Below are 144,179 nucleotides of genomic sequence, written 5' to 3' on the forward strand. Positions count from 1 at the left end.
TGAATTAGGAAGTAATTTTAAAAGTCCATGTGAGAAGTATTAAGAATGTGATTTTGAGTTATAATTGAATTCAGAAAGCACTTATAAAGTGCCCATTATGTATACAACACTATGACAGGTATAGGGGATACACAGGTAAAAAAATAAAACTAGTTTCTGTCTTTGAATTGTAAACATGAATGACTATAACTGTATAAATTTGGCAGCCACTCTGAGGAAGAGAATGAAATTCTGCTGGGCAGAAAGCATGCCTTGATCTATGGAGGAAATAGCAGGGTGGCTTATAGGCTGGTGACTTTTTTCCCTGCCCAAGAGGGAATGAGAGGCTGTCTACCATCACTGTAACATAGAATTGGCAAGAAACATGAAATGCAATTAATAATTGTTCTTTAATAAACAAAAACAAAAAACCTGAAATGAACCTCAGAATGATATCATGGCTAAGAATTTATAAGCTATGAAAACAGGACATGCTCATTTATAAGCAAGACATGATCTCATAATCTTTATTATGCTATTCAAGTCCTGGCTCTACTTCCCTTGGGACACCATGCTTATAAGAAATGGGACTTCTTTTTTGAATAGGGAAGTTAGAAGAGGGAAGAATGGATCAGATTTATGTAAGGGTAGGGTGAGTAAATCAATCAAGTTATCCCACTATACTTAATGTAATAATAACTAGCATTTATATAACATTTTAAGGTTTGAAAAGCACTTTACAAACATCATCTCAATTGAGCCTCACAACAACCCCAGGTGAAGGTGTTAGTATACTCATTTTACAGATAAAGAGGCAAGTAATGTTTGAACTCAGACCTTCCTGACTCCAAGTCCAATGCCCTATCCAATGCATGTCCTAGCTGCCGCAGATGCCCTGGTACCTTAACAAGGTGATATTATAGGCTTTAGTTTAAAAGGACTAAATGCAAAAAAGTCTTTGTTCAGATTTGCTGAAGAAACATGGTCACAAATTTCTATACCAATGGATTAGGATTCCAACCCACAATGAAAAAGGAAAGAAAATTCTAGATGACCTTCTTGAAAAGGAGAAGTTGCTTGGGAGTAGGGAGGAAAGACTGCTTCCATTTCAGCCTTGATAAGACAATCCCCATCCCACTTGGCCCCAGGAGGACTTTACAAATTTCAAAGCCTCAGGAGGATTTTGGGCTTTGCAGCTTCCCATTAGTGTCCTAAATGTGGCTCCTTATGAATTGACACCAATATCTTCAAGGATTAATTAACCCTATATTTATGGTTCTACAAGGAACATAAAAAGGAAGCTATATCATGCCTAAAGGGAATTTCTTGAGCACCTCATGATGAACTTTCAGAAACCAGGAGCTGAATAACTCATTTCATGGATAAATGGGCTCTTGGACAGGGATGGAGCACATCTAATGAGAAAACTAAGACCAACAAGAATACTTGGGTAATCATCACACTTCACTGTTACATGAATTTTCTGCCTTCTTTTCTGGTCATAATGCCTTTTAGTCTACTTTTTTTGTAGCCTAATAAAAACATTATGAGGAAACTGATATTTAAAAGAAGAGCTTTTGCATTAATAATTTGCTTGGAATTTTTGAAAATACCATCATATTTTCCAAATAAAATCCTGGTCAATCTCTTCCTCTTAACTTTAATTAATTTACAGTCTAAAATATACATATGTATATACATATATATATATATTTACCCATTCAATTCTATGTATATATATATAATAACCTAGATTATTATTTTTTTTCTAGTATCTATAAATAAAATATAAAGTTGGATATGAGGTAAAGGAGAGATCCAGAGAAACCACTCTAGGAAAAATTGATGAAGAAACCACTTTCAGCCAGAGGTAAATCAAGGGAAGCTTTACAGAGGAAGCAGCACCCCAACTTTATCTTGAAGAGAAACATTTTAACAGATAGAAATGAAAAGTCAAATATTCCAAATGTACAATATAACCTGCAGAATTCATAGAGGTAGGAAATGACATGCTGAGTATGAGGGTCAGCTAGCAGTTCAATTTACCTAGAATAAAGAGTGTGTGATGGACAAGTTTGCTAGTGTTTCTGCCTGTCAAGTTGCAGCTTGAAGCACTTTAATAAAGTGTTTACTAAAAAAGAGTTGAAAAATGTGAGGAAATGTTTCAAATAAGACACAAATTAAACAAAGCAAAGGAGAGTCACAAATTGTTTTAGGAGCATAGAGGGGAAGAATGTGACTGAAGAGAAAGAGGACAATCCATGAGTACCACTTAAACCTTCAGAATTATGGAAGCCCTTCTCATAGAGAAGAGTTGAATTCTATAAAGAAGAAGCATCTTGCAATCCAAAGAAGAACCTACATATACTAAAAGGCAAGGGGCTCTAGTAAAAGAAGAAAAGATTTGTGGTTGGTGATTGAGGGGGTACTGAGGTACCCACAGATGAAATAGGGAGGTGAATTGTGTACTACAGATGTATATGAGGATAGATGGAAAACCTTTTCAAGGTTGATGATCATTACTCATTGCTGCTCTAACCAAGAACCTAGAAAGAGCTGCTAAGGATTTTGAGGTAATAAGCAAGAAATTGAAGACCATATTTAGCATTTTCATTTATTGCTGCCAGTCAAAAGTAGTGGTTTCAGAATAGATTTGAGAAGTGGCTAAAAATGCAGAATCTGAGAACACTATTTGAACCACAGCTCAAAATAAAGACTCTTGGAGGGATAGAATATGTCTGAGAAAATTGAGGTCATATGTAGTGACCTCCCTATTTCTCATTTCAAAATCCCTTGGTATTTTCTCCCTTTCTGTTCCGAGAAATGAAGTGACCATCTGTTATCAAATAGCCATTTATTATAACAATCTCCCTTGTGGTTCTTAACCAGATGGACATTCCACAGTACCGCTATTGATGTCATCAGTGACATCATGAAGATGTCTGTCATTGAATCCCACAGACCAGGTTGTCCTAAGGGACTCTAAGGATTCCAGAGACGTCTAAGGATGAGTGCCTGTTCTGTTGAGCAATATTGATAATCTCACTAAGGCTGATATTTCATTTTTTATATTTTGCTTTATATTTAATATTTAATATATTTTTTTACTTCTTTGAGGGAAGTTCTTTCAGAGCTTTGAGGACCAGGGCTGATGCATAAGGCACAACCTCAGCATCTAATTCCAAATGGTGTTTCACTATGATCCTTGTCATCCTAGTCACCATATGACAACTTATGACACTTGTGGTAATATGCACCCTAATCTTTTTTTGGAGATAAGCCCAGGGGATCAATTTTGGGAGCCAGAGTAGATATGGCACTAATTTCACTAAGGTAACTCAATAACAATTTAACCACATTTTAAGGTAAACTTGGGCAGTGTGGTGGTGATGGAAGTGGGGGGCATAGTTTTAATGTTGCAAGATGATTGACAGTCAGATGAACTCAGATTTTTCCCACCAAAACAAGTTCAGCACTCACAGGTTGGAAGCCATGGGCAAGTGCACTGCATATTAAATACATTCATAGGTGCCAATCCAGAGATCAGAGGTTCATGGGAGAAGCAGAGTAACAGAGAACATTTGACAAGGGAGAAGCAGAAACAATATTATGGGAATATGCCAGACCAAACCAGTAGGATGAACTGCAGGAGCAACTCACAAACCTGGCTCAGAGGTGGACTATAGTAATACTGGGGACTTTCAATTGTGGAGGCATTTCCTGGAGCATACTTAAGATTGAACATCAAAGAATCAAAAGTAATGTGGTCTGAAGGACAATTTTATTCATCAAAGATGGCAAAAGCTATGTGCTCTTATCTTCTTTCATAACCTGGTTCCAACCTACCTGTAACCAACTTGTTCGGTCATTTAAATCTTGCCCAAATGGAATTACTTCGAATGGTTTGCCATTTTCTTCTTCAGCTTATTTCACAGATGAGGAAACTAAGGTAAAGAGGGTTGTGACTTGCTTAAGGTCACCCAGCTGGTGTCTGATGACAGATTTGAACTTATGAATCAAGTCTTCCTGACTCCAGGTCTGGCACTCTATTGTGCCCCTAGATGCCCCACATTTATTTTTACACTATTTCCCTCCCTGCATGCTACAGTACAATCATACTGGCTTTCTTGCTTTTGTTCATATATAATGTGTCCATTCTTTGGCCTTGGTGTTCTCACATGTTGGGAATGAACTCTCCTCTTATCTGACAGTTTTGCTGACCCTCCAACAGCTAGCACACCTACCATCATTTCATTTCCTGAAAAATTTACTTTATATTTTGTATTTTCTTATTTCGCCCAAGAGGACGTGTAATCATTTTTGTCATATTTTATGAAGCACACTATTACACAGCACTTCATAAATGCTTTTGATTGATAGGGCTTCTGGCTTCACTCCCAAGGAAATCAAACAACTGGATAAAATAATTCAAGGAGGGGCAGCTAGGTGGCCCAGTGGATAGAGCACTGGCCCTGGAGTCAGGAGTACCTGAGTTCAAATCCAGCCTCAGACACTTAATAATTACCTAGCTGTGTGGCCTTGGGCAAGCCACTTAACCCCATTTGCCTTGCAAAAATCTAAAAAAGAATAATAATAATAAAATAAACAAAAAAGTATTTAAAAAATAATTCAAGGAGATACTAATTACTCTTGATCAATTAAAGACCCTATACTCTTATGCACATTATTGAAGGAATTGTTTGTGAACATTTAGAAAACAATTCTAAGAGTCTGCATAAGCCGATCAGAAATAGGTCATACTTGCACTTTTTTGTTTTTGTTTTTGGTCAGGGGCATCAATGGTAAACATCATAGTATGCCTGAATTCCCAAAATACTCATGGACTAAATGGATGAGACCAACTCTTGATATTTGTCCTTTATGAAGAACAATAATAACATTATGGGGTGATGTCTCCACTCAACCATGAATTGAATTTAAGAGAGGCAGAGTTGCATAAAATTGTCTCATTCTCCCAGAATCAATGAAGTCAAAACAACAGATGACTTCTGATGCAGTGAATGGTCTGTGTTTGATGTCTGAACAAACTCTAAGTGTTTCACAGCCCATGTCTTCATGGTTGTTGAAACAAATTATTATCTATCCATTCCACCTAGGGAAGTCTTCACATGCTTGAGATAGAACTCAAGTTGATTAAGGCCTACTGGTATAGTCACTGTCAACTTAATGTCAAATTAGAGAGGTCTCTTGTTGTGAGATCAAAGTACATATGAAATGTCTTTCAAGTTTACAAAAGGCATTAATTAGGGAGGACATCTAAGTTACAATGAGGATTTATATATGTATATAATATTTAGGTTATTAAACTATTTGGGTTAAAAACATAATCTAAAAAAATAATTCCTATGAAAAAGATCAGAGAATTTTATTGGACTTTGAGTTTAATAAGAAATGTGTCAAAAGAGTAAAAAAAAGCTAATGTAATTTATTAAGGTTTGGGAAAAGAATTCTACTGTCTTCTGCTCTGGAGTACCACATTCAATTTTGAATGTTATTGTTTAAAAAGTATCTAGAGAAGGCAACCAGGCAGTTGAAGGTCTCAAGGATCCAAAGAAGATGATGAGGTTATTTAGCTTCTACAAAATAATACATATGACTAGTTGTCATTTTCAAGTATTTAAAAAACTGTCATGGGAGTTAAGATATGTTTTGCTTGGCCTTACTAGGAGCAAATTGAGGCTTAAAGGAAAAAAATATTTTTATAATTAGAGCTATCTAAAAATGGAACAAGGTGCTTTTGGGTAGTAATGAATTTCCCATTATTGGAGATCTTCAAGCAAAGACTGGATGACCACAGAAATCTTATGTTAGAGTAAGTTGGATGATGATCCTGAGGTCTTTTCCAATATATTGTGAAAAGTGCAGTACACATGATCTGTTATCATGTTTTTGAAATTGTATGCATGTTCTGTTATCTTTTTGAAGTTCCTTCCATGTTTAGGACCTATGATCTTTATTTTTTACCTATGTACTAGGACTTGATCGAAATTTTGCTCTAAATCATATACTCTATATAGTTTTCTTTAAATCCATGTTTAATTGAGGTCTTTATTTTTATAAACATAAAAACAAGTAGAAAAACATATTTATCTCTGTTACCTAATTGTTTGGACCATTAAGACAAAGGTACCATTGTTCACCAACTGTTGGTTTACCTTAACAAAAGGCCAGGGAACTAAAGGAACTAAGAAAGTAAATAGCACCATGAATTCTGGCCAGGAAACCCTTATTTATGAAACGATGGCAAACATCATAGTGGCATATCTGAAATTCCAGGAAGTAACATTGACCAAGGGCAGTGAAATAACTAGTAATTACCTAAAATTTCTATTTTATAGATTGTCTCATAAAACATGAGTCATTCTCACAAATTATAAGGCTATTTTATACAAGACATAAAAAGAATTATGAGTACCTTCTCAAACACACAAGTCTGATTCTGTATTTTTCTGTATTTAGTCCTTATCTAGTCCTTCTCATAATGTAGGAAAACAATGTTCTCATATTTTTTAAGACAAATATTCTCATAAATTTCTGAAATGGCATTCACCAGACCCCAGTCTACTTCCCCTTTCTACACTTGAGAGAACAGTGGTTAAGGTGGCCTAAGACCTTCTAGAAATTTTTTAATAACTACCATTCACATTGAGATTATGTTTAAAAGGGCATAAAACACTCTCCCATGAGGTAGGTGATGCAGTTTTACCTATTACAAAACCGAGCCTCAGACATTGTGACTTGGAGACTAAAGTGGGTTATAGTTAGAATCCTGACTCTGATCTTCTGACACTAAGATCATACTTCACCCAAATCTGCCTGGGCATTGTGATCCTTTCTCACTGAAAAAAAATAAGTAGCATTTCCCACTATGCTAACAAACTGTTGCTTTGTTTCTGCCTTTTCCCTCTTAGAAGTCTAACTAAAAATAAGAGGTAACAGTGAACTCTTTATGATTTAATTTCTGACCCCTTAGACTAAAAATAGAATAGCTTGTAAAATTGTTGAGTAAGAAGGATATCCATTTTATTGAAAACTGATGCCTACTCCTTTAGTCCTTATGCATTTAATTACAACCATTTCCAGATTTGTAAAGATGATTTCAAAAAGAATGGCTTTATGCAAGGTGTGCTAATAACATAATGGTAAAAAGGAGTGTCCTCTCAGGTCTACAAAGAAAAATGTATTCCCTTGAAATAAGTAATGTATCAACAGGGAGAATAGAAAAATATGGTTATTGGGGTGGCTAGGTGGCGCAGTGAATAGAGCACTGACCCTGGATTCAGGAGGACCTGAGTTCAAATTTGGCCTCAGACACTTGATAATTACCTAGCTGTGTGGCCTTGGGCAAGCCACTTAACCCCATTGCCTTGCAAAAAAAAAAAAACTAAAAAAAAATATGGCTATTGCCCTTGGAAAACAGAAAAAAATTCCACTTATTAACATGATGTATTATTTCTAAAAGTTCTATATTCTGGAAGACAGCCCAATATAATTATACTTTTTGCTTATAGTCACAAGTATAGAATTCTCTAAAGTAAATATCCTTGTTTCTGCACAGAGTACCATCATCGTTCATCACCAAAGTTCACAAAAATCCTGTGCTCCGCCTTCTCCCTCACTTTCCTCAACCAATCAGCTGCCAAACCTTGTCAGTTCTTTCTCCCTCTCTCCATTCCCTTGTCCTCTCTATTAACATGGCTAAGACTCAGTTCAAGCTCTCATCCCTTCTTGCCTCATTCATCTAGCTGCCCTAAGTCTCTCTCCTCTTTAATCCATCCTTCATGTAGCTTTTGGAGGGAATATTCTTAAAAGCACAGCAGGACCTAAAGAATTACCCATAAGCAATTACCTGCCTTTTACCTGATTGCTATTGCTATTTTGTGACTGTTTTCTCCAACTGAGCTTCCTGAAGGGATGACTTTATTTTTTCTCTGTAACCTCAGCAATATGGTGGGTATTTAATTAATACTGATTGGTTGATGTGATACACATATACATACATACATGTATACATACATACATATGTGTATATATATATATGTGTGTGTGTGTATTCTAGTGCCCATCCATGACCATCTAAGATGTGATCTACAAAAGAACTTGTACCAGGAAAGAAGAATGGAGTGGATACTTCTTAACTTCTCTCCCCACTTCAAACCTGCTAAGTAGCGTTGCCAGAAAACACATAACTTTAGCAGGTGGTATAGAGGATAGAATTTGGAGACCTCAAAACAGGAAGACCTAAGGAGTTTGAATCTTGTCTCAGATACTTATGAACTGTGTGATGCTAAGTAAGTCATGTAATTTCTTTGTTTCTCAACTTTTCTGTCTGTAAAATAAGGATAAAAACATCCAGCTCAAGGTTGTGGTGAGGTTCAAATGAGTGAACTCTATGAATGTTAGCTATTAAAACAAAATACAGTGACATAAGAATTGTAGACAAAACGTTGAGTAAGGATCTACTGGTTTAGAATATTTCATTAGTTGACTCATGATAGAGTTGTTTTATCCCTACCTCCCAATCAACCTCTAATAGATGATGAAATCCCTCCCTGGCTTCAGGATTCTACTCAGCTGCTTTCTTCCTCACAAAACCTTTCCTGTTGTCCCTGGGAGGAGAGGTTTACTCCTTCAATGTCCTATAACACTTTCTGGACCTCTCCCTTGCATTTTTTTTTTTTTTTTTAGTTTTTTGCAAGGCAATGGGGTTAAGTGGCTTGCCCAAGGCCACACAGCTAGGTATTTATTAAGTGTCTGAGGCCGGATTTGAACTGAGGTACTCCTGACTCCAGGGCCGGTGTTCTATCCACTGTGCCACCTAGCCACCCCCCCCCCCCTGCATTTTTCACAATGCTGCTTTTACATTGTATTCATTCTCCCTATTAGGCCGTGATAAAGACTGGAACTTTGTTATATTTTTATCTCTGTACCCCCTATTTCGAGGGAATGGGACATATTTTTTTAATAGAGTAACTCCCAGAGTGGACAAAACGCTTTGCATAGAACAGAAATTTAATATTTGTTAAATGTGCTGAATAAGTTATGTGTCAGTTGCTTTCTTTGAAACTCCTATAAACTGAAAATGATTTCCAGCCATGTATTGCAAAATAGATGTTTCATGCAATGTTATAATAGGATTGAAAACAATATTCCTTAAAATCTCAAAGAAAGGATGAGGCCCAGTATGATTTAGTCCTCAGAACACTTCTGGACTACTTTACCTTCACAGGACTGCTTAATACATTGTTTTTTTTTTTTTTATTAATGAATTAATGATTTAAACATATGCTTAAAGGGATACTAGGCTTGGACCAGACCATATCAAAAAAGAAAAGATGGTGTGGTCAAATAAGAACATTTTAATTAGAAAAGGCTCATTATTTATCAACTATTTAAAACACATGAATAAAACTAATCAGGTGCCTGTGTGCTTTAATCACAAATGGGATCACCATCAGTAATATAAGTTGCTGGGTAGCTGACCCATGTGTATTGGGTTTTCCCATACTATTACACCTCCTTTGTTATACTTAGCAATCATTTTCCATATGATAGGACCAGGTTAGGGATTCAGTCTTTTTTTAACAGGGCCTTTAAAAATGCCTGAGCCACAGCATACAAATCATCTGGCTGACTCAACCCCTCCCTATTTAGCATACAGATCAGCATGACATCTGCCTTCAATTGCTTATAAGATTGAGAAACTGATAACTAAAGTAAGGTGGGATAATAAAAACATCAGTTTGTGAATGATAGTCATTTTTTTAAAAGTCAAAAGTGACAATGAAATTAATGATCATACAACCAGTCACATTCATTATGTGCTTAGGACAAGCAAATCTGTACACATCCCTTAATTACTGGAAATGTCTAGATATGTATCAGTTCATAACGATAAGTAAAGCTGGTAATGGATGTAAATAATTTTTGGAAGTAAGTGATTTAGTAGTGTTGAGAGAGATTTATTCAGGATTTCCTGAGTTCACACAGAATAAAACAAATGCATTTCTAAACTTTGGTCACAGCAACTTTTGAAATCACCTATTAAGTTATGGACATTGGTGGAAGGAGTCACCATGCTGAAGTACTTTTCTAATTTTTTTATGTCCTCTAAAATTGGAGCCAAACAGAGTAACAAAAGATGGGGAATAACAGTCCATGATCACTATGATTAGGATTTCAATAATACCAGACTCTAAATAAATTCTTTAATTTCTCAAGTGTTTGAGAAACAAATTTTATAGACTTAACCCAGCCTTGAAGATGAATACAAATTCATCAACCAACAAGGTTGCCAACAATTGTTTGAGCACCAACTCTGTACACAGTACTATATACTAGGTGCCACAGGAGAATTTACTAGATGTGGAGATGTGATTATGCTTTAAAGGACCTTACTATCTGTAATATCGAGATAGCAAAATAAATAAAATCAATATAATTTACTACTGACCTGACAAATAATTACTGGTCCCAGGCACAACGTATCTACAAAGCTGATTTAAGTCCAATTCAAACAATAATTATCTTAGCTTCTTCCTCTGAAAAGAAATTTTTAAATTTAAAAAAAGAAAAGACATCTTTCAATAGAAAGATCTGCCACAAAGAAATTCAGGATGGAAATTTTCTAGGCAAAGGTTTCTCCTGTGCCTATCTGAAGGCATTAAGATATTTAAAAGAAATTCAGTTCAAGCTTTTCTGTTTACCTATCTTCAACTTTACTTTTCCAAGTACAAGCAAGGTAAACAAGAAAGTATTACTTTTAAATTACTTCTTTTTTTTTCTGAACAGAAATATTTCATCATCTCGAAGAAGTGTTGCCAAAATTAATGATGGAAATAAATACAATTTTAAAAGCATGTTGAATCATTTACTATTATTTTGATGAAGTCAAAATAAAAACAATTAATATGAAAATAGCTATTCCAAACATTTGAGTTTAAACTTTTTTAAAAGCATGGGGGTTTAGGTGGGTTTTTTTCTTTTTTAAAGAATGCTCATTCATCCATCCTACACCTCAAGTCCATTGTAGTTCTATTTTTATAAAAAAATTTGGGGAAAAATTCTCTCAGTTCAACTTAGTAAAAAGTGATATCTAGAAAATATTCAACATTATCAAGATGTCTGTTTAAAAAAACCTTCAGGCTACTAAAGCATTCTAAGGCACAGTGTTTTAGAAGAAGTATCTTCTTCCATTGGCGTTGCTTATATATGTAGTGTTTATAACTGAGTCCAAAGTGAATCACTGGTGCTCCATTGTAGAATTTGTGCCAGGAGATTCAAACATAGGCTCCAAGAGCTGCATGAAATTCAGTGAGACACTGTACTAGCTGCTGGAATTTGGGTCTTTCCTCAGGGTCTAGAGCCCAGCAGCAGGCCATCACAGCAAACCTGCAAAGGGGACAAAAAAGAAAATAATTATTATTGGTAAGAGCAGGAAAAAGACAAAGTTAAAAAAAAGTAATCTTAAAAAAAGTCACAATTGATTAATTTTTTAAAATACACTGGAGGTTAGCTAACAATTTAGTTGCTGATTATCTCTCAGTTAACGGATTTCTCATTTTTAAAAAAATTTTTGCTCTTTTTGATCATTTCTCAACTAAGAAGAAGAAAAATTTTACATGAATCAACTTTACTAATTCATAAGAACTAGTATGGAAGGAAATTCAAGACAATGGATAAAATGAAGTGTTTGGCATATCAATGGCAATATATGCTGAAATGATTTTTTAAAAAAATACATTTTAATGTTGCCTTTTATCTTAATTTTTTTTACTTAATAGCATTTTCATTTTTTAAAATTACTTGTAAAAGTTTTCAATATTCATTTTTTATAGGATTTTGAGTTCCAAATTGTTCTCCCTCCTTCCATCCCTCTCTGATATAGGCTATATGATTAAGTACAATCATATTTGTCATGCTGTAAAAGAAGAATCAGAACATTAGGGGGAAAAACAATGAAAAAGGAAAAACAAATTTAAAAACAGTGAAAATAGCAAGCTTCAATCTGCATTCAGACTCCACAGTTCTTGCTCTGGATGTGGTTAGCATTTTCTATCATAAGTCTTTGGGAATTGTCTTGGATCATCATAGTCCTGAGAAGAGTTAAGTCAATCATGGCTAATCACTGCATAATGTTGCTGTTAATGTGTATAATGCTCTCCAGGTTCTACTCACTTCAATCAGTATTAGTTCATGTAAGTCTTTCTGAAAACCACCTGTTTATCTTTTAATTTTTTTCCAGCCTTCTGTGTGTATATTATTGTCATTTCAACTCTGTATTCTACGTTGAACCCTCCCTCCTTGTGACACAGAAAAATTAATCAAACAAAAATATTCAGCATAGTGACTGCATCAGACAACACATATGACATTCTCCCAAAGTTGTTTCTCAACTTTCTACTATGAAAGGAAAAGATCTGTTTTCTGGGTTCTTTATCAGTGTACTTATTAATCAGAGTTTAAATTAGTTGTAGTGATCTTTCCATTTACATCGTGTTAAATATTTTCTCTTGGTTCTGCTTATTTGAATCTGCATTAGTCTACTGAGCCAAGTTGGTAGAAAAGAATCACAGGATTTAGAGTTGGAAGGACTCCAATTATCTAGGTTAACCCATCAATAAAACATAAAGAAACTAAGTCTTGGTAACAAAGTAATTGAGTCTTGGTAACAAAGATAACAGTGTAAGAGCCAGTAATTAAATCCGACATCACAGAAAATGGGTTAAAAGGAGTGGTTTGCCATTTCCTTCTCCAGCTCATTTTATAGTTGAAGACACTGAGGCAAACAGTATCTCAGGTCTTCCTGACTGCTGGCACAGTAACTCTCTTCTCTGTGCTATCTAGTTGCCCCACTTAAATATGAAGACCATTTTTTAAAAGGCTGAGCCAGGATCACAAATTAATTTTTAAGCTGGATCACTCATGAAAAAACAAGCAGGCATTATGTTGCCCAAATTTATGGTTTAACTTTCCTCACATGATTAAAATATGAAAGACTGAGCAACTTCATTAACTCATATTCTTAAAATCTTCTCAGCATTCAATCAGTCAAGTATTTACTAAAATCCAACAATGAGCATCACTGACTGAGATAGAAATACAATGAGTTAAACAATCCTCCTTTTCTTTCTTTCTTTCTTTTTTTTTTTAAAGTTCTTGAAAGGCAAATGGAGTTAAGTGGCTTAACCAAGGCTACACAGCTAGGTCATTATTAAGTGTCTAAGGCCAGATTTGAACTCAGGTACTCCTGACTCCAGGGCTGGTGCTCTATTATGCCACCTAGTCACCCCAACAATCCTTATTTTCAAAGAGCACATACATATGACTGGGACACAGTGAGTTCAGATATACAAGTAGTTTTTTTAAAAATCTATTTCGTGGGGCAGCTAGGTGGCACAGTGGACAGAACATCAGCCCTGGAGTCAGGAGTACCTGAGTTCAAATCTGGCCTCAGACACTTAATAATTTCCTAGCTTAATAATTGCCTAGTGACCTTGGGCAAGTCACTTAACCCCATTGTCTTAAATTTTAAAAGTTAAAAAAATCTATTAAGTGTGAAAAATTCTACATCTAAATATCTGATTATACTTACATATATAAATGGTTTTGATTGAAACCTTTAGGAATGCCCTTCAAATAATACATAAAATACATCTATAATATAAGTTTTCTCATTAAATAGGAAAATTCTCATCTGAATTTTCTGTTTCATAACAGATATATTAGTCAATGAAATATGACTGAACTTTTAATTTCTTCCAATATACTGAAACTTACAATTCATCAGGGCAGTTGATTGGTTGAGCTATTCGGTAGCCATCTTTTAAATAAGCAGCCATCTCAAAAGGGTCAATATCCACATATGGGGTCTGACCCAGAGTCATTAGTTCCCATAGTGTTACTCCAAATGCCCACTGAAGAGAAAAGAAACAAAAAAAAAGAAATTTTTTAAAAAAACAGTGGTATCTGCCAAGATTTTACTAATAACCTGTTAAAAAACAATTTTATCTGTTAGTTAAAATATACGTTGTTTTTAGTTTTCAAGCCTATTTTTTCTTCTGAATTAATTTCATGCATGGTTTTTTAACTTGAGTAACTTCTGAAAATACATACCCTGTCCAATCTTCAAGTCTTTGCAACAAAGAAAAATGGTTAGCAAAGTAACAGCATCTGACAGTAATGCAATATTCTGCATCCACAGTATTCCCATGCTTCTCTACTGTCCTTTTTTTCATACTAAAGACCTCTTAATCTCTTTTCTGAGGTCATAACTGATTACACAATTATTACTCAGTTTGGCTTTTAGTATACATCTACATTATTGCAGTCATTATGTATATTGTTCTACTAGTTACTTGACTGCCTATAAGTTCAAGCAAATTTCCTCATGATTCTCTGAATATCTTACATTTGCAACTTTTATGGTATAATAGAAGAGAGAGAGAGACAGAGAGAGCTTCTCTTTTTCTTCCACGTAGTACATAGCTATTAGTGGGATGGGTCTTGATCAAAGTGTATAAAGTTTAGTGGCTCTTCTTTTCTAATTCCAAAATATTTTTTCAGAAGGTTGCACCAATTAATAGGCCTACAGACAGGGCTACTATGCTTATATACATTCCCTGTGGTAAACAAATTCTTTTCAAAATTAACTATTTGTCTTTTGTCATTTTCATCAGTTTACTAGATGAGAGGAAACTTCAGAGTTGTTTTCATTTCTTTTATTACTAATGACTGGAGAAATGTTTCATACTGAGAATGATTTTTGCAAACTTCATATCCTTTTAGTCATATAACACACTGGTAATTCTCATTGTGAATACTGGATATCTGAAGAAAGTTTTTTTTTTCCCTCGAATTGACAGCTTCCCTTCTTATCTTAGCTGCCTGAATCTTGTTCAATGAAATTTTTTTTTTGTTTTTGCAAGGCAAACGGGGTTAAGTGGCTTGCCCAAGGCCACACAGCTAGGTAATTATTAAGTGTCTGAGACCGCATTTGAACCCAGGTACTCCTGATTCCAGTACTGGTGCTTTATCCACTACGCCACCTAACCACCACGTTCATGAAAAATTAAAAAAAAAATTTATGTGGTTGAAATTTTTTAATATTTTTTTATTCCTTGTTTGGTCAAAAAGAATCTATTTTCCTGGATTAGAAGAAATAAAAATATTGTGTTCAATAAATGCATTGTGAAGCACTGGGTTGTAATGGGGAAAAAAAAGCACTGTAGGTCCAGATCTAAGATATGGTTTTGAAACATGTTTTCAGGTCTCACTAGTAGTGTGCTGGTGGCTAAAACAAAAACTCTCTGATCCTCACTAAGTTTCTTCATCTGCAAAATGAAAATATTTATACCACCTACTTCACAGAGTCATTGTAAAGAAATATTTTTATAAATTAAAAAATGGTCCAAAGATATGAATTATTCTATTCATTTGTTTGTTTGTTTATTTGTTTGTTTATTTTTAGGTTTTTGCAAGGCAAATAGGGTTAAGTGGCTTGCCCAAGGCACACGGGTAGGTAATTATTAAGTGTCTGAGACCGGATTTGAACCCAGGTACTCCTGACTCCAGGGCCAGTGCTTTATCCACTGCTCCACCTAGCTGCCTGGATATGAATTATTTTAATTAAATACAAGTACCTATATACCATAAGACAATAAGAGCTATCTTATTATAAATATTATATCATGGGAACAAACTCTGAAATGCTCAATTCATTAATCCTTTTTTTCCCTCTTTTAATGTAAGTGAATCATTCCTCTAAAAACAGCTTTAGAGCTGCACTTCAAAGTTTTTTGAACTTTAACATTTATCACTACTCTCTTAAATATAATTTTAATCGTTCCTATGATTTGGTTTTAAAAGGCATTCATTAGTTAAGACCCCCATCTCTTTTTTGGTCTCTAATTAGATTCGCATCTTTACAAAACGTTTTTCAAAGAAGAGGTAATGACAAGGGAAAGGTCATAGTCGAAAAACTTAAGCTGCTAAATAGTGCATCAGAATGGATGGGGGAAGACATTCCCTCCAAGAATCTGGCATCTATTGTTCTAACAAATTTGAAAAATTGCTGAATTTGCAGTCAGTAGATCAGGGATGGTATGTACTAGAACCAACTCAAATCAGCTAACTAATGGTCACATTTTCAGTTAAACTTATACCTCAAAAATGAATATAAATTGGAGCTTGATTTTTTTTGACTGTCTACGCTTAAGAAAGTGAATGAGCAAAGATTTAATAATGAAGATATAACTTTTAAAAGCATTCATGCATACATTATTCCCCCTAGGAGAGAAAATTCTTAAAATCTTTGCCAGCATACCCCTAATCTGGGTCCAAACCCAAAGTTCTATCATTTGCTTTTCATGTGACAGATTTCTAAACCTATATAACCTAAGTTTCCACTGTTGGCAAAAGTTAATTACATCATTCATTTTTATGAAAAAGAAATCAGTAGAGGGGCAGCTAGGTGGAACCATGGATAGAGGACCAGTCCTACAGACCAGAGGACATGAGTTCAAATTTGATCTCAGACACTTAATACTTAGCTGTGTGACCTTGAGCAAGTCATTTAACCTCTTGCAAAAACAAAAACAAATAAACAAAAAAGAAACAGCCAGGGGCAGCTAGATGGTGCAGTGAATAGAGCATCAGCCCTGGAGTCAGGAGAACCTGAGTTCAAATCCAACCTCAGACACTTAATAATTACCTAGCTGTGTGGCCTTGGGCAAGCCACTTAACCCCATTTGTCTTGCAAAAACCTTAAAAACAAAATGAAACTGCCCTCACTTCTTTAAGTGACTGACAATTCTTAAAAACTTAAAAATGAAGATGATTTTGAAAATTATTTTAAAGAATCAAATTACAATTTTCAAAAAAGTCACTCAAATTAGAAAACAGTTAATACTATATACATCTGATAGAAATTAAACTTACTTCACTACAATACTTATAAGATCTCTAAATTTGTCAGTGTCCAGTTATAACTTAAGAGACAGTCTCCTATGACAAAAGATTTGAAGTTTTTTTAGCTAAGGTCACAGAGATAAGAAGCAGGTTTAGGATTATCTGTCAAATAATGTTAAAATTCCTTAGTGTGATATTCAAAGTCCTTTACAACCTGATACCCCTTTTCCTTTCCAGACTGCCCTCATACTACTAGCCTCATGTTTCACAAAAAAGGACTTTATGATCCTCAAACATGTCAAATACTCCTTTTAATGTTTTCCCCACCCCATTTTCCTTCCTAGCTAACCAATTCCTACTTATCCTTTAAAAGCTCATCTCAAATGTTGCCTAATCTACAATGCCTTCTCGAAATCTTTGTCTACTTGAAAATTTTTCCCTTCTCAAATCACACATAATTCTCCGAGCATAAATTATTTTTATTATAGTTATTTGTATATGTATTTTCACCACTTTTCTAGATAGTAAAATGCCCAAGGGCAACAAATTATTTAGACGTAGCTCATGTGATGGACATGCACCATTTCCTCCTCAAGTTCTCTGCCTCTATGAAAAATATTTTGGAGGGGCGGCTAGGTGGCCCAGTGGATAAGCACCAGCCCTGGAGTACCTTAATTCAAATACGGCCTCAGACACTTAATAATCACCTAGCTATGTGGCCTTGTGCAAGCCACTTAACCCTTGCAAAAACCTAAAAAAAAAAATTGGTATATAGGTTCCCCCCCCCATTTTTGACAAAGTCCAGGCATTATAGGTCAACAATGAGGTCTCTAGTCAGAAAGTATGGACATTTCATTTACTTTCTTAGTATAATTCAAAATTGCTTTCTAGAACGTTTGATTAATTCAACATCACCAACAATGTAATTGTGTGCTTGTCTTTCCATAATCTCTTCAATGCTGAATATTCCAATACCAAGGCAGTGCAGTGAGTGGCCCAACACAGGCCCAGTGCCTGCAGTCAGGGAGACTTAAGTTAAAATATGATCTCAGACACTTCTGACCTGTGTGAGCTCGTCTGCCCAACTTTCATCAACTGTAAAATGAGGATCATAATATCACCCTCCAGGGCTGTTGTGAGGGTCATGAGATAAATATTCATGAAACAATTAGCACAGTGTATGATACATCCTAGGCATCTATTAAATGCTTGTTTCCTTCCCTATTTTGTTATCATGGTCAGTTTTCTGAGTGTGAAATGAAACTTCTAGAGTTCCTGGGATTTACATGCTCTTGTTATTAGTCATTTGGACAGTCTTTATATTGTTATTAACAGTCTGCTTATTGGGGGACAGCTATCAGGGCTCATATTTTTGTGTTACTTTCATATATAGCTTGTATATCAGACCTTTATCAGAGCTGTCTTATTCAAAGTTCCCCCCCCCAAGTTGATAGCTTCCCTTCTTATCCTAATTTGATTGATTTTTGTTCATGTAATCAGCAATATTTATTTTAACTTTTATAACTGGTTCAATTCCTTGTATGGTTAAGAGTTCTCCCTCTAGTCAAAATATATATATTATATATAATTTTTTTTTAAAATTAGGTTACTGAGCTAAAATATATATCTGATTCTTTCCTATTTAATCTGTACAGTGATGTACTTTTAGATTGCATTTTAACAAACCATCAAATAGTTTTGATAATTACTGCTTTAAATTATAGCATGAAGTCAAAGTTTTACTTCTCTATTTCCATTTTTTTTCCTTATCTCCCCTTCAGATTGTAAAACTTGTATAACTCTAAATGAATAATATAGTTTTATTTGGTTCTTTAAAGCCATCTCCGCAGGACCATGATTAACATAGGATCTAATCTGCAAATTAATTTATGTAGCATCAATTTGGTCATATTAATGTGGCTAAGTCAAGAGCACCAAATATTTCAAACATGTAACCATTATTTTATTGTCAAGAGTATTTTAAAAATTGAATCTTTAAAATCTTATGTATCTTGGGAGACAGTCTCAGATATCTTATGCTTTTGGTAGTCATTTTGAATGGAACTTCTAATTTCTTCTTGGATTTTATATTGTTACAGAGAAAGCACTATTGAGTTTTTTTATTTATTTTGCATTCTGCTCATTACAGAAGTTGTCTCAATTTCTTTTCTTACTCTTTAGAGATTTCTAAGTAAATCATCATCATTGTCTATGTTTTCATCCCTATTTTTCAGATTTCCCTGATTCTAGTGTTCCTCAGGCACTTTTAATGTTAGTGTATATGTGTGTGTGTGTGTGTGTGTGTGTGTGTGTGTGTGTGTGTATATGTATGTATGTATAGGGATCCCTCCCCCTTCCCTTATAATTAAATACTTTGTCAAGGAATTTTTGTATAACCATAATCTTCCAGTTTTGTTTTTAATAGCAGAACAAGAATGGATGTTTCACATTAAAGTAAAAAGCTCCAAGGATAAACAGGAACTTCACTCATAATATAAATGTCCCATGGAGTAAAAGCAGTGTAGGGGGAGACTAGTCCTGCTGGGGGTTAAATTTGCTTTAAGTGCTTATCTGTTGGCTCAACACACACACATAATGTATTCATTATTTCAGAACTTTAGGATCTTACCCAGTGTTGGAACACGCATTTTTACCACTTTCAGCAATTTCTCTGGTGTCCCAAACACTCCTGATACATCAGTCTGACAGGGAGAGCACTAAGGAACAGCAAGTGTCTCAAATGAACATAACCACTTAACAAGTCTGCTGTTGCTCCCATTAGCTCAACATGTCTGATATTCCAGCCTCCTCTTCCCAGATAGAAGCTCAAGAAGACATCACTAAACTAGTGAATGCTCAGACAAAGTCCAGGTCTAGAGTCTGACATCTCTATAGCAAATCGATGTGGGGAGTCCAGGAGGCCAGGGTTACAAAATGATTATATTAATGGTTTTCATAATTTTATATTATTCTTTTATACTTGATAAATCTGATATGATCACAGTAAATAATTTTTTAAATATTTTGCTGCATATTCTCATTTTTAACAATAGAGTGGTAATCAGAACTTCTTAAAAATTTTAAAAAGTACAAAAAAAGTACTGTAAAAACATCAAAAGAAATTCAATGATTCTGGGGTGGCTAGGTGATGCAGTGGATAAAGCACCGGCCCTGGAGTCAGGAATACCTGGGTTCAAATCCAGTCTCAGACACTTAATAATTACCTAGCTGTGTGGCCTTGGGCAAGCCACTTAACCCTATTTGCCTTGCAAAAAACCTAATTAAAAAAAATTCAATGGTTCTAAAATTTTTAAACGTCACACCCTGAGTCCAAATAATGAATTTTGATTATTACTCAATTTAACATCAGGACAGGTACAAAAAATAAAATTTCCATGCTACATCCCTAATTATCAGAAGGAAGAAAACATATCTTGGAAGAAGGGGAAGAGGAGATCAGGGAATATCAGAGAAGAAACTGCCTGGTGGCTAAAGTAGTTTATTCAGTTTAAGATCAGAGAGAGCCAAATAAAAGTTAGTCAAAACTATTTTCACCTGCTCATAAGCACGATTAGTTATAGTCATTCAAATTATGATAGCATCATCATCAGCTTGTACTTATATATTTACAAACATCCCATTTAATCCAAAACACTTGTAATATAGGCATAACATATGTAATATAATACAGTTATTATTTTAATTTGTATTGGTAAGAAATTGTATAGGTAAGAAAACAGATTCTAAGAAGTGTTTTGCCCATAGTTATACACTTCATAAAGTAGGGAGCCAGGCCTTCTAATCTTCTGACTTCCACTTTAGTGTTTTTTAATAATAATACACATACAGAGATCAAGAAACAACGCAAATGTTAATGGTCTGAGTTCACTTAGCTATCATAAATATAAAATCTTATAGTAAGAAAAATGAAAATGGATTATTATTAGGTCTGCTGTTTGATTTTTAGATTCCAGAGACAAAAATTGATAGCTCAAAAGCTCCTACCTGTATCAAGCCGCTTAAAGAATCTCTCTCTATTATTTAAAGACTACTATTCTAATCTTTATCTATATAAAGAATTAAGACTTAGCTATAAATTTTAAGTGACTCAAAATTATAAAATTCAATAAAAAATTATACATAAACTGTCACTTTTCTATTTTATTTGTTTTATTTTATGTTTCAATCTAATATTTCAGATTAGTTTTAGGTAGATCTGCTCAAGCTTCCTCTTCTGGTCACTTCAATGCCATTCTCACTTATCTTTCAATATGTAACACAAAACTGGTAGTCTCAGTTTTGAAGTGAAGACTCACATGATGGTCCCTTTTCCTATGGGTCCATTAAGCTTTTCCATTTTGATAAAGGCAGACATTGATTTCCTTTAATCCTAATTCTGAAGTAAATATGTACAAGACATAGTGATATGAAATAATAGTAGACATTGAGATTACATTTCAAAAAACAGTCACACAATCCCTCCTTCAGAGAACTTACAACCTAATGTTAGCAATGAGAAACTTATGCAAATAATAAATGAGGCAAATAATTTTATAGTAGCAAACGAGGGAGAACTATATAATCTGCTTTAAAAAGCAAAAGGAGGACAAAATTAGATTTAGCTGGATATAATTAAGGGAAGAAGGAAATCAGAACACTTTATGAAGAAGTGGTACCTAGACTAGAGGTCCTGAAAATCCTGGGGCAATTCTGGAAAAAGAGGGAAGAAATCAAACCTAACTCTAGGTTTTTATATCTGAATAACTGGGAGGATAGTGGTTCTAATAAACAGAAGGAAGGAACTTTCTTTTCTTGTGCTTGTAACCCCCACTAGAACATAAGTTCCTTGAAGCCCCAGGAACTATTCTGATGCTTCTTTATTTGTCCCTAAAGCATACACCTTTTTTTTTTTTTAAGAAAGATTTTATTTATTTTGAGTTTTACAACTTCCCCCCCAATCTTTCTTCCCTCCCCGCAACCCCCACAGAAAGCATTCTGTTAGTCTTTACATTGTTTCCATGGGGTGAGGAACATGCTATGCAAAGACATGGAGGCGGGAGATTGAAGGGTCTGAGTTCTGGGAAGATCATCAGGCCAGTTCTACTGGATTACAGAGTGTATGATGGGGACAAGTAGATAACTTCCGCTTATCAAAATTTCTAATGTCACAATCCTGACATTTTCTTGTTAATTTAGTCCCCATTCAACAAAATCCAAACTCCTTCAGAAGAATAGTTCCTATTTTTCCTAGTCCCATGCCTCACCCTTCCTCTTAGCACAACAACAACACACCCTGCACTGAAGGTCATCACTTCTACCAAGACCCAGAGTCTCATTTCTCCTGTGGCTCAGCTCCCTCCCTCCCACAAAGCTCTTTTCAATTGCAAAGTAAACTTTTCATCCTCTGAACTCTCAGGGTTTTGCTTGGACCTGCCTGAAGGTACTGATTTGTTTAATAAATATTTGTCTATGTGTCCATCTCTCTACTAGCTCTTTGAGAGCAAGGGCTATGTTTTCTCTTTCTCCGAATGCTCCTATAATAACTATATACTGTGCCTTACACATTATAAGCCATTCAATTATTATTTATTCAATAAATAAGATTAAAGTACATATTGCTTATTTCAGTGAAGAAGAAATTCCAACTAGAGCTTTGATTACTCAGGGAAAACTTCAAAGAGGTGTCCCATGAGTTAGGTTTTAGAAAAAAACCATAACATTTAGACTGGCAGAGAGAGAAAAGAACAAAAACATGGAGTTGTGCATTAAGAATGGTAAAGAGATAAGCTTGACAAAGAAGTGGCTTTCCTTAAGAAATAGAGATGAGGGGTGACTAGGTGGCACAGTGGATAGAGCACTGGCCCCGGAGTCAAAGAGTACCTGAGTTCAAATCCGACCTCAGATACTTAATAATTACCTAGCTGTGTGGCCTTGGGCAAGCCACTTAACCCTATTTGCCTTGCAAAAAGCTTAAAAAAAAAAGAAAAAAAGAAATAGAGAGGAGTCTAGACAAAGAAAAAGTTCTATCAAAATGAAGACAAGCAATGTGAAAGAAATGTTTGGATTTAGGAAATGGAATTGCTGTCAGTTTTGAGTCTAATAACTGATAAAAATGTCATTTTAGGGTTAATCTACAAAGGTCAAGGATACCAGAACTATTGGGATTTCCAATGAATTTTCCAAGATTTGAAAAAGAGAGTGACTGGACATGAGTAAGAAGGTTGACTCTAAGAGTCGTCCTCACAAAAGGACTAACAGAATTATGTAGGAGAGAAAGTTAAAAGATAATTTTACTTTGATCTCTGAATCACTATTGGAACTCTTACAGATAAGTAACCAGAAAAATCATTATTTGGGGCGGCTAGGTGGTGCAGTGGATAAAGCACCAGCCCTGGAGTCAGGAGTACCTGGGTTCAGACACTTAATAATTACCTAGCTGTGTGGCCTTGGGCAAGCCACTTAACCCCATTTGCCTTGCAAAAAAATCTTAAAAAAAAATCATTATTACTCACACAAATTGATTTTAATCCCTTTATAAAACACCCTGGGGTACATGCTAGGAAAGCAAAGTGAGGAGAGGAGCCTATACATTAAAAGATAACCAAGAATACTAACATATGCTAATAGTACAGACAAGATATTCTATAGTTCTTGTGTTAACTGGAAGAGTTGAGAAGACATTCTCAGGTCCTTCCAGCCTTGGTCAATTATTACTTGACTCTAGACAAGTCACTTAACCTCTCTCAATCTCAATTTCTTCAAGTGAAAAACGAGCAAATAATGAAAATGTTTGTCCTTTATTTTTGAATTAGACCACAACATCAGGGGAGGTGGTACTATGACAAGCACATGAACTGGACTTGAGTGAGGCAGTGCTATGCTAAATCACCAGTCTCACTTTCTCTTCCAGAGTCATCTGTGTCCAGTGGCCAGATATGAATCTGGATGACTGGAGACAGTCCTAGATGTGGGGTAAAGTAACTTGCTCAAGGTCACACAGGTAGCAAGTGTCTGAGACCAGATTCAAACTCCCATCCTCCTGACTCCAGGGCCACTGGGCCACCTGGCTGCCCTGAGCAATTAATTATAATCTATCTCACAGGTCTGTTGTGAAAATCAAGTGAAATAACAAGTAGAACACTTGGCAAACCTTAAAGGGCTATCAAAACCTTTGCTATTATTATGTTCTATATTAAAGGAAAGACAATCATAGAGAGGAAAAAAGTATTTCTGTCAGGAACAACAACATAAGCACAGTCAGTCACTGGGGGAAAGGGGTGTTTGCATCAGGGAACCCACAATAAGGAGTTCAACCTTTACCTGTTTTTAAAGAGCACTCTATAGAAATGTTAGAAGTGATGTGTGGTATGGCCCTACATAAAGACCTTTCTGGTGATGATATGTAGGATGGAGTACAGAGCAAGGAGCAGGAAGTGAGACCAATTTTGTGACTATCATTGAAACTGCTATCAGATGAATTACAAGAAAGGAATGAATTCAAGAGATACTCCTTAGAAAACTGTCGAGGACTTGGTGACTCCCTGTTTGGAATCAAAGACATAAATTTTCAAGTTTCAGTAACTGACAAAAATAGGCATGCCCAGAGGATAACCAATTATGGTGGAAACCTGCTTCTCCTTTCAATTATGAGAAATTAAATTTGAAGTGACAATGATGCCATCTAGCTGGCAATTTAGAGATGTAGTTCAATTTAGGACTGAAGGATAGATAGATCCAGAGGTGGAGAAATGAAACCTCCAAGGCTATCTCTAAAAGAAAATAATAAGCTGGTGAGTCCTGAGCCATAGGGACTATTTATATTTAGGAGCTAAGGAGAAATGAGGCCAAGAACCAGGAGTAGTTAGGTATTCCTTTCATCAATATGCTGTCAAATTATTCAATTTAAAAAGTTTATGGCATCAGTCTTAAATGTCTTATTCAGTCAAGAAATGTAGGTAAATTTGAGGATTAACATTATCTTCCCTTCTAACAAATCAACTGCCATTAGTGGAAGAGTTGTCTTTAAAAGCCTTGATGGAATAAAAGGCAATAACAGAATATGTCTAATAATAGAAGTTTAAAGTCCAATAAAATATCAGTGCTGAATAATTTATCTAGAAATGTCTAGATTAGCATTTCTAATATGCAGAAACTACAGATTTCAAAAGAGTAAACCAGTTCCTAAACATTTTAACATTTATGTGTTTGCGCCCATAATTCTTTTTTTTTTGCAAGGCAAATGGGGTTAAGTGGCTTGCCCAAGGCCACACAGCTAGGTAATGATTAAGTGTCTGAGCCAGGATTTGACTCCAGGGCCAGTGCTTTATCCACTGCGCCACCTAGCTGCCCCTGTGTCCATAATTCTAAAGAATACATTGACCAGTCTAACTGCCAAGCCAAATCCAGGAACTACATGAATACAATTATGAAACACTTTTCACATAAATAAAGTTTGATATAAACAACTGGAAAAATATCAGTTGCTCCATCGGGAGGCCAAGCTAATATAATAAAAACAACAATTCTACCTAAATTAATCTACTTATTTATTCAGTGCCATACCAATTAAACAATTATTTTAAAGAGCAAGGAAAAACAATAATTTATCTGAAGAACAAAAGATCAAGACTATCAAGGGAATTACTGGGAAAAAAATGCAAAGGAAAGCAGCCTAGTTGTACCAGATCTAAAAACTACATTATAAAGTAACAATTATCAAAACTATTTGGTACTGGTTAAGAAACAGTGGATCAGTGAAAAAGGTTAGGTTCATAAGACACAGTAGTAAATAACTATAATAATCTACTGTATGAAAGAAACTAGGCATTGCCCAACATCTCACATCCTAAATCAACATAAGGCAGAAATGGGTACAAGATTTAGACCTAAAGGATGATACCCATAAACCAATTAGAAAAGCAAGGAATCATTTACCAGTCAGATCTATGGAGAAGAAAGGAATTTATGACCAATTATACACACACACACACACACACATACACAGAACATTATTAAATGCAAAGTGGATAATTTTTTAAGGTGTTTTTTTTTTTTTGCAAGGCAATGGGGTTAAGTGGCTTGCCCAAGACCATATAGCTAAGTAATTATTAAGTGTCTGAGGCCAGATTTGAACTCAGGTACTCCTGACTCCAGGGCCGGTGCTCTATTCACTGCGCCACCTAGCCACCCCAAAAGTAGATAATTTTTATTACGTTAAATTGAAAAGTTTTTGCACAAACAAAAATCAATGGAATCAAGATTAGAAGGAAAGCAGAAAGCTAGAAAACAATTTTTACAACCAGTATTTCTGATACAGGCCTCATTTATAAAATAGAGAAATGGATCAAATTTATAAGAATAAGTCATTCCCCCAAATGATAAATTGTCACAGGATATGAAGAGGCAATTTTCAGAGAAAGAAATTAAAGTTAATTTTTACTTAGAGAAATACAAAACAATTCTGAGGTACTACCTCACACCTATCAGATTAGATAATATGACAGAAAAGGGAAATGATCAACCCTTAGAAGAGATGTGGAAAAACTGGAACATTAATGCACTACTGGTGGAGTTGTAAACTGATCCAACCATTCTGGAGAGTGATTTGGAAATATACCCAAAGGATTATAAAATTGTATAACCTTTGATCCAGTAATACCACTACTAGGTCTGTATTCCAAAGAGATCATAAAAAAGGGGAAAAAGATTTCCACGTGCAAAAAACATTCATAATAGTTCTTCTTGTGACAAAGAATTAGACATTGAAGGGATGCCCATCAATTGAGGAATGGTTGAATAAGTTATGGCATATGAACATAAGGGAATACTATTGTTCTAAGAAATGACGAACAGGCAGATTACTGAAAAACTTGAAAAAACTTAACATGAACTGATGCTGTGTGAAGTGAGCAGAACCAGGAGAACATTGTACACAGTAACAACAACATTATGAGATGATCAACTATGATAGACTGAGATCTTCTCAACAATACAGCCATCAAAAAACAATTCTAAAAGAATTGTAATGGAAAATGACATTCACATCCAGAGAAAGAACTATGTAGTCTGAATGCAGATCAAAGCATGCTATTTTCACATTTTTAAAAATTTGTTCATTTTTTTCTTTCATGTGGTTTTGCCCTTTTGTTCTGATTCTTCTTTCATAGCATGAGAAACAGGGTAATATGTTTAATATAACGTACATGTATAACCTATATCAGATTACTTGCTAACTTAGGGAGGGGGAAGGAAAAGATAGGAGGGAGAAAACTTTTCAAAAATGAATGCTGAAATCTATCTTTACATAAAATTGGAAAAGTTAATTTAAAAAATACACTGACTCTCAAACTATACATCTTCTAAGTCCTTTTAATAAAAATTATGCATATAATGTAACAATTTAAATTGCACAAAAATAAGCAGTTATTTTTTAAAGAGTAACTGTATAATAATTATATGAGTACATAACTATCAAAACATTCTTTGAGATGAGTGAGGCAACAAATACAGTGATGGACTTGTAATTTGAAAGGCCTGAGTTCTGCCTCAGGCACTTGTCGTAGTTGAGACTTTGGATATGTCATTTTCCCTTTTTGAGTCTCAGTATGAGAACTTCTAAGTTCCCTTCCAGCTCTAAATCTATTATTCAATGATCCTAAGTATATACTATGGCAATACTCTACAATTCCAATAAAACGGATGTGGTCCAAAAAGAAATGTATTTTAACCATTAACATTTTGCTTATGCTTCTGACTTTCATATAAAATGTATACCAATTTTTCAATAATGGCCAATATGGGAATATAAAATTCAGATCAATTGATTTACAAGCATAAAACCAATTAACTGGAGGGACTGATGACTTCCAGTTCTGGTTTATCTTTTGTAACTTTCTTTTCTATCACTGTGAATCCTGTACAACCTTGCAGCCACAATATAATCACTTCTTATCATCTTAGTCACGGAAAATAAACATGTAAAGAATTCCAGCATAGAGGCACCTTTCCCAGCAGATACCCTAGATGAGACAAGTGAAACACAGAAGATAGTTCCCAAAGAAAGAAAATATGCAGGTATATAAGATTTTTCTTTATGCCTAATTCTTTAGCTATGCAGATAATTGTCTGAAGGAAATTTATCCCCAAATTTTTTTTTTTATTTTTGAAACCAGATAGCACAGCTATAATCTTTTCACCTTCAGTATTTCTTGTTCATTTCTAATGGAAGGACAAAGGACTAAAAGAACTCAAGTGAACACAAGATCATTAAGAAGTAATTTCTTTAATACTGAGAATCACAGTTTACAATTATAGCAGAAAATAGACTGAGTAGTTGAAATAAGGATGAAGGAAAAACTCAAGAAAGACTATAACTCATCAGATCAAATAAAACTCATCTTTTGAAAAAAAGATAAAGACATAAAGAATTAAAGTTAAATTAAAATTAGCAACAAAATAAGGTCTTTTTAAGAACTGTTTATAAGATAGAAAAAGTTTGAAGAAATTTTGCTAAACTTCATATTCCAAGAATAAGGAAATAATAACTTTAAGTGATCTTTAAGAAATGCATATATATTTAATAGTCAAGGTGGGTCTACATTATTTAAAGAAAGAGCATCAAACTGCCTTAAGTACTTAATGATGAAAAGATGAGAATAGGTTGGGATACTCAAATAATTTTGAAACCTCCAGAGGCTTTCCAGAAGAGAATCAGTGCCACATTTTCAGGCAGTTAAGCTGGAGGTACCATCCTGAGGGCCAGTGCTTACCTCAGTAGCCTGTGTCTTAGGAGCCTTTGCTGAAGTCAGGAGGTCCATCCAGTATTATTCCAGGTGACAGAGAGTCAGACATGACTGAGAAAGAGGTCACTTCTGCTATGAATTTGTCCTCTGGGTCTGCGGATTAGGAGAGACAGAGGAGCCAGTATTGGATGGTTACTAAGCCATCACCCAAGTTTGACATAATGGCCTCTTTTTTTCCCATTTCAAGATGCTTTGAAATTGCTCCATCCTAACACTGGGGATTGAAGAAGATGGTATCTGACAGAAATGTAATAGAATGAAAAGATCCTGAAGGAAGTGAAATAATGAAGAAAAGTTCACAACATAATGTCCTTTGAACTAATCTATCTATGAATTAAAATACCAATCCAGAAGATCAGAATGCATAGTGAAAGTAGAAACCAATAAATTGATCACTAGGAAGCAAATTGTTCATTTCTGGAAACATGTTAACTTTTCCCAAAGAAAGCAAATTTATTAATTTTCAAGAAAGATTAGGTACATTAAAACTTACTCGCTAGTATATATTCTTAATTTTCGGACCCCAAATCCCTAAGGTAAGATCTGCTTACATATGAAGGGTCATACTAACTATTAAAAAACTGTCATTAAATAGCTCAGAACTGTTATTAATAGAAAGACAAAATAATACATATTTTCAGGAGCTCTTCATGCAGTGTGTTCCACATTTAATAATATGTGAAATAAAACAATATCCTGAAATTACTAAGGATGCCTCTAGAGTGATGTTATTTTGAAAGAAAGTAAAAAGAAAGCGCTCAAATCTGAGTTTCACGTGTTCTGACCTAAGTTTGCTAATTCAGGAAAACAGATTAATTTTATAAGTATTCTTCTCAGGTACTCTGGAGTATTATCTACAAGATCACCCTTGAAATAATTAATCCCTCTATTAAAAATATATGAAAGCACAATTTAGAGAAGTGGCATTTTATTCTTATAACAAAAAATGCTAATGGTATTACAAAAACAATTATGAAACACTTTGGATAAAAAGTACCATTTAAGTAGAAGTAATATGATTTATGGGAGAGTGAATAATAAACAAAAAAAATCACCAAAGAATACAGGAAACAATAAAGAGCTCTGAAATAATTGTATGAATTTTCAACTTCCAATATTAAAAACATCTCTTGCACTTAGATAATGAAAGCCAATTGCTTCCTCTCTTTAGGGGGCAGACTAGTTACTATATTGGTCAATTTAGTTCAATTGTTTTTCTTTGTCACAAAGTGGGGAGTAAGATAACACTGAGAAATTTCTTAAAAGAACAAAAATAAACTTAGAAAAAAATCAAGTTATCAGAAGACAATACTTTGAAGTTAAAAAAGTGAGGATGAAAATGAGAGGCTAGATCATCACATTTAAATTAACTATTAAAAAGGAAATTATTGTGATTGTTCAGCTTTCCAATTAGGCAAGGATTAAGCACACCACACATTCAATGAGACTATACAATGATAGACATTTAGAAATGAAAAACCAAATGGAAATAGTTTAGAAAGATAGAATGCTTAGAAATCAAATGTAAAAAATTATTTCTGCAATTAGTTTGTTTGTAAGAAATTGAACAGTGTTCAATAATAACATCCAATCCTCAACTAAGCTGCATGTAATTAAAAGGAAATTCTATAAAATGTCCTCAGTATTATTTTGATACAATAGTTGTGCTTGATAGGCTCTTTGGCAGTAGTTTTAAGAATGGCAGAACTACAGCAAAGTCTAGGAAATGTAGACTACATTCAATTTTTCAATGTCTGAGAAAGTAAACTGCTTCCTGATGCATGAAGAATACCTACAGGATTTAATTTGTTTGACCAAAACTTCAAGGTTGACTTTTTTTTTTTAGGACAGAAAAGGAGTAATTAGTTATCAAATGTCAGAGGCAATAATAATCTGATTCAACTGTTAGAGAAGTTCTTGAGGTATTTTTAATGTCTAAGTTAATCAAGTTTTTTTTATCTTTCTACTTTGTAAGTAGAAGGAAATTATTAATCATCATTTTCTCCAAGTGTAAGATTTCTCTCAGATGGTTTTATTTAGAAATGGAATGGATACATTCAGGAGGTGTGGTATGAGAAAAATCCATTTTTACAAATATATAAATATACATCACCCATACAGGTAAGTTTTGCATAAGGTAGAACAAGATTTTCTGTTAGATGCAGGGCATTAAAAGAAGTAATTTGCCAAATAAATAACCTGAGTCTTGAAAGGAAGCTTTTTTGAACTTCAAAGATGACCCCTGAAAGTTTTTCTGTTATCAATACCATTCTTATTTCTTAGCTCTTACATCAAAATAAAACTTTCATAACAATGAAATCTCAGGGGCAGCAGGAGGACCTGATTTTAAATCCAGCCTCGACATTTAAATAATTACCTAGCTGTGTGATCTTGGGCAAGTCACTGAACCCCACTGACTTTCCAAAAAAAAACCCAAAACAATGAAATCTCAGATCACATCTATGGAAAGCTAAAGAATATGTTGGTCTCCTTGGACATATTAGCTTTAAACTGCATATAAAATACAAAAAGAAACACTATGACAGAGATCATCTACTCCTTATTGCTGAAACATTTAGGCAACTTGTACATGAATATAAAAATGTATGAAAGAGACATCTATGATAATTACTAATCATAATAAAATGACTAAACATCCTTCTAAAAAGGAAAAAAGCAAATATTCAGTTAACAAAAGTTACAAAAGATTCTTATTTTAACCATCATAAAATCTAAAATTCCAAATCTGGATCCAAAAATTAATATAACAGAAACTTGAAATGATGTTTCTTTTATGTGACCAGACTGAAGAGCCAGAACAACCAGGCAGAACTGTTGATAATATGAAGAATCATAAATTGCTCTATTGAAAATTCATATTCTACTACCCTTCTAAATGCAAAAATTATAGTGAATAGGACTGCAATCATTTCTACAATGAGTACTACAGCTTGAATTCAATATTCCTTTGACAATCTAACAACTGACTTGTCTTTCTAGAAAAAGAAAAGTATGGAGAAAAAGTCTGAATAGGAAAATAAATTTAGACTCATGTTAAAATGTAATTAAATAATAAAGCAATGCATTTTCTTGCTCCTCAGGCACCACAGATGATATACTAATAAGCTAGATAAGAATTCTTTTTCAAGACTATGTCTTCAACCTGTTTTTTTTTTAGGTTTTTGCAAGGCAAATGGGGTTCAGTGGCTTGCCCAAGACCACACAGCTAGGTAATTATTAAGTGTCTGAGACTGGATTTGAACCCAGGTACTCCTGATTCCAGGGCCTGTGCTTTATCCACTACGCCACCTAGCAACCCATTCAACCTTTGTTTATCAGGATAAAAGAGTACAAGCCAAGAGTCCTGATCTGATTAGATTGTCAAACTGGAATGGAATTAAGCTCCCCTAATTGTGGTGTCTTTTAAAACTCAGCTCTCAGTTCAATGTACCTTTCTCTTGACACACTTTCTAAGCAGCAAAGTCCATTCATTTTCCACATTTCAATGTGGAACAATATTTCTCAAATCTAGAGAATAGAATAAATGGGGGTGAGAGGGAATAGAATGGAGGGAAATACAGGTAGCAATAGCAACTGTGGGGGGAAAAAATGAAGCAACTTCTCTGATGGACTTAATGATAAAGTATGCAATCCATCCTAGAGACAGAACCAATGGTATCTGAACACAGGCTGTAATACACTTTTTTCTCTCTCTATTATTCTTAAGGTTTCTGTCTTTATGGGGGAAGGGGATTGTGTTTACTTTTACAAGATTATTGCAGTGATGTGAAAATAAATAAAAGAATAAATACAAAGTACAAACTGAAAAATGGTTCACAATAACAAATAATCAACAGAGAAATGTTCATTAAAACAACTCTTGAGAAATCTATTCATAAGTCAAAAGTCATAACAGCTTCGTAGGACCAGGTATTGGCCTATATTCTATACCCAAACTTGTGATGTTGAAACAGTCTAAATTCTAAACAACACATGCACCATACCTCAAATCTATCCAAATAAATAAATTCTCAGCAAAAAAATAATATTTTTCAAATCTATATTTTTAGTTTTATATTTCAAAGTTACTTCTATGAAAGTTCTGTTTGGTTGTACCACCACCTGAAATATATATTTAAAATAAAAACTTCCTTCCCAAATTTCCTATTTCTCTCAGTGAGGGTCACTTGGATTGAAAGTCCCTATCCACAAATATCCTTCATTTGCTATTTTTACTCAAAAATTCAAATTCTCTTTGCTACACACATTGCCATCATTCTATTCAGGTCCTTATGCCTAAGTTACAGTATTAACCTGTTAGCTGTTACTTGCTTCCAAAGTCAATTTATAAAAATACAAATGGACTGACAAAGGTTCTTTGCTCCAACCCCTGGGGAAAATTAGGTCACAAAAGATAAAAAAGATTTATCAAAACTGATACAGCTAGTTAGTGGGGGACCATAACCCAGTTCTCTTGAATCCCAGATCAAAAATCTTACTATACAAAGCTGTTTTCCTTCTCTCTCTCTCTTTACCATCTTACACAATCATCTACAATAACTTTTCAATGCATTTCAAATGCAGTTCAAGCTACAACCTGGAAGTCAAACCCCCACACAATCTGTGACTATTCTTTCTATCCAACTTTACTTGTCACTATTTTTCCCATCATACTGCCTATTTCAGTCAGGAGATCTCTTTAACCACTTAAAATAAAACAAGCTTTTTCCTTCTCCCAGAAAGTCTTGCTGCCCCTAGAGTCCAAACCTACCCATCCTTATGGGTCTCCTTCAGATCTTAAGTGCTGCAAGTTGCTCACCTCTTCTCATTCCTGGTCTCTTAAGAGACAACATCTGCATATTTCAGTTATATGTTAATAACATTTACCCAGCTAAACTGCTATTAACTTATCAACTCTACACTTCTTCTAGCTCTACCCAAAAAGACACATAAATACTTAGTTATATATAATTCCCTATATAAAGCATATTTTCAGTTATGGCCAGATTTGGTGAGAAGCTAAATGGTAAAGTGGTCTAGGTTATTGAATGATTTGGTGATCTCAGTTCAACCAGTTTAAAACTTGACTTTTATTTAGCACTTACATCTATTACCATGTTGGATATTTATTATAATCTTGAAAGGTAGATATAGGCATATTGTTATTTTCATTCTGCAAATGAAGAAACAAGACTCTCAAAAAGTTGGAAAGTGTAGAGGTAAAAACTGAATCCAAGTCTCTCAGATGTACAATTTCTTCCCACTAAACCACATTGATTCAAGTAGTAATACAATGTTTACACTCAATGATACTTTACAAATAGACCATTGCTCTTTACTAAATGAAGAAAATACACAAGCTTCCTGGAATGTAAATGATTTTATTATGCAATACCACTATGTAGACAAGGGTTTCTCTGTTTCTTTATATTTCCAATAATGGGATTGAGCTATAAGGGTTCTTCCAACTCTAATAATATATGATCGATAAAAAATATTCTCTGAAATAAAAAATAAAAAATATATATTCTCTAAATTATTCCAATTATTCCAACAGATCCAAGCTCTTTATTTACTAATTAATTAGTTGATTACCTTTCATACACACGTTTAGGAACCAGAAATTCATTTCATTATTTATTTAAATACAAGAACCAAGAAGGTAGAATTTAATAGAAAAATATGCAAAATATTTAAAAACAAAAGTCTGTTTTATTTAGTTATTAGTTACCAGGCACAGTTTTTAAAAATGAACGCATTTGAGACAAAGCATTTTTTAACTTGGTTAGCAACATATGGAAGTACCAGAACTTACCACATCACTAGCACTGGAGAACTCATTATTAACCAGACTTTCAAGAGCCATCCATCGAACTGGTCTATTTTCATTGTCCCCTAGACAGTGATAGTCCATGGGGAATAAATCTCTGGATAGGGCATTGTCAGTGATCTTTACCTGAAGTGTATCATCAATACTGGAAACAAAAAAGAAGACAATACAAAGATGAAATATGGTAAATGTTTAAATTTACCTTTGTTGTATAGGTCACAAATCTAGAGAATATTAATTATAAATCAATGATAACATAATACTTAAACATAGTACTTACACACAGTTTCTAGCAGCCAGATCTTTGTGAATGACCTCCCTTCTTGCCAAATAGCTCATTCCACAAGCAATCTGAATAGCCATATGTACTAAGTCTTGCTGGGAAATTGCCTGTGAAGGTTCACAATGGTAATCAAAATAAAATGCCTACTATATAATTTGTGACTTCCTCCCTTCATAGTTCTCTACTCCATACCTAAATATTTCTTTCTACCTACAGACTCATTTCTAGAAGCTAGCTCTTGACTTATGAATATCATTACACTAGGTATGGTATTTCATGTGTTAAAAATGTTTGAAAGAATATCTTCTTCCATTTTATAAACTATCAGAAATGAGTCAAAGGATCACTTTAACCTTGATGATAATGGGAGAGAATGTGAACAGAATTACAAGACAATATCTCTAGCAACAAAACTTCAGTGTTCTGTTAAATTCACTGCAGATAGTTATCAAAAACAGTGGCTCTCAGCATGAGCAAACCAAACAATTAATAATGCATCTTATAACAATACAAGTAGGGCTGAAAACAGTATGCATAGAGAGATGTGTATATACGTGTGTGTGTGTGTGTGTATATATATATATATATATATATATGTGTGTGTGTGTGTGTGTGTGTGTGTGTGTGTGTATGTATATGTATATGTATGTATATATTCATAAATAAGATTATAAATAAATCTATTTTATAGGTAGATATATCTATATACTTCAAACTGTTTTATATATACATATATCTATGATATAGATTATAAAGACTACAACCTGTCTAACACAATCCAGACTATGGTCATAAGCAATTTTGTTTGTAATCTTAAACAAAGAGTGCTAAACTCTGTATCCTTATACATAAAAAAGGGATAAAAGTAATTCTTTCACTGAAATGTCCTAAGGAAAATCTGTCAATGTGTTATTGGGTTTTAAACTACAATGAATAAATGTATTTTGGAAATAAATTCAGCAAAATCGGGAACAAATTTGGGAAGAGTGAAGGGAGAGAACTATACATACTGGTCAAGTCAGAGGAATCATAATTACTTTCCTTTTTATTTAGCCTAATCTATTTTGTCATATTTGTCTCCTTTTTTTCAATGCTTTAGATTTTCCATTAATTCCTAAATTTATTGCATTTTTCCACCTTTTCCAAGGATGTTAACATAAGTTATTTGTAAACACCCTCTTTAGTACAGGTTAAGTAATCTCTCAGTTTACATAGTCTTAAGAGAATTGACTGGAAAACTGAAAGATTAAATAGTTTGCTTGCTTCTAGTCTCATAGCTAGTATATCTCAGTGTCAGAACTTGAACTCAGTGGTATTTGGGCAAGTGTCTCTTACCTGAGGATTGTTGGCTTCTACTAATTTGCACTGTCTTAAGAACAATTTAAGGTTTCCCCAGTTCATGTAGGGAAGTAACACCATGGGTTTTTCTCCTTCTTCTATACAAACATGAGTGATAGGAAGCAGATTTCTACAAAATGGACACAAAACAAGGAGAAAACAAGTAAAATCCAAAACCTCAAGTCAGTTACCTATTTTAAACAAACAAGATAAAATAAAGTAAGGCAAAAACAATCTGAAAAAATATATTATTATATATTGTAAAATAAAGATGAAGTATTAAAAAATGAATTTAAAATAGAGAATAAAAACCATTCCTTAAAATAAAATACAATTAAACAGAGTAGAATTTCTCTCATTACCTTGCAAATTTATTTTACTGTGCAACAGGCCTAATGTAATCGGAAGAGAAATGAACTTGATCCAGAAGACTTAAAGGCACTTGCTACTTTCCTCAAACTTATTTCCTCATCTATAAAATGTGGAAAAGAATTCCTGGTGGGGAAACACCCTTAGTACAGGTTAAGCAATGTCTCAATTTATATTGTCTTAAGAGAATTGACTGGAAAACTGAAAGATAAAGTACTTTGCTTGCTTCTAGTCTCACAGCTAGTATATCTCAGTGTCAGAATTTGAACTCACATTTTCCTGATTCCAAAACTGGCTTTCCACATGACTTTCCATGCTACTTTCTCTAAGAATTAAATTTTAAATATGGATCAAACGGAGCTATTTCAGAAAATTTTCTTAATCTAATTTGCCTGTTATCTGGAAATTAAACAGAAAGGTTTTTTAAATAGATATTTGGACAAGACCGACTTCCCTCAAACATGTATTCTCTCACACCAAACAATTCTGTAGCATATAGAATAGAAATCTTTGTTGCAATAGGCATGAATTGGTCATTAACTATTAAGTATGCCTAATTCTAATTAAGTCTTTCTCTGCCTCCAAATCCATTCAGGCAACTATATAAAAGAGCCTTGACACAAATTCTATCAAATGATATGATACTGATGGGATGTTATCCTGTAATTAAAAAACTTGCCGTCAAGGTAAAATGTCATATAAATACTAACTGGGCATCATTTAACACAAAGTAAGTCATTAGTCAGAAGTAAACTTTACCTAAGCACAGAAGAAGTTAGTAGGAATTTAAAACTACTATTTTTTTGGAAAATAGAAAAATATTTAGAAAATATTAAAGCAGATATTAACCTAGATTTGTAGATTAAAGAATAAAAATAGCCCTCAAAAATTCATGCCTTGGGATCTTTTAGTTCATTTTTATCTTTTACATAAGTAGTCAAAAGATACAAATCCATTATGTGCAGCAGTATTGTATGCTTCTGGGCATGTAGCAGTCTTCGTTAAGGAAGAATCAAAATGTCAAGAAGTATATACAGTAGTACAACCAAGAAACAATGAATATAAAATAACTGCTTTAAGAGGGGTTGGAACTGAAGTAGTTTAGACTTCTCTCAAAGTGGTCTTTGACCAAAGCTTTGAAAGAAATCTTTGAGAAAGCTTTTCCTTAAGGTCACACAATCACTCAATAATGCTTTCATTATTTTTAGTTGTAAAATAAGTATACCAATTCCTACGTTTTTTAAAGTTTCTTTATCCCAATATTTTCAAGATTATATGAACTTTCTTAATTTGATATCTACCATAAAATCAAATGAAAAAGTATTGTTTCTCACCTGTGGTGAAGACCTCGGAGTTTACAGCTTTCAGTGAGCATCATTGTCACTTGAATTTCAGAAGCTTGGTCTAGAAAAAGAAAATAATTTTGAACAATAGTACTAGATACATAATTTAAATCCATTATTAAAATTTTCTTTGAAAATTAGAAAATGTAGGGGCATCTAGGTGGCACAGTAAATAGAGCACCAGCCCTGGAGTCAGGAGGACCTGAGTTCAAATCCAGCCTCAGATAACTTAATAATCACTTAGTTTTGTGACCTTGGGCAAGTTACTTAATCCCATTGCCTTGCCAAAAAAAAAATTAGAAAATGTAGAAATGATCAATTCAAAACTCAAACTTCAAAAGACCTTATTTTTTAAAGTTATTTATTATTATTTAAATCAAGTTTTACTTAAAACCTTATGACAGGGCAGCTAGGTGGATACTGGCCTTGGAGTCAGGAGTGCCTGAGTTCAAATCCGCCCTCAGACACTTAATAATTACCCAGCTCTGTGGCCTTGGGCAAGCCACTTAATCCCACTGCCTTGCCAAAACAAAATAAAACAAAAAAATAATAAAACCTTATGACAATAATCAAAACATGTTCAATCGTTACACAATCTCAAATTCAAACTCTCCTGCTACCTTCTACTTTATTTTTTTGCTTCTGAGAGTTCAGTTTCAGATGCAAAATAACAAAACTAATTTGGGAACAAATTGTGTCTAATTTTAGTAGAACTTCTGAAGTCATTCAACCTCTAAGTTATTCATCTATATGATTTACTTAAAAGAACAAAGGAATTTCAATACTATTTTTTTTTGTTTTTGCAAGGCAATGGAGTTAAGTGACTTGCCCAAGGCCACACAGCTGGGTAATTATTAAGTGTCTGAGGCCGCATTTGAACTCAGATACTCCTGACTCCAGGGCCAGTGCTCTATCCACTGCGCCACCTAGCCGCCCCGAATTTCAATACTATTGAAAAGAAAATTTCCTTTCTATTAACTTCCATTTTGTAATTAAAAGATACAATCCAATCAAAAACTATTGGTCTGTGAATATAATAAAAAAAATTCAATAACACAAAAAACTAACATCATATCTACAAAAAAGATAACTCAAAAGTAATGTTCAAAATATCCTCATATGTAAAATGATGACAATAATAATACTTCCCTCAAGGAAATAGGGAAGGGAATTAAAGTAATGTCCTATAGAAGGAGACTCAGAGATCAGAAAAGGCAGGCCCAGGGAAGCTAACTAACTCATCTAGGCATACTCAAATAGTCAGTAGCTGAGGTTGGACTAGAATACAGATCTTCTAACACTCGAGGCTATTTTTATAGCTGCAAAATGGAATAAGCAAGGCTATGAGAGTTCTAATCCAATGGTCCTCAACCTTTCTTTGCTCAATGAAGAGCAAACACTGGGCAAACAAGTACTCTTTGTTCAGAAAAGGATTGACATACTGAATGCCAAGCTGGCAACATCTCCCACTAGTGCAGTGCCCTTTAACAAGAACAATTCTTTGCTAGTTCAAGGATTTTGAGGTTACTGCATATGTATAAAAGGGAATTTTGTGAATACCATACTTCTATGTATTTTGAATGTATGCTGAATTCTATGTATGCTGAATGAACAAAATTTATGTTTAATAAAAATAATTTATAATTTTTCTTATATCAATAATGACATTAATAATAAGCATACATGCTACATGACACACAATATTTGAGAAATTTAGTGCTAATATTAACAAATTTACATTTTAAATGATGACAAGTAAAATTATGAATTTATGAATAAAATTATGAAAAGTCAAACTTCAATACGGCTCATCCAAAAAACCAAAGCAAAATGTTTCTTCTGATCTGCAGTATGGAAGTACAACTAAAGACTGTCTACTGATTACAAATATAATTTCAAGGCAAGGAATCTTTTGTCAACTCTTCAGAGGGCTGGTTAGAAAAGATTAAATTTCAGTGCCACTTAAATGGGTGACAACAAATTTCATATAACTTTAAGGAGTACAGTGGTTGGTCAGTGACTTTCTTTGTCTACCACAAAAATGACAACAATATTTTAGCTAAGGACTCACTGTGCTTTCTCCTGTTTCCTTCCAGTGAAGGAGGAACATTAAAATTTATGGTAGCAAGTCACAAAAAAGAATGAATGACTACTTTTAAAATACTCACGGAAATACTAATCTTATCTTAAGCAACAGTACTAGTATCCACATTGTGTTGTCTTATCAATATTATTTCCTTTTTCTACCCTTCCCCTAGCTATTTCTGTAGGAAAATAAACTACATTTTTTAGAGAATACCAAATGAAATGAGAAACTTTCTTTTTGAAAGTTGCCTGAATTAAAGTTGTTGGTTCAAAGACTTATAAAATGACAGAGGTGAAAAGAACCTTAGAAATAATTAAATTTCAAAGTAACTTTCAGAAGCATGCACAGTAGCAGGACTGAGATTAGAATTTAGGTCAACTAACTCCCAGTACAGCAAGCTTTCTACTATACTCCAATGTTTTATTTTTTCCAAAAACAACATAAATAGAAGAATTCTACATGAATGAAGTGAAGGTGTAGAGGTGAAGGTTCTATCTTGGAATGTTGCTTTTTTTTACTTATTAGCTATCATTGATTTGGCATGATAATTAAGTAAAAAGACTAAGCAACTCCTATAATGATTATAATTAGTATAACTTTTAGATGAAAAGTTGACTGAGGACTGAAGATAAGAGATAAGAACAAAAGTGCAAAAGTTGTTTTAGGATATTTCTTAAGACCCAGAAACAGTCTATTCCTTCTCTAAAGAGGATGGCTGCAGTCTAACAAGTATACTAGTAGCCAGAGGTGAAGGAAGGGGAGAGCGTGAGGGGAGAGCTACCACAATTACTTCACTCAGTAGAGGTACACCTCTTCCTTAGTTCAAAAGTTCACAGGCAGTAGAGCTGGAAGAGCTATCCTTCATTCATTAGCTTGTATAATTAAAAAGCAGGGAAAAAAGGGGTGAGAAGACTACGAAGAAGGGCTTGGGAGAGAAGGTGGTTGCTGGAGTTAGATTCTCTCCAGGACCAGCCACTGGCCTGAGTCTGGCCCTCATTGTTTCATATTCACATATTCTAACATCTTTCTAAATAGACTCTTGGTCTCATGTCTTTCCCTCTACAGCCTGTCCTCTACTCAGCTGCCAAAGTTATTCTCCTAAAGTTTAAACTTGCTACCATTATCATCATCACCACTACCACACTTCTAGTGGTTCCCCCTTACTTTTAAGATCTGAGAGCACATGCCCTGTTTGGCATTGGGGGAAAAAAAACCTGGACCTTTGTACACCCATCATTAGTATACAGCCATGCTAGCTTCATAGTGCTCACCTCTCAGAACATGCCTGCAATGCTTGCCTGTACATAGCTTTTCCAGATTACCCTCCCCATCTCTACACAGTAGAGCCCATGTTTCTAGACAGTCAGTACCTAATAGGTACTTGTTGACTATAGGCACTAAATATAAGATGTCTCCAGGACACCGTATTTGACAGGTTCACTAGGTAATAAATGGGTGATATGCAACTAAAGCTAAACAAAAAGGCTAAGGCTGGAAAAAGATCTGAGAGCCATTGGTCTCACTCAGTAATGAGAATCAGATCCAAAGAAGCTGATGAAGACACCAAGGCAGAGTGGAGACAACCATGAGGGACCCCACAGCTAGGAAGCATGATAAAGAGGAGGTCCAGAAGGTAATGAAAACCTGAGGAGCAGAGGATGGTCAACTGTGTCAAATGTAATAAAGGGGTCTGGCAGGAAGGGGATTAAAAATAAACCCAAGCAGATTTACTAAATGAGAGAAAGAGAGAGAGAGAGAGAGAGAGAGAGAGAGAGAGAGAGAGAGAGAGAGAGAGAGAGATCACTGGAAACTTTAGATCAAATCATTTCAGTTGAATGTTAAGTTTGGAAAACAGGAAGGAAAGGGCTGAAGAATCAATGTAGAGAAAGTAGACACATCCAGTACAGATGGCCTCTTTTAGGAGCTTGGCTGAGAAAAGACATTTGACAATAACATGAATGGAGGAAAGGAGAGGGGAGAAGGATCTAGTGGATTTTTTTGGTTGCTTTTTTTTAAGGGATGTTGGGTTTGGTTTGAAGACATTAGGGAAGGAACAATCATAAAAGGGAGTAGTTTAAGAAGAGAGAAAATGATGTGATGCCAAGGCAAGTCTAAGACTTTGTACTAGTATAAAGTGATCTCTACAGCAATGAAATCATAGGTATGGACACAGACACACTCTCTCTCTCTCTCTGTCTCTCTCTCTCTCTATCTACAGATATAGATGATATAGATATAGATATAGATAATAGATATAGATATATCTAGCGGGTCAGCAACTTCTCTGTAAATTACAGCCTTAAAGAGATGAAGGGCCCTACCCAACAATTCCCCAGCAATATAGGTCAAAGGTTACATTTGAACCCCAGTCTTTCTGGCTCAGAGGTCAGCTTTTTCCCTATTTCTCTGCTACATATATGTGTAAAAAGGAAGGTGTAAACACCAAAGTAGTATAAGCCACTGTCACTACACAGGAAAAATTTGCAATTTAAGTAAAAACATAAATGACATATATACTACATCACACAATAAACTGCTAACTATACAAAACAGTAAATATACATGAAACAGTTGGTAAAATAAAATGCTTAATATGGGATGGAGTTATCAGAATAATTCATGATAAAGAAAGAACTTAAGGACTTTTGAGAAATAAATAAAAAGTGAATAACTGGGGGGGGGGAAATAGCATTGCAAAGACAGAAGTAACAGGAGAAAAGGCAGCAATCTGAGACATTTAGTCTTGTTAATTATAAAGAATAACCCACATGGTAACACTGCAAAATTAACTGAAATGGATCAAATGGAGCAACATTTCAGAGGACTTAAAACACCAAGAAAAAGTTTGGATTTTAACCTCTAGGAAATGGGGAACCACTGAAGAGTCCTTTAAAAAAGCAGCCAACAAGATAAAAGTTCCATTTCACAGATAAGGAAGTCAAGAACCAGATAGCTTTAGTGATTTGTCTAAGAACAGTCATTAAGTGAAAAATGGGACTCAAGCCCTCAACTAATTAAAAGTCCTGGAATCTCTTCATCATATCACATTTTCTTCCAAGGATAAATCTCTAACTTGTTAATTATTTAAATTGTATTTAGGAACTTAACATTGGTAAATTTATTTCACAATTAAATGAAATTAAACGATAAAATAGTTCTTTATATGCACATTAAATGAACTGCTAAACATTTTTTCCCAAAACAAGAATATCTAATATCTTTATGACATAGCAATGTACGATTAATTTTTAAAATTATAATTATGAATATAAGCTCTAGTAAAATTTATTTCACAAACAATTAAATGTGATTAATCCACAAAACTGGCCTTATATGCATAATAAAAAGTCTAAGTTATTTTTTTCCAAAACACCTTATATACAAGGTCTAAGTATCTTTCTAGTGCTACCTGAAGAAATCAAACAACAAATATGGAGCATAGTGAAAAACAGCATATATTTCTATTTCATTCCAAAATTGGCCAAGAAAAACATTAATTATAAATTATTTTAATTATTCTACAAATAAAGTTTAAAAAATAACAAATGAATATAAAATTCTTGAGTTTTAAAGAGTCATCACTAGTTTGCTAGTGTTGGAAAAGAATTTATGTATAAACAATTGGACTAAAATCTTGATTATTTTCAGATGAACAATAAAGTTAAATAAAAGAAAAGAAAAACCTGGAACTACATATCAAAAGATGGTGCAAAAAGATTCCAACTAGAGATAAATGCTATTAAATGCTCTGTCTTATTCAACTGAGCTTGTATTTATTTAGATAGCTATAAAATAGTCACTTTGAAATATAGTAACTAAGAATAGAATTTCGCTTCAGAGATAGTACACTGTCACAAACTGGATCATATAACAATGGACTTAATTTGTGCAAAATTTAGTTTGTCACTAACAAAATGACACTAATGGATATTAAACATTTTTTGTGTCAGTCCATTTTCCCACTGAAAGAAATGAATCTACTGTGTGCTATAGTTAAGAATGCCAAATGTATTTTTACAATTTAAGTACGTGAATGAACTACCTAAGTCAGTATAAAGATGTTTATATTTTACCTAAATAAATAATACTGTTAGTATACAATATGAAAAATTTTACCTTTAACAGTTTTCACAAATGCTTGTTTTTCTTTGTTGGGATCTTTATCATCTATTAAAATTCCATGGAAAATACGCCCAAAGGTTCCTAAAAGGAATAATATTTGAGATGACATAATCAGTTTAAATACTTTCTGATACAGTGGTAACTTTAAAACACATAGAAAAGGAGTAATTATAGTCAATAAAATAAGGCTACAGGAAGTCTGATGATTTCTGCCAAGTATCGAATGAAAGGGGTTAACAGTAGACAAAATATGTATGAAATTATTAGTTAGTTCATAAATATTTATTAAGCACCTGTTATATACTAAGCACTGAGGATAAAAGTGGGAAAAAATGTCCCTCATCTCACAATGTAATGAAGGAGACAACATGTAAACAATTATGTACAACCAAGATAAATACAGCATAAAAATGGAGATGATCTCAGGATGGTACTAGAAAAAGAAGGGATTGGAAAAACTTTTTTTAGGCAATGGGGTTAAGTGACTTGGCCAAGGTCACACAGCTAGGCAATTATTAAGTGCCTGAGGTTAGATCTGAACTCAGGTCCTCCTGATTCCAGAGCTGGTGCTCTATCCACTGCACCACCTAGCTGCCCCCTGGAAAGACTTTTTGTAGAACTTTAGTTAAAACTTTAAGGAAGTAAAAAAAAAAAGGGGGGGGGGGGATAAGAAGAGTTCCAAGCATGAGAAAAAGTCAGTGAAAATTCTCAGTTTGAGATTGACTGCTGCATGCAAAGAGACCAGTGTAATGGTACTGCAGAGGGAAGCAAGGTATAAGAAGAATGGAAATGTAGAAAATCACTTTGTAGTCTTTTTGGGTTACAACAAATTGTAAAAGCTGGAGCCAAGATGGTGGCATGGAGGCAGGAATTCCCAAAAGCTCTCCCCCAGATCTCTCCAAATGCCTTAAAATTATGACTCTAGCCAAATTCTAGAGTGGTGGAACTCACAGAAAGACCAAGTGAAACAATTTTCCGGCCTGAGACAATTTGGAAGATCTGCAGGAAGGTCTATTCCACCAAGCATGGAAGGAGTGGTGAATGAGCTCCAACCTATCGGGAACTGCCTGCAGGGCACCTGGGTCTCTGGTAGTTGGAGCAATTTCCAGACCTCTTAGGCCAGGGATCATCAAGGACAACTCAGAATGCCAGTGGGAAAACTGTTGCACAAGAGCGAGCATGGAGCCCAGTGCAGTTCAGGTTCTCAGTACAAACCTGACCTGGAACCAGAAGCAGGCCTGCAGAACCACCTGGAAGGAAGTCACCCAGCAGTTGCTTCCAGAATGCTTAGCCCAAGGGAAGGTAAGGGAGTTGGGTGAGACTGTCAAGGTCTCCACTATTCCTAGGACAGGATTCTGGTGTTTTATCCACATTCATACCCCAGTCACACAGCCTGGGGCCCCCCATTACCACAGAGCAGGGACCTTCCTCATGGCTCCAGGACAGAGGGAAGTACTTGTAGTCATTCACACACCACAGAACGGGCCAGTAGAGCATTCGAAGCCTCTCCTAAGACATTGAAGGAATTTGAGGTGTTCCAAAAACATTCAAAAGCTTGGGAAGTGCATTAAAAACAGGTCATAGGCTGGGGAAATGAGTGAACAACAGAAGAAAAAGAATCTGCTCATAGAAAATTACTTTGGTCCCATGGAGGATCAAAACACCACATCCAGAAGATGACAAAGTCAAAGCTTCAGTATCCAAAGTCTCTAAGAAAATATGAATTGGTCTCAGATTATGGAAGAACTCAAAAAAAGATTTTGAAAGATGTAAGAGACCTAAGAGATGTAGAGGAAAAATTGGAAAGAGAAATGAGAGCAATGCAGGAAAATCATGAAAACCAAATCAGTAGCTTGGTAAAAGAGATATAAAAAAATACTGACAAAAATAACAGTTAAAAACCAGTTTAGATCAAATGGAAAAAGCAGTCTGAAAGATCAATGAGGAGAAGAATGCTCTAAAAAAGCAGAATTGGTTAGATGGAAAAGGAGATTAAAAATTCTCTGAAGAAAATAATTCCTTCAAATGTAGAATGGAAGGAACTAAGGGAAGCTGATGTCTTTGTGAGAAATCAAGAAATAATAAACCAAAAGAATGAAAAACTAGAAGAAAATGTTAAATATCTCAACTGATCTGGAAAACAGATCCAGAAGAGATAATTTAAAAAGTATTGAACCACCTGAAAATCATGACCAGGGCAAGTCCCTAGGATTCATTTTTCAAGAAATTCCCCAAGGAAATTACCCTGATATCCTAGAAGCAGAGGGTAAAATAGAAATTGAGGGAATCTATCAATCACCTCCAGAAAGAGATTTCAAAAAAAAAAAAACTCCCAAGAATATTAAAGCCAAATTCCACAACTCCCCAGTCAAAGAGAAAATATTACTAGCAGTCAGGAAAGAAAAAAAAAAACAATTCAAATATCATGGAACTACAGTCAGAATTTCACAGAATTTAGTAGCATCTACATTAAGGGCTCTTAGGACTTGGAATGTGATTTTCTGGAAGGCAAAAGAGCTTGAATCACAACAAAGAATCAATTACTCAAGTTTATCTGTCAGATCTATGTAAAGGGAAGTACTATATGACTAAGAGATGGAGAATATCACTAAAAACAAACTACATGATTTTGATTACATTAAATTAAAAAGCTTTTGCACAAACAAAAACCACTGTAACCAAAATCAAAAGAAATGTAGTAAACTGGGAAACAATTTTTACAACTAGTATTTCTGACAAAGGACTTATTTCTAAAATATACAGAGAACTGAGTCAATTTTTTTTTAAAAAGTCATTCCCCAACTGACAAATGGTCAAGGGATATGCAAAGGCAATTTACAGATGAGGAGATCAAAGTGATCCATAGTCACATGAAAAATTGTTTTAAATCATTACTTATCAGAGAAATGCAAATTAAAGCAGCTCTGAAGTACTACCTCACACTTCTTAGACTGGCCAATATAACCAGAAAGGATAATGATCATTGCTGGAAGGGTTGTGGGAAATCTGGGACATTAATACATTGTTGGTGGAGCTCTGAACCCATCCAACCTTTCTGGGGAAAATTTGGAACTACGCCCAAAGGGCAAGAAAAACAGGCATACCCTTTGATCCAGCAATACCACTACTGGGTCTTTACCCTGAAGAAATTATGAAAAAGAGTAAAAACATCACTTGCACAAAAATATTCATAGCAGCCACGTTTGTGATGGCAAAGAATTGGAAAATAAGTAGATGTCCTTCAATTGGGGAATGGCTTAGCAAACTGTGGTACCTGTATGTCATGGAACACTACTGTTCTATTAGAAACCAGGAGGGATGGGAATTCAGGGAAGCCTGGAGGGATTTGCATGAACTGATGCTGAGTGAGATGAGCAGAACCAGAAAAACACTGGACACCCGAACAGCAACATGGGGGTGATGGTCAACCTTGATGGACTTGCTCATTCCATCAGTGCAACAATCAGGGACAATTTGGGGCTCTCTGTAATGGAGAATGTCATCTGTATCCAGAGAAAGAGCTGTGGAGTTTGAACAAAGACCAAGGACTATTAGCTTTAATTTAGGGGAAAAAAAACCTGATATCTTATTTGATCTTACTATCTCTTGCTTATGTTTCTTCCTTGAGGATATGATTTCTCTCTCATCACATTCAATTTGGATCAATGTATACCATGGAAACAATGTAAAGACTAGCAAATTGCCTTCTGTGGGGGATGGGGAGGGAAATAAGATTAGAGGAAAAATTGTAAAACTCAAAATAAATAAAAACTTAAAAAAAAAGAATCAACTACTCAACAAAACTGAACATATTCTTTCAGGGGAAAAGATGGGCATTCAATAAAATAGGGGACTGATGAAATGACCAGAGCTGAACAGAAAGTTTCATCTTCAAGTACAGGACTCAGGTGAAGCACAGAGAGGATAGACGGGAAGGACTAATTATGAGGAACTGAATGGCGTTGAACTATTTGTATTCCTGGGTAGAAAGATGATACTGATAACTCATAAGAACCTTCTCATTTATTAGAGCAGTTAGAAGGCATATATATATATATAGATATAGATATAGATATAGATAGATATAGATATAGATATAGATATAGATATAGATATATCCACAAGGCAAAGGAGGGAGCTAAATATAATGGTCATAATATATTATAAAAATGGAGTCAATGGGCAAGAAAGGAATGTACTGGGAGAAAGGGAAAGGAGAGATAGGATGTGCTAAGGTATTTCATGCAAAAGAGTCAAGAAAAAGTTTTTGTAATGTAGAAAGGGGGAAGATGAGGGGGGAATGAGTAAGCCTTCATTCTCATTGGTATTGGCTCAAAGAAAAAACAATATACACAGTCAAATGAGCAGAGAAATCCATCTTACTCTAGAGGAAAAAGGGGAAGAAAGGGATGGGACAAAGGGGACAGGAGGAGGGGAAGGAGGGTGTAGGTGATAAAAGAGAGGGAAGATCATGGGAGAGGGTAATCAGATACAATATACTTTTTTTTTCCTGCAAGGCAGTGGGCTTTGGCTTCCCCAGGGTCATATGACTAGGTGGTGGTGGGCGTTTGGGGCTGGATTTGGACTTGGGTCCTCTTGGCTCCAGGGCCGGTGATCTATACACTGCACTATCTAGTTATCCCACAACATACTTTTGAGGAGGGACAAAGGGGAGAGAGAATAAATAAATGGGAGTGGAGAGGAACAGAATGAAGGGAAATACAATTAGCAATAGCAACTGTGGGAAAAATATTGAAACAACTTCTGATGGACTTATAATGAAGAATGTGATCTACCCCCGAAACAGAGCTGATGGAATCTGAACCTAGACATTTTTTTTCTTTTTCTCTCACTTTATTTTTCTTGAGGTTTCTCTATGTGGGGGAAGGGAGGATTATATAATTACTTTTACAAGACTATAGTAGTAATGTGAAAATAAATTTTTTAAAAAGCCAGAGGATATCATATTTGATTATTGAATTACTAGAGAGCCAAAGGCCTTTACTTAAATAGGGGAAAAGGAGGAGGTGACTTGTCAGGTCAAACTTAAGGAAGATCGCTTGAATTATTCTTTAAAGTAATAAAATTTTTGATACAACTATAATTCAATATTCTCAAAAATATTAAATCTTAGATTCTAAAAAAAAAAGTTGGTCTTTGAAAAAAGTACTCTTCAACCTAGAATTTGTGATTTCTGTGCTTAATCTGGAATTATTATGAAACGTGCACTTGTACTGGTGCTTGTCTCCCTCTTCTGGAAGCCAGTGAGAATTGATTGCTCATTTTCTCTTGCCCTATTCCCCATTTCTCAATATCAATAGTCCATCTAGCCTAACCAAGCCTGAGCTTGACTACTTCACACTAGGGCAATTAGTAAAGGTAACTTCTTAGATTCTGGCCCCATTTCCTTATCACTTAATTCTGAAAACTAAGAAGAAAATTACAATGCAAAAAAAAAAATTAGTGGACAACTTCCCCTCACTCAAATTTAATTCGTGTGCTTGTCATGGCATCACTTCCCTGAAGTCATGGTCTTCTTCAAGAATGAAGGATAAAATCCTCCTCCTCCTCCTCAAAATACGGATAATAGATTCTACACCTTACATGGTTGCTATAAGAATCAAATGACAGAATACATATAAAGCACTTTGAAAAGGTTAAGTAGTATATTTTAGTTATTATAGTTATTATTATTATTATTATTAATAATAATAATAATAGTCAATATGCCCCTTAGTCAAAAAAACTGGCTTTCATGTCACTATTCTTTAATTGATAGCCTCTTTTGGCACAAACAGGGAATATAGAGAAAATTAATATTTTTTTATAAAATCTTCCCATATGTTACAGTGGTTAGAACTGGGCATGAATTAATTCAGAAAGATCTGGTTTCAAGTCTGCACTCTAACAAATATAAGCTGTATAATCCTGGGCAAGTCACTTCACTTCCTGTCTGTAAGAGGGAATTAGCTACAGAAAACATAGCTCCCCTTCCTTTGCCACAAACCAGCTCCCTGCCCTACTGAAGAGGCTTTTTAATTATTTACAAGAAGTCAAACATACTGTTTTAAATTAGATAAAGTAAAAATATTTGGCAAAAAACCCCCATGCATTCTTTTTCTTAAGTATTTCAACTCAAGGTTTCAATTGGACATTTCCTATTTAGCCTGTTTACTCTCAAGTTTTAGATTATTATTAAAAACTGGGTCAAGCTTTGGGAAACAAATAGCTATAAAAGATATTCTTATTTAATAACAGTCAAAGGAACTATTTTCAAACTGCTTTTTCCTAAAGAAAAAAATATTCTTTAAGATGATATACTTCAAAGTCTTCCAAATGAAGTCAATAAATATTCCAGAGATTGCCAAGCAGGAAATATTGATGCTTTCCAGTCAATCAAATGACAGAAATTTGGAGCAGCTTGAATCCCTAGATAAGCAACTGCTTTACCAGCTCAGAACACAAACTGAAAAAAAACAAAACCCAAAACTGACCTGAGACCAACAAACATTCCATTCTGAATCAGTTTGAGCTTACAAGTAAAAACCCAACTTTTAAGCTTATGCCTGCACAATGGAAAGACAAACCTCCCTGAAGTACCCTTTGATTTTTAAGTTCCTTCTATGAAATTTTCAACCTTCTCTTCTTCAAGCTATTGGAAAAATAAAATCCAATTTTAAATTAATTTAAACTAATTATTTAATTCAATAATAAGACAACTCAACCTTCCCAAAACAAAATATCATGTGAACTTAAGGAATACACAAAGAATACAAAGTACAAATAACATTTTCAAAGGTATGAAGCCTTTATCTTCTATGATATTACTATCCAAGTCATTTCTTCTGTGCTTATCTTAGCACTGACAAGAAAATATAAGACACTAAAACTTTGATTTTAGAGTAATAGCATATTTAAAATATATAATTTGAAAAACTGATTTTGAGAAGATACATACCTTCTTGGAGAACATCTTTTAGTGTTATTCTTTCCCTGGAAATGGCTATATCTTTGACCTTTGCTTTGGCCTCCATAAGAGTGACACTTTTTAGGTCATTCTTCTCTATCCGTAATGTAGGATAACCTGAGGAGCCAACAAAGCCAAACAAATCTAATATAAATACCCTTATAATAAAAATGAGCAAACATTATTTTCCAAAATTACCTACATAAAATCGTTAAAACTCAAAGAACAGATTATAGAAACCATAATAGGGAAAAATAAGATTCTTTTTCCTGAAAACCAAATGAAGATGATGCTAAGCAAATAATCCTCTTCCTACTCTATAATGCAATAATCAGTTGCAGATAGCAATGCATTATTAAAATTAGTACTACTCCAACTGTATATACAATGTTACAAGCAAATTAATACCTGGTACAGAGATTATCAACTGTGTTATTTGAAAACCATAAGCAAATTGATGGCCTCCTCTGGACAGATTTTTTTGCAAATTTGAAAAATAACCTCTATAATAAATTATCTAATTTTTCCCTAAAAGGAATATTTTATTAGACTGTCTTTTCTAACAAGAGGTATAACCATTTAAATATTTTAATCCTCACACTATTCTGGTGTGTTTAAATATCCCTTCATTTTTACTAACAAAAAGATGAAATTAAATTTACAAAAGTTGAGTTATTCACTCAGAGAAATAAAAATGTTGCTTAGCAGACTGAAAGAAAAAAAAAGAATTAGAAAAAAAGGATTCTAATTAAGAGACAGAATAAATCACGGTAAACTTTGGTACTTGGGAAATGGGAAAATAATTAGCTAGGCAGAAGGGCTAAGAATAAAATTTCCCAAAAGTTACAAAATAAGGAGGAATAATTATAGATTAGCAATTTAATAGATGGTGCACTGATTTACATATTTACTAATTTACAACAGAGGATTGCTGTAAGTAAAGTTTAAGTGCTAAAACAAGTGCTATGATTATTAGGATTAGTCTTTTACCAATCACTACCTAATAAAGAACAAAAATAGTTTCCAAGGGCCGTCTAAAAAATATTACCATTTCCATCTACAAAATGGGACACAAAGGAAGACTTTATATGATACAAGAGGTACTTGGAGAATTAGGTAAAACAAAACACAGATCTCTCAGACATGAACATTACGGAAATGGTTCCTCCAGCATTTGGGAGTGACATACTTGAGATCAATTGCTGACTCAATTATCAAAATCAAATAAATTTCTCAGAAAATCTGCCAAATGATATAAAGGTATTTTAAAATATTTATTGCAGGGTTTGATTGAAGAGTGCAATGACATTACTGAAAAACACTACTTGTCAGGATATTATGTGAGGTATAAATGAACTGCATTTAATGATACTTTAATCAAAATCCAAAGTTTCCCAATGTCTCAACCTGAATGGGAAAAAAAATCAAGGTACATGTGAATAATGTTGAATTTCTAGAAATTACCCAAACTATAAAATGATTAAAGTGAGTCTACTTAATATATTTTAAATTCATCAATTTTTTTTAAAAGTTTCTACTGATCCAAGAAATGGAAGTCAAATCTTGAACAGCAACTGTAAACTCCACATATGCAAGTAACCTCAATTCCTTAGGATCACTAGTAGCCTAATAAGTAAGATCAAAGTAAACTGGTTTTAGATTTAAATTAACTCTTACTGGTAACAGGTGTTGCATTGTTAGGAGTATCAGCTCTCAAGTACTGAGTCGTCTGCGTGGATGGCTGAGATAAACCTTGTGAACTACTGCTGTCACTGATGCTGAAAATAATTTGAGATAGAATGTCAACTTTCATGAGGAATTTTTACTTCTCTTTTATTTATATACAGACTCATACACAAATATTTATACATTTATGTATGGTTCTCATTCTTCATTATCAAACAGAACCAACACGACATCGCTATGTTAGAAACAAGCTACAACATGTCTAAGACTGATCAAACCAATATGATCTCGAAAACGCTCTATCACAGGTCAGGTACAAATAGTCCAGGTGAACACCTGGGGGTGGGTTCTCTAAGCTTGGATATCTCACATTTCCTTTAAGCTACTTCAATTCTGCCTTGCTCAAAGAGCACAGCACCCTCCAGGCTGACCAGTCCTATGCCAGTGTCTCCCATGCTGCACAATCAATTTCAAAGTTCTTCTGAGAGCCCTCTCAGAGTGTTCCTGAGATGCTTTTTCTGGCCATCCCCCTTTCCCCCCAGCACTTGCCCTGTATGAGTTCTCTATAAAATAGTCTTTCTCACAACTGTATGTTTGGCATTTGAACAATGTGGCCAGCCCATCAAAGTTGGGGTCTATGAAATAACATTTGAATGCTTATATATATATACATATATACACATATCCCCTAAGTTTGCTTGACTCCAAGGCAACTTCTTTATCCACTATACCATGACAGTCTTTTGCACCTATTGTGCTATATTTAATAAGATACAGTAATTATAATAAAATTATTCTAAAATCTTAAGAGATAAGAACATTTCTCCATAATGACATACTTCATGTTTAAATCAGAATCTGTTGAGATTATGGCCATCATCAGATATCTACATCTTAAATGGGAATCTTAATTGTATAACTTTTTCTGATTGCTACACATCAAAAGTGCACTGAATTAAGAAAATGTTAAGGTAAGAAATTAATGATTTATCTCTAGGGAAATTAAAACTGACAATTTTTATGAGATTTCTTTTAACAAGAGGGGAAAAAAAGAGAAAAAAAGGACAACCAAAAAAGCACAAAGAATGCAAAACAACTAAGCAATGAACATAAAATACATCTGTAGAATGTACAGTGGGCTGCATCAATCTGCCTCAAGATCTTCCAATTTTTAAAATGTGTTTTTTTAAACTTTGGGTTTCTAGAAACATGCTTGGGGGGGACCTATAATACTTGTTGCATTATAAAATTATTATGTTATATAATATTATATTGTAATAGTCAATATTCAAAATTGCTATGATAAAGCAATTTTAAAATGTTTATTATCTATGAGTCACTTGACAGAATCACACAGATCACGCCTACCACAGGGGAAATACTCTCTGAAGTATTACTTTTTAACCTGTTTCCTTTTAGTCATTCTGTGGTGCAGAGAGAGGAGGAAAAAGGGATGAGAAATTAAGGATTATGTATCATTATCAAAGTGTTAGATATGACACCTTTCTCTTCTTGACACTTGCTTCTTTTTTTCTTCCTATAGTAACATCCTTCACTTTGCTCCTGAGATAAAAGATCATAAACTACTGAAAAAACCTCTAAATGAACCTGCTTTTTGATTCTCCCTTTCTCCAAATTATTCTTTTTTAATTACAAATATATCTTGCTCAAACCTTAAATGGCTCTCGAGTGTCTATTCATTAAAGAACAAACACTTTTACCAGCCAATAAATATACTCCCCAATCTGCCTCCAAGCTATTATGTATTTCCATCTCCTTCCTAAATATATCTCTACCTGGGAACCAGAAGCCAAAACTTAGCTACTTAATTTCTTGAATATAAATTGTACTTAATTATTTTTGCTCACTGATCTGTCCACTTTTCAAAATCTTAATATCCTTTAAAAACTAACACAAATGCAATATCCTCTAGGGTAGAGGATAACCATGGCCTAAAGTGAAGTCTTCCCCTTTTCTAACTCTTATAGCACTTTATACCTTTCTAGGCATTTCCCCAAATAAGTGGTTAAAAAAAACACCTTGAGCACAAGAATCACTTTATTCATCTTTTTACTACCCTGTAGTCTATTACACCTCAAGTACATACTTTACATTCAAGGTAGCAAAGGCAGTTATATATACCTCCTCTAATTAGGTCATATTTTATGGAACAAGAAACTTTTCCAGATTTCCAAACGTATTCAAAATACTGAATGTATTATTATTAGTCAGATTTCAGGGACAATTTACTTTCATCTTTAGAGACTAGCATATAAGATTTGTCAAAGAATAACTTCTGCCCTCATAAAAATTCCTAAGAAATATTTTATGTTCCTTTCATACCTCATAGCTAAACTTACCTTGAAAATCCTTAGGTTTCTCTTAAGATCTTAATGCAAAGAAAATCCTACCATGGTATTCAATTCTGTGAAGTTATGTACTTTCCTTTTATGACCTCTTTTTGTATAGTCTCTCAATTATGATTTTTTTAATCCTTCCTAGTCCTCTCCATTCTCATTCCCCTCTTAAATCATAAGAAAAAAATCAACTGAGACAACATTTTGAACAGAAGAGCTGGAAAAAATTACGTCCCTTCATATCTCATCCATAATCATCTCAGAATAATAAGAATAAACATAAGGGCAGTACATATAAAAATGTTTCTTTATATAGATAGAAAGTAAAACCTGTTTCCTCCCTCATTTGTTCTTCTCCAAGTACAAGTAATTAGGAAGCAACTTTTATAAATGATATACATTACCTGTCATCCAGCTCAATTCTTTTCATACTATGTAGGTGCAAAACAGCTAATATTATTGCTACCAGAAATATTACTGCACAGCAAACCCCTACACTGATATAAAAGACACGGGTAGAAGTGGTAGGAGCTGCATTTACAGGATCATCTGAAATTAAAAAAAAAAATCTGGTTTTTAACAATGCATAAAAGAGAACTTTTTAAAATACATTTTTAAGAAATAAAAAAATTTCAGTCAGTTTACTATACTAGTTTATACTAGTAAATGTATTACTAGTATAAATTCATACAAATAATGTGAGGGGGAGAAATAGTATTTATACTTTGAAAAATATTTTAATAGGAGTTCTGATAGATAAAAATAAAAATCATTCACCCAACTTTGGAGAAGAAGTCAATGTTGAAAGGAATGTGATAAGACAAGCCTGCTAATGGAGATGTTAATTCTAGAAAACAATCTAGAATTTTGCAAAAGAAATTCACTAAAATTATCCATACCATTAGAAAGACATATGGGAAAAAAAGGTACCATGTATGCCAAAATATCATAGCAGCAATTTTTGTGGTAGGAAAAACTAAAAGTCAAAATAGGCACCTAACAACTGGATAAGGATTATACAAATTGATGAATGTAAATGAAATATTATTGCATCATAAAAGAGTCACAAATATAAGGAATTAGAAACATAGTAAGGCTTGTACAAACTGAAACAATAAAATAAACAAAACTAGAAGAAAAAAATACAATGACAAAAATCAGCAACCAACCAGATTACCAATGACCAATCTTCATCCCAGAGAACATAGGATGATTCTTCATCATACTCCCCATGGCTGCTACTTCAAATCTTATCTCCCATTAAGACTCCCATACCAACACCCCCTTTTTTTATTCCAAACAGCAAAGAACCTATCCTCCACTGACTAATTTCCTGAGAAAACAAGTGTGATCCATTTTGAGTTTCCTCTTCTTCATATTCTAAACATCAACTCTACTTTCATCCTCCTCCATTCTGTCCTCATTTATGCCAGTCTCTGACAGAGAATTTGTCCTCATCCCTGCAAAGGCCAGCTACATTAATTTTTTTTTTATGTTTTTGCAAGACAAATGGGGTTAAGTGGCTTGCCCAAGGCCACACAGCTAGGTAATTATTAAGTGTCTGAGACTGGATTTGAACCCAGGTCCTCCTGATTCCAGGGCTGGTGCTCTATCCATTGTGCCACCTAGCCGCCCCCAGCTACATTAATTTTTTTAAAAAAAGTTGTCATATAATGACTGCCTTTTATCATCTTCACTAATTTGACGAATAATTTTTATATTCACCTCATACAAATATCTTTTCTTTTTTTTATGAAAAGCAAATGGGGTTCAGTAGCTTGCCAAAAGCCACACGGCTAGGTACTTATTAAGTGTCTGAGACCAGATTTGACCCAGGTACTCCTGACTCCAGGGCCCGTGCTTTATCCACTGAATCACCTAGCTGCCTCCAAATAATCTTTTTTTTTTTTTTTTTAGGTTTTTGAAAAGCAAATGGGGTTTAGTGGCTTGCCCAAGGCCACACAGCTGGGTAATTATTAAGTGTCTGAGACCGGATTTGAACCCAGGTACTCCTGACTCCAGGGCCAATGCTTTATCCACTGTGCCACCTAGCCACCCCCCCCAATATCTTTTAAAAGAATAAATTCTCTCCTATCCCCTGAGTGTTTTTATAAATACAAGATATGCTACCTCACTTTGTTTCTTTTGGAAACTTGCACCTCCCCTTTTGTCCCTCTCATCCTTTTCTCTGATGCCTACAAACATGACCAAATCTCCCCCTTCCTGAAAAAAATCTTCACTTGATACTTTAAGCTGTAACTCTCCTCTTTACAGACTCCCAGAAAAAGCTATCTACACACTTGTCATTTTCTTACCTGTTTGCTTAACTTCTCAACTTTAGCAAAATAACTTATTCACACCACTTCACTGAAATTGCTTTGTCCAAAGTTACCAACAACCTTAATTGTTAAACGACAGACTTTTTCCAGACCTTTTTAAAGATACTGATACTAATGACTATTCCCTCTTCCTGCATATTCTCTCCTCATCTTTCACAACATTTCTTTCCTGGCTTGACTCTTTGTCAATTCCTTAAGTCTTTGCTGGATCAATGTGCATTATATGTTCCATAATTATAAATATTCCCTAAGGCTGTCCTGGATCCACTTCTCTTCTTTCTCTTGTTGAGAATTCATTATCTCCTTCTAGTTCAATTATCATCTCTATGTAGATTTTAAAATCTGTATAATATCCAGCTTTTATCACTAAATAATTACCATATAGTTCTCCATGGATGTGTCTCAAGTAAGGATCTCAAACTCAATATATTACAGTTTTTAAAAATTCAGGGGTGGCTAGGTGGCACAGTGGATAAAGCACTGGCCCTGGAGTCAGGAGTACCTGGGTTCAAACCCGGTCTCAGACACTTAATAATTACCTAGCTGTGTGGCCTTGGGCAAGCCACTTAACCCCATTGCCTTGCAAAACAAAAAACAAACCTAAAAAAAATTCATCATCTTCCCTCCAAACCCTGCTCCATTTACTTTATTTGATTTTTTAAAATTTAAAATTTTTTTTAATTTACTTTAACCCAGTTTCTGTTGGGGATAAAACTACTTTTTGCAGGTTCACAAGCTCAGAGTCATTTTTCAAATCTAAACTCTTCAGTTTCCAAGTAAAATATACCTCTAGGGGGTGGCTAGGTGGCGCAGTGAATAGAGCACCGGCCTTGGAGTCAGGAGTACCTGGGTTCAAATCCGACCTCAGACACTTAATAATTACCTAGCTGTGTGACCTTGGGCAAGCCACTTAACCCCACTGCCTTGAAAAAAAAATCTAAAAAAAAATTCCTCTATAACTTCTGCTGTATCAAGTCCTCTTTTCATGGCCATCACCCCCTAGTTCACATGCTACTCACCTCACAACTTAAAACTCCCCTCTCCAATTCAGTCTCTTCACTACTGCCAAAAATAATTCCACAAGCACAGGTATCCCCACACACTATCATCTTCTGTAAGTAACTATAAGCAGTCTTATACCCTTCCAGGGGCCCCAACTTCCTCATCTTCAAAATGGAGGGGCTGGACTAGATGACATCTAAGTTCCCTTCCAGCTATAGATGTATGTTCTCAAATTTCAGAGGTTCCCTATTACCCCTAGGACAAAATAAAAAATCTGGCATTCCAGTTGACTTTTCCAAAAATATTTTATACTCTTCCTTCTATTTCAGTCAAACTGGCTTTCTGGCTATTACCAGAACTCAGTAATACAACTTCTGCCTCTGGACCATCTCAGCTCTCCCTGTCACAAACCCTAGTTTCTTTCAGGATCCTGAAACTCATATGACATCTCCTCCACATTTATATTCCCACATTATTAGTTTTTACAGCTACATAGAGGGAATTAGTTATTCATAAAAAATCTTCATGTTTTATTTTCCAAATGATTTTTTTAAATTCAGTGAAAATGTACTTACAAATAGTTCTGTTGCCATTTTTATCAGAAGTTGGAGTTTTGACTTCTTCAAGCTCTGATTGAAAAATATAACAAAAAGATATTTAAGAGTCAAGCTTTTTTAGCAAATCTTAAACTGCTTTTGTGATAGAATATTGTTTTAGAGATAGTAAAAATATTTGTTTTGAATTTAATAAATTATGTTTTCTCATTAAGAAATTGCCCATACCACATAAGAAAAATAGTTATACAATTGAAGCTTTAATCAGCTTTAGAGTCATAGATTTTTAGACCTGGAATGGTTCCTTGGAATATTCTAATCCAAGTCATTGATTTTAGAGATGTGGAACCTGAAAGCTGGAGGAAGTGAAGTTGCCCAAAGTTATAGACTTAGTTAAAGACAAAGCTAAAAACAGAACACGGTACTACTATATTGTGACAGACTGTGTGCTATGGGTTTCATTCATTTTCCCCCCATTCTTTATTCCAAATCTGTATAAGTGCTAAATGATAACAAAATGAATAATAAAATTGTCACAGTATAAAAAAATTAAGACAAAACTAAGGGTGATGATAAACAAAAATGGATTTTAAAATCTCTAATAATCCACCGTTAGCTGTGAAAGTTAAACTATAAAGGGAAATATAATTTAATTTACTCATTTACAAAAATAGCAGTGGGCAGGAATGATTTACTGTGATAAATAAGCATAAAGACATTAGAATGAAAGTGTTATGGCTTGTAAAGATCTTTATATGTATTATCTTATTTGATCATTTGATCTTCACAACAACCTAATGAGATAAATAGTATTATTCTCATTTAACAGATAAGGAAACTGATACTGCAAGAAGTTAAGTGACGACCCTATAGTCACAAAGCTAATAACTGAGAGAGAAGCTGAATGTTCTTGGTTCTATTTAACTCTAATACTTTATTCATCAAACAAAATGAATTTAATAGAATGAAAAATGGCTAGATAAATATTTCTACATATACACAGAATTAATTACTACTGAAATTTTATTTAAGTGCTATAAGACAATGTTTTTATTCAAAAAGGTATCACTACTGAAACCATTCAGTTTAACTTTAAAAAAATTACTAACATATTAAATTTGACATCTTTAATAAATCTAAAATATATCTGATACTAGACAATAATAATCTGTCATGTTTTGGGAAATGACTGACCAGGAAATGCCAGCCCTGGAAAATGTTCACATTAAGGATGGATTACTTTCCACAGCATTTTGGTGTTTTAGTTAGTAGTTTTGGTTAATACTGAGGTTACCTAGCCCAATACTTTACCCTTTTCCCTGACTGTTATCTACCATTTTAATTCTTTTGGTAATAGATTTTCTAGAAAAAAGGAATATACTTAGCTAATTTACAATCTGAGAATTCTCTCTGGATTTACCTTTTAGTGTCTTATTATGTGCAAAATATAATCAAATGTTCATTGTAATATCTATAGATAGCTGAAATATCATAAGATTCCTTCTTTTCATAGAAAAAAAGTCTCATGTCTAAGTAAAAAAAAACTCATTTTCAAAAAGATGGATGCCTTACTTTTGTAGCACATTTTCCTCCGTTTGAAATTTAAAACTGTGAAATTTTTTGAAGAATTTATTGTCAGGTTGAGTTGCATTAGTACCATTATCTCAGAATCTACTTTTCCAGTGCAGGAAAGTTCAACGCGAAATACTGTTAAAAAAAAAACATTAGAAGTTAAGTCACATAAATAAACAACTGAAAAAAACAACAAAAGTTAAAGATGAACCTTCAGTAATTAGAAAAATGTACTGCAAAATATCATTAAAAGTAATTCATTTTTTCCATTTCTTTTTCCATTTTCCAGCTACATAACAGTAGTTTTCAACATTTATTTTTACATTTTTCTTCTCCCTCCCTCCCTTCCCTCTCCCCTCTCTCTGATAGAAAGAACAGGCTCTATATATCTATAACCATACTAAACATAGATCCATATTAATCATGTTGTGAAAAAAGAATCACATCAAAACAGAAGAAAAAATTAGAGAAGAAAAAATTACATAATTCATAAAACAACTTTACTTAAAAATTAAAGATGGTAAAATATGGTCTGCATTCAGACTCTATGGTTCCTGATCTGGATGGTAATCTCCATCACAAGTCCTCTGATGGTGTCTTTGATTATCATACTACAGAAATATCAAGTCCATCATAGTAGAGCATCACTCCATGTTATTGTTAATGTGTAGAATGTTCTTCTGGTTCTGCTCATTTCATTCAGCATTAGTTCATGCAAGTCTTTACATGCTATTCTGAAGTCCCATTCCTCATGATTTCTTATAGAACAGTAGTGTTCCGTCACATACATATACCACAATTTGTTCAGCCATTCTCCAATTGAGGGGCCTCCCCTCAATATTCAATTCTTTGCCATTATGAAAAGAATTGCTATAATATTTTTGTACAAATGATTTATTCCTTTTTTTCATAATCTCTTTGGGATACAGACCTAGTAGTGGTAGGGCTGGAGTATAGTTTTATCCCCCTTTGGGCATATTTCCAAATTGTTCTCCAAAAAAGTTGGATCAGTTCACAACTCCACCAACAGTTCATAAGTGTTCATTTTCTCACATCCCCTCCAATACTGATCATTTTTCTTTTTAGTCATATTGGTCAATCTGATAGGTGTGAGGTAAGAAGTACCTCAGAGTGCTTTAATTTGCATTTCTCTAATCCATAATGATTTAGAGCATTTTTTCATATGACTCTAGATAGCTTCAATTTCTTCATCTGAGAATTCTTTTCATATTCTTTGACCATTTATCAACTGAGAAATGAGTTGTAGTCTCATAAATTTGACTCAGTTCCTTATACATTTTAGAAAAGAGTCCTTTGTCAGAAACACTAGTTGTAAAAAATCATTTTCCAGTTTACCTCATTACTTTAGATAAAAGTAATTTAAAACTGACTAAATCAATATGAATTTTGAGCTGCACATGGTAAATATAGAAATTCATTTTATCAACAAGCACATGTTAAGTATCTACAAGTCAGTCACTGAAGTGAAAAAAAACATAACAGTCCTTGCCTTCAAGAGACAGGTCACATTCTTTTTGAGGGGAAGCACCAATTAATAAAATCAACAAGAATTTATTAAGTAAGTGCCTGCTAGGTGCTGGGGATATAAATTCAAAGAAGGAGCTTATATATTGATGTACATATGCAAGTTTAATACAGCATAAATATGAAGTTAATATGAAAATATAAACACCATAAAATAAGTGAATAAATATCTACAAATTGTTAAATGCAAGGTAGTTATATTTAAGAAAAAAAAGTTTATATTTTAGCCTAGAAGAAGCAGGAGCTACTAGAGTTTGCTGAGTAGCAGAGTCATATGAACCAATTAGCACTTGAAGGAAAATTACTTTGGCAGCAGCGTGGAAGATGGAACTTGAGACAATCTGGGCAAAAGGTGATAAAGGTGAACTAAAGTGCTATTTTTTCCATGTTGAATGTAGAGAAGAAATAATATAAGAGAGAAATTGTAAAGGTAGAAGTAAGATTTAATTTCTGATTGCTAAGGTGAGATGTGTGAATGTGTCATGATTACAGCATATACAGAGATACCTGAATATTCAAAGTAAACATAAAACATACAAAATAAATGCAAAATATTTTCAGGAGGAGAGAAGCTCAGGCCTAGGGGAGGAAAAAATCAAGACAAATGTAAAATTTATGGGCTGGTAATGCTAATCAAAAATGGTCACATTCCACAAAATCCTTTTTTTTTTCTTTTTTGACATGGCAATGGGATTAAGTGGCTTGCCCAAAGCCACACAGCTAGGTAATTCTTAAGTGCCCAAGGCCGAATTTGAATTCAAGTCCTCCTGACTCCAAGGCCAGTGCTCTATCCACTGCACCACCTAGCTGCCCCCCACAACATCCTTTGTGAAGATGGTAGGATATTTTTTCTTCTTCTGTACATAAATAAACTAAGGCTTAGAAAAGTTCATAATATAGGATTTATCTGATAGCCATTGAAAGAGTTTCAAAGTCCTTTTATACTTTATAAGTTATAGTACTTCATTATAGAATTGCCTGAGACCTAGGTCTTGTTGCATAATGTGTTAATTTTAATGTCTTTGGAGGTTGAAGGAAGTAAGCAAACTACAAATTACTGGTTTCAGCTCTGAAATTTCTGTTATTCATTTTTTTAAGAAAGATTTTATTTATTTTGAGTTTTACAATTCTTTCAACTATTCTTGCTTCCCTCCCCCCCCCACCCCACACAGAAGGCAGTCTGTTAGACTTTACATTGTTTCCATGGTGTACACTGATCTAAGTGGAATGTGATGAGAGAAATCATAACCTTAAGGAAGAAAAATAAAGCATAAGAAACAGCAAAATTACATAATGAGATAACTTCCCCCCCCCCCCCAATTGAAGTCTTTGTACAAACTCCACATTTCTTTCTCTGGATACAGATGGTATTCTCCATTGCAGATATCTGCTATTCATTTTTACCATTGAATAAATAAATAAAATAGACTTCTAGTTTATATTATATGTTATATATTTATAGTATAGTGTTAGACCTGGTAAGACTAAGTCATCTTTCTTATTTTTTTCCATTAATTTCCTTCTTGACTTTTTGTTCTTTCAGAGGAATTTTGCTATTATTTATAGCTCTATAAAATAATTTCTTGGTAGTTGATTGATATGACACTGAATACATAAATTAATTTAGGTAGAATACTACTATCTTTAATGAAAAAATTACTCACCTGATAAAGTGCGTGGGACTTCCCCTTGAATAGAAATGTTGACCTGGGGCATGTCCATAGCCACAGGATTGTCTATATGGAATCCCAGTTTATATTCAACCTATAAGAGAGATAGAATATAGAAATAATCTAAGTGATAAAGTGAGAGACAGCAACACTTCAAATTTACTTTACTTTGGAAATGAATAAGTCATTCATTCATACAAACTAAAACAGTCAAAAAAGATGTCAGTGTTCAAAACTTAACTAAATGAAAAATTATTCCATGTTCTGAGTAGAAGAGATATTTATTTTGGTATGATATAATATCCAGTAAAACCTCAATTATACAAGCCTGAGAAAAATAGTAACCTCAATTATCTGACACCACAATAAAGACTCACAAAAACAACATAGAAATATCAAAAAGGATGTGATAGAATTTATTAATTCACTGACAAAAAGAAATGTTCATTGGTTCATCAAGGCCAGTAAAGTCCCAAATTAATTCAGTCTCAAAAATAAAAGGAGATGTGGGGAGAGGGATGGGGGAGGACTCTTGGCAATGAATGAAGAAAGCATTTTAAATAAACATCATAAGCAAGGCACTATGCTAAGTAGGGGTGATACAAATGGAAAACTAAGCCAGGTACCCGCTCTAAGAAGTTCACATTCCAATGGGGGGAGATACAGAAGGTTTTAGCTCCAAATGAGATGTAATGGTTCCATGATCCTTAGGGGCAACTGCAAAGCAGAGGGTCATGGGGTCTTCTTTAATATCATTTCCATATCTGTTTCTGATGCTGAACCATTTAACAGTGTCAAAGACTTTGATGACAAGAATTTCTTTCCTGGCTCTTCAGGAACAGATACCAGGCTATATCTTCCCTTCATAAATTCTTCCCTTCTCCTGAGGTAAATTATTCCTTAGCTCTCCTAATCTGTTTATGGTTTATCACCTTTTAAGTCTAAATCCAGTAACCATTTTGATTTTATCTTGCTATAGGATTTGAGATGGAGCCTATGCCTAGCTTCTGCCATACTATATTCCAGTTTTCCCCAGTAGTTTTTGTCAAATAGTGAGTTCTTAACTCAGAAACTGGAATCTTTGAGTTTATTATAGTTATTTATGACTAGGTCTTATGTACCTAAACCACTTCACTGATCCACCACTCTTTTTTAGTACCAAACAGTACCAAATTTAATGACTGCCACTTTATAATATAGTGTTAAATCTGGTAAGACTAAGTCATCTTACTTTGCATTTTTTTCATTAATTCCCTTCTTGACCTTTTGTTCTTTCAGAGGAATTTTGCTATTATTATTTATAGCTCTATTAAAAAAATTGGTAGTTGATTGGTATGAAACTGAATACATAAATAAATTTTGGTAATTTTTATTTTATTAGCTCGGCTTACCCATAAGCAATTGATATTTTTCCAATTGTTTAGACTTTGTATGAAAAGTATTTTGTAACTGTGCTAATATATTTCCTAGTCAGCAGGCTGACTCTCAAATATTTTATTATCTACAGTGAGTTTGAATAGAATTTTTCTTTCCATCTCTTGTTCCTGGGCTTTGTTAAAAGAAAAGAGGGTAACTAAAGCTTGTTTTTAATAGAGATCATTTCAGAAAGCAAAACAGTTAAGTAATGCAAGACAGTTTTGAAAAGCAACATGCTCAATTTATTATACTTTTTAAAGGTACGCTGTATGTAAAAGACTCACAGTAATTTCATGTGATCTTTTTCTGTTCTAGTTTTTACAAGGAACTGTTCTTTTTTAGATAGGAGTACCTGAGTTTAAATTCGGCCTCAGACACTTAATAATTACCTAGCTGTGTGGCCTTGGGCAAGCCACTTAACCCCACTGCCTTGCCAAAAAGCCTAAAAACAAACAAACAAGCAAAATGAATACCTAGGAGGTCAAGCAATCTCAAAAACCATGAAACTGATAAGAGATATCTATTCAAGAAAGTAGAGAATCAAGTCCTTGAGTGTCATGGTACTATGTTTAAAAACTTTTTAAAAATTTTGTTGAAATTCTGTGGAAAAAATATAGGCTCTTTTAAAACAGGCTTTCCGGCAGGGCTATGTCAGAGATAAGTTTGTAACTTATTTAAAATCAAATTAAATTTAGCTCTAAGTAAATGTACTGAAAGGACTGACATTAAGGGTCTGTTCCTTAGGGTATATGCAATATTCTTGGCAGGCTGCCAATATGCATAAGGCTAGAGGAGCATGCTTCCAGAAATCTGTGACATAGGGGTCTCTTATCTCCCCTACTTTGGGTTATAAGAACTATTAAAGTCTTTTAAAAAATGGATGCTAAAACAAAACTGAGTGCAAATACAAATGATTCAAATCACAAACTCTCAATCTCTTCTCGGGTGGTTTCAAAGTGGGAAGGAAGAAAAAATGCTATGGGGTTTAAAGTGAGCAGAGATACAATGCCATCCTTATCTCCTTTATCCCCAAAGTGACTATGAATGCAGGACATCTTTTTTTTTTTGACTGTATATATTTTTTCTGATGTTAGGAAAATGAATATTCAAGAAGTAAGAGGTGTAAGGGACAGACATTAAGAATTTTGAGTTTCAAAATAGTAGAAGACCCATCAAAAGTCCCCTCAATACTCAGGGCCAGTAACTGAGTCTGGTGAAGACTCTGTCTAGAGAAACAACCTGCTAACCTGCTTGACTCAATTCAACCATGAAACAAGCAGGCAGTCAAAGCATTAGTTTTTAAAAGCAAGGATGCTATTAGTTCATACTCCCCTCAGAAATGAAATCAGTGAGGAATTCTAAAAAGAGAAATAAGAACTCTCCAAGCCAGCACAAACTCTGACTTTTGTTTGGGGAGTGAATGGACCTTATAAGAACCTCTAAGAACAAGTCAACCCTCATTAGGACACTAAGAACCAAATGGATGTGCAGAGGGGAAAATGTGCCCCAGTTGAGGGAGTTAAATGTTCTAACTGCTATACCTTCTCAATATATATATACCCCTCTGTACCCCTTTAACAAGTTGATTTATTTTGAAGAAGTAGTAACTGGCAGATTAATATGGGGAGGGGCATACCAGAGATGGGCTCCTGACAGTACTAAAGTCCCTCCCCAAAATATCTCAGGGAAAAAGGAGTCAATTAGCCACATTCTGGAGACATGACTATCTAGTTCAAGTCCCCACTGATTGGTGGGGACCCATAGCCTGCACCACACTTGTTCACTTGTCTTTTTTGTAAGGTAAACTGGAAAGTTAACTTGCTTCTTTTTAAGAGAGAAAAAGTTCACTCAGGGGTTTATATTTTCAGCAGTGATTTCCTATATTATTTCACTTTTTGCTTGTCCTTCATGCAGTAGACAGACACATGGAAGGAAATGGCTAATAGTATAGAAAGGATTAGCCTCCAAAGAAAGAACTAAGGGATAAAACCACTCCAAGACCTGCCAAGCTTAAATGAAATTCAAGGAGACAGAACAAGTCTCAAAGTCAATTTCACTCAGTTCAATTTAGAAAAGAACCCTAACCAAAGTCTAGGAATAGCAAGGTTAAAATTAGTCTGTGTGTCTTTACATATTACTATGCACTATAATTAGGTATAATTTAGTATTTAGGAAAATTAAATGTTCTAAGTGTGCTGCATAAATAGCTTTAAGAGAGTATTACTTGAAAGTTATGTTTGGTTATTATATTTTATGCATGTTTTTTTTTTTAAAAAGTATAGTTTAAAACAGCTCTCAGACACATTTCATAATTTGGATCCTATGAACAAAACCAAAAAGACCTGCTACCACCTGCTGGCAGCATAACCCCATTGCAAGAAAGGTGGTTAAGGCTAGAAAGAAGACCCAAACCCACAAAGTTAGAAAACAATATTACATAATATGGTTAGCTGGCTGGTTTTTGTCCTTCATTATCAAAGACCACCAAATTGACATCACTATTTTTGAGATAAGTAACAGTACGTCCGACCGATCAGCCCAATACAATCTTGGAATGCTCTAACACAGATCAGGCACAAATAGACCATGTGAACACCTGGGTTGGGTACTCTAAACTTAGTATATCACATTTCCTTTGAGCTGCTTTAATTCTGTCTTCCTCACAGAGTGCAGCACCCTCACTAATGAGGGGTCCTGTGCCAGTGTCTCCCATGCTGTACAATCAATTCCAAAATTCTTAAGAGAGATCATCAGGATGTCCTGGTATCACTTCTTCTGACCCCCTTATGAGCGCTTGTGTTGAGTTCTCCATAAAATAGTTTTTTGGGGCAGGCATACATCAGGTATTGTAACAATGTGAAAGCCCATCGTAGTTGCATTCCTTATTATAACGTTTGAATATGCTAGGTAGTTTAGCTCAAGAAAAGACTTCAGTGTCTGGTATCTTCTCCTGCCAGGTGATCTTCAGAATTTTCCTAAGACAATTTAAATGGAAGCTATTCAGTTTCCTGATCTGGTGCTGGTAGACTGTCTCGGTTTCACAGGTATAGAGCAATGAGGTCAGCACATCGGCTATGTAGACCTTCATTGTGATAGTCAGTTCAATACTTCTCTCCCACACTTTCTTTCAGAGTCTCCCAAATACTGAGCTAGCTCTGGCAATGAGAGGTTCAACCTAATTGTCAATGTGTACCTCTCTGGAAAGGACACTGCCAAGGGGAGTGAACTTGTCCATAGTAATCAAAATTTCTCCATTTGCTGTAATTGATGATTCCACAGAGGGATAGTGGTGCTGGCTGATGGAGCTGATGGAGGTTTTCTTGGTGATAATTGTTAAGACCAAAATGAGCACAAGCAGCAGAGAATCAATCCATACTTCGTTGCATCTCAGCTTCAGAGGCTGCGTTGAGTGTAGTCATCTGCAAACAGAAGATCATGCACCAACACTTCCTTTACTTTAGTCTTGGCTTGTAGTCTTTACAAGTTGAAGAATTTGGCATCAGTGCAACAGCTGACCTTGAGGCCACATTCATCCTCAGTGAAGGTTTTGATAACATGGCTGAAAACATCATGCTTTTTTAAAAAGTACGGGAGCAAGGACACATGTACTAGTGACTGGGAAATCTTGAGAGCATTGTCCACTATCCAGAACCCAGGCATGCACGCTGTCATGAACTGACATACAATATTGATGAACTTCTCTGGACAACCAAATTTGGTTATAATTTTCCATAATCCTCATGACTGACAGTATCAAAAGCCTTGGTCAGATCTACAAATGTATACAGATCTCTCTTCTGTTCCTGGCATTTTTCCTGGAGTTGTTGGGCAACAAACACCATATGGATTGTTCTACAACCCTTTCTGAAGCCACACTGGCTCTCAGGGAACTGATCATCTTCTAGGTGAAGGATCAGCCTATTGAGGACAATTCTGGCAAGAATCTTACCAGCAATGACTAAAAGAGGGAAAAACCCCTGAGACTGTCACAGGACAATCTATTCCCTTTACAGAGATGGACGATGGAGGCATCCTTGAATTCCTGGGGGATAACCTCCTCATGCCATCTAACCTGGAAAATTTCAGTCAGTTTTTGGATGAGCAAAGAACCCCCCACCTTAGAGATCTCAGCTGTAATAGAATCAGCACCAGGTGCTTTGTCACTTAAGGGAGCTTAACGGTATTCAAAACCTCTTCTTCAGTTGGAAATTCAGCTAGGGACTGATTGACTTCAACTTGAGGTAAATGGTCATTGCTTCTGCTTTGATTGATGATGGTCTGTTAAGAATACTATGGGGGTGGCTAGGTGGCAGCGCAGTGCACAGAGCACCGGCCCTGGAATCAGGAGCACCTGAGTTCACACCCGGCCTCAGACATACTTAATAAACTTAATAATTACCTAGCTGTGTGGCCTTGGGCAAGCCACTTAACCCCATTTGCCTTGCAAAAACCAAAAAAAAAAAAAGAATACTATGGAAATATTCAGCCCAGCTCTCTAGGATCAAGTCCCTATCTTGATCAATGTGGATTCATCAAGCACTGAGTGGTTGAGATGCACCATATGCCTTTGGCCCATAAATGGCCTTCAGAGCATCATAAAAGCATTTTGGTTTGTTACTGTCTGCATAAAACTGAATTCCCTCTGCCTTCTTACTAAGCCTAGAGTCCTGCATCTCTCAAAGCTTTGCTGTACTTTATTTTTGATGGAATTAAATGCTGTCTTCTTAAAAACAGATGAACTAGGGGGCAGCTGGGTGGCACAGTGGATAGAGCACCAGCCTTGGAGTCTGGAGGCCCTGAGTTCATATCCAGTCTCAGACACTTAATAACCGCCTAGCTGTGTAACCTTGGGCAAGTCACTTAACCCCAATGCCTTAAATTTTAAGAAAAATGGATGAACTATCCTGCTGGTAAAACCTGTGGAAATCTTGTTTTTTCAATATACTACACCATCTTACAGAACAAAACAAAAACTTATCATAAAGATTACCACATTAGAAAAAGTTAAGTTATGTTCAGGATGTTCTATTTAGTAGAAAAGAAAATATGCAGAATATTTTATCATAAAATAGCAGAGAACTCTAGAGCTACGTGTCAAATTCACACATCCACTCTGGTCAACCTGGAGCAGCAAAACTACCTGGGGGAGGAGTTTGAATCAGATTAAATGCAACTGAGAAATGCTTAACAAAATAAAAACAATATAACAGATAATATTAATTTGTATTTTTTTAATTCAATAAATGTTAGCAGGGATCTTTCTGAATTCAACAATGCTGATCTAGACCAACCATCTCATTTTACAAATAAGAAAATTAGGTCTAGCATATCCAGAGAAGCTTACATAGATAAGGAAAGTCACAGAGGTGATATTCAAACTCAGATCCATTAGCTAAAAATCCAGTATTCTTTCCACTGCTCCAAAAAGGACCACTATAAACAAGAGTTAAAACATACAACAACAAAAATTCAATATGAAAAAAATTAGTAAGCCTCCAATAAGCCAGAAAAAGTTAGCCAGAACTAAGTTCTCAAACATACTAGTTGCTACAAAGTTTTCTGCATTACAAATAGTAAAATATCATTTATTACTAATTTTCCTTTAAAAATAAAATTTCAGGGGCAGCTAGGTTGCACAGTGGATAGAACACTAGTCCTCCAATCAGGAGTACCTGAGTTGAAATCCAACCTTAATTAATTGCCTAACTGTGTGACCTTGGACAAGTCACTTTAACCTTATTGTCTTAAATGAATAAAATTTTAAAAATATGTAACTTACTGAAGAAGGGAAAGGGAAAATAGGTTTCTCTGAACATAAATATGCTATACGAAAAACTTGTTTGGCATGAATAAATCCATTCTGAAAATAAATCCAGGAATATTTAGCATAACTATTTCTGAATTAAAATATTAAACATTTTTTCTTACCTAATGATATGCATTTTATTTTCTTAAGTATAACCATTAAAGTTTTCAACAAAAAGTTATCATGAAATTATAACAAACTGCCTAAATTTCCACATTACTTTAGCACATTAGACAGGAAGACAAGGGAGAGAGAAAACATTTATTCTATCATCCTGGACTATTCTATTTCCTTTCATCTTAACCAATTCACAGTCCTCTCCTTTCCTTCTTTTATTTCTACTTTTCTTTTTATGCTTAAATGGAGATCCTGGTTGTAGGTACTCTACTAGCCTCTAGTCCTGAGGGAACCAAGAGGGAAAGGGGATTCACATTTGGGATCATACCAAATCAGGAGATTCAGAAAGTGGGTTGGTTCTTTTACACAATGACTAATAGATTCTCTCAAATTTTACTTTGTCCTCTGAGTCTAACAGTTCCAAGGCTGTTTTCTTTTTACCAATTCATAATATATAGTAGCTACATTTTCTTTTTAGATGTTTCTTGGAGTCCAGGATGGGGGACAAGTTGTGCTTTCTCAAATCTTATGAGTTCAAATTTCAACTCAGATTCTTTTTGTAAAAAATCATGACCTCCCTGGACTTCCTCTTCTGTAAAATGAGGTTACCACGTAGAAGACACTTAATACATGTTTGATGATTTAAAATATTGTTGTTGGTTTCTAAATCTATAATTTTTAAATAACTTCCTTATCCTTCTAAAACCAGAAAGGGCCTAGAGAGGGAAAGGGATCATCTAGTTCAAGCCCCTCATTTTGCCCAGAAAGAACTGAAAGTCAGACAAGTGGATGACTAAAATGTGATGACTGAGGTCATGCATATATATTAAGTGTCTGAACTAGGGAACCCAATTCGTATAGTTCTAGGTCTAGACACAGAGACAGCACACTGAAATAGAACCTCAGAGTCAATCTGATCTATATCCTTTTCACATTAAAAACAAGAAAGGTTGTGACTTGCCCAAGGTAACATACTAATGCCAGAGAGGGAATTAGGAAATAACTTCTCTCACTCAGATCTATATACTTTCCACTATATCACTGCAAATCCTGTTTTCCACTGCACTATACTGACACTTCTGGGGACCATCTCTAGTCATCCTGATCTATATCTTGTCACTGGACTCAGCTCTGGATGAGAAGAGTGAGGTTCCTTGACTTTGCACAGCCCTGCTTCACTTAAATTCAATTCACTTTCAAATCATGGCATTATCTTCCTGATATCATGGTCTCTTTGAGAATGATGGACAAACAACAATCTGTGCACAACAGAAGCTGCCCCCTGGAGATGGTAAGTGGGTCTTTCCTTCCTTTCTCCCTTCTTTCCCTTTCTTTCTCTTCTTCTATCCCTTCATCCCTGCTCTCCCCTCTTCTCTCCTTTCCTTCCCTATCCTCTCCTCACCTCCCCTCTGTTCCCTCACACCTTCTCTCCTCCCCTACTCTCCTGATCACACATGGAATAATACCCTTTCTTAAGGTACTCTGCCCCCCAAAAATATAAAATTTGACCACTGAAACATCACAAGATATCTTCAGGTTTAAGGGCTAGATTTCTTCTCTAAGGACCATGCCTGAAACCCAAATCACTCTAATTCTTATTGAGTGGCCAACAACAGATACTAACCCAAGATTCTCTTGGTCATTGTTTGGGATCTGATAGCTCAGACTGAATGAAAAGAGCAATTGTTCCTGTTTTGAGCAGAAACCTTGAGGGTCTTCCCCTCCTGGAACTGACTGGTGTTTTTTTTTTTTTTGACTAGATAAAAGAGATCATTTCTTACCTAGCATTAATCACTAAATGGGCATTGTTTAGTAAAACTGAGACCTGGGGGGGCAGCTAGACAGCAAATTACCTAGCCATGTGGCCTTTGGTAAGCCACTTAACCCCACTGCCTTGCAAAACAAAACAAAACCAAAAAAAAACCACCCTAAAATAAAATAAAACTGAGACCTGGGAAACTTAGTTTAAGAAGGTCAAAGTCTCCCACTGCATCAAGGGTCATCTCCAGTCAACCGGTTCCATAACATGCCACTGGACTTAGTTGGCTCCAGAGTGAGAGAGTGAGGCTGGTGACTTTGCATAGCTCTGCCTCACTTAAATCCGATTCACTTGCATGTCATGACATAAAGGACAAACAACCACAATCTTATAACTCACAGCAACTAGAACCAGTTACAGATAGTTTTTGGTCCTACTGGCTTAAATGGTTAACCTGGGGCTCCATTAACTTTTTTTTTTAATATTTTGATAACTATTTCAACATAATTTATTTTCTTTTGGAATCCTCTGTATTTTATATATTTAAAAATATTCCAAGGGGCGCCTAGGTGGTGCAGTGGATAAAGCACTGGCCCTGGAGTCAGGAGTACCTGGGTTCAAATGCGTCTCAGACACTTAATAATTACCCAGCTGTGTGGCCTTGGGCAAGCCACCTAACCCCATTTGCCTTGCAGAAACCTAAATATATATATATATATTTATATTCCAAGAAGGGATCCATATACTTCACCAGATTGCCCAAGGGGTCCATGAGATACCCAAAAGGTCAAGAACTCCTATGCTTACAGTTCTCAGAAGGACCCTTGTCTGTGACAAATTATTTGAAGGATGATTAAAAGACAAACAGAATGAGGAGATCCTTTGACAGATTGCATAATGGCTACATTTCAATTCATCTCAAACAGCATGGAAGACTTTATCTAAACTAAATTTTAATTATCTGGTCAATTATTTATCACCTCCCTGATGTCATGGCTTTTCTCAAGAGCAAAGGAAAGAAACATCATGTATTTATGACCAACTATTTGAAATTCCATAAAATTTAGTCTTATCTTTCACAAATTTTCATTACATGAGACAGTTGTAATGTGATTTGAGATTCATTCCTAGCCTCAATTTCTTTCTCTTTGAATAATTCTTCTACTTATAATAGAATCAAAGAATGATGAAGTTGGAATTTCATTTTCCCATTCTTTCATTAGACAAGCTTTTTACTGAATGTCTGTGTAAACTACTAGAAAGGATAAAATTAAGTAAACAGTCCCTATCTCTCCAAACTTGTAATTTAGTTGGGGAAAACAATTCTTATACACAAATAACATAAGACAACTCTCTCTCTCTCTATATATATATATATACACACACACACACACACACACACACACACACATATTTAAATATATCTCACAAGTGCTCAAATGGTTAATAAAGGTATTCATTTTGAAAATATTCTTTACATAATTATGTATGCAATATGATATCTCTTCCATTAGAATATAACTGCTTCTTGAAAGCAGGAACTTTCTTTTTGTCTTTGTAACTGCAGAATTTGGTACCTAGAAGGAGACATTTAATCAATGCTCATTTATTGATATAGATGAGACATAAGCTCTCTCTTCAGAACACTAATGTCTGGGACCACCAGGTGGTAGCAGAGAGTTAGAGCTTCATAGTACTGGACCCAGAAAAATTTGATTTCTAATTACTGTACCTATTAATACTTATAAGATTATTTTATACAGCCATTTACACAGTCAAGGATATCTCTATATAATTTACCTATATAAAAATAAATTGTTAAGGCTTAAACTTCAATCAGATTCTGATCAATAATAATGAACCCTCATCAAGTGGTCCCATGGATTCAGATTTGAGCTATTTAAAATTATAATTATGTAAAATATGGCAATTTGTTCCAGTCCAATGGAAATATGTAGTGCAAATTTGAATAATGTGACCATATGACTGTTTGCACTAATAGCAGTATTACCTAACTGCTATCTTTTTTTTAGGTTTTTTTGTGAGGCAAATGGGGTTAAGTGGCTTGCCCAAGGTCACACAGCTAGGTAATTTATTAAGTGTCTGAGGTCTGTTTTGAACTACGGTACTCCTGACTCCAGTGCTGGCGCTCTATCCACTACGCCACCTAGCCACCCCCCAACTGCTATCTAATATTTAATTTTGTGGATATAATGCTTGAGTGTGAATATATAAATATATATGTATATATTTATGTATATAAATGTCCTATTTATATAGTATATATTGCATATACTGTATATTGTATATATTGTAATAGATATATGATGTCTTCCACCTTCAATTATAGGCATACTTGGACTGGTAGTTTTTTTAATTGCTTACCTAGTGTTTAGCACACAATAAGTAGGAACTTAATAAATATGAGAACATATCACCCACCCAACTATACCCTTCCTCAAAGAAGGGAAGCATTATGGAATGGAATTCTACATATACTTGATTCTTGTTTTGGTTAATTTTTAATGAACTGATGTTTTTCCTTTTTTTTTGGTCCTTTTTTTAAAACAGTATATAGCTCTCTGGGTAGTAGTGGGATATACTGGGAAATAAGCATGACATAAAAACAAATTACATCAATAAAATTTTGCACAATTATCAAAAGTCATGTGGAAGCAAATTTAGTAAATAAAATGACCACCCCGAGTAACAATTTTAAGTCTAGAAAAAAATAAATTTCCATAAAATACCAAATTCATTTTCTTATATAACTTATACTTGGCTCTGAAGATAATTCTGAAAGGGGAATTCCAATGTGACAAAGCAGGAGCATCTATCTTACTGCTGTAGTTCTAAACAATAGTTACAGACTCACCTATTTCTAAGCAGCACTTAGTTAATAAGTATTTAGTGCCCACCATGTGCCAGGCACATTGCTGAGAAATGGGAATACGAAAAGAGGCAAAAGACAGTCCCTGCCCTCCAGGAGTTCACAATCTAATGCTATATACTAGCAGTCACTATTACGGCAGGAGATAGGGACTATGGGAGAAGGGGTTCCAGTAGCACACTGGCAAATTCAAGATGGAGTTTGCTCCACAGGCCGGACAGTGATGGCACTAGCAACTTGGAGGAGGAATGAGGATGCTTGAGCAGTCAGTTAAGGAAGATATAGTTCAGAAGAAGCAGGAAATTTGGATGCATATAGCAGTGATAGGATGGAGTCAATTCCAATGACATGGAGCAACTAAGTAAAGTTAAAGGGTAGCAAAATGAAGTTAGCTCTTGTAGAGAGATGTGGTATGATCATGAAAATGAACAAAATGAATTGACAGCCAGGCAATCAATCGATGAATATTCATTAAGCATCCAGTGGGGAAGTGTTAAGAAAAAGGAAGAATCATCAATAACAAAAGCAATGAGGAAGAAGAGTACTTCCTTAAATAAGTCAGTGGAGGCAAATTTTTTTCTAGCTTGGTTATTCCTGTTCCATATTCATAAGTTGAGAACTGCTATAGTTCTCATCAGAATACTGTTGGAAATAAAACAGTCAGGCATGAGAATAAAAAAAAATAGCCAACTGAGATTTCCTCCTGCCTCTAATTAGTCTAATTCACAAATGTAAATCTACTCATATAAAATTTACTAGAATAAGGGAAACCTAATCACCATTTGTTTATCATAAAAATTGAATGAGTCAAGAGAGAAAAGGAAATGGGTGAAAATATAAATATTTGAAAAAGAAAAATGATAATATTTTGGCTAGTTCCTACTCAAAAGTCACATCCTTCCTATAATTAGCAAAATTCAGATTAACACTGAACTGTTCCCACTGCTACATACAAGCTCCCTTTAGTTTCATTTATTCAAAGGAACAGCCATATGTATTACTATTGGCAATAACAGAAACTCTAAACAGATTAGTAGAGGAGACTTACTATAAAACTCTCTCTCAAATTCCCCAAATTTTCTAATAAAAGTCATAAAGCAAAATCTCCTGAGACTACAAGTACCACTGACATGCTCCTTAAGAAATCTAACCATACTTGTCCCTAGACAATTTTGAATAACTAGAAATAGATCATTGTAATTAATGGCTGTTGCTACAAGAGAATCCCAGGCTGTCTTAGATTTAAGGAATAGAGTTTTAAATGAAAGAGAGCTTACTGGAAAAGTCTCTGTCTCAGAAAAAAGAGAGAATGGGAATAATAATAATAGTAACCTAGCTGAAGGATATTAGCATATGTAAAAGTACTTTGTAAACTTTGAAGTGCTATTAATATGTTGTCTGTTTTACAGATGAAGAAAATGAGACAGAGCAATAAAGTGACTTGCCCAAAGTCATCTAACAAAAATGTGACTGAAGCAAGAATTAGATGGAGGGCTTCCTGATTTCTGTCCACTGGTGCCCTCTAGCTACCTGAACTGAAGCCAAGATCTTTCCCAAACTCCTGCCTCTTCTTTCCTGTAACCCAAGTTTCCAATCTAGGTGCCATCCTCTAGTCCTCTCATTCTTCATATGCAATTTGTTGCCAAGGCTAGTCAAGTTTACTTTCATAGCACCTCTGGAATACATCCCTTTCTCTATTCTGACACTCCACCACCCTTATGTAGGACCTCATCACCTCAAGTCTGGACTAGTCTCCCTGTCCCAAGTCTCTCCCCACTCCAGTCCTTCCTCCATTCAGCTATCAAAGTGATGTTCTTAAAGGACATGTGATCATGTTATACCCTTATTAGATCAATTCAAGTAATATTCTCTTACTTCCAGGTTAAAATATAAAATCCTCTGGTTCTTAAAGCCTCTAATACACTAGTCCCTTCCAACTTATCAGTTCTCTTCCTTCTTACTCCCTTCAATTCCACCACTCTCACAAGTTCTTTGATCCAGAGGCAATGGTTTCCTTGCCGTTTCACACACAAGACCATCCATCTCCCAATTCCATAAATTTTCAATTGCTTTTCCCTAGGTCTGGAATCCCTTCACATCTCCACCACCTAACTCCCTTAAAGTCTCAGCTAAAATTCTACCTTCTCAGAATACTTTCTTCTTAAATCTTTCTTAATCTTGGAGATCTTTCCTCTGAGATTACCTCACTCAAACAGCCAGGTAGTGGAGTGGAGATAGTTGGCCTGCAGTCAAAAAGACCTGATGTTATAAAAATTATTTCTAAAAATTGACAAAGAAAGGATTCTACTAAACTCCTTTTATGAGACAAATATAATGCTGACACCTATACTAGGGGAGAGATAGTTTTACAGATCAATACTCTCAATGGCTCAACACAAAAATATTGATTAAACATTAGCAAAAGGATTATAATAATACATTTTAAAAGAGTATATATTATTAACTGATTGGAACTGTACCAGGAATGCAGAATTGGTCAATTATTAGGATTTATAAATGCAAACAATAACAACAATGAAGAAAAGTTGTACCAAAAGATATATAAAAAGTTTGATAGTATAAAATACTGATTTCTGTTACACAAACAAAAAAACAAAAAGCTTAAGCATTCGAATAGACCATCCCTTTACAGGGTTAAAAAGCGTCTGACTAAAACCAAGAAATAGCATTATCTGCAATGAAGAAACACTAATGGCCACTGCACTATGATCAAGAGAATAAGTAAAAATGCCCATAACACTTTGCCCACTGTAGTCTCTATCATCAAGAACTTCTCTTCCACTGGAAAAATGTGTTCATAATAAATTTCCAAATCCCCAGAACTAGCTTAGAAAACAACAGTGTAAAAAAGTCCGAAGTTAGAGTCAGTGCCCCTCCCATCACTACCTCAGGAAAAGTGCCCAACTTTAACATATATTTCATAGTCAAAAACAGAATGGGAAAATGAGCAAACAAAAAAAGAACCTGACCTTAAAAAAGCAATAAAATGTAAACTAAGAAGACAATATCTACATACACATGAAAACACTTCTAGATCAAGACACGAACTCTTGATCAAGACAATGTCTCACTTGACAATGTTTCTCCCTCTGTATTTGTGTGAATATATATGTGTGTGTGTGTGTGTATATATATATATATATATATATATATATATATATATATATAGCTTATTAGGATAAAAACCCAATAAGATTTCTGAAGGAGATAAAAATAATTTTCAAAATCAGAGTGGCAGAGGAAAAATTGGGAAAAGAACCAGGACAAATTTACCCATAAAAGAAGTAGCAGAATGGATTAGAAACCAGAATCTGACAATATGCCATTTACAAGAAACACACTTGGAAAAGAGACACACATAGTTAAGGAGCTAGAGCACACAATCTGTTTCACACAAAATAAAAAAGGTAGGCATAGCAATCGTGACCTCAAAACAGAAGCAAAAATAGACCTACTTTTAAAAGACAAGCATCTTGCTAAAAAGCACCACAGAAAATGAAGTGATATTAATTCTAAACAAATATGAATAAAATGGCATAATTCTTAAAGGAAAAATTAAATAAGGAGGAAACATAGCGAAACCATACTGGTGGGGATCTCAACTTTATCATCTCAGAGATAAATAAATCTAATATAAAATAGACAAGAAAGAAGTTAAGAAGATGAATAGAATTTTAGATGTTAGAAATGATAAGTCCTAGGGGAAGCTAGGTGGCGCAGTGGATAGAGCACTGGCCCTGGAGTCAGGAGTACCTGAGTTCAAATGTGGCCTCAGACACTTAATAATTACCTAGTTGTGTGGCCTTGAGCAAGCCACTTGACTCCATTTGCCTTGCCAAAAAACCTAAAAAAAAATGATAGTCCTCTGGAGAAAACTGAATGGAAACAGAAAAGAATATACCTTTTTGGATAATGTCGAGAGGAAGACTCATCATGTGTTCAAATCCAGCCTCAGACACTAGCTGAGTGACCCTGGGCATGTCACTTAACCCTACTTGCATCTGTTTCCTCATCTGCAAAATGGGACGAAGAAGAAAATGTCGAACCCCAAATGAGCTCACAAAGAGTCTCACAACTGAAAAATGACTGAACAACATTTTTCCTAAACTTTACATGGGCAACTTCACAAAAACTGACCGTGTATTAGGGCATAAAAATCTCACAAAATGAAGAAAAGGAGAAATATTAAATGCATCCTTTCGATCCATAATACAACAAAAATTATATTCAACAAAAGGTCATAGAAGCCTAGATTATAAATTAAATGGAAAGTAAACAATCTAATCCTAAAGAATAAGTGGATAAAAGAACAAATCATAGACATAATCAATAATTTCATTAAAGAGAACAAGTGAAAACATAGCAAAATTTATCAAATAAATATTTAGGATAAAATTTTTACCTCCAAATATATATAAATAAATGAATAAAAAAGAGGGAGTCTGCTCTATTAATAAATTAGGCAAGTAAAAACATTAGAAAAAGAACAAATTTTAAATTTCCAATTAAACACTCAAATGGAAATATTGGAAATCAAAAGGACATGAATAAAATTTAAATTAAAAAAGCTCATGAACTAATAAATCTAGGAGCTGGTTTTATGGGAAAAATAATAAAATAAATGAACCAATTAGTTATTTTGATAAAAAAAAGAAAATGTCAAACTGAAAATGATGAACATACTACCAATGAAGATGAAATTAAAGCAATTTTAGGAGTTGTTTTGCACAATTATAGACCAGTAAAACTAGCAATCTAAGTTGAATGAATATTTACAAAAATATCATCTGCCCAGATTGACAGAAGAAGAAACAGAGTACTTATATAAGCCTATCTCAGAAAAATAATTCAACAAGTCACAACTGAACTTACTAAAGAAAAAAATCCCCCGGACCCATACAGATTTAAAGTAAATTCTACTAAACATTTAGGAAACAATCCCAATACTATATAAATTATTCCAGGAAAAATAGATAATGGAATCCTATCAAATTCCTTTTATGACACAAATAGGTTTTGATATATAAACCAAAAAGAGCAAAAAAAAGAAAAAAAGAAAAAACTATAGGCCTATTTTCCTAATAAATATTGATGCAAATTTTTTTTTTAAAAATGCTAGAAAGGAGATTAGAATATATCATCACTATGATCATATGGGCTTTATACCACAATGAAGGGTTGGTTCAGTATTAGGAAAATTATAATTGACCATACCAATAAAAAAACAAAAAAATCATGATTACGTCAATAAATGCAGAAAAAGTTTCTTACCAAACATATCACCCATTCCTATTAAAAATACTAGAAAATTGGGGCGGCTAGGTGGTGCAGTGGATAAAGCACCGGAGTCAGGAGGTTCAAATCCAGTCTCAGACACTTAATAATTACCTAGCTGTGTGGCCTTGGGCAAGCCACTTAACCCTGTTTGCCTTGCAAAAACCTAAAAAAAAAAATACTAGAAAACAGGAATAAATGAAACCTTTCTTTTTTTAAAGAAAGATTTTATTTATTTGAGTGTTACAATTTTCCCCTAATCTCACTTCCCTCCCAAAACCTTTCTTAAAATGATAAGTAATATTATCTAAAATTAATAGTAATATCTGTAATAGGATAAATCAAAGATGTTCATTATCACCACTATTAATTAGCATTAGAAATACTAACTATAGCAATAAAACAAGGGGGCGCCTAGGTGGCACAGTGGATAGAGCATGGGCCATGGAGTCAGGAGTACCTGAGTTCAAACCTGGCCTCAGACACTTAATTACCTAGCTGTGCGGCCTTGGGCAAGCCACTTAACCCCATTGCCTTGCAAAAACAAAAAACAAAAGGAAACTAAAGGAACAAAAATAGACAATAAAGAAATAAAAGTAATACTCTTCCCAGATAATATGATGGTATACCAAAAGACCACAGAGAATCAACTAAAAAACTATCTGAAATGCAGGGTTGGCTCAATATTAGAAAATTTGTCAGTATAACTGACCACATAGATAACAAAACTAACAGAAATCACATGATTATATGATGCTGAAAAAGCTTTTTGAAAAATTACAGTATCCATTCCTATTAAAAACATTAGAGAGCATAGAAATAAATGGAGCTTCCCTTAAAATGAAAACTAATATCTATCTAAAACTATCAGTAATAAAAATAGAATGGTGGATCGGTGGAATAGACTTGATACAAAAAAAAAAAAACCAGAAGTAAATGACTCAGTATTCTACTGCTTGATAAACCCCCAAACTGCAGCTTTGGGGGATAAGAACTCACTCTTTGACAAAAACTACCAGGAAAACTGAAAAATAGCATGGCAAAAACTAGGCATTGACCCATATGTTTCACACCCTATACCAAGATAAATTCAAAATGAATATAGGATTCAGATATAAAGGATGATGCCACAAACTATTCTTTGTTCTGCTAACTAGTTTGTCAATCTATGGAGATACAGGTTTTTGCACAAATAAAACCAATGGATCCAAGATTAAAAGGAATGCAGAAAATTGAGAAACAATTTTTACAGCTAGCATGTCTGATAAGGGAATCATTTCTAAAATATACAAAGAGGGCAGCTAGGTGGCATAGTGGACAGAACACCAGCCCTGGAGTCAGGAGTACCTGAGTTCAAATCCGACAACAGACACTTAATAGTTACCTAGCTGTGTGGCTTTGGGCAAGCTGCTTTACCCCATTGCCTTGCACAAAACCTAAAATAAAAAAAGAATCACACACACACACACACACACACACACACAGAACTGAGTCAAATTTATAAGAATAAAAGTCATTCTTCAACTGATAAATGGTCAAAGGATGACCATTTACGAACCTGTAGTTTTCAAATAAAGAAATTAAAGCTATCTATAATCATGAAAAAAAATGGAAAATGATCAATGTTGAAGGGCATTTAGGAAAACTGGGACACTAATGCATTGTTGATGGAGTTATGAACTGATTCATCCTTTCTGGAGAGCAATTTGGAACTACAACCAAAGGGTAATAAAACTATGCATACCCTTTGATTCAGCAATACCCCAACCAAGTTTGTATTCCCAAGAGATCACAAAAAAGGGGGAAAAGACCAAATGTACAAAAATATTTATAATAGTTTTTCATAGAGGTAAAGAATTGAAAATTGAGGAAATGCCTATCAAATGGAGAATGGCTGAACAAATTGTGGTATGTGAACGTGATGGAGTACTACTGTGAGAAATTATGAACAGCTTGATTTCAGAAAAGCCTGGAGACTTGCAGGAATTGATGCTGAATGAAGTGAGCAGAACCAGGAGAACATTGTACATATTAACAGCAACATGTGTGATGATAGATTTAGCAAACTTCAGCAGTATAGTGATCAAAGACTATTCTAAAGAACTTGTGTTGGAAAACGCCATCCACATTCAGAAGAACTATGGAGTCTGAATGCAGACCAAAGTATATTATTTTCCATTTTTAAAATAGTTTTTTCCCCCTTTTTTTTGCCTTTTGTTCTGATGCTTCTTTCTCAATATGACTAATATGGACATTTATTTAACACGTAAAATCTATAATCAGATTACTTGATGTCAAAGGGAAGGAGGAAAGGAGGAAATGAAGAAAAATGTGGAACTCAGAATCTTGCCCAAAAAAAGAATGTTGAAACATTTAACAACTTTAACAATAAAGGACATAAAATAAACTCATCAAGAATCATTGACATTTCTATAAATTAACAAGAAAACCCATCAGCAAAAGATAGATCCATTTAAAATAACTTCATATATTATTAAATACTTTGGAGTCTACGAACACAGGGATTTTATACCAACAATTACAAAACACTTTGCACACTAATAAATACAAATCCAGAAACTGAAGAAATATTCAATGCTCATGGGTGGGTTAAGTGAATATAATGACAATTTGACCTATTTATTAATCTACCTATTTATTGCCATAATGATCAGACTATCAAAGAATTATTTTGTAAAGCTAGAAAATGTAATAATTCATTGAGAACAGGGGTGGGGAACTTCTGATTGGTGGATCATATTGGTCTGGTGTTGTTTGACCAAATATAGCTCTTGAATGATGATATAAACATCTAAATAGCCTTTGGCAGAAAAAAAAAGCTTCCCCACCCAGACAAAAAGTCAAGAATGACAAGAATCAATGGGGAAAAAAATTAATCAAATGAAAAAATAAGAAAGGCAGTCTAGTAGTATTATAGTTCAAACTATGAATACAAACCAGTAATCACTGAAACAAGCTGGTACTAGGTAAGAAATAAAACAGTGAATCAGTGGGTTAGATTAGATTAGGTTCATAAAATATAGTAGTAAATGACCATAGTAATATGTTTGATAAACCGAAAGATCCTAACTTTAGGGAAAAGAACCCTCCATCTGATAAAAATTGCTAGAAAAACTATTGAGAAGTATGGCAGGAGCTAAGCATATACTTACATTTCATACATCCCAAGATAGAGCAAAATGGGTATATGATCAGAACAAAAAGCATGACAACACAAGCAAATGAAGGGAGCAAGAAAAATCTTACCTATCAAATCTAAGGTTAAAGAAGAATTAATTTATGACTCAACAAGAGACAGTAAAATTTTTATTACATGCAACTGATTACAATGAAATAAAAAGGGTTATATACAAACAAAATGAAGGCAGTCAAAATTAGAGGGGAAAACAAACTAGGGAAGAAGGGGAGTTTTACACCAATATTCTCTGGTAAAAGATCTCATTTCTCAAATATATAACTCAATTTAGAAAAATATTAACTATTCCCCAAGTGATAAATGCCAGAGGATATGGACAGGCAGAAGAAAAAGAAATCAAAGCTATCTATAGTCATTAAAAATGCTCTAAAATCACTACTGATTAGAGAAATGAAAATTAAATCAATTCTGAGGTACCATCTCATACCTGTCTGATTGGTTAACATGTCAGAAAAGGAAAATAATTAATGTTAGAGAAAATATGGTAAAACTGAACCACTGGTATACTGGTGATGGAGTTGTGATGAACTGATCCAGTCATTCTAGAGATTCATTTGTAACTATGCCCTAAGAGCTAAGAAACAGTGCATATTTCTTGACCCACAACAACACTATGAGTTCTATATCCCAAAAAATTAAAGAAAAGAGAAAAGGACCTATATTACAAAAACCAACAAATGCTCAAAACTACCTGGAAAAATAGTACCATGAAAAATCTAAAGCTTGGGAAAACAGCACCTTCACCTGAGAAGCAGAACTCAACTTTAACATAAGATTGAAAGTCAAGAAACAGGTTGGGAAAAGGAGCAAACAAAAATAACCTGATCACAGAAAGTTACTACTGTGAAAAGAGAAGTCAAATCACAAACTCAGGAAACAACAAGGTCAAAACTTCTAAACCCAAAGCCTTAAGTATTCTCCGGTCTAAAGAATTCTTGGAAGCAATCAAAAAATAATTTTAAAAATCATATAAGAAAAGTAGAAAAAAATTGGGAAAAGAAATGAGAGTGGTGCAAGAAAATCAAGTAAAAAGAGCTTAGTAAAAGGAGGCCCCCGCAACAACAAAAAAAAAAAGTGAAGAAAATAACCCTTAAAAAAATAGAACTGGGCCCCCAGACCATTCCTAATACCTTTAAATAATGACTACATCCAAATTCTAGAGTGACAGAATTTGCAGACTGAGTGAAATAATTTTCCAGCCCAAGACAACTTGGAAGATCCTTGGGAAGGATTTGTTACATTGGGGGGGGGGGGGGGGGGGGGGGGGGGGGGGGGGGGAGGGGGGTTTATTTAGAAAGAGCTGAAGTACAGCCAGGGCTGGAGTAAATCAGCTCCCACCATCCAGAACAGCAAACAGGGCACCTGAGTCTCTGGGAGCACTGGGATCTGTGGCAGAAGAGATTTTCAGACCTCTCAGCCCAGGGACTGTCAAGGACAACTTTGAAGGACAGTGGGAAAACTCTGCCAAATCAGAGTGAGGGTGGAACCCAGTCCAGCACAGGCCTCAGTACAGACTGGGCCCTAGAACCAGAAGTAGGCCTGGGAAGCCACCTAGCAGGGAGCCACCCAAATACTCTTCTCGAGTGCTCATCCCACAATGGTAAGGAGACTGGGGGAGATTGCAGAGGTCTCTCTGCTATCTATCCGGAGGCAGAATTCTGTGGCATTGCTAATGCTCAAATCCAGGTCGCAGTCTGGGCCCCTGTACTACATAGCAGAGCAGGGACCCTCCTCACACCTCCAGGGCAGAATGGAGTGCTTGTGGTCATCCAAGGACCAGAGCACAGGCCAGGAGAGTATTCAGAGTCTCTCAAAAGACCTTGGAGAAATTGAGGTCCCTGGGGGAGGAGGGGTATCCATGAAAACTGCTACAAAAACCCTCAAAAGCTTGGGAAAGTGTGTCCTTCACACTGGAAGCAGAGCCCCACCTTAACAGTGAGTTAAAATCAAGTCATGGGTTGGGGAAATGAGCAAACAAAAAAAAAGAAAAAAATTCGACCATAGAAAATTACTTTGGTCCTATGGAGGATCAAAATATACACTCATAAGATGACAAAGTCAAAGTTTCTATATCCAAAGCTTCCAAGAAAAATAGACATTGGTCTCAGGCTATGGAAGAGCTCAAAAAAGATTTTGAAAATCAAGTAAGGGAGGGGCGGCTAGGTAGCGCAATGGATAAAGCACTGGCCCTGGAGTCAGGAGTACCTGGGTTCAAATCCAGTCTCAGACACTTAATAATTACCTAGCTGTGTGGCCTTGGGCAAGCCACTTAACCCCATTTGCCTTGCAAAATCCTAAAAAAAAAAAAATCAAGTAAGGGAGGTAGAGGAAAAATTGAGAAAAGATAGCAATGTAGGAAAATCATAAAAATCAAGTCAGCAGGAGGTACCAAAAAATACTGAAGAAAATAACATCTTTAAAACCAGTTTAGGTCAAATGGAAAAAAAAGCATTCCAAAAGGTCAATGAAGAGCATGCCTTAAAAAACAGAATTAGTTAAATGGAACGTTTTCAAAAAAATAATTTCTTCAAATGAAAAGTGGAACTAAGGGAAACTGTTAACTTTGGAAGAAATCAAGAAACAACAAAAATAAAACCAAGAGAATAAAAAGCTAGAAGAAAATGTGAAATATCTTACTGGAAAAAACAACTAACTTAGAAAATAGATCCAAAAGAGATAATTTAAAAATGATTGGGCTACCTCAAAATCATGACTAGAACAAGAGTCTAGACTTCATTTTTCGAGAAATAATGCAGGAAAGTTGCTTTGAGATCTTAGAAGCAGATAGTAAAATAGAAATTAAGGGAATCTACTCATCTCCTGAAAGAGATCCCAAAACGAAAACTCCCAGGAATATTATAGTCAAATTCCAGAACTCCCAAATCAAAGAGAAAATATTATAAGCAGCCAGAAAGAAATAATTCAAATATCATTAATCTACGGTCTGGATTTAGCAGCTCCTACATTAGAGACTCAAAAGACTTAGAATATGATATTCTGGAAGGCAAAAGAACTTGGATTTCAACCAATAATCAGCTACCCAGCAAAACTGAACATCTTCTTTCAGGGGAAAAGAGCTGAACAGAAAGTCGGCTCTTCAAGTACAGGACTCAGGTTAGCATAGAGAGGATGGACAGGATGAGCAAATTATGAGGGATTTAATGATGTTGAATTACTTGTATTCCTGCAGGGGAAGAAGATACTGATAACTCATATGAACATTCTCATTTGTAAGAGCAGTTAGAAGCAGCATATATAGAACAAGGCATAGGAGGAGTTGAATATGAAGGTATAATATATTATAAAGATGGCATCAATAGGTGGGAAAGGAATGTGCTGGGAGAAAGGAAAAAGAGAGGTAGAATGGGCTAAGATCGTTCATATAAAAGAGGCAAGAAAAGGTTTTTGCAATGGAGTAGAAGAGGGAAGGTAAGAGGAATGAGTGAGCCTTTACTCTCAACTGAAGAGGCTCAGAGAAGAAATAACACACACTCAATCAGGGTATAGAAATCTATTTTACCCTGCAATGAAGTAGAAGAAGAAGAGGATAAAAGTAGGAGAGGGGATACTAATTTTGAAAGGAATCAGATTGAGAGATATGATGGTCAAACACTGTTGGCAAAACAGTTTTGACACGGCACAGGGTGAAAGGAGAGAAAAGGTTAAAAAAGAGGGGAAACAAAATGAGGGAAATTTACAGCAATCACATGTGAGAAAAAATGTTTATAGCAAGTTTCTCTGGTAAAGACTTCAATTCTCAAATATATAAAGAACTGAGTCAAATTTAGAAAACTAATAACCATTCCCCAATTGATAAATGGTCAAAAGATATGAACAGGTAGTTTTCAAACAAAGAAATCAAAGCTATCTATAGTCATATTAAAAAATGTTGTAAATTACCACACTACTGATTAAAGAAATGAAATTAAAATAATTCTGAGATACCATCTAATACATATCAGACTGGTTTAATTGACAGAAAAGGAAAATAACAAATGTTGAAGAGGATATGGGAAAAACACTCACCACTGGTGAAGTGGGAACTGTTTCAACCATTCTCAAGAGTAATTTAGAACTATGTCATAATAGCTATAAAACTGTGCATACCCTTTGGCAATACCACTTTGTGATTTGTGTTCTAAAGAGATTTTTTAAAAAGGAAAGAAAAAGGACTGATCTGTACAAAAGTATTTCTAGCAGGAATTTTTGTGGTAGCAATAAAGTAGAAATTGAGGGGATTCTCATCATTTGGGGAATGGCTAGATAGTTTTATGGTACGTGATTGTGACAAAATACTACTGTCTATAAGAAATGATGATCAGGATGCTTTCAGAAAAACCTGTAAAAACATACATGAACTGAGAAAAAGTAAAGTGAGCAGAACAAGGAGAACACTGTACACAGTAATAATAATAATGATAATACTGAATAATAATCAATTGTGAATGACTTAGTTATTCATAGAAATATATAATGATCTAAGATAATCCCAAAGAACTTATGATGAAAAATGTTATCCACCTCCAGAGGGAAAAAACTGATGGAGTCTGAATGCAGATCATATGGAAATACATTTGGCATGACTGCATATGTATAACCTTTATCAAACTGCTTGCCTTCTCAATGATGGGGAGGGGATGAAGGGGAGGGGATGAAGAGGAGAGAATTTGTAACTCAAAATTTTAAAAATCTAATATTAAAAACTTTTTTAGATATAATTGGAAAAAATATAAAGGGGCAGCTAGGTGGCACAGTGGATAGAGTCCTGGAGTCAGGAGTACTTGAGTTCAAATCCAGCCTCAAACACTTAATAATTACCTAGCTGTGTGGCCTTGGGCAAGCCATTTAACCCCATTTGCCTTGCAAAATAATAATAATAATAATACATATATATATATATAAACAAAAGAAAAAGGCAGTACTACTCAACCTAAGAGAACAATAATTTAAAACAATAGTCTAACCTAAGAAAATATTAGTTATATGGACAAGCAAAACAGCTAAAAGAATTAAAGATTTCAACTCTATTTTGTAAAAGTTTGGCAATCCAAAGTATCCAGTTCAATGTATACATAAAAGAAATACATACTACAAATATTAGTTAATTAGAACTAATTATTATTTAAAGTTTTATGGGCCAAAACAAAGCAATAAAAAATAATATTTAAAACCTTTTGCTTAAGATTACCTTTTATCTATCCCTCAAAACACAAATACAAAACACATCAAGCTTAAGTTAAACTTTTTTAGGTAGAAATTTCATGCCCAGACAATTGAAAGAGGTTACCTCTTACCATCCCCCCCCCAAAAAACACACTCATCAAGTTAAAGTTAAATTTTTCAGGTGGAAATTTCATGCCCAGACAATTGAAAGAGTTTATTCTTAACCATCTCCGCAAAAACACACACACATCAAGCTTAAGTTAAACTTTTTAGGTGGAAATTTCATGCCCAGACAATTGAAAGTAATTTCTGCTAGAATGTAGCCAACTAGTTTTTATGTCAATCAGAAGTATTTAAAGTACCCTTAGGGGACTCAAAGGCCTTCTTTCCAACTCCATCTATACACTCTACCATGAAATATGTCTTCACAATGTCCTACTTCTCCAGGAAATATATTTACTCTTAGCATGGATACCTGTTATGCTAAATCACTAAATGCTCTATTGACTGCACTTTAGATATCCTCTCTACACAAGTGCAAGAGAAAGCACTTAAATCATGTATAAAGCAAAGTTAACCATAGAATGAGGACTCATCAATAAAAATCAGTAAGAAAATTTTTTAAAGTGATCAACAAGAGATGTAACATAAACCAAAGTTGCACAAAGGTTTCAATCACTGATAATTTACAAATAATCATTCCAAGTTTGAGATGCTACATGGATTATTTAAACCTCAGTAACAACATACGTGTAAAGTTATTTCTGCCCTCAAAATTCAGTGCTATTTTCTCATAATTACCAAGACAGAACAATAAATGAACTACCAGTGACAGTCATATACTATATGAATATGTCTAAATCTGTTTAAAATTCTTCACAACTCAGACCTAAACTATGTTCCCAGTCTAACCAGACATTATTCCCTCTCTCATTCATTTTGATTCTGTCAAACTAAGCCTTCTCTCTTCTCCTCACACATACACAAAATGCTCATTATGGTGATTTTGCACTGACTGGTCATTTTGCATATCCTCTCCTCCTTCCTTACTCCACCCCCAAATCTTTCAGTCCAGTGACACTGGTCTCCTTGCTGTCCCTCCTACCAGATACTGCATCTTCTGAATCAGCATTCTTACTGGCTCCCCCATTCATGAAATATTTTCCCTTCTCATCTCCAAATCCTGGTTTCCTTCAAGTCCTAATTAAAATCCTACCTTCTTGTGGAAGTCTTTCCAATGCCTCTTTCATTCTAGGGTCTGATTTCTTGATCCTGTTTATGCTACTTTCTGTGTGACTGCAAGCTCCCTGGAGCAACAACTTGATTTTACCTTTACCTTTTTTAATATCCCCAGTACTTAGCACAATCCCTGGCACATAGTAAGTTAATGCATATTGACTAATGACTGATTCTACTTATTCTTCATATAAATATACATGTACTCATCTCTTCTGTTGGAATATAAGTTCTTTGAGAAAATGAACTGTTTCATTTTGTACCTGTATTCATAGAAGCATGTTTAGAACAGAGTAAGTCCTTAATAAATGGATGTTAATGGAACAGATCTTTTAAACACTATGCTTCTAAGTTCTTCAACCAAATAGCTATATTCTGAAACACAGCATAACTACTGGGTCAGTTCTTCCCTCCTTTAACTAGATAATCATCAAAGCTTAAAAAGCAAAAATGCCTGAATATTCTAATGATTTAAACCAGTGAATTCCTAGGTTTTTGCAAAACTATAGAAGACTTAAGATCTAAAATACCAACTTGGTCATAGTTATATCCTTCTGTAGTGACCCTATATAAATCAGAAAACAAGCAAAACCATCTTGAATGTTTTAAGAACTGCTCTTGATTCAGAACCATAGAGTTCATCTCCTAAAAGTCAACTTTCATTCATATTTATTTATAAATTTACATAGGGTTAATTACTTTCTTACCTTGGATTTAGCATACCATGTGAAGTGAAGGTAATTGGTGTCACTGGGTACTAGCAGGTTAAAGGATAGTGCGTAGTGATTAATAAGATCATTTCTCACATAATAAAGTTCTGCGTCAATACCTAGAAAAACAAGAAGAAAAGGTAAAAAACAATTTATAAGATCAACCTTCTTTGTGTATCCCTCTGTGTCACTCAAAACCCTTCAAGTTACCTATGACCTACTAAATAAAGTCAAAACTCCTTAGCCTGGCATTCAAGATTCTACAATTCTAGAGCTACACTACTTTTTCAGTCTATTCACTATTCAAGTAAGTTGACAAATACTAGGTAAGAAATTCATACACATCACTGTCTGGTCAAATAAACTTTCTCTTTCAGACTATAAGCTATTCATTAAGATTCTACAAATCTGTGAAGACCACCGAATTTCATTTTCAAACCTGCTCTCAATAATGATGATGTTGGATAAAATAATTATTTTTAAATCCCATCTCCAACTTAGCTTAATAAAGGTATTTGGAAGAACATTCATGAATTTGTTTCAAAATGCTTCACTTTATCAAGTTTCAAGTTAAGAGGATAAAAGGAAAAAAATGGCTTACAGAGGAAAAGAGGGGGGGAATGGGTAAGGCCAAAAAAAAAAAAAGATGGAAAGGAGATGAAAATAGACTATTCGGCTGGTTCCAAATACAAATTCTAAAAAATTTCTACTTTGGCATTGCTTATTTCAAAAAAGAAATACTTAGCTTGAAGTAAAACTCTCAAAAAAGATTCTGCTCTGTAACCAATAAAATTAATGTGCAAAGGAAAAGATGATATTAAATGTTCCTTAAAAGCCCCAATATTTTCAGATAGCCTAAAGAGAATCAACTAAGAGGGGAAGAGAATGGTTTTGTTATATTCTGATACTCTTAAAAGAACATGGGGCGGGGAGAGCAGCTAAGTGGCACAGTAGATAGAACACTGGTCCTTGAGTCAACAGGACCTGAGTTCAAATCCAATCTCAGACACTTAACAAATTCTTAGCTATGTGACCTTGGGCAAGTCACTTAACCCCAATGCCTTAAATAAACTTAAAAAAAGGAAAAAAACTTCTCTTAATAAAAGAATATGGGGGGAAAGAATATATTAAAAAATTAAGGAGCAAGGGTAAGGGAAACACATAATTGTAGTACACAAGCTGAAAATTCTATACACAAGTAAAGGATCATCACTTGAACCTCATTTGCAAATTATCTGTCAAAGGAAAGTAGAATAAATTTTTCTGCGTCTGTCTTTCTCTCACTCTCTCAACACACACACACACACACACACACACACACACACAGTAAATAACTATTTTCAAATAAATACAAAAACAGGAAGGAAAAAGGAGAAAGGAAAGGAGAGAATAAAGGAGAAGGTAGATTGAAGGAGACTCATAAGCAAAGCAATCTGGAGGATTAATAAAGAAGATAAAAGGTAAGAATCTGATAAAGAGGAGGTGGGGAACAAAGAAAATGCTAGTATTGAAGGGCAATATAAAACTAAAGATCATAACTGTGAGGATGAATGGACATTATAACAATAATAATAGCATCTATAGCACATTTAAAGCACTATATTATGTGTATATGCATGCAGATATAAATATATATTTACACACATATATTAAATAAAGAGATAGAATAGCTTAGAAAGCAGAATCCAACAATGTGGTGTTTACTATAAATATATTCGAAACAAAACTGATAGTTAAAAGAACGAGCTGAAGAAAAATCTATTATGTCTAAACTGAACTCAGAAAAGCAAGAGTGGCAATCATGATCTCATTCAAGACAACCACAAAAAAAAGTCTTAATTATGAGACAATCAGAAGAAAATATATTTTTCTGAAAGGTACAACAGAAAATATCAATCACTTAACATTTATGTAATGATCTAGCATCTAAATACTCAAAGAAACATCAAACTAGTCATAGGAAAAATAGACTAAAGTTATAAATAGTGAGGGCCCTCACAGTACCCATTTCAGAGCCAGACAAGTCTAAATCAAAATAATTAAAAATAAAAATAATCAAGAGACATTTAGGATTCATTTTTTTTTAAATCTCTTATGATTACAATGGGAATAGAAATTTGCATATCTATTTCTCAGCTGTATCTTTCTAAAAGTGACTATGTATTAGGTAGTACACAAAAAGAATCACAAACAAGAAGCAGTATTAAATACATTGTTTAATGACCACACTGAAATAAAAATTACATTTAAAAAGGTCCATGGAAGAAAAATAATTAAATCCTAAAGATCTGGTGGAATCATAATAACAACTAATAATAACTTCATTAAAGTTAATGACAACAATGAGACAACACACCAAAAATTTTTGAGATATAGACAAAGTAGTCCTACCAGGAAAACTGCTAATTTCTACATACTTTAACCAATTAAAAAAGAGAGAACATTTAAAAAAATTGGATATGAAACTGAAAAGAACTAGAAAACAAAATATTTAAAAATTTTATCCAAATTACACACAAAATATAAATCCTGAAAATTAAGATATCAACAATATTGAAAGTTTAAAAAAATTGAACACTAAATAAAATTATGAGCTTACTCTGTCAGAATTAACTTCCAAATTACCAATCCATTAAATTTCTTATTTATCATCCTATCTATTATTCTCACTTACATAATTTTTCTTTTTTTATGTTCTGAAGACACTGCTGATTTTCTTCTTCAGACTCAAAATTTAGTGCTCTGCTACAAAGAGCTAACTCTTCTATTTTAATATAGTTATAATTAAGTTATTCCTAAATATTAAATAAGATATCAAGGCTAAGAGATACAGTAAAATAAGGATTTGTTTCCCAAGATTTATTAAAATTAGCTGTACCCAGGTTAAGCACATAAAATTCATTACAAAACAGAGTCACTAAGTAAATGTCCACTCTGTATACTTTTCCAGTAAGAATACTTAAATCTAAGATGAAACAATTGAAATACTCAATTAGTTTGTGTATCAAAAAGGTTTTTCACATTTATGCATATATTTTACTCTACAAGAATCATTTCAGTCAGAAAAAACTTCAAACTTAAATTTTTTAAAATAGATTTTTATTTTTATTTTGCTTTTTACATCATCATAGTTTTTCCTCCAGAATCCCAATCCCCCCACCCCCATCCATGAGGGCAATTCATATAATATAAAGTATTTATAAAAATCAGCATTACATCCCAAAAATATGTACAATGTGGAATAATTTCCACTTTTGAAAAGGACAGAGTTGGAAATATTTTCTTTCAAGTCATGCTTATTCTCTCTATTTTTTGAACACTTACTTCTGATTTGTGGGAAGGGGTAGTTTACACTGTTATAATCACTATGTATATTGTTTTCTTGACTCAGGTTACTTCACTTATCAATTTATGGAGATCTTTCTCTGCTTCTCCGTATTCCTCATTTTCAGTATTTCTTACTGCACACTGAAGGATCTGTTCTGTTCTAAGGGAACTTTAAGAAGGGAATTATAAAAGGAACAAAATAGTATAGAAAGGAAAAATGGATTAGAACTTGATATTTCTCACAACTGGTATGTATGAGAAGAATATCCAAATAGATATGGAAGAAAATGTTGGGGAAGAAACCATCTAATGGACCCCGCTCATATAAGAAATGGACAAAGAAGAGCTGAACGCATACACACAATTTTGTGTAAAAACATCAAACACCACAGAAAAACAGGTGAGGATCGGTGGAGAGTGTTAAGAGAGATAACAAGGGGCAATTAGGTAGCGCAGTACACAGAGCGCCATCCCTGAATTCAAATCCAGCCTCAGATACTTAATAATTACTTAGTTGTGTGAATGTGGGCAAGTCACTTAACCCTATGGCCTTGCAAAAAAAATACATTTTAAAAAGACTGAAATTATAAAAACATATAGATAATTCTGTATTTTCCTTAACAGCTATAAGTTTCCAAGCTTTTGTTAGTCAGCTTATTGTATAAATAAAGGGATTTATTTGCCAGAAGAGTAATAATCCCTGGTAACTAAATAGTCTATAAAAGAAAAATACAAAATTACCAATATTATAAAAATGGAAAGTACTTAAGTCAACTAACTTCCATTATAAAACAGACAAGTTAATTATATGAACTTATATAACTTTTTAAAGGGGGATTGTCATAGTCAAAAACATTTCACACCAATAGAAAAAAGAACCAATTCTAAGCAAAACTACTGTTTTGGTTCTATTTAGCAAATATAAATTCCTCCTTCTATATTTTTTATCTGATCTTTAGCTTCTTAATAATCAGAGAATAAAAGAAATGTTTCTGATGCTGTCAAGCTGACTTCGAAAAAGAAAAAGAAGACAAAGTGGGATGTACAGGTCCCAAAAGAGTGGTCCAGATCTACAACCTAAATAAAAACTTGGGTTTCAAGAATACTGGTGCAAGGAGAAAAAACAATCACTCCAAAAATCTATACACATAAATTTCAAAAACTTCAGACCCCGTGTTATCTCTTTTAGTTCTTTCAAACCTCTCACAGCAACTACTGAAATTTGAGGGGAAGAAATGGTAATTCTAGGCACTATTGTTTGCCCATCCTCCTCCATTTCTGAAAAATATCCTTTTCTTAAGTAAAAAAATATTATAAATGGACACAGTGAAATGTATGAAATGTCAAAACTAGTGAGAAAAATTTTTAACAAAATGGATTAGAGAAATAAAATCTGGAGGAAATGAAAACTATGTATCATGTTATTTTAGGTCATTTTAGAGCTTTATCACTTTATAAGTACATTCTATTGCATATAACTTGGTTTTCTCATAAAATAATGTTTAACATATTAACTTTATTAGTATAATTTATACATGGTTTTTTTTTTTAGGGAATCTCTAAGTCTCATAGCAAAGAGGCATCCAATTACTATTTTCTCCCAATCTCAATATCTTTACAACTTCCTCTGTTAATTCATTCAAACATTTACTGTCTATTTATGTGTAAGGCATGATGATAAGATACAATAATGAATACAATTATGGTCCCTTCCCTATTCTATTTTCTGAGTATTTTGAACAAACAAGAGCATATTCCTACCCTCTGTTAATATAAACAAATAAATTGGCTGTATCAAAGTCAGCGATTATTTCAAGTTCTCAAGAGATATAATCAGAGCAAATCATATTTACCAACTTCTAGATCAAAAGTCATCACACAAGAAAGTAGTCAATTCTTTCTCTCAGTTGAGAATTATGACACCAAAGGCAGAAATATTTTAAAGTAATATTCATTGTCTTCAATGTATAGAACTTGATGATCTGAACCTAAAGATAGTTTTTCATAAAATCTTAAAATCACAGTTTTAGGAAAAACCAAGTTATGAGGACACCTGAAGAAACATTTGTTTTGTTCAAAATTCTCAAATTTCCCTGTGATATACCTTTCCATACAATCATATCCCTGATATCTTTATCTCCAATAACCTACAATATCTATTATTTTAATGAAAAGTTTCAAGTATTTCAAAGACAATGTCAAGTCCTAATTAACTTTTTGAAAATAATTTGTAAATGAAAATGTAATTTAATTTCCCAAATTTATAAAAGAGTTCAGAGAACTCTTTCAACCAGGAGATAGAGAATCTAATGTTAATTTTTTTTCTCTTTAAATATGTACTTTTCAAATCCTAGTACAATGCCTTCCTATGGTTGGCAGTAGGTGCTAAATACATTTCTAAAGCACAGAATGTTAACAAGTCATTTCCAGTGCTTTCTTCTGTCCAAAGTAATTCATTTCCATTATTTCAAAAGATGATAGTGTTGTATAATTTAGGATTTTGACCTGTTTCATGGTCAAACAGAGTTTCCTAAAGGCAAATCATTTGATAATATGTGCCCTTGATCACAAAGTGGTTGGGGTTGGGGCAGCTATGTGATGAGGTAGATAGAGCGGCAGCCCTGGAATCAGGACACAAATTCAAATCAGGCCTCAGATAATAATTACCTAGTTGTGTGATCTTAGACAAATCACTTAACTCCATTGCCTTTCCAAAAAAAAAAAAACCCAAAGTGGATGGGGTAAAAAAAAATATGACATAGGAGAAGTATGATATAAATTTGCATTTTGAGTAAAGAAAGCTGAATCTTTGCTACCTGGAAAGCTCTGGAAAAATCGCTTAGGCTCAATAAGCTTCAATCAGGAACTGGACTCCATTATATATCAAATACTGCAGATATTCATATATGTTATATGAAAAGCAAAGCATTATTTATTTCGATTACTAAACTTTCTTCATAAATTCTACTTAAATTGTTGGAAGCACACTAATGACTATTTTATTTTATTTCATTTTATCTTTTTTTTAGGGTTTTTTTTTTTGCAAGGCAAATGGGGTTAAGTGGCTTGCCCAAGGCCACACAGCTAGGTAAGTACCTGAGGCCAGATTTGAACTGAGGCCACATTTGAACTCAGGTACTCCTGACTCCAGGGCCCGTGCTCTATCCACTGCGCCACCTAGCCGCCCCTAACACTAATGCACTTATTGGAGTTATGAATTGGTTCAGTCATCCTGGAAGGCATTTTAGAATAAGGCAAACAAAATCTAAAATAAGTAAATATATATATATATATATATATATATATATATATATATATATATATATTTAGTCTTTGACCCAGAAACTGAACTTAGAATATAACCCACAAAAGTCAATGATAAAACATAGGGGAATAGGGGATAATATTTTTATGTTATCAAAACAATTGAAAACATAAGAAGTGCATAAATTGGGGAATGGATAACAAATTCCTCCACAAATATAATGGAATATTACTGAGCTGTAAGAAACAATAAATACTGTAAATACAGGGAAGTACTGAGAGACAAATATAAAGTAATGCAAAGAGAAATAGGCAGAGAAAAGAAAACAATAGGCACAATATATTTAAAAAAGTAAATGGAGAGAAAAATCACTAAAAACATTGTAAAGAACAAGTTCTGCCCCAAAGGAGAGGTAGGTAAGAGTAGCACCTCCTTTTACTCCTCTCTTCAGAAGCAAAAGTCCATGGGTATGGAACACTGAATGCACATCAGATTTTTTTCACTGTATTGACTAATAATTCGAAATTCTTAGTTATAAGAGATGGCTTTTTGGAAGAAGGAAAGGAAGTAATACAAGGGAAAATGTAGGTTATATAAGAACAAAAATATCCATAAATATTTGTTTAAAAAAAATCTATTAAGAGTGACTTTCCTCAAGATACTTTTTTAAGTTTTCTTTAGTCTTCTAAAGCTGTTATGTCCAAAGTCAAGCAAATCAGTAAAATGCCTTCAGTATGTACCATTATTTGATGTTTGAAATTTGTCCAAAAAAAACAAAAAAGGAAGTGGTGATTTACTTCATTTAAACATGAGTCAAATCCTGGACAGAAAGAAGATTACTGTATACAAACTCATTCAATTTTGGCAGAATTTACAAAGGAAAAAAAATGGAAAATATGTTTAGCATTTGGTTCAACTTATCATTATCTCCTAGGAAGGAGAATTTTATTCAGACTCTTAATATTTCGGGGGTTTTTTAAGTACTTAGAGCAAGAAGAAATAGGTAATGAGTAGAAATAACAAAATAAAATAACTGCTGTGAATTTTGATTCCCTGAATATTTCATATCTTTAAAAATAATTCAGGTTAATAAAAACTATCTTAATATGAAATGATTAAGCTTGGTCTATAACAATGTTACCTTCAGTAGCTAATTTTTTTTTTTTAGGTTTTTGCAAGGCAAACGGGGTTAAATGGCTTGCCCAAGACCACACAGCTAGGTAATTATTAAGTGTCTGAGACTGGATTTGAACCCAGGTACTCCTGACTCCAGGGCCGGTGCTTTATCCACTGCTCCACCTAGCTGCCCCTAGTAGCTAATATTTAAAGATTTAAAATATGTATATTAACTGCTACCTTCAAGCTAAGGCATTAATAATTTATAAAATATTCACAACTCTAAAATTCTGGTTTCTATCAACTGAATACAAACAGGAAGATATTCTCAAGTTGGAAAAGCCAAGGGATTGTAGAAAGTTTATCAATTAAAACCATAGTAGTTATGTTTAGAGAGTCACCAGAAGAATGACCATCACAAAGAACTGGAAACTGAGTGAATGGCCATCAATTGGGGAACGGCTGAAAAAATTGTGGTATATTCTACTCTACTGTTCTATTAGAAACCGGGGGGGGGGGGGGGGGGGGAGCAGCTAGGTGGTGAAGAGGATAGGGCCCTGGAGTCAGGAATGCCTGAGTTCAAATCTGATCTCTGACACTTAATGATTACCTAGCTCTGTGACCTTGGGCAAGTCACTTAACCCCATTGCGCCTTGCAAATAAATAAATAGACCTTAAAAAAATATCCACTTTGCATTTCATAATGCTCTGTATATTTTTTTTCTAATAGAACAATAGTATTCAAAACATGAAGGATGGGGGGGTGGCTAGGTTGCACAGTGGATAGAGCACCAGACCTGCAGTCAGGAGTGCCTGAGTTCAAACCTTAAAAAAAAAAAAAAAAGAAAAAGAAACCAGGTGGGATGGTAATTCAGAGAAGCCTGGAAGGATATACATGAACTGATGCTGAGCGAGATGAGCAGAACCAGAAGAACATTGTACACCATAATAGCAACATGGGTTGATGATCTATCTTAATGGACTTTCTCATTCCATCAGCACAACAATCAGGGACAATTTGGGGTTATCTGCGATGGAGAATACCATCTCTATCCAGAGAAAGAACTGTGAACTTCGAACAAAGACCAAAGACCTTTAATTTAAAAAAAAGTTATCTTATGTAATTTTGCTCTTATATTTTATTTTTTTTCCTTAAGGATATGATTTCTTTCTCAACTCATTCAACTTAGATCAACGTATAGCATAGAAACAATGTAAAGACTAACAGATTGCGTTCTGTGGGGGGTAGGGGAAGGGAAGCGAGATTGGGGGGGGAAATGTAAAATTCAAAAATAAATAAACAAATTTAAAAAAAAGAAAGAAGGGGGGAAAGAAGTTCAGCCAGGCTTGAATAGAGCTAAGCAGTAACTAGATTACTAGAAAGAAAATATTCCAACCAGGTACTATCTTACCTGAAGTTTAACTGTTGGAAGAACAGAGAAAAGGTCAAAAATTAAATGAATAGTAGATATATAACTTTTACCAGATTGTTCACTGCCATGGGGAGAGGGGAGGAAAAGGAGGTGGCAGAATAATGCACTTGAAAATGGATGAATGTTGAAAACTATCTTTGCATGTAATTAGAAAAAATAATTACATTGATAAAATAAAGTCTTACTGTAAATTCTAATAAAAAAATGACCATCAGATAAAGATTTGTTTGCTTTTGGAAGTTGGTGGAAGGGAAGACATAAAGGGGTTAAGAACCCTACAGGTAAAGAGTACCAAAACCAGTCAAAGAGATTCAGTTACAAAAAGTTCTTTAAAGAAATAAAGAACACTAGAATATGATCAGATAACAGAATGGACAAAGTATTAGATCCAGAGTCAGGAAACCAGGAGTTCAAATCTGGCCTCAAAAACTTACTAACTGCATATCATCTTTGTTTCCCTCAGCTTCCTTATCTGTAAAATGAAGATTATGACAGCAACTTCCTTTCAGGTTGCTGTGAAGCCCAAATTAGATAAATAATATTTGTAAACTGTTTATTAGTATAATGTGTCAGGACACAATAGGTACAATATAAATGTTAATGATGATAATGATGATGCTGATGAACATCGAAGTTGTATATTTGTGTGTTGTGAAGTGGAGCAGAGAGGGTAATGTGAAATGAGTGAGGAACTGACATTAAAAGTGTTTGAGTGTCTCAATATCTATATTGAAGCTTTTTAGAGCAGGAGTTGAAGAAACAATGTGAATCAGACACTGAACTCATTAGGGAATGTTCTAGAGGATGGTAGGTAACAGTTACCAAAATTTTGATTAGATGGTATATTTGGATCAAATCAAAAGAGTAACAGTAGTAAAGAGAAAAACCTGGATGTTAGTGAGTCAGAGGGAATGAGTGAAAGCGTAGCCAGTGCTGGAAAGGGAAGCCAAGGGAGATGTGTCATCCGAAGTAAGTGTTGGAAGTCAAAAGACAGAAGTTAGAGAGGAAAAGATTCAAAAGTATGTTTGTTACCTATGGAGCAGGCATTCCAGAGAGCATAGTGAAAAGGATGCATTTCCTGCCTTTTTATCTTTAACTGATGATGTACCTTAGAAATCTTAAACTCAATATGTCTAATGCTGAACTCATGATCCTTCCCCAAAGACCCTCCCCTATTCTAACCATCCCATTTCTTTTTCATGAGTTATCAACATCATCCCAGTCACCCGGGCTCACAACCTAGATGTCTACTTCAACTCTATTCATCCCCCATATCCAATCTGTTCCAGAATCTATCCTTGACAACTCCCAGTTCTCTTCTAACAGTGCTTACCTCGTCAAGATCCTCATCTCCTCATGTCTACACTACTACCATATTCTTTGGGTTCCTCTCCCTACAGTCTCCTTCCCATGCCAGTCCATCCTTCATTAGGCTATCAAAATACAGATCATCATGTCACCCCACCTCCCATATTCAATTAACTCCAGTGCCTCATTACTTTACAATAGATTCTCTATTTGATTGAGTCCTTTATAATCCAGATGCTTCCAACAGTTTTTACTCAGATTCAGTGAAATAGACACCTTTATGCACTAAAAGAAAAAAAGGCTGGGAAGCTCAAAAGTTCCTGACAAAAGAAGTTGAGCTGCCATGTCAGAGTTAAGCTACCTCTCCCACTGAATTGTAAGCTCTTAAGAACACTGCTGTCTTACTTTTTTCATATTCCCCAGAGCTTAGTATAGTCCCTTGGCCCATAGTCTGATGTTTAATAAATATTTACTGATTTTCTCATCTAGGAGTCTGGATATTTCAGTTACCTTCCAGTTCTACAGGACTCTTCCTAAACTCACCAACATTAATCAGTCCCAGTCACTAGGGCCAGATTCCTCATTCCCATCCTCCAATTCCTAAGGCTCCTAAGAGCCCTAGATAACAACTCTAAAAGTCCTCCAGACTTCACTCATCCTACTCTCTCTCTACAGCCCCATTAGGGCCCAATTCTATCCAGGCCTCAGGAGACCAGTTTCCTCCCTGACTAAAGTAGATTGCTGTTCTGACTTAAGAGCTGTATGCTTCCATGCATTGGATTATTGGTATTCCAAACCTCCCAAAATCTGTATTACAACATGGACTTCTGTTTTTTGCATGAGATCCCATATATCCTGATTCATTCTGTATTTTCACTGGCTGTCTTCCCCACCTGGAATACTCTCCCTTCTCCTCTTTGCCTCCTGGCTTCTGTGGTTTTCTTTAAAGATCAGCAAGAATCCTAACTTTTGCCAGAATTTATTATTGCCTTGCCTCTGAGATCACTTCTACTTTATTCTGTATATATTTTATTATTACAAAATTATTTGAATGTTAGGATAGGATGTGAGCTCCTTGAAGACTGGAGCTACTGCTTATCTTTGTATGTCTGTCTTCAGCATTTAGCACCACATAAGACATGATACATAATATATGTTTAATAAATGTCTGGACTACTGTAATAGTTTTCTGATTGGTCTTCCAACCTCAAATTATATAATGTTTATTCTCTTCCCTCTTTTTATAGAATATCAGACCCACACATAACTAATCTATATCAAGTTTTCATATTCCCTCTTTGCAATTAATTCTTTCATCGGATCTATGAAAAAAAAGTTTAACTCACTACCTTAGCAATAATTACATATAAATTCTGATATAACTACTTCTATAAATTCTGATATAACTACTTCTGAAAAAGCTTTTACTATGAGAATCTCTGCATTTCTACTGAAAGCATTCTTTAAAAGATTGATGTCAGGGCGGCTAGGTGGCACAGTGGATAGAGCACCAACCCTGGAGTCAAGAGGACCTCAGGTCAAATCTGGCCTCAGACACTTAATAATTACCTAGCTGTGTGGCCTTGGGTAAGCAACTTAAACCCATTGCCTTGCAAAAAAAAAAAACCCTAAAAAAAAAAGATTGATGTCTTCCAGAAGAAAATAAATAGAATTAACTATTGCCAAAGATATAAAAGGGTGCACTATATACTTTCTTGCTTCAATCTATTTTTTTTTTGCTTTTTGTCATTATAAAAATATTGTTTCATACCCTCAAAATGCCTTAAAATCACTGTCCTTTTAAAATTTAAGAAACAGTAGACAAAGACCCAGGATGAAAACCAGGAGAATTGGCATTATTCATTGCCACTAACTTGTTATTAACCTATTTGAAAATGTTACATGCTATGCAGATGGAGTGAAGCTAAAGAAATAGTAGAGGAAACCTAAGAAGAGGTACTGTATAATTTTGTTTTCTTTGTTTTTTAATAAAAACTGGGGGTGTACAAGTCAGTTGCAAACTAAATTAACTGCTGACACTTCTGAGTCACTTGATTAAGTGACCAACAAGACAGAGAACCAGACATTTTCTCTGATCCTTAGCTTCTGGATAATTACAGATAAAATAACTTCAGCCTTCTAGGATAAAGGTGTTAAAATAGAAATGAGAATTAGAACTACAGAAAATGGCCTAAAAATAAAAATAAAATATTAAAAACTTGGCACATAGTCTAATGTGGCAAATCTCATCAAACAAACAAGAGAGAACAACTAATTGGGAATGAAAATACACTGAAATAAAGGACAAACTAGAAGATGAGAAGGAAGAGGCAGTAACATTAAAAGAAGCAAAACATACTATTCTTAAAAATAGAATGTATAAGTATTATAGATCTCCCAGAAGAGCACCAGTCAAAAAAATATCATCACTATAATGAAAGAAATATTACAAAAAAAAAAAACAGACTAGAACTTTTGAACACAGAAAATAAAATATCCGAGGATAGATTCTATAGACTGCCTTCAGAAAAAAAAAGGGGGGTATGGGTGTGAAAATTTCAAGACACATTAAATTTAATGGAAAGGAAAATTAAATAATACAAGATAGAATGTGTTCCCAAGAGTAACAGAGCTCAGCAAGAAACGTATACCTCAAATCTGAGCTTACCCATAAATTAAAAAAGAAAATGGAGGCATTCAAAACATTTTTTTAAAAAAACAGACCTGAAGAGATTATTTTTTGCTTCTTGAACACCAAATGAATACAGTAGCCAAGGACTCAAACAGCAACAGAGAGAAGAGAGGCTAATAATGGTTGCTTTCTAAATGTACATCAAGAAGATGTAGTTAAGGCAGAAATCAGGTGGAGATTAACACTCAAGAAAAGCAGGACTAAGGTATTATGGGCAAAATGGAACAATGCACGAAAGGCGGAGAAAGTACCACTCAACCTGCCTTGAAAGGGAAAGAAAGTTGAAATTCCTAGAAGTGGCACCTGGGAGAATAAGAAGGCATGGGTCAAGGGTGGAGATTCTGCTACAAATTAGGGAGGGGGGGTTTAACCTAAGAATATAGATGAATGATATCTGGGGAAGGGGAAAGGGCAACTATCATGGAGCTGTGTCTACCTGCAGGAATTGGCATTTCCTAGGAATAAGCCACCATAGAAAATAGAAAATTGCCAAGACTGTGAAAGAAACTGCTTTAAGGAGCCCAGAATGGAAACCTAGGAAATTCTGACTCCATAGGCAATACAGAGAATAAAGAAGGACTAAATAATTATAGGTATTATAAACCAGAGAATGAAGTTCTAGGGTAATCAGAGAGGATAATAAAGTGAGAGAAATCATATATAGAAAGCGGTTCAAAAATGGAAATTTAAAATGGGACTTGCTGAAGGGGAGGAAAGGGAAAATTTAACTAAGAGGGAAATCAAATAAACATATAAAAAAAAAAGAAAAAGAAATAAGCAAAAACCCAAAGTAAAAGGGGTAACAAAGAGGGAATATTTTAAGAGGTACTTTTAAAAATTTAGAGATAAACAAATAGAAGGATTAGAATAAATAATCCCAAATGGGATGATTTTTTTTAACAAAGGGTTTTTTTTGTAAATAACATTCTATTTTTTCCAATTACATGTAAAGATAATTTAAGTTTCAAATTTTTTCTCTCTCCCTGACTTCTCTAGACTGCAAGCAATCTCATACAGGTTATACAAGCACAATCACAGAAATATATTTCCATACTAATCATGTTGCGAAAGGAAAAACAAAACAAAAGGGAAAAGCCACAAGAAAACAACAAAAACCAAAAAAAAAAAGTGAAAACAATATGCTTTGATTTTTATTGCAGACTCCATAGTTCTTTCTCTGGATGTGGATGGCATTTTCCATCACAAGTCTTTTGAAACTGGCTTTTTTGCTGTACTGTTGAGGAGAGAGCTAAGTCTATTATAAATTGATCATCACACAATGTTGTTGTTAATGTGTACAATATTCTTCTGGTTCTGTTCACTTCACTCAGCATCAGTTCATCTAAATCTATTCAGATGTTTCTGAAATCCACCTGCTCTTCATTTCCTATAGTACAGTAATATTCTATTACATTCATATACCATAACTTGTTCAGTCATTCCCCAATATTAATTGGGGGTATCTGCGATGGTCATTCCTTCAATTTCCAATTCTTTCTCACCAAAAGAGCTGCTATATTTTTATCCATGAGGGCCCTTTTCCCTTTTTCAGGATCTCTTTGGATTACAGACCTAGAAGTGGTATTGCTGGATCAAACTTTGAACAGTTCCAAAGTGCTCCCCAGAATGATTGAATAAGTTCACACTCCACCAACAATGGTTTGGTGTTTTAAATTCTCTTATCTGTAATCAATTTGGGGCAACCTGGTTGTTTAGACTACCAATTTTCCACTTTTAACGTGGTATAAGGTCTAACTGAAACCCAAAAGAAAATGGTTTGGAATCTGAGGAAAGAAGATAATACAGGACAGGACAGGACTACTAATCATTATGTGTAACAAAGCTGTGCAAAGTGCTAAGGCCACACAGAAAAGCACAAAGTTCACATTCTAATAAGAAACAAAATACATAGGAGGCTTTAATTCTAAATCTATGGAAAAAGTCCAGTGGTCCTCCTTTAAGTTCAGGTCCATTAATTTCATCATTTAAATATCTGACAAAGTCAAAAGACTTTTAAGCCACCTTCCATCCCTTTGGCAGCTGCTGCCTCCTTGTACCTCCTGTAATTGAGGGCAGCTAGGTGTCGATACTGCACTGGCTTTGTAGTCAGGAGTTCAAATCCAGCCTCAGACACTTGACACTTACTAGCTGCGTGACCTTGGGAAAGTCACTTAATCCTGACTGCCTCCCATCCAGGGCTATGTCCAGTTGTCCAATCTGGCCACTGGACCCAGATGGAAGAGAAAGTGAGGCTGCTGACTTAGCACATCATTCAAATCCAATTCAGGTGCTTGTCTTGTCATCACCTTCCCTGAACCTTCTTCGAGAATAAAGGACAAAAAACATCATCCTGTAATTCCAGCACTCCTCCCCACCTAGTCTCCTTCAGAAAAAAAATATAAGAATTCTGCTTTTCAAAAATGCACTGACAGACACACATACCTCTTACAAGCATTCTGCACACTCAGTAAAAGAATGGTTGAATATATTCCCTGTATGGAATGGAGACACACACACACACACACACACACACACACATCTCTTATTGGGCATACTTTCTACTACAATGCAAAATATTCTATTTAATGGCAATTCTACTTTCGTTGGCATTTTGAAGAAATAGCTATAAGATCTCCAAATTATAGACAACTCTAGTTAAGAGAATGATTTCATCTGGTAATTTCCAGCTTATCAATGAGTGTGTGTTCTAGAAATTCGTTTCTTTTTATCTTATTGAAAATTTTAGTTTAATATCACTTTCATTTGTGTAAGCATCTTCTTCCTTTCCATCCATTGAACTCTCTTTAGTAACATATTTTGGGGGTAAGGGAGAACAATATATCAACATACAGTATAATGTACAACCACACTTTCCATTACTTTTTTAAAAGGGGGAGGAGTGGTACATTTTTTCAATTCTTTATCTCAGACTGTAAATTCTTTTCTAAGTGATCTGTTTAGAATTTAAAATACATTTTCTCACACAAATAATATTTTAAATGGTGACTAGGTTTACAAGCCAGTCCATGAAAATCCTTTCAACTTACACCTAACCATCATTTACAATACTTTCTATAAGGAAATGCATTCCAAGTTCCAACTTGGCTTATCAGAAGTACTGAGTATCAGACATCAGCAGTTGTAACCTCTCCATTTCAAGTGGTGATTTGGAGGCTAAAATAGTATTATGAAGGTAGCAATAAATTGCATAATATAAATTCAATCATTTTCCAAGCATTATGAATTACAGAACAGACTTCTGCTCCAATTATTTGTTCATAAGTTTAGAATACCCTGTACAAAAAATATTGGTAGAAAAACCAGATGTCACAAGCAATCATGTAACTTTTTTAAAAAGTGTAATCATTGAAATATTGTACATGTTTTTAGTCTACTTTATCTCACCTACAGGTTATATGCTTAATTCAAGGAAAAAGTTTAAACAGAAGTTTTTAATATTCCATAACTACAACTCTTTTTCTTGTATGATGTGAATAAAGTTTAAAAACACCCAGTATACTAAGTAGCATTGTCTTACATTCCAAATACTAAAGCAGTACAATGTTTAAGTTATAATTCTGTTCATAAAAATAGAACTAAGAATCGTATAAAACACACACATATACACAAAAACTAATCCACAAATGTCCTTCTTGATTATTCAGCACAAATCAAAGTTTTTAAGAATTCTCAAAAAAGTTTGATGACAGCAATTACAATTCAATCAGTTTCCATAAACTTCAAAGAATTGATAAGATAGATAAATAAGTCTAAAAGGCAACAAAGTTCAAGCTCAGTGTGATGGAAGGAGTCCTACAACAGGAGACTTGTTCTATTCTTAACTAGTAGTGTGACCTTGACCTAGTTGTAATAGGTTACCTCTCAAGACCAATTTATTTGTAAATGAACAAAATGATCTCTCAAATCCTGTCCAATTATGAAATTCTATGAGTACAAGACAGCTCCTACATGATACAAAAAAGAAATGTAAGTAGAATTCAAAACTAATTTTCTGAAAATACAAGGTTTGTAGATTAACTTTTGTTTGATTTTCCATAATTAACTTTTCTTTAGTTGGTCAGATCATCAGTCTGATTTTTTTTTAAATGTTCAGACTCTGAAAGAGAAACCAGGATTTGGACAACAAATCCTGCCTTGGATTCAATTTAAGCAAAATAATTTTTCACAATTAAAAGCAACTTATTGATCAATTTTCTAAATTCCTATTTAAGCCTTCTTGTTGCTTTGTGGTCCTCTTGTTTTTGTTTGAAGTGGGGAGGGTAGTGGATGTTAGGAAGAAGATACCTATGATTTCAGTAGTATAGGAGACTCCCTGAATGAGAAAACTCCTACCAATGCAGATTAAACACTTGCTCTGAAATACATAGTCTTAGTTGCCTGAATGTTAATCTATCCACTCCACCAAAGTGCCTTTCAATCTTAGTTGGAAAAGGAAATGAGAATTGGGATGGTCAGTATTATGGAAGTAGGAGAATTGACTTGAATTTAACACTTGTTTGGAAGTTGAGACCAAAATGAATTTTTCTTCTGTTGATGCATGTTAAAATCACTCATGGAGTATTTGAAATCCAGGGTCTTAATGTAAGTGTCTAAGAAATATTGTCAAGTATGGAAGAAAAGAATGTGTACCTTACTTTGGAGCAGAGCCTGAGAAAAGACTTTACATTTATCTCATAAGGGAAGATAGGTTCAAGTAAGTAACTTTAAGTGAAACAAGCCCCTGAGTAAAATATTCCCAAGAGAAGAGTCCCTTAGCCTCTATTTTCTAAAGGATAACAGACTCTAGAGTAAATCTTGTCAGAAATTACAGAGTTGGATGAGAAGTTTGCTTGGTTAGTTCCTAGGCTGTGATATAAAAGAATCTGAAAGAAAAGAGACTGCCATGATCTTGGTAGAGATTTCTCACCTTCTGAAAGGGGAAGAGTGAGTTTTATGGGGGGGAATAGGGGTGAGGACGGGAAAAATGTATGAGTATGTGTGTGTGTTTAAATCGAGGGAGGAGCTAGGATCTCCACAAGCTGCAATCCAAGGGTACCCTCCTCCTCAACTACCGAGCAGAGGAGAAAACCAACAGAACTTCCCAGCCAGCATGGCAAGGAGAGAAAGTCTGGTCATCTTAAATGTTGGTGAATAATTCCACAAGACTGGAAGAATGCCGCGCTCCCCACCTCCTGACAGTGAGGAACAGTCCTAAAAGTGCACGACGAGACACATTTTTGCACAAGACCAATGTGGGAAACTTGTTTTGCTTGAGGGGGCATATTCGTTACTGGGGTGTTTTTTCCCTTTTTTTCTTTTTTTAGCAGGGGGAAGGAGGGGGGAATTCATGTTTTTAGGAAGTGAAAAAAATTAGCATTTGAATTTTTGGTGGTAGAAAGCGCCCTAAAGACAAGGAGGGCTCCGCAGGAAGGAAGCGGAACGGCCGCCCGCTGCCAAGCTCGGGGCGCAGGTAGGAGAGCGGGACAAGTGCCTGCCCCGGGGGCGGCCACCACGCTAGCGCTAGCGGCGCGGGTCCCGGCGGGCGCGGCGCGCGGGCCGCGGGTCTCACTCACCGAGCAGCTTGTGCACCTCCTCCTCGCTCAAGTACAGGCTCACGCTGGGCCCCACGGCCGGGGGCAGCGGCAGCGGGAACCGCTCGGCGGCGGCGGCGGCGGCGGCGGGCACCCCGGCCCCCGGCTCGGGCAGCAGCAGCAGCAGCAGCAGCGGCGGCAGCAGCAGCAGCGGCGGCGGCGGCGGCGGCGGAAGGAGCCCCGGGGCCCGCAGGCCGAGGCCCGGCTCGGGGAGCGGGAGGCGGCCCCGGCCCCGGCCCAGGCCCGGCGGCGGCGGCTCGGCCCCGCTCATGGCTGAGCCCGGGGGCTCCGAGGAGGAGGAGGAGGAGGAGGAAGGGGGCGCGGGGACAAGGGGCAGCGCCGCCGCCGCCGCCTCCTCCTCCTCCTCTTCGGCTCCGGCGCCCCCCCCCGGCCCCGAGCCCCTCACAGCCCCGAGCCGGGGGCGGCCCCCCGGCTCATCTCCGCGGCCCGTGGCAGCCGCCCGCCGCTTCAAACCGCCGGGGCGCGCCTCCGCCTGGGCCGCATCCTCTCCGGTCCCCGCGCGCCCGCCGCCCGCCTCGCACTCCGGAGATCCGGCCGCCGGGGGCGGGCCCAAGCCGGGGCGCGCGCGCGGGCGCGGCGCCGCCGCCTCGCGGGGACGAGCACGCGCCGGCCCGCCGCTGGCTCTCCCGGCTCGCCCCCGCCCGGCCCGGCGGCGGACCTTGCCCTTGGCCCGCGGAGCGCCGGGGGCGGGGGCGCCTCCCCGCACACCCCTCCTTCCGCTTGCCCCCCCCCCGCCGCCCGGCCTCTCCCCTCCCCCTTCAGCTTTTGTCCCGCGCGGCGGCCCGGGAGACCCCGAGCTGCTCTAGTCTTACGGGAGGAGGGGGCGCCGGAGGGGGGGGGGGGACGCGAGACCCGGGCGGCGGGGGGGCGGCCCAGCCTGGCCCTGCCCAGAGGTGGGGGGCCGAGGTGCCCGCCGCCCGGACCCCTCTCCCGTACCCGGGCAGCGCGCCCTGGCGACTCGGGAAGCTTCCTGCGCCCCCGACTGCCAACGGGCAGCACCTGGCAAGAGCCACAAGCCTCCCGACTCTCATCACATCCTCCCCATTCATTCTTACCTCCTCACGGCTGACTGTACTGCAATGCACTTGGACCTACCGGACCTAATTATTGGATGTGCAGGCTTCATGCCATCACCCATCGTGTGGCCAAGAGGGAAAAAGGAGTCAGAGCAGGGAGGGCCCTTCATAATCACACAGAGATGAGTAAATTGAGGGCCAGACAGCCCAGGAGTCTTGTGCATGGCTTCACCGTCAGCAGAACCGGCGTTTTAGTCCGCTCGCTCCTTCACTGCTAACCCCGTACTCTTTTCTCAGGGCTTCCACCATTTACACTGCAGTGAAAAGAGCTGTGGAATCAGAGGACCCGGGTCCCTCTCTTGCCTCTACCACTTTCTTAGGGTTAAAGACTGTTGGCACATGGGTTATCCACTTTTGGGGTATGGGTGCTCTACCACACCTAACTTGCTCCTACCCTCTGGCACCTTCCACCATTTCTTAAGAACCGAGTCCAAAACATTTCCTCTCATTCCTCGCTTTGGTTTTTTGGGGGGTATGAGAGCACAAAAATGTATACATGTTTGTCTATATGTATGATATATGTATGTAAATTTCACACATATATACATATAAAACAAAGAGGTTAAACTACATTGGCCAATGGCTCTAACACCCTCTGTTTCAGGTGGCAAAATTATCATTGGTACAAACAGCAAATCATTGTGTGTGTGTGTGTGCACACATGCATGCATGCTTAGATAGATAGATAGATAGATGATAGATAGATAGATAGATAGATAGATAGATAGATAGATAGATAGATAGATAGATAGATAGATAGATAGATAGATAGATAGATAGATAGTTTAACCAAAGAGGTTAAACTAGATTGGCCAATGGATCTAATGCCCTCTGTTTCAGGTGGCAAAATTATCATTGGTACAAACAGCAAATCATTGTGTGTGTGTGTGTCTGTGTGTGCACATGCATGCATGCTTAGATAGATGATAGATAGATAGATAGATAGATAGATAGATAGATAGATGATAGATAGATAGATAGATAGATAGATAGATAGATAGATAGATAGTTTAACCAAAGAGGTTAAACTAGATTGGCCAATGGATCTAATGCCCTCTGTTTCAGGTGGCAAAATTATCATTGGTACAAACAGCAAATCATTGTGTGTGTGTGTGTCTGTGTGTGCACATGCATGCATGCTTAGATAGATAGATAGATAGATGATAGATAGATAGATAGATAGATAGATAGATAGTTTAACCAAAGAGGTTAAACTAGATTGGCCAATGGATCTAATGCCCTCTGTTTCAGGTGGCAAAATTATCATTGGTACAAACAGCAAATCATTGTGTATGTGTGTGTGTGTGTGCACACGCACACATGCATGCTTAGATAGATAGATAGATAGATACATAAATAGATACATAGTTTAACCAAAGAGGTTAAACTAGATTGGCCAATGGATCTAATGCCCTCTGTTTCAGGTGGCAAAATTATCATTGGTACAAACAGCAAATCATTGTGTATGTGTGTGTGTGTGTGCACACGCACACATGCATGCTTAGATAGATAGATAGATAGATACATAAATAGATACATAGTTTAACCAAAGAGGTTAAACTAGATTGGCCAATGGATCTAATGCCCTCTGTTTCAGGTGGCAAAATTATCATTGGTACAAACAGCAAATCATTTTGTACTTTTAACTCAGGTTGAGGAATTTTTTGCAAAAAAAATATTTCAGGAAAAAAAATCAACTGTTTTTGGTAGACATTAATATACTTTCTAGAAATGTATGTTAAATTACTTTTTGAAAGGTTTTTTTCTCTACTGTCATCTTCTTGCAATGCTGTGTCTCTATCTTGAGCTTGGTGAAGTAACTAGAATAACATTTGAGTTTAGAGAAATTTGAATGCCACCAACAGTTTCCTCATTTATAGAATGGAAATACTATTTTTGGCTGCCCTACAGAATCAAACAAAATCATAGGATTGAATATTTTAGAGATTAAAAGGACCTTTAAAGTCATTTAAATCTAATCTCTTCATTTTACAGATGAGATTGAGGAACACTAAGATTAAATGACTCGCCCAAGGTTGCACAGCTATTAAGTGTCTGAGTTAGAACTCTAACTGAAACTCCAGGGCTCCAAAAACAACAAACTTTGCAAATACAAGTATGTTGTGGAACCAGTGTTATTTAGTCATCTTCCACTAACTACCATTACTAAATACCAATAAACTAAAAAAAGAAAAAAAAAAAGGCCAGGGTCTCCCATTGTATCCTGGGCCATCAATCAGTAATCCTGACCTATGTCTTACCACTGGACTCTGGAGGAAAAAATGGGGCTAGTGACTTTGCACAGCTCTGCCTCACTTAAATCCAGTTCACTTGCAATTCAAGATGGCATTCTCTGATGTCATTGATCCTCTTCAAGAATGAAGGACAAACAGGGGCGGCTAGGTGGCATAGTGGATAAAGCACTGGCCTTGGAGTCAGGAATACCTGGGTTCAGATCCAGTCTCAGACACTTAATAATTACTAGCTGTGTGGCCTTGGGCAAGCCACTTAACCCTGTTTGCCTTGCAAAAACCTAAAAAAATAAATAACATTGCATGTAGTTGAAAAAATAAAAAAAATTAAAATTGTATGATTATAAACACAGTTCTATCTCCTCTCTCCTCCATGAGTACTTCCGAGATTTTCTCCCTACTTTTATCTGACAGAGCCTTTGATACAATTTATATTTAATAAATATTTAGATTATAAGGGGTGGGGTGCAAAGTTCACCTGAAACTTCCTCAAGATTCCATTCAAAGCCTTTCTGCAGAAAAGTTACTCGGGTTTCATTTGCTTTCCCCTGTCAAACTACTGCCCATTTAACCTATATATGTCTTACTTGAACCTACCTTGTTATTGCTTCCCCATTAGACTGTAAGCTCCTTGAGGACAAACAGGACTAATTTGTTTTGGGTTTGGATTTTTTACCCTTCCCCAACTTCTTTTTGTTTTCCCAATGCCTGGCACTCAGCTAACACTTAATGTTTGATAGTCTACCTGTATGATGTTATTATGCTACTTACTTAACCTTTCTAACCAATTTTCTTATCATAAAATCAAGGAATCTCTAAGGTACCTTCCAACTCTAGATTTATGATTCTATGAAAATAACCAAAGTTGAATCAGATAAATTACACTAAGCTTCTAGGAGTTGACTTTTCTTTGGGAAAAACAGTTCAAAGTTTCTTTCCCTCACTAAATAACTTACTGCCTCTGATATTTTTGCAAGGTCTTGCCTTCCAACCCTATAGTTATTATACCTATCATGTGTGCATCTATATTTATCAACAACAAGCATTTATTAATTGCTTACTAATATCAGTCAATTCAAAATAAAAAAGTGAAACAAAAAAAAAAAGAATGAAGGACAAAAGGCAGAGCCTTTGGTAGCATGAAGGCAGGAATCCTCAGAAACTTGTTCCCCAAAAAACTCCAAAAGCCATCAGACTATGACTCTAGCCAAAATTTAGAGGGGCAGAATCCACAGAAAGACTGAGTGATACAATTTTCCAATCCAAGACAACTTAGAAGTTCTGCAGGAAAGGTCTGTTTCACTGGGACCAGAGGTTGGGAAAAGCTGCTGTGAACACTTGCAGCCCACCCAAGTGCCTAGATCCCCTGGAGACACCTGGATCTGTGGCAGAGGAGGTGGTTTCCAGACCTCCTGGCCCAGGGATCACCAGGAACAGCTTGAAGGGGTGGCAAGAGAACTCTGCCACACTAGAGTGAGTGCGGAACAAGCACCTGTCTCAGGGCTACAGCAGGAATCAGGGAAGACAGCCTGCACTTCCAGAGTGCAGTCCACAGATGGGAAGGGGTCAGGGGAGACTGCAGACATCTCTTTGCTCTCCCTGGGGCGGGACTCAACTGTTTGTGCACACCCAAATCCAGGTTGTAGTTTGAACTCCCACATCACCATAGCTGAGCAGGAACCCTCCTCACAGCTCCAGGGCAGAGGGGAGGGCCTGAATATAGGCAAGAGAACATCTCATAAGGTGTTGGAGGAATTAAAGTCTCTGTGGGTTGTCCCCTAAACTCCCCAAGGCCTTAGAATTATGATAAATCAGGCATGGAATGAGGAAATGAGCAAACAAAAGAAAAAGAAGACTCTGACCATAGAAAATTACTTTTGTCCCATGGAAGATTCAGAAGATGACAAAATCTAAAATTCTGCACCCAAAACCTCCAAGAGAAATAGAAAGTGGGATCAGGCTATGGATGAGCTCAAAAAAGACTTTGAAAAACAAGGGAAGCAGCTAGGTGACACAGTGGATAGAGCTCTGGCCCTGAAGTCAGGAGTATCTGAGTTCAAATCTGGCCTCAGACACTTAATAATTAGCTAGCTGTGTGACCTTGGGCAAGTCACTTAACCCCATTGCCTTGCAAAAACCTTTAAAAAAAAAGAAAAACAATTAAGGGAGGTAGAGGAAAAAGTGGGGGGAGAAAGGAGAGCAATGCAGACAATCATGAAAAACAAGTCAGCATCTTGGTGAAAAAATGTAAAAAAATACTGAAGAAAATAATATGTTAAAAACTGGTTTAGGCCAATGGAAAAAAGAAGCACAAAAGGCAAATGAGGAGAGAATGCCTTAAAAAAGCAGAATTGGCCAGCTGGATAAGGAAATGAAAAAAGCTCTCTGAAGAAAATAACTCCTTCAAATGCAGAATGGAACTAAAGGAAGCTGATGACTTTGCAAGAAATCAGGAAGAAATAAAACTATTCCAAACCCCCCCCCCCAAATTAGAAGAAAATGTGAAATATCTCATTGGAAAAGCAACTGACCTTGAAAACAGATCTAGAAAAGATAATTTTAAAATTATTGGACTACCTGAAAGTCACAACCAGGAAAAGAGCCTAGACCAAGATATTTCATGTGGCTTTGGCAATGGTATGGAAGGAGGAAATTCGAGAGTGAATGAGAGAGCCTTCATTCTCATCAGAAATGGCTCAGAGAGGAAACAGTATATACACTTAATAGGGTACAGACATCCAGAAGTAAAAGGAGAGAAGAGGGATGGGGAAGGGGAGGGGAAGGGAGGGGGTTGTGGGTGATAGAGGAGGTAGATCATCGGAGAAGATAGTCAGATATAACACAATTCTCTCTCTCTCTCTCTCTCTCTCTCTCTCTCTCTCTCTCTCTCTCTCTTTTACTTTTTGCAAGGTGCTGGGATTGGGTGGTCTGACCAGGATCACAGTGCTGGGTGGTTGCTGGATCACAGGACCAGGTGGTCACTGGGTCTCTGGGGTAGGATGTGTGCTTGGGTTTCTTGGCCCCAGGGCTGGTGCTTTGCCTGCTACACCACTCAGCTGCTCCACAATACATTTTTGTTTGGTTTTTGTTTTTGCAAGACAATGGGAATTGGGTGACTTGCCCAGGGTCACACAGCTGGATGGGTGTTGAGTGTCTGAGGCCGGATTTGGACTTGGGTCCTCCTGACTTCAGGGCTGGTGCTCTGTCCCCTGTACCACCTAACTGCCCCCACAGCACATTTTTGTAAAGGGACAGAGTGAAAGGGGAGAAAATATGATAGATGGTAGTGGGGAGGAATGGATGAAGGGAATTACAATCAGCAACAGCAACTATGGAAAAATATGGAAGGAACTACTATGATGGACTTATGATAAAGAAAGTGATCCACCCAAGACAGAGCTGATGATATCAGAACAAAAACTGAAATACGTTTTTTTCTCATTCTTTTACTTTATTTCTCATGAGGTTTTATTTTTTGTGAGGGAGGGGGTATTATGTTACTCTTAAACAAGAATATTTTAGTAATGTGTAAAAGAAAATTTAAAAAATACAAAAGATAAAAAAAGAAAAAAAGAAATAATATAGCAAAATTGCTCTGAGAATCTATAAGCAGAGGGTAAAATAGAAATTGATGGAATTCACCAATCATCTTCTGAAAGAGATCCCAAAAAGCAAAACTTCCAGGACTATTATAGCCAAATTCCAACGCTCCCAAGTCAAAGAGAAAATACCAAAAACTGCCAGAAGCAATTCAACTACCATGGCTTTACAGATCTGGCAGCATCTACATTAAGGGTTTATAGGATCTGGAATATGATATTCCAGAAGGCAAAGATCATGGTTTACAACTACCCAGCAAAACAGAGCACCCTCTTTCAGGGGAAAAGATGGATTTTCAATGAAACAGAGGACTTTCAAACTTTCCTATTGAAATAACCAGAGCTGAACAGAAAGTTTGATCTCCAAATACAGGACTCAGGTGAATCATGGAGGGGGTGGACAAGGAGTAACTATGAAGAACTTAATGATGTTGAAATGTTTGTATCCCCAGTGAAAAAAACACTGATAACTCATATGAACTTTCTCATTTATAAGAGCAGTGAGAAGGAGCATATATAAACAAGGCACAGGAAGGAGCTAAATATAATGGTATGATATAGAAAAAAAGAGAGTCAATAGGTGATAAAGGAAAGTACTGGGAGGAAGAGAAAGGACTGGAAGAAGGGGCTGAGATATTTCACATAAGAATCAAGAAAAAGCTTTTTTCAGTGGAGTGGAACAGGGGAGGTGAGGGGAATGAGTGAGCCTTCATTCTCATCAAAAATGACTCAGAGAGTAAATAACATACACATTTAATAGGGTATAGAAATCTATCTTACCCTAGAGAAAAAAATTAGAGGAAAGGGATGGGATATGGGGAAATGGGGGAGGGAAGAGGGGAATAGGTGAAAGAAGAGAGGGAAGATCATGGGAGAGGGTACTTGGATACAACATACTTTTAAACATGGACAGGGTGAAAGAGAGAGAATAGAATAAATGAGAGTGGGAAGGAACAGAGTGTAGGGAAACACAGCTAGTAAATACAGTTAGAGGGGAAAATATTGAAGCAACTTCTTTGGCGGACTCATAATAAGAAGACATTTCATCCCAGAGATAGTCATTGGAATCTGAACACAGACTGAAGTACATTTTTTTCCTCTCTCACTACTCTTGAGGTTTCTCATCTTTTTGGGGGAGGGAAGTTTATGTTTACTCTCATAACAAGATTATTGTAATAATATAAAATCAATAAACAAAAAAAGAAAAAAGAATGAAGGACAAACAATAACAAATAGAACAGGACTAATCTTGTAATAAAAATCCAGTAATGAAGTAAAGAAATTCACTTTTTCTAACAGTCTTCTCCTTGGTATTGCTATGTTCCCTTCTGAGTCCTTCCCTCTTCTCTCAATACATGTCCTTTCCTCCCGACTCCAGATTTAGCAATAGATGATCTACCACACCTAATTTGCTGCTACTGTCTGGTACCTTCCACCATTCTTTATGAAACAAGTCCAATACATTTCTTCTCATTCCTCTCTTTGCTTTTTGGGGGGTATGTGTGCATGTATATGTATTTGTGTTTATATGTGTGTTTGTATGTATTTGTATGTATATGTGTATGTAATATATATATATATATGTTCCCTTTGATTTTCAAAAATTTTTTGAATGTCTTTTATTTTATAACACAGTCATTTTCCAATATGCTTCCACATTGAATCCTCCTTCTTAACATAGAAAAAAAAAAACCAAATAAAACTAAAACAACCAGGGTGGAGCCAAGATGGCAGAATAAAGATGAGAACTCAACTCAGCACTCCCAAATTCCCCTCCAAATAAATTTGAAATGATGTTTCAAAATAAATTCTAGAACAACAGAGCCAACAAAAGGATGGGGTGAAACAATTTGTCAGTCTAAGACAATTTAAGTCTGTCTCACTGGGGTCATGGTGCAGTACAGTCCAGCACTAGAGCTCCCAGGTCAAGGAGAAAATATAGCAAGAAACCATAAATAATTCAGATATAATTAAACTGCAGTCAAAATAACACAAGATTTATATTAAATGCTCAGAAAGCTTGGAATATGATATTCTGGAGATCAAAGGAGTTAGGTTTATAACCAAGAATAATCTACCCAGAAAAACTCAGGATAGTCCTTCAGGAGAAGGGGTAGACATTTAATGAAAAGGGGGGGATAGAATGGAAGGAAATACACAGTAATCATAACTACAAAAAAATTTTATAGCAAGTTTCTCTGATAAATATATAAAGAACTGAACCAACTAAGAATACAAGTCATTCCCCAATGGATAAATGATAAAAGAATAAAAACAGGCAGTTTTCAGATAAAGAAATCAAAGCTATCTAGAATTACATGCAAAAATGTTCTAAATCAACACTGATTAGAAAAATGCAAAATAAACAACTCTGATGTCCCATCTCACACCAATCATATTGACTAGTAGGATAAAAAAGAAAAATGACAAATGATGGAGGTAATATGGGAATATTGGAACTTTAAAACATTGGTGGTAGAGTTGTGAACTGATCTGACCATTCTGGACAGTGATACCTTAAGGGCTATCAAACTGTGCATACCCTCTGACTCAGGAATACTACTATTGAGTCTGCATCTCAAGGAGATTTTAAAAAAAAAAAAAAAGGAAGAAGACCTATATGTGCCAAAGTATATCTGGTGGTTCTTTTTATGGTGACGGAAAATTGGAAAATGAAAGAATACCCATCAGTTGGAGAATGACTGATTAACTTGTGGTATATGATGGAATATAATATGTGATAAAAAATGATGAGCAGGATACTTTCAGACAAACCTGGAGAGACAAGAATTGATGCAAAGTGAAAAACAGAACCAGGAGAACAATGTTCCCAGTAACAGCAATATAGTGCAATGACCAGCTTTGTATGACTTCACTATTCTCAGCAATTATCCAAGACAATTCTAAAGGACTTGCTATGAAAAATGTCATCCACTTAGAAAAAAAGAACTTATGGAGTTTGGATGCAGATCAAAATATACTTTTTTCTTTTTTTGACTGTGTTTTCTTTCACAAAATGACTAATATGGATGGGGGAGGAGTTGAAGGGAGGGAGAGAATTTGGAAATCAAAATTTTAAAGAACACAAAAGTTAAAAAATTACATCTAATTGGAGAAATAAGATATTATTTAAAGAAAACCACAATAATAATCTCAGAAAGCATACTCATACTACACATTTATAGTCCCCCTACCTTTTGAAAGAGAAAAGAAATGTGTTTCATCATCTGTTCTATTGAACCAAAATTGGTCATTAACAATTGATCATAGTTTGTCTGCTTTTCAGTGCAGTTTAATTTTCATTATTGTAATTATTGTCTCTATTGTTCTCAGTTGACCTACTTCTGCACCATTTCTTGCAGGTGTTTCCATATGTCTCTGAATTAATCATATCCATCACTTCTTTAATACTATTATATTGTATTTATATACCACAGTTTGTTCAGTCATTAATCAATTAATGGTCACTCACTTTACCTGCTTTTTTTTATTCCCACAAAAAGGATTGCTGTGAAAATTTTGGTATACATGGAACCTTTCCATCCTGCCCTTGGAGAGCAATACTTAGCAGAAGAACCAATGAGTCAAAGGGTATGAACAGTTTAGTGACTTTTCTCAGTTAATTCCAAGTTGTTTCCCTTTCATTGTTACAGTGGTCAAATATATTCAAAAGGCCTTTAGCACATCCAAGTATGTCTCAGAATGAAAAGTTGGTAAATCATGGTATAGTAAATAGTTCATCAAACTTGGACATGGGAAAACCTGAGTTTAAATTCCATCTCAGATATTCATTAACTCTGTGATCCTGAGCAAGTCACATAATCTCCCTAGACCTAAATCCTCATATGCAACTTGAAGAAATTGAACTTGAAGATTTGTAAGGTCCTTTTCAACTCTAACTCTAAGATCCTATGAAGCACTAATTTGAAACAGTTACATAGCCCGGGGTAATGTCCACACCCTTGTCCAGTCCTGTCTCAAGGTTTTGTTTTCGTGGTTGTGTGGGGTTGTTTTTTTCCTCTTCTATGAGCAGCTCTCTGACTCCTGGAAAATTGCATCATCAGGTTGTATTTACTTTTCTTTTCTTAAAAAAGCAAAACTTCTCACAAAACAATGCTTAAATGCCACAAAATTGAAAAAAAGATTTTGGGGGTGGAAAAATTGGACCGGATGTTGTGGCATTTGGGACAACAGTTCCCAGAATGAGGTCCAGGATCCTGGCTGTGGTTAGGCAGGCAGTGAGGAACCGGAGGTTGACATCCACTCAAAGATAAAATTATAAGTTTCTCCATTTTCCTGAACTTTAACACTGGCTTCTAGAGAATGAAACCACATCCAGACAGTGCAAAGAATCATAACAATAGTTCACACATCTATCTACTTTATAAATTACAAATTGATTTCTTCACAAAAGTCTATTTGACAGGTAATGAATGTTTAGAATTAAAAGAGTCATTTAGAAGTAGTTTGAGCTTTTTGAATACAGTATCTCCTTTGTTGTTTTTATTTGTCCTTCATTTAAAAAAGTTTTTTTTTTATTTATGGATATGGGATTAAGTGACTTGTCCAAGGTCACACAGCTAGGCAAATATTAAGTATCTGAGGTCAGATTTGAACTCAGGTACTCCTGACTCCAGGGTTGGTGCTCCATCCATTACACCACCTAGTTGCCACAGCTTGTCCTTCATTTTTTAAGAAAACCATGGCATCAGGGATGTGATGTCATGACATGCCTCATAACATGGATTTAAGTGAGGAGCTTCTGTGCTAAGTCACCAACCTTACCTTCTTCTCCTGGGACAAGAGGACAGATATGGATCAGGAAAACAGGAGAAAGCTCTGGATGTGATAGAAGGCTTTTTAAAGCTAAGGTCTTTAACAAACTCTCAGTTTATCTGAGGCAATGCCTATTCAGTGATTAAGACAGAGAATGACTTCTCTAACACTGTACCAAAAAAAAAAAAAATTAATCTGGAAGGGGAAGATCCTCAATGTTTCTGACCAAAACAGAAATATTTGCTATTTTCATTCTCTTAGCTAATCAGGATCCAAACCAAATAGGGCTTGGCCTGGGACCTAATGTTCAGGCTTATAAATCCTAAGATATCTTGCCAGGTTTTCCCAATGATTTTCTTGGCAAATATACTAGTGTAGTATACTATTTCTTTCTCCAACTTAATTATTCAAATGAGGAAACTGAGGCAAGCAGGGTTTAAATGGTTTGCCCAGAATCAAGCAATTAGTAAGTGTCTAAGGCTGGATTTGAACCCAGATCTTCCTGTCTTCTAACCCAGCACTTTATCCACAATACCACCTAGCTATAGATATTATTAGTGCCTTCAGAAAACTTCCCCTGGACAAAAGAAGTCAAGTATATTTGTCAATCTTTTTTTATTTGTCAAAATTACCGTGTTTTTCTATATCTCTTAACAGTCTCCTATATCTTTTGTTTAGTTTTGTCTGATCTGTAATTATTCATTTAAAGATGCTGAAAACAACAGAGAAAGCCTTGAATTTGTAGTCAGAGACCTGGGTTCAGATCTTGTCTTGTGTTTGTATATAACTTTAGACAAACAATCTTAAATCTCTGGGGCTTAGTTTTCTCCTTTGCAAAGTAAGAGGATTGGATTTAATGATCTTTAAGATATATTCTAGATCTGAATCCTGTGATTATACAGCAGATACTATTCAGCAAAGTAATTAGAGTATAATGCTTTCTTGCATTCATTCCAATTGAAGTTGTTCAGTCATTTCAGTCATGTCAAGCAACTCCATTTGGGGTTTTCTTGGCCACAATACCACACACACACACACACACACACACACACACACACACACACACACAGACACAAATATATAAAATGTAAATGCATGTTATATACAATCAATGTTAGTTTTGCTACATTGTTTTTGTTTGCATGAAAATTGAGGGATCTAATGGGAAGTCACAATAATTTTTTAAAGCATTAATAAGAGTTTTAAATATAAAGAATTTATCCAGTTTAATCCATTTATGTGAGAGTCACTTAGTCTTTATAGTATTCAGAGGGTCTATTTTCACTGGGATAATGTTAATACAAGACTAGCCTGGCCTAGAAATTTAATTTGAGTCAGGATTTTTATTCCCTTTCTTTATTACATCATTTAAAGTGAACAATATTTTCCTTCTTAGGATCGTTTTCAGGGTACTGTATTAGGAGTTAGAGGAAAGTGGTCTACCAGGTCTCATCAATAAAATAAAGAGGTTGGTCTAGATGACCTTTAAGGTCCTTTCCTATGATTCAGAAACTTATTTTTTCCAAGTTTGACCTTCTATATCCCCTTCCATATTACTATACAAACACTATTAATTTCTTTCCCAAGTCCTCCAGGTCCCTACTCTAAGCTACTGATCTTCATTTCAACCTGTTCTTTTGGTCCTTTCCTTTTACTGATTATTTTTTTTTTTAATTTCTACCTTTTATCCAAGGGTGTGCCAGTAAATGTTTAATATAATAATATAAGATAAGATAATATATGATAATATATAATAATATATAATAATAATATTGGAACTGCTCATTTATAGCATTTCTTTGATTTCCAAGTTACCAATGCTCACAATGAATTTTAGTAATCAACTCTAGCCATTAGAGCTGACTCTAGCACACCTTTGTGAAGATTTCATCCCTATCTCCATCTCACCCCTCCAGGCTCCAGGTCTTCAGGTGCTCAAAGCACAAAGTAATTCTTGTATGACTGCTCTTCCTAGACTCTAGAAAGAGTCATCTTTAAATAGAGGTTAGTTTTACTAAAAATTTTACCTGCTTAATGAGATCCATACATCCCAACCAAATGACTTCTGCTAAATGATTGGAGAAGGAGGTATTATGTGATGGAAGGAATATTGGATTAAGAATTAGGAGACATGTGCATAGACAAAACCAATACAACCAGAATTAAAAGGAGTGCATTAAACTGGGAAATAATTTTTACAACTAGTGTTTCTAACAAAGGACTAATTTCTAAAATATATGGAAAACTGAGTCAAATTTATAAGACATCAAGTCATTCCCAATTGATAAATGGTCAAAGGTTATGGAAAGGAAATACTCAGATGAAGAAATTAAAGCTATCTATAAACATATGAAAAATTGTTCTAAATAATTAATTGATTAGGAAAATGCAAATTAAAGCAACTCTGAGATACCACTTCACACCTATCTGACTGACCATTATGACTAAAAAAGAAAATGATCAGTGTTGGAGGGGATGTGGGAAAACTAGGACACTGATTCATTACTGATGAAGTTGTGAATTTTTTCAAACTTTCTGGAGAACAATTTGGAATTATGCCCAAAAGGCAATAAAAATGTGCATTCCCTTTGATCCAGCGATACCACTACTAAGTCTGTATTCCAAAAAAATCACAAAAAAGAATTAAAAAAACACATGTACAAAAATATTCATAGCAGCTCTTTTCATGGTGGCAAAGAATTGGAAATTGGGAGGATGCCCATCAATTGGGGAATGGTTGAACAAGTTGTGGTATATGTATTTTATATATATATGTATATATATATATATATATATATATATACGTATATATACGTGTATATATATATATATATATATATATATATATATATATATATATGATGGAACACTTTTGTTTTATAAGAAATCATGAGGGTTGGTATTTCAGAAAAGCCTGAAAAGACTTGCATGAACTGATGCTAAGTGACATGAGCAGAACCAAAAGAACATTATACACACTAATAACAACATTGGGTGATGGTCAGCCATGATGGACTTGTTCATTTCAGCAACACAATAATCAAAGACAACTCTAAAAGACTTGTGATAGAAAATACCATCCATATCCAGAGAGGGAACTGTGGCGTTTAAAGGCAGATCACAACATACTAACTTCAATTTTGAAAAGTTAACTTATATATTATGTCACTTTTTTCTCTCTAATTTTTTTTTCTTCCATTTGGATTTGATTCTTCTTTCACAACATGATTAATATGGATCTATGTTTAGCATAATTACACAAGTAGAGCCTAAATTAGATTACTTTCTGTCAGGGAGAGGAGGAGGGAATGGAGAGAGGGGGAAAATTTTAAAACTTTGCAAAAAAAATTGGCGAAAACTATGGTAGCATGTAGTTCAGAAAAACAATAAAAATATTTTTTAAAAAGATTAGGAGACATGGGTTAAAATCATGAATCTGCCACTGACTAGTTCTGATCTTGAAAAAATGTTTTGATTTCTCTATACCTCAATTTCTATATCGATTTAATAAGGAGATTAGATTAGATGATCTCTCTGGTCTATCCTAGCTCTAAAAATCTGAGTCCTAATTCTTGATTTGACTTTGATTATAAAACTTGAGATACATTTCACTGGAAAAAAAAATGGCCACTATTTCATATATAAAAAAGAAATGTTAATCTCTTTTCTTAAGGTAGCAAAACAGCAAAAAGAATAAAAACTTGTAAAAAGTAGTTTACTTATTGGAGAATAGCTGGGCAAACCGTAGCCCATGATGAAATATTATTGTTCAGAAAGAAAAAGATATGAACTGATGCAGAGTGAAAGAAGCAACACCCACAGAAATATATGTGTGTGTGTGTATTTGTGATTGTTTCAAAATTATACCTCCCTCCAAACATTAGAGCAAACTTTTATAACAATGCAAAGACTGAAACTTTCAGCTCTTTATTTAATGAATTTCTAATTACTCTCATTAAGTAATATAATTTTACAAGTCATATAGTTGTTACTGCATGAAAGAGGACAGTAAAATCAAGTTTTGGAATATTAAGAGAGAGACAAAGAAGCAGAAACATAGAGATAGAGAGAGAAACAATCAAACAGAGGGAGACAAATATAATACTCATTATATATTAAATAGTTAAAAGGAAGTTCTGATTCAGTATTCAACTATTCAACAAACATAGTGCCTAATATGTAGCAGACATAGTATTGGGCTCTAGGATATAAAGGAAAAACAAAAGGGTCCTTGTCCTCAATGAATTTTCATTTTAATTAATTACAGTAATTGAATTCATTCCAGAACTGACATAATGAAAAATAGTTCTGTTATAATGCTTATTTTGAAAAGGCAAATTTGTTCCAATGCACCTGATAGAGATTACAGAACAATTTGAGTAGAATACGAATTTCAAGTTTGCTTATGTTCATTTTCTTTGGTGAGAAAGAAAAATAACTGGAAATTGCACTCCTTCACAATAACTCACAAACTCCCTTCAGAAGTCCTCTTCTACAAATAAACCTCATATTTTTTAATTGATATTTTATTCTTCCAAATACATATTATGAAAGTTTTTCAACATTCATCCATGTGCATATGTATATTGTTAAGGTACAAATTTTCCCTCCACCCTCCCTTCCCACTCCCCTTCCCTCAGAGGCAAATAGTTAGGTTAATATTGTACATATGCATTTGTGTTAAATAGGTTTATAGATTAGTCATTTTCAGTATGGAAATTAGGATTAAGGGAAAGAAATATGAGTTAATTTTAAGTGAATGTAGAATTCATCAGATTCTGAAGAATTTTTTTTCTTTGTTTTATTTTGGCTTTCTTCTTCTGGATGTCCATAGCTGTTCTAATAGGGTTATCCTAGCTCTGAACTACTGAGGGGAGCTTCATCCATCAAGGCTATCATCTCACAATGTTGCTGTTAATGTGTACAATGTTCTCTTGGTTATACTCCCTTCACTCTACATCAGATCCTATAATTCAATCCTTGCTTCTCTAAAGTCCAACCATTTATGGTTTCTTTTAGAACAATGGTATTTCGGGGGCAGCTAGGTGGTGCAGTGGATAAAGCACCGGCCCTGGAGTCAGTAGTACCTGGGTTCAAATCTGGTCTCAGACACTTAACAATTACCTAGCTGTGTGGCCTTGGGCAAGCCACTTAACCCCATTTGCCTTGCAAAAACCTAAAAAAAAAAAAACAATGGTATTTCATAATATTCGTATACCATGACTTGTTCAACCATTCCCCAGTTGGTGGACATAACCTCAATTTCCAATTTTTTGTCACTACAAAAAGAGCTACTATGAATATTTTGGAACAGGTGGCACATTTCCCATTTTTAGTGATTTTCTCTGGATATAGGCCTAGAATTGGAATTACTGGGTCAAAGGACATGATCAGTTTTATTGTTCTTTGGGCATAGTTCCATGTTGCTCTCCAGAATGGTTAGATCCATTCACAATTCTACTAGCAATGCATCAATGTCCCAATCTCCCACAACCTCCCCAACATTGATTGTTTTTCCTTTTTTATATCTTAGCCAATCTGATAGGTGTGAGGTAACACCTTATAATTGTTTTAATTTGCATTTCCCTAATCAATAATGATTTAAAGCATTTTTCATGTAGCTTTAATTTCTTCATTTGAAAATTGGTCAAAGGATATGAATAGACATTCATATCCTTTGACTATTTATCAATTGGGGAATGATCTGTAACCTTATACATTTGATGCAATTCCCTATATATTTTAGAAATGAGACCTTTATCAGAACTCCCTTTTTTTGCTTCCCAACTTTCTGTTTTCCTTCTAATTTTGGCAGCATTGGTTTTATTAGAGCAAAAAAAATTTTAATATAGTTTAAATCATTTATTTTGCAATTTATAATGTCCTCTATTTCTTGCTTTGTTATCAATTTGTCCACTTTCCATAGATCTGATAGATAAAATTTAATTTATCTATGGTATCAAACTTTATGTCTAAATCCTGAAGCCACTTTGACCTTATTTTGGTATGGGGTATGAGATGTAGGTCTATGCCTAGTTTTTGCTACACTATTTTCTAGTTTCCCCAATAATTTTTGTCAATTAGTGAGTTCTTATCCCAGAAGCTAATGTCTTTGGGTTTGTCAAACATTAAATTACTGTAGTCATTTACTACTGTTTCTTTTGATCCTATCTTAATCCACTGATCCATTACTTTATTTCTTAAGTAGTACCAGGAAGTTTTGATGACAGCTGCTTTATAATATAATTTTAGATCTGGTAGAGTAGGCTACCTTCCTTTACATTTTTTTTCATCAGTTCCTTTGCTATTCTTGAACTACTGTTGCTCTAGTTGAATTTTGTTACTAATTCTTCTAGCTCAGTAAAATAATTATTTAGTAGTTTGATTGGTATGGCGCTGAATAAGTAACTTAATTTGGATAGAATTGTCATTTTTAGTATATTAACTCAATCTAACCATGAGCAATTGACATATTCCCAATAATTTAGATCTTTATTTGCGTGAGAAGTGCTTTGTAATTGTGTAATTGTGTTTCTGGGTTTGCCTTGGGAGGTAGATTCCCAAGTATTTAATGTTGCCTACAGTTACTTTAAATGAAATTTTTCTTTCTGTCTCTTGCTTTGCTCAAGTCTTTTTCAAGATGTTCATAATATAGTTCATAGAGGAACACTAGGTGGTGCAGTGGAAAGGAGGACCTGAGTTCAAATCCAACATCAAACACTTAATTGCCAGAGCTAACTCAGTATTTGGGAGGTTCTGAAAGAAAATGTGAGAGAGAAGAGGTATTAGACTGACTACCAAACTGAAGGTTTATAGAGCCACTGGGGATGATCTCATTGCTCTGTGCTCTAGGCCACCTATGCCATGTCAGAAAACTGAATTTCTTCCATTTAAATTGTCTTAGGAAGATTCTGAAGATCGTTTGGCAGAAGATACCAGACACTGAGGTCCTTTCTCGAAGTAAACTGCCAAGCATTCCAACATTACTACAGAGAGTGCAACTACAGTGGACTATCATGTTGTGAGAACGCCAGAAGTATGCTTGCCAAAAAAAAAAAAATTATTTTATGGAGAACTCACAAAGGGCAAGCACTCATGTAGGGGTCAGAAGAAGTGATACCAGGATACCCTTCAGGTAAGATCTTTAGAATTGGGGTGGCTAGGTGGTATAGTGGATAAAGCACTGGCCTTGGAGTCAGGAATACCTGGGTTCAAATCCAGTCTCAACACTTAATAATTACCTAGCTGTGTGGCCTTGGGCAAGCCACTTAACCCCATTGCCTTGCAAAAACTAAAAAAAAAAAGATCTTTAGAATTGATTGTATGGCATGGGAGACACTGGCACAAAACCACCCAGCATAGTATGCTCTCATCAGTGAGGGGAGCTGCACTTTATGGGGAAGGCAGAACTGAAGTAGCTCAAAGGAAACGTGACATACATAAGTTTAGAGTAAATACCCAGGTATTCACATGGACTGTTTTTTAAATAACAGATTAAGTTTTTATTACTATAAGATGTAACTAGTTTGAAAAAAATTAACTTGAAATAGAAATTATAGAAATAAAAAAGGTTCATTGCTTCAGATAAAGTACAACACTCCTTATGCTGTTTTCTTCTTCTACTTAATACATGCTGGTTACTGTGCAGTCATTATAGAACATTATTAACAAAATTTAGGCTCTACAGAGTCTAAGCAGTTCTTAAAATTTTAATTTTTCATTTGGGGCTTATCTCCACTCCCTTTTCATTATATAATATCTACTTGTTCCTTGAGGTATTTCTGTTAAGAAATTGTGTTCCAATTAAAGATAATTTAATTTGCTACATGTGGAGTTCACTCTCAAGGACATAAAGCACAGGTATCCAATACCCCATCTGTGTAGAAAGTTATGCCAACACTTTCCATAATGAACTTTCGAGTATACTAAATAGTTTGACAGCCCCTAACCACCATCTACCCTAAGAATTGTGAAAAACTTTTCAGTCTCAAAAACCTTTAGTGCTTAAAAAACAACAATTGTCTTTACCAGGGGAATCAATGAATGATTTGTAAAAGACCAAGGAACATGACTTCACAACAGCTTTCTCTTAAGAATTTGTTGCCAAGAGAACACAATTTGTCATATGGTTTTAAAGTTTTCACATGGACTGTTTGTGCCCAACCTGTGATACAGCAATCCAAGCTCCTGTTGATCTGATCAGCCACAGTTGGGCACCCTGTAATTTCTCTCAAACATTTGGGTCTTTTTCGATAATGAAGAACAAGAGCAAACCAAATTAGCTGTGTGACCTTGGGCAAGTCACTTAACCCCACTGCCTTGCCAAAAAAAAAGATATTCATAGTTTATGTTTATTATATATCTTCTAGTGTGATAGGAATTGTGCTAGGGAGAGGGCCAGTGCACAATATTTTCTCCCTTTTCCCCCAAGTCCCCCAACTATATCCAGTTTGCCCAACTCTTGACTTTGTTAGAATCCCTGGTGGAAATCAGAACATATAGAATGAGTAGCCTGCAGCCTGAGGAATCGCTGTTCATTGTGGTATTTGTGTATTTTTTTAACTATTTAAAATGTATAAAACTGTGTCATTAATCCTATTTCTTTTTTTTTACTGTGCCAATGATAAAATTTTTGAGTATTATATCTCTAACCTCATTTTCCCATAAACTGGTTTTTGTTGAGTAACTTTGCCTAGCACAGTGCTTTTGGGGAATGCATACATTGTGCTGTAGCAGAACTGACTGTATTCTCAAGAGAGAGACAGTAGAAAATGGGTGTGGTATGTGGTATACTCTTTCACAAACAGTTGCTGGGTTTGCTTTTTTTTTTTTTTTTTGCTTCAGGGGGAAACTTCACAGGTGTGAGAAAAGGGAAATGTATGCTAGTAAATGACCGTGGTGTAAAAACAAAAAACTTCAATAGCTTTTTAAAATACTTAGGCAATATGATAACTTGACATATTGCAAAAATCTTTTTTAAAATCCTTTTAAAAATTTAGGGAAAGCAGTTTTCTGATTAAATGAACAATAATACTCAAATGTCAACAATAATTTTGTGCTGCAGTTTAAATAAAATAATGAAAATATAGTACAATGCTGAATATTATTCCCTATGTAGAGGTTGCAATCTTCAAAGTTTATAACAATTTGGTTGTTTTACCAGTAAATTCATTTACACTTCTAATTTTACACTCAAGGCCATTTTCTTAACTTTTTAGTTGTTGTTGTTCCATAACTTGCTTTTACTGCCCTCTTTCATCCAGTAAAACCTACATGGCTTGTTACTATATCCTTTGATGAGAGTAGATAGAAATCCATTAAACTAAGTGCTGAAAGGTTCAGTCTTTGCTTAGCAATTAAAGGCTTGCTTCAGTGTCTGCAGGGACATATACTTTTCAAACAACTGGTTAATGTTGAAATCAATAAAATAGTCTGTTGTGCTTTCTTTTTAAATATTCATTTCTAATCTCCCTTCCAGCTCTAAAATCTATGATTTCTTAGATTTTGTTCCTAATCAATTGACCAAAGGATTCCAACAGTACTCAACAAATATTTATTAATAAAGCTACTAATTAGATGTGAAAACCAAGTCCCAGAAAGGATGCAAGAATACAGAAAGATCTGTGATTTCTTCAATGTGTTGAAATACTCTCCCATAAGCAATAATCTATATGGACCTACCTGAGCTACAGAAAGTTTAACTTTCACCAGAGTTATATATCTTGTTTTGAGAAGCAGATTTTTTGAACACAGGTCTTCCTGACTCCAAGTCCAAAACTCTATCAGAGGATTTAACATACAAACAATTGGGCATTTGTTAAACTTGTGAAAATTCTCGGAAGGTTTAAAGAGTATTTAACCCTTAAAATAAATTTGGAATTTAAATACAGGATTACATAAATTCAGTGGGATTATTTTCTCTCCCTTTCTCTTTCTGTTCTCTCTTCCTTCTCTCTCTCCCTTTTCCTCTAACTCTCCCTCTTACTTTCCTCCCTCTCCTTTTCCCCTTCTCTCTGGGTCTCTGTCTCTCATCAATTATCATCTTTTCCTATTATCATCTCCTACAATTTTAATGATAATATCTATGTAATGACTCTCAGATCCATATAGAACCAGTATCAGTTTCTCTCCTGAGCTTCAGTCCTGCAACACCACTGACCATTGCACATAATGGACAGTTCAAACTTGGATGTCTAGGAGATATCTTAATCTTGTTCAAAACAAAACTCTAGCTTTCCCCTCTACAAAATCACCACTCTTGCAAACTTTCCTATTTCTATATGGACACCACCATTCTTCTAGTGTCTCAGTTTCATAACTTTGGTGTCATTCTTGACTCTCCATTCTCCCTCACTTCAAATATTTAATTAATTGCCAAACTTTGCAGCCTCTGCTTCCAAGACATTTTTTCTCCCTGTTTATCAATGTCACTCTCCTTACATAGTTATGAACTTTGTTGGGGCAGAATTCTGTCCTCACCTATTTTGCCAAAGAGTTTTTATAGAAATGGAACCAATTGTTCTTGAAATGTTTGATAGAACTTGTGAATCCCTCTGGTCCTGGAAATTTTTTCTTAGGGAGAACAATAATGGCTTGTTGAATTTCTTTTTCTGAGATAGGGTTATTTAAGTATTTAATTTCCTCTTCATTTAACCTGGGCAACTTATATTTTTGTAAATATTCATCCATTTCACTTAGATTATCAAATTTATTAGCATACAGCTGGGCAAAATAATTCTGCATTTCAGGAAGATCTTTTTGAAGATAGCGATTTAGCTGAGTGATAAAGGCAAGAAGCTTACAATCCATTGTAACTTTTGTCAGAGGATCTTACAAAACAAAAGACCCAGGTTCACTAATTTATTTAGTTCAAAGACTCCACCCAAAAATTATAGGAAACTTTGTCCCTGCTACCTTTCAAATGTACTGATACCAACTTCATTTTCAAGACTCGGCTTAGAATAATTAGCACAGGATAATTGTATGAAATGATTGATGATAAATAGAGCTCATGAAAGAACTCTTGAAATATGGAGACCCCTTCCTTGCCTCCAATAAAAAATCAATATGAAACCTCAGTCACAAATAAGTAGGCATTAGGTGTCATTCCTTTTCATGACCTCCTCCTGTAGCTTTGATTAGTCCTCTATGGGTCTTTGACATAGCTCCAGTAACTGCTGGAACAGATCATTTGAGTTTGTTGGGCATCATCCCCTTCTGCAAAGAAGAATAAATCCAGGGTTACACTGTGTGAAAAACTCTTCCTTTGTTACAGGTATAGCTATGGGTTGTCGGCCTACTTTTTGGGGGCAGCTAGGTGGTGCAATGGATAGAGCATAGGCCCTGAGTCAGAAGAACCTGAGTTCAAATCCAGCCTCAGTCATTTAATAATTACCTACCTGTGTGACCTTGGGAAAGTCACTTAATACCATTGTCTTGCAAAAAAAGAAAAGAAACTCTTCTCTTTTACTCCTGGAAGACATCTTGCCTCATAAAAACTTGCCAGGGAAGTAAGAAAAATCATTGTGTTCATCACTCTTTTGGTCACCACTACAACTTCCTTTCAGACTCAATAGAGATAACTTAGGACTCTGTACCCAAGAGTCTTGGAAATAGCAATGCTTCCAGGCCATTGTCCTCAGCCATCATCCTGAGAAACCACCTCTGGGAAGATGCAGCCTAGTACCTGCTCCTGCAGGTGCTGAAGCCATAGCTACTAAAGACCTAGGAAAGGAAATTCTTGTCATCAAAGTCTTGGGCACAGTTAAATGGTTCAGCATCAAAAACAGATGTGGAAAGGACTTTAAAGAAGAATCATGACCCTCTGCTTTGTGGATGACCCTAAGGATCATGGGACCTTTCCATCTCACTTGGAGTTAAAACCTTCCATATATGTTCTCTCTCCCATTAGAAGGTGAGCTTCTTGAGAGCAGGGACTGACTTAATTTTCCATTTGCATCATCCCTGTTTAGCATAGTGTCTAGCCTATAACATTATTTAAAACCCTTTCTTCCTTTGTTCTCTTTTTTGTTGTTGTTTTTGCAAGGTAAAGGAGATCAATAACTTGCCTAAGGTCACACAGTTAAGTAAGTATTAAGTGTCTAAGGTCACTTTTTTTTTAGGTTTTAGCAAGGAAAATGGGGTTAAGTGGCTTGCCCAAGGTCACACAGCTAAGTAATTATTAAGTGTCTGAGACCGGATTGGAATCCAGGTACTCCTGACTCCAGGGCTGGTGCTTTATCCACTATGCCACCTAGCTGCCAGCCCCTAAGGTCACTTTTGAATTTAGGTCTTCCTGACCCCAGGGCTATCCACCTTACCACCTAGCTGCTCCCAGTATGCATTTCCTAAAGGTACACACATCTCCTTCAGTTGTGAACAAAGAAGAAGCTGTATCTTTTTAATGATCCTATGAGCAGAGGAGATCATTATTCTAATATATGTAAGGGGGAAAGGATGTAAGAGAGGTATATTTCAGCAAAGAACTATTGTAGATCAGAAAAAAAGAAATTACTTCTGATAGAATATCCTGATTATTCCTATTTCTTCTTCATGCGTCTTGACAAATGAATAGGATTTCAAAAGACAGATAGGGATAAGGAAGACAAGGCAAGCAGGGAGAATGGAATTACAAAGATGGGAAAGTACAGACTATTGAAGGACCTAGGTTAGATTGGGGAAGTCAGTAATGAGAGGAAAAGTAGGTTAAGGTAAGATTGTAGTGAGCATTGAAGATCAAAGCTAAGGAATCTGGTCTTTAATCCTTGGACAAGAGGAAAGAAACTAAAGATTTTAAAGCATTAATGTGATGGTGTCAGAATTGTTCTTTCAGAAAATTTCTGTCATCAATACCTAAGAGAAATTAGAGGAAGTAATAACCCCAGTTAAGAGATTGATGTAACAGTCTAGACTATTTCTACTATATTTATATATATATATATATGAAATTTTATATGTATTTTATTATATATCTTATTTTATATATTATATATAATGCATATTTATATATAATATATATTTATATTTTATATATTATCTATATAAATAAAGTAATTTTCTTATAATTATGAAATAGGTAGTATAAGTATGAATCTTCCTATTATATAGTAGAGGAAACTGAGGTTCTTGGAGTTAAGTAAATTAGTCAAGGTTTGAAAATTAGCAAAAAAACTCAGTCTGGTTCTCTGACTCCAAGTCTACTACTCTTTCCATTATACTTCACAGATTTTCTAGAACAAATGAGAGCATGACCTTGGATAGGAAAGGAAGGGATAGATCCCAGATGCATTCTAGATCATTGAATCAATATGTAAAGGATTTCCACATCTAATTCTTATCCTTAGGTTTCAGTTATTTGCAGTGAATATTTTTTAGGACAATTAACTTCTGTGAGTACAAGAAAACCCAGACTCCTTTAGAAAATAATATAGGAGGGCAGCTAGGCGGCATAGTGGATAGAGCACAGGCTCTGGAGTCAGGAGGACATGAGTTCAAGTTGGACCTTAGACACTTAGTAATTACATAACTGTGTGACCTTGGGCATGTCATTTAACCCTATTGTTTTAAATAAAGTTTTTTTTAAAAAAGTAAAATAAAGAAAGTAATAAGGAATTGTTTTTTTTTGGGGGGGGGAGAATGAAGGGCAAGGCAATGACTCCAGAGCCAGTGCTCTATCCACTGCACCACCTAGCTGTTCTTATGACATAGAGGTTTTTTTCTTTTTAGATTTTTCAAGGCAATGGGGTTAAGTGGCTTGCCCAAGGCCACACGGCTTGGTAATTATTAAGTGTCTGAGGTCGGATTTGAACCCAGGTACTCCTGATTCCAAGGCCGGTGCTCTATCCACTGCACCACCTAGCTGCCCCATTAGAGTTTTAATCATAATACTGCTTTTTTGAGGCCCTGAGAAGTCCCTAAAAGAGAGTTCCTTCTAATGTGTTATTAGCATCTGCAAAAATAGTATTTTATTTGTTATAACTTGTAAAGTTATAAGTAAGAAAAATGAAAACTTTTCCAATATAAATATATTTTACTTGCATTGTGTTTAACTAAAAGTAAAAGCTTAGGTTTAAAAAAAATCAAAGTTGAGAAGAATCCTCAAAAGACTTTCTCAGTGGACATCAAGTGCTAAAAAATAGTTGGTGCATTTTGTCAGTAATTGTACATGATTTTGGGCATATAACATAAAAATCACTATGTAAACATAACTTATAACTATTTTTCTAAAAGACTGGATGCTAGCTGTGAATTAACTTTAAAGATGTCTAGAGCAGTCCCTTCTTTGCATCTTATTTTTTATTACAAATATACTAATTGATTCTTTATAATTTTAGAGATTATTTTATCAAATTGACTATTGATAATACTTTTATAACTATACTTTGACTTTCTTTGTGTGAATTTCCATATTAGATTCTCTCTCTCCCCTCCCTCCCTTGAGTGTAAACTGAATGCCTGTCAGTATTTTTAGTGACAACTGTTTTGGTTTTTAGGGAATCCTTTCTTTCCATTTTTTTCTTGTAAATTTTGTACAGTTACTTGTTCATATGTAAATATTTTACCTTCAAAAATGAAGTTTTTAATGGTTATTGTTTTATATAGTATTGAAAGAAAATTAACTCCTTTATTTAAAACAAATTGATCTGTTAAAATAAAAAAAAATAACAAGGGGGAAATGGAAAGAAAACTGAACCTGAAAGCAGGAACCTTGGACTGGAAACCTGACTCATTTACTAGCTGGGTGGTCTTGTTTAAAACACCCAAGTTCTTTAGTATTACAGTTCCCATCTGTAAAGTGGGAATAATATTTGTAGGAGTTCATGAGAAAATGTGAAAACTTTAAAGCACTCTATAAATGAGTTGTTTTTGTTTATTTGTTTTTCAACTTGTAATCATGCCTAAACTTCTTTGATCCCTTAACTTCATCTTATTTAGAGGGACTGAGCCTCCCTGAATTTTCTAGCTGGAGACGTTTGCTTGAAGCCTGAATCCCCTCAGTATTTTACTTAGCTATCCTCAGGCCTCCAACATTCTCAATCCTTCTTTTCTTTTCCATCTCCATACATTCAACATTACCAGAATAGTTATTTTACTTATAAACAGAAAGAAGATAGAGACATTCTGAAACAATAAAAAGAAGAAAAGGTAATTAAATGTATCTTTAAAAAGAAATCATCTTGTTTCTCATAACACTATATTAATACGGTTTCCCTTTGACTTAACCTGCCTATAACTGATTTTCAATGGTTTCACTATCTCCACTTTCTTAATCTGATTTATTTCTGATGGATATTTAAATGTAGGACAGATATTCATATGTAAAACAGGTTTGTGATAGATATCTTTATATCCATATCTAACAAGTTTGAAGAGGAGAGTAGATATCCTCTCCCCACCCCAACACACACCCACATAGACATTCTGTACAAAGTATTTAGTAAAATTATACAATCATATATAGTATCTTGAAAAATTTTGCAAAACTTGAAACAGAAGAAAGGACTGAGAGACTTGTACTTTCAGTTTTATAAGAGCAAAAATGGATAAACTGAGGAACGTAGAATAGAGAATGTGCAGATGCAAAAATGTTGTAAAGATGTAGGGAAAAAAACAGGAAAGACAAAGGAAAAGGGATTATATTAAGTTTGAATTTTTGAGGATGCATCTCCTCCACTCTTATCACTGTAATTCATGAATAATGTAAGAAGTCTTTCTAGATCTAATCTGAACTTGTGAATAAAAGAATTAGCTCTATTTCTTAAATATTTCTATTGTGTTAGGGTTAGACAAGATTCTGTCTTTATTGGAAAGGAATAAGTTTCCATCTTAAGTTGCTAAAGATCATTTTATTAAAATTATTATTTTTAATTTTAGTAGCTTTACATTTTAGATATGTGACAGAGGACTCTAATAATATCACCTTACAAAAAAGGAATAGAAGCTACAGTAAAGATTGGAAATTGAGTGAATGTCCATCAATTGGGGAATGGCTGAACAAATTGTGGTATATGTATGTTATGGAACACTCTTGTCCTATTAGAAACCAGGAAGCCTGGAAGGATTTGCATGAACTGATGCTGAACGAGAGGAGCAGAACCAGAAAAACACTGTACATCCTAACAGCAACATGGGGGGATGATGATCAACCTTAATGGACTTTCTCATTTCATCAGGGCAACAATTAGGCACAATTTGAAAGTATATGTGATGGAGAATACCATCTGTATCCAGAGAAAGAATTGTGGAGTTTAAACAAAGACCAAAGACCTTTAATTTTTTTTAAAAAATCTTATTATTTAATTTTGCTATCTCTTATACTTTATTTTTTTTCCTTAAGGATATGATTTCTCTCTCATCACATTCAACTTAGATCAATGTATATTATGGAAACAATGTAAAGACTAACAGACTGTGGGGGTGGGGAAAGGAAGCAAGATTGGGGGGAAAACTATAAAATTCAAAATAAATAAATACATTTTTTTAAAAAAAGGTAGCCAAGAAGACATCAATAACCACCAGAACACATGCTTACTTTTTTTTGCCTCTATATAATTTTTAGGAGAATGGTCTCTGCATTTGTAGAAGGGTATTCTTCAGAGTACACTGTCTTCAGGTCTCTTTCCTCTTGGGCTGCAGCTGACTCACTCAACCCTACAACAGTTGGCTAAATACTCAATGGGGAATTTACAGAAAGATCTAGACAAAATCCAGAAGAGAAGAAGGCACTGATAACTTAAATTCAGTCCTGATTCAAGGTAATACATTTATTGATGGCTCACAGTTGAAGTTATGAGATACATAACTCCCCAGAGGTTAAATGATGCTCTCTACATGGCAAGTATTAAGGGTTCCCTAGAAATTTTATATTGAGAGCCCAATTTGAAAAACTCTTAACAATGGGGAGAATTGTATTAAAGTTCATTAAATTTTATTAAATTTATAATACAGGGAAACAGGATGATACAGTGGAAACATTTAGATGGTACAATCTGGAGTCAGGAAGACCTCATTTCAAAGCCTGATTCAGACACTGACTAACTGTAATCTTGGGCAAGTCCCTTAACCTCTCTAAATGTGAATGATGACAGCTTCCTAATGGGGTTGTTGTGACGATAAAATGATATAATATTTAAAAAGTGTTTTGCAAACCTTAAAGTGTTATATGAATGCTAGTGAACCAAGCCCTAGACTTAGGAGTTTAGAAGGACTTTGGTTCAAATTCCATCTTACTGTTTGTGTGACCCTGGGCACGTCACTCACCACATCTGAACCTCACATATCTCTCTAGGATAAGTTACAGATAGGTTGCAATCTGCATCAGCAAGGTTTGTTCCCACATTGGGAGAGGCCAAACAGACTAAAATCACAGTTCCTTGAGATACTGATGTAATGTTTATTGTATGTGTTTTATATATATTTTGTTTATTTACTTCTGAGTTATCCTAAGAAATCAGTGTAGTTTCCAGACAGTCAGGTTGCCTGTCAAATGCTAAATGAGCCGATTTTAATGAGTTATCCTATTGTTTTAAGAAAACATCTTAGGTATGTCTGAGCAAGCCTAGGCAAAACTCTAAGGAGAATTCTGAGAGCCAGAGTCATATCAGATCCTTGCTCAAAATTTCTTCTAAGTGCACCAATCACAAGGACAGAAAGGAAAATGACAAATAGGCTTTGAAGATGCCTTTGAAGATGTCTGTTCTGTCCATCAGCGTAGACAGATTGAGAAGGTCTGAGATAGCAGAAGGATCACAGCTGCCTTGCAGTGTGGTTAATTACTCCCTGCATTAAAAAACAATGTTAGGGCAGCTCCTCATGCTAGCTTAGTGGTTGCATTGATAAAAACTGGATTCTGGTAGTTTACTATAATTGGAGTCTGGGAGTGCAGAGATGAAAAGATATGTAAAAGAGAGAGACTGATAGAAAGGTTAATTAGAAGAAAGGTTAATAAAAAGCTGAGGGAGCTGAGTTAGTTCAAAATTTTAGCTGCGCAGATCATTGGATAGTATGGATTAAACCTCTTGACCAAAACTCCATTCTGGAAACATGAGACTAATTTAGAAGCAAAGCAATTGCCATAGGCAGGTGCCTCCACAAATTGATTTTTGAATCAAAATGAAAATGAAATAAAAATGAACATCCTCACAAAAACTGATTTTTGAATTTTAGATTAGATAAAACCCCAGCTAATATAGGCAGTTACCTGATTGTTACAATTCTGTGAACCCAATATTCTCTACATTGGAAAAGTGTCCAAGGGCTGACTTGGGGAAGACTAGAGGGACTAAGAACCAAGTGATTGAGTTACAGAGAATATATAAGTAAGTCCATATCATAGTATCCCTCTCCCTCTGATACTACAAAGAAATTAGTAAAGAGAATAGGGAATGAGGGCAGGTAAGTAGTGCAGTGGATAGAACACTGACCCTGGAGTCAGGAGGACCTGAGTTCAAATTTAACCTTAGACACAATAATTATGTAGCTATGTGACCTTGGGCAAGTCATTTAACCTCATTGCCTTGCAAAAAGAGAGAGAGAGAGAGAGAGAGAGAGAGAGAGAGAGAGAGAGAGAGAGAATAGGGAACCCAAGGAATAGTTATGAGGTTTACAGAAGCTTGTATGCAAGGATATGCTGGAGCCAACTGTAATCTGCCAATAAGAACCATTGTTAAATTTTCAGTGTGAGCATTTACACCCAAAATCAGCAATTACTATAAGTAAGGTAAAATTTTATTGTCTAGATAATCAAGAAAAAGTTAATAATACAAATTAAACTTAAAAGTGTGCTGTACATTCTCCCCTGACCCAGTCTGATTTTTAACATTGACCAGCATACCTCTTTATTATTCTACAAACCTTACTTGAGCTTGGCAGGAATCCATCTGTCAAACAGTCAATAAACATTTATTAATCAACTATTATGTAGTATGTAGCAAAAGCCTCAGGAAATGAACTTACTATCAGACTGGAAATCTGGTGAGGAGGCTGATCATAATAATAAAAACAATAGGCAATTATATAGTGTTTTGGGACAACTAGGTGGCATAGTGGATGGAGTTATGGAACTATTTTCAAGAAGACCTGAAGTAAAATCCAGGCTCAAACATGTACTAGCTGTGTGACCCTGGACAAATCGCTTAACCCTGTCTGCCTCAGTTTGCTCATCTGTAAAATGAGCTAGAGAAAGAAATGTCAAAACACTTTAGTTTCTTTGCCAAGAAAACCCTAAATGGGATCAAAAGACATGGAAACAACTATAAAAACTGAACAACAAAAGTATAGAGCTTTGAGCTTTGCAAAGTACTTTGCACCTGTTATCTTATTTGAAATTCATAAAACCCTTGCTTTTGTAGGAACTTATAGAGAAATAGAGGTTCCTAGAGCAAAATATTCAGACTGCTTATCCATTCATTTTTCAGGAGAATCTAGAAATGGTCTCAGGCTGTAGGACCAAACAATTAGCCCTAACGTCCATGGGGCTGAGGACACTGTAATGAGCAGGTCTTCTAGTTGCAAAATAAAAGATCATCAGTGTTTCTAGTATGGTGTTCAGAGTTATCTGATACTTCTTTGCTTTGGGGGCAGATGTTAGAAACTGAAGATTTCTACTTTGAAACACAGACAGCAATGAGTGAAAGACTGGGATATGAAATAGTGTCCAAAGATACCCTTCATGTTAGTGGAACTGTGACCAGAATTGATCTTTCCAAATGTTTGTGATGCACTTATTTACTACGTCTGTTTGTGACAAAGCAAAGTGGACTTTTTATTGATGCAATTAACAATTTGTGGGAATGGGAAGGAGTTTTCAGTGTTTCAGGGACAACAGGGAAGAGCAACACAAATCATACCAAATGTGCCCAGTGGGGAAAAACCCTGTAATTTGAGAGGAAACCTGTGAGATTGTAGATAGAATGCTTATTTGGACTGGCAGGAGCTAGTACATTTCTATGGCATTGCCAGCTGTGTTATCATCTGAAGCTTTGAGTTCCAGTGCCTTTCTAAGCAAAAATATCAGCATTTAGGGAGAAATGGAGAGAGAATCTTGGTAGGTTTAGATATCTGACTGGAAAAACTCTGGGCCTCCAATAGTTTCCTCATGGGAAGCATCCAACTAGTTCAAGGTGTTTGTGTGTATATGGGAGGGAAAGGGTCACCAGGATGTGGCAGCAAGCAAAAGCTGTTGTTAAACATTTGATCCCTTCAGTGTAAAAAGAGCATATTTACATACTTTAAATAGAGTTGGTAATTAATGTCTGTGAACAGCTGTGTGAACCCTGAGTCTCCTCCACTTGGCTGTCTACTTTTCTCCGAGATTCCAAACTTTAACAATGTCTATATTTTCCTGTTCAGTTTAATTTTTAGCTAAGGAGCAGAAAGAAAACAAAACAGCTGCTTACCTCTAAAGTTAACAAATGTTTCTTAAGATCAATCAACAAAACTTTATAATGAAAGAATTGTGCTAATACAGTCTATAGAAAATACAAAGATAAAGGAACTTGTATACTATCATAGAGAAATAAAATAAGTATAGAGGCAAATAATAATATAAGGCACAATATGATACATTCTATGATAAAAGCACTAAATATTATGGAAGTTTAAAGAAAGGAGAAATCATTCATTATTGAATGAATCAGGAAGGAAAGACCTCATTTAGAAAATGACATTGAATATGGGCCTTGAATGAAAATGAGGATTTCAATTGCAGGGATGGCTACAAGTTAGGACAAAGAGAAAAATGGACATTGTAGGGGCAACTGGGTGGCACAGTGGATATGACACCAGCCCTGAAGGCAGGAGGACCTAGGTTCAAATTTGGCCTTAGACACTTGATACTTGCTAGCTGTGTGACCTTGGGCAAGTCACTTAACCCATTGCCTCACCAAAAAAAAAAGGTGAAGAGGGTTGATTGAACAAAGTCTGTAAATTGGGAAGTAAGACAAGTAGAGGAAATACTGAGTTGTACAGTTTGGAGAATAGAAAACATAAAGAAACAGTTATAATTTTGTTCTTAGATATTACTTCTCCAGAGTTCCTAGCACATAGAAAGCACTTAAAATACTTGTTGAATGATATAGAAAAATAATAAAAGATTAAAAAATAAAAGAGTAAAAAAAAGGGCTACAAGTTGAGTCAGTATTGTGGAGAGTTTGGAAAATTTATATTTAGTCTCATAGGTAAAATGGAGAGCTATTAAAGTATTCTGAAATGGGCAATGGCAGGACTAGTGCTTGTGATAAACCCCACAGTGGGTTTCACCAGTTTTTCCTTGAAATGAAAAAAACATATCCCCAGAATTCAATGACCCAGGGTGCCAAGCTCAAGATATACTTCCCTTAATATAACTTCTTGCCAACTTCTGGTATAGTGACATGACTTCTTATCACCTACTCTCATAAAAGGTCCTGTCTCCTGGATGCAAAATCTTTCATACTTGATAGATGCCCTAAGAATATGTAAGTCGCCTTCCCCAGCAATGCTAATCAGAAGAATTTTCACATGATGATTAGAGAGGACCACACCTAGCAAAGTTAAATGCTTCAGGATCTTTTCTATGTTATTGCTAAATATAATTCCTTCTGTTAGCTTTGAATGACCTACAAATGTGTCATTTCTTTTTAACACAATCTAATTTAACAGGGGAAAGGGCCTGAATAATCAGGTCCATCCATTATAGAGCTGTACCTTAATAAGTTGTATTAGGCAATAATAATAATAATGGCTGACATTCACATAATGCTTTAAGGTTTAAAAAGTGATTACAGACTTATCTTCTCTAATCATCACAGCTGCCCTGTGAAGTAGATGCTTCAGGTATTATAATCCCCAGAGTATAAATGAAGAAGCTGAGTCTTGATGAGGTTAAAAGACATGCCCAGGCAGGGTCACACAACTATTAAGTGTCAGAGGTAAAATTTGAATTTAGGTACATCCTGACCCAAGTATTTTTTCCAAGCACTGGGCAAATTGGAAAGTATACTTTCTAATCCAAATTTCAGAAATCTTTCTACTATAAGTTACAGAAAGGACTCAACAAGAAATTCCTTTCCTACTCAAAAACTACTCTAAGGAAACTCCTACTCAAAATCACTATATCATGATGCCATAGGAATTTTTTAAATTTATTTTTTAATAGTTCTGAGTTGCCTCCCCCTGCAGTAAAGACATTTATCCATATATATATGTATATATATATATATATATACATACATATATATATATGTATATATATATATGTATACACATATGTAACATCATGCTGTGAATACTTCTGTTTATCAATTCTTTCTCTGGAGATGGATAGCATTTTTCTTCACAGGTCTTTTGTAGTTTATTTGAGTGC

At 35.1% G+C, this 144,179-nt stretch overlaps 1 protein-coding gene across 3 annotated transcripts; it reads right to left on the reverse strand.

The window, feature by feature from the left end:
• Positions 1 to 6,016: 6,016 nt before the first annotated feature.
• On the reverse strand, positions 6,017 to 110,399 carry RYK (receptor like tyrosine kinase). 3 transcript variants are annotated; one of them, XM_074214808.1, is made up of 15 exons: positions 110,096 to 110,399; positions 91,379 to 91,500; positions 63,767 to 63,866; positions 60,558 to 60,692; positions 59,007 to 59,060; positions 55,495 to 55,639; positions 52,725 to 52,825; positions 51,039 to 51,164; positions 44,075 to 44,161; positions 37,864 to 37,933; positions 36,158 to 36,290; positions 34,820 to 34,929; positions 34,525 to 34,684; positions 13,780 to 13,916; positions 6,017 to 11,391 (listed from the first exon to the last, which is right to left on the reverse strand). In XM_074214808.1, the coding sequence occupies exons 1-15, from the start codon at positions 110,382 to 110,384 to the stop codon at positions 11,280 to 11,282; spliced, it is 1,881 nt and encodes a 626-aa protein (XP_074070909.1). In that variant the 5' UTR covers positions 110,385 to 110,399; the 3' UTR covers positions 6,017 to 11,279. The 3 variants fall into 3 exon arrangements, with proteins under 3 accessions (XP_074070909.1, XP_074070908.1, XP_074070910.1); XM_074214807.1 differs by having other exon boundaries at positions 51,039 to 51,172; positions 52,724 to 52,825; XM_074214809.1 differs by lacking the exons at positions 6,017 to 11,391; positions 13,780 to 13,916 and adding an exon at positions 28,463 to 28,802 and having other exon boundaries at positions 51,039 to 51,172; positions 52,724 to 52,825.
• Between the last annotated feature and the right edge of the window lie 33,780 nt (positions 110,400 to 144,179).

Source organism: Macrotis lagotis, chromosome 1, assembly GCF_037893015.1.
Source record: "Macrotis lagotis isolate mMagLag1 chromosome 1, bilby.v1.9.chrom.fasta, whole genome shotgun sequence".
Lineage (NCBI taxonomy): Eukaryota > Metazoa > Chordata > Mammalia > Peramelemorphia > Peramelidae > Macrotis > Macrotis lagotis.

Bases quoted from the DNA above. Each gene is read 5' to 3' on its own strand.
- RYK (XM_074214807.1), bottom strand. From the start codon at position 110,384: ATGAGCGGGGCCGAGCCGCCGCCGCCGGGCCTGGGCCGGGGCCGGGGC. The intron at 59,061-60,557 runs GTAAGGCATCCA...TTTTTCAATCAG, and splicing joins GAGGAAAATGTGCTACAAAA to AGCTTGAAGAAGTCAAAACT. The intron at 51,173-52,723 runs TAAGAGTTAATT...TGGCTTTGTTGG, and splicing joins AATGCAACACCTGTTACCAG to CTCCTCAGGTTATCCTACAT.